The sequence below is a fragment of the Vipera ursinii genome (assembly GCF_947247035.1).
Source record: "Vipera ursinii genome assembly, chromosome: 2".
NCBI lineage: Eukaryota > Metazoa > Chordata > Lepidosauria > Squamata > Viperidae > Vipera > Vipera ursinii.
The window spans coordinates 17,293,469-17,413,196 of record NC_139513.1 but is presented as its reverse complement, the minus strand read 5'-3'; the positions used below and the strand labels follow the sequence as shown (position 1 = coordinate 17,413,196).

The 119,728-nt window shown below is 44.3% G+C and overlaps 5 protein-coding genes and 3 long non-coding RNA genes across 9 annotated transcripts in view; 1 reads left to right on the top strand and 7 right to left on the bottom strand.

Annotated features, from left to right (window-relative positions):
- The window catches only part of LOC310636125 (zinc finger protein with KRAB and SCAN domains 1-like), a 5,027-nt gene extending 3,925 nt beyond the window's left edge, over positions 1 to 1,102 (bottom strand). The window contains exon 1 of the mRNA XM_083355665.1: positions 481 to 1,102. Within this exon, the coding sequence (XP_083211791.1) occupies positions 481 to 795 (315 nt within the window). The 5' untranslated portion in view covers positions 796 to 1,102. The remainder of the gene's footprint in view (positions 1 to 480) is intronic.
- A 13,417-nt stretch (positions 1,103 to 14,519) lies between these two features.
- On the bottom strand, positions 14,520 to 17,854 carry LOC310636123 (uncharacterized protein; the record flags this gene model as incomplete). Its single annotated transcript, XM_083355663.1, has 3 exons — positions 17,737 to 17,854; positions 16,808 to 16,934; positions 14,520 to 16,111 (listed from the first exon to the last, which is right to left on the bottom strand). The coding sequence occupies exons 2-3, from the start codon at positions 16,917 to 16,919 to the stop codon at positions 14,520 to 14,522; spliced, it is 1,704 nt and encodes a 567-aa protein (XP_083211789.1). The 5' UTR covers positions 16,920 to 16,934; positions 17,737 to 17,854.
- Positions 17,855 to 22,866: 5,012 nt separating this feature from the next.
- Positions 22,867 to 32,979, bottom strand: LOC310634748 (uncharacterized protein; the record flags this gene model as incomplete). The annotated part of the gene is made up of 7 exons (XM_083353283.1): positions 22,867 to 24,961; positions 25,887 to 27,793; positions 28,108 to 28,234; positions 28,876 to 28,983; positions 29,572 to 29,894; positions 30,172 to 30,577; positions 32,899 to 32,979. The coding sequence occupies 6 exons, from the start codon at positions 32,977 to 32,979 to the stop codon at positions 26,553 to 26,555; spliced, it is 2,286 nt and encodes a 761-aa protein (XP_083209409.1). The 3' UTR covers positions 22,867 to 24,961; positions 25,887 to 26,552.
- A 1,246-nt stretch (positions 32,980 to 34,225) lies between these two features.
- On the bottom strand, positions 34,226 to 42,954 carry LOC310636147. The gene is made up of 2 exons (XR_014491620.1): positions 42,858 to 42,954; positions 34,226 to 35,797 (listed from the first exon to the last, which is right to left on the bottom strand). It is a non-coding gene; the product is annotated as an uncharacterized lncRNA (long non-coding RNA).
- A 1,774-nt stretch (positions 42,955 to 44,728) lies between these two features.
- Positions 44,729 to 46,790, bottom strand: LOC310636143. The gene is made up of 3 exons (XR_014491616.1): positions 46,590 to 46,790; positions 45,670 to 45,796; positions 44,729 to 45,361 (listed from the first exon to the last, which is right to left on the bottom strand). It is a non-coding gene; the product is annotated as an uncharacterized lncRNA (long non-coding RNA).
- Positions 46,791 to 66,816: 20,026 nt separating this feature from the next.
- Positions 66,817 to 89,701, top strand: LOC310636149. The gene is made up of 2 exons (XR_014491621.1): positions 66,817 to 71,998; positions 89,368 to 89,701. It is a non-coding gene; the product is annotated as an uncharacterized lncRNA (long non-coding RNA).
- LOC310636124 (uncharacterized protein) lies at positions 73,458 to 83,375 on the bottom strand. The gene is made up of 4 exons (XM_083355664.1): positions 82,902 to 83,375; positions 76,458 to 76,562; positions 75,455 to 75,581; positions 73,458 to 74,569 (listed from the first exon to the last, which is right to left on the bottom strand). Exons 1-4 carry the CDS (start codon positions 83,214 to 83,216, stop codon positions 73,473 to 73,475), a joined length of 1,644 nt encoding a protein of 547 aa, XP_083211790.1. The 5' UTR covers positions 83,217 to 83,375; the 3' UTR covers positions 73,458 to 73,472.
- Positions 89,702 to 97,879: 8,178 nt separating the features above from the next.
- LOC310636118 (uncharacterized protein) lies at positions 97,880 to 102,614 on the bottom strand. Of its 2 annotated transcripts, XM_083355653.1 has the most exons (4): positions 102,462 to 102,614; positions 101,576 to 101,683; positions 100,631 to 100,757; positions 97,880 to 99,960 (listed from the first exon to the last, which is right to left on the bottom strand). In XM_083355653.1, the coding sequence occupies exons 1-4, from the start codon at positions 102,570 to 102,572 to the stop codon at positions 98,327 to 98,329; spliced, it is 1,980 nt and encodes a 659-aa protein (XP_083211779.1). In that variant the 5' UTR covers positions 102,573 to 102,614; the 3' UTR covers positions 97,880 to 98,326. The 2 variants fall into 2 exon arrangements, with proteins under 2 accessions (XP_083211779.1, XP_083211780.1); XM_083355654.1 differs by lacking the exons at positions 101,576 to 101,683; positions 102,462 to 102,614 and adding an exon at positions 101,179 to 101,520.
- Positions 102,615 to 119,728: the final 17,114 nt, after the last annotated feature.

The following is a 119,728-nucleotide window of genomic DNA, read 5'->3' as shown; positions in this document are numbered from 1 at the left end:
GATGCCTGACAAGAAATTGTGGCCACTTCCTCAAATTCTGGACCCTCTTATATCTCTCAGGAGCATGAGCAATTGAAATGGGGTTGAACTTCTCTTTTCTTCAACAGAATTATCTCCAAAGGAAACAGAAGCATTTACCTCAAGAAGTTGCTCTCCAAATATTGCCAGTAAATAGGCTAATTCTGCTGACTGACTGCTGCCTACCATTTGGTAGCTTGATTCCCACCGGCTCAAGGTTGACTCAGCCTTCCATCCTCCCCAATCAGTAAAATGAAGAGCCAGACTCTTTGGGGGCATATGAGAGGGTTGTAAAGCGCTGTGAAGCTGTATATAAGTCTAAGTGTTATTGCTATTAGTAGTTCCAGAAATGGCTGCAGAGGCTTGTTCTGAATCTCTTTGATTTTGGCTAGACTGCTGATTCCCACCACCACCACCACCACCATGGAGCTCCCAGGATGAAGCCCCCCTCCTCCTCCTCACCTGCCCCTTTCCCGGCTCTTCCCGCTGGGCTTGGCTGAGGAGGAAGCCTTCGGCCAGGGCCACCGCCTGCGAACAGCTCTCGGCCCCGCACTCCCTCACCCAGCTCGCCATCTCCGCGGGCAGCAGGGCCAGCAGCTGCTCCAGCACCACCAGGTCCAGCATCTCCCCTTTGCTGCTCCTCTCCGGCCGCAGCCACTGCCGGCACAGGCGGTGAAGGCGGCTGCAAAGCTCCCGGGGCGTCTCGGCCTCCTGGCGGCAGCCGTCGAAACCGCGGAAACGCCGGCGCAGGATCTCTGGGCTGAGGGCGGCCTCCATCCTTGGGGATCCCTAGGCCTCCTTCGGGTCTCCTGCTCGAGGGTAATCAAAACAAGCCCAAGGCAGTCCGAGGTGGCCTAGCCAGGCACTCCGCTCCGACTGCCCGGCTTCCAGCAGGCGAGAAGAAAGGGAGGGGCTCGGCTCCTTTTTGCCCCTCCGAACAGCAGCCGCGACTCGCTCCGCCACAATTTCTCGCTAACCCCGAGAGTCTCGGTCAAAGAGCGCTCCTTCCTAGAGGGGCAAAACGCCACAGGCGTCCCCTCTTTCCTTACCGCTGGCTTGGAGAGCTTTCCTGGGAAGCCCTCCGCAACCTTCCTCTGCTCGGCAAAGGTATTCTGCGCATGCTCCTTTCCTGCCCGTTGACGTTAGAAAGCTGCTCGAACTCCAGGGCTGGTGGAGCGTTTGGTTGCGGGGGGGGGGGGGAAGGTGCGAGGGGTGGAGAAGACTGATGGTTGCTTCTGGGCACCTGGGATTTCTTTTTGCTCTGTGTCCGAATCTTTTGGAAATGCAGATATGTTCCTGGAACAGAGGGAAAAAGTTGTGTGTGTGTGTGTGTGTGTGTGTGTGTGTGTGTGTGTGTGTGCGTGTGCTGGGGGGAAGAGACTTGATGGAGGGAAATGAGAAAAATGTCAAGAAGGGTCCTAAGGCAGAGACGTCTTTGCATGTCAATGTATTCATTCATTACCTAAGTCAGGGGTAGGCAACCTCGGCTCTTTTATGACTCATGGACTTCAACTCCCAGAATTCCTGAGCCAGTCCATGAGTCATAAAAGAGCCGAGGTTGCCTACCCCTGACCTAAGTAAAGGGACGGAAAAAAAAGGCTCCGGGCTTCTTCTGGCCAGTTTGGTGGCCTCTTCCTTATGGAGGAACGTTCTTTATAGTGTTGAGTCTGCCCTATTCTTAATTCATCCTTAAAAGGCTCAGATCCCTAACATTGGCGGCTTGGCGGCCCGGCGGGCGAAGAGGGAAAAACCAGGCTGCCCGAGCAATGGCCCCTTCAGGCTTCTACGCGCCCCAGAGCGTTTGCAAAGGGGACGGAAAGCCTGAAGCGGCACGAAATCGCCCCCCCCCGGAAGCCTTTCGTCCGTTGGCCAAAGCTTTGGGCGCGGAGAGACCTTTGGGGCGCGGTCTCACGCTCCTTCGGACTCGCCAAAAGCGGATCGGGTGTCCTGCGCAGGCAGCCGAGGTGAGTCAGCGAAGGTGAGCAGGGCGTGCTCGTCCCACTCAGTCTCTGCTCTCACCGCTCCGCTTTTGGACCGGATTGGGGGGGGAGGAAAGTTGGCGGTCCGGCCTTGGAAGAAGCTCTCGGCTCCGCACTCCCTCACCCAGCTCGCCCTCTCCGCGGGCGGCAGGGCCACCATGTCCCCTTTGCTGCTCCTCTCCGGTCGCAGCCACTGGGGACACAGGCGGCTGCAAAGCTCCCGGGGTCTCTCGGCCTCCTGGCGGCAGCCGTCGAGACCGCGGAAATGCCAGCGCTGAGCCTCTGAGCTTGAGGGGGCGCCCTTCATCCCTGGAGGTTCCTGGGCCTCCCTCGGGTCTCCTGCTCGAGGGCAGCCAAAAGAAGCCCGAGGCAGTCCCAAATGTCCCCGAAGCCCCTTTTCCGGTTTGCAGGAGGGGAGAACTAGGTTTCGACTCAATCGGACCATCTGCGCCTGAGGAGAAAAGCGGCAAATCCTTCCCGCCAATTTCCTGCCCGCTCCTGGGCTTAAGTGCCTCAAGAAGGAGCCAGAACGATAGATATGTGCTTCCTAGAGGGGACCTGGTAGGAAGAGAATGAAAGGGGACTTTCCCTTTCAGGCCTCCCGGAATGGGTACGTCACTGCTTCCTCGGAGGAGAGGGGCGGGGCTCTCGATGCCTGCAAAGGGCAAGGAAGAACCGATGATCTCGGCGTCGCCTCTCTTCATCTCCTGCTTGCTCCTGCGCCCTGCATGGAAGTCGGGGAGCCTCGGATGAAAGGTGGGGCTCTGCTTGGCCTCTGGGTCCAGCGCAGGACGGACGGATCCGGGGTTGAACGTCGGAAGGCGCCTGGTAGCCCCTTTTCCCACTGACCCCTTTCCTTGCAAAACGAGAGCTTCGTGAGTGCAGCCGCCTCCGTCAGATGCAAAGACTGACGCGGGATGGAAATCGGGGAGGGCGACGGGAGAGGAAAGGCAGGTTGGATCCGGGGCTGCGAACGAGGGGAAGCTTCGCTCTCTGCCTCGCCCTGGAGGTTGTCAGGATGGCTGGAGCAGAGAGCTTCCTCTCCTCTATGCTCCCTTCCTGGAGACGAGACTTGCTCTCTGGGCGTAAAGCGTTTCTCCCGCTGGTTCGTTTGCCGCGTTGCTAGGGTAGAAGTGAGCCTAGAAGACCGAGGGTTTCGGTTTTACCGAGCTGGCACCGATCCCCTCTTTTTCCAGGTCTCTATTTAAATACTCATCCTCTGGAAATCGTGTAAGAGCAAATTATCTTGGAGAAAGTCTTACCCTATGTTAGTCAATACTGATTGCATGGCTTGCAATCAATTTACCAAGAATCTGTGTAACTAAGATCAGGAAGAAGCTAAAAAACAACCCTCCAATACCATATGATAACTAAGTAGACTTCTCAGAGTACCAATTAAAGTATATTTTCCACAGGAATTCTACTTTATCCATCATGTATTGAATTTACAGTATAAAAAACCTACCATTTATTACTAAACATCCAAAGCTGTTTGAAAATCAAATCATTGTATTCACTTTAAGCCATCTGCTAAATGACAAGAAGTGAATTCAGAATATAAGGTAGTAAAATAGGTTCTTAACACCCCCCTCCCCCAAATTTAAACATTTGTTGTAGGAGGCTTGTCTTTCTGGTTAAGCATTGCATGTAGTTTGTAAATAGAAAACAAGAGCCGCTTACTTCCAATCCCAATTCACCTCTGGTTGTTCTGATGGGCTTTGGGTGAAGAATTGCTGGGAAGAGGGAAGCCCCCCTGCTAAACTATGCATTTTTAATTTGATTATTCCTCTGCCATGAATTTTTATTTTTCTTATTTCAGAGGTATTGTAATTTTGTTGCTATATAGATTGGTATTTTTTATTGCTTTTAACTTTGTAAGTCGCCCAGAGTTCCTTTGGTGAGAGAGGTGTAAAATAATAATGAATAATTTAATCAGCTCATTGGAGAATGGCTTAGACGGAGTCTTTGTGCATAAATACCCTTGCCACCTAAATCTGTTCATGTGTTTCTGCTCCGGTGACTTCTTATGTGCTTAATTTCACCCAATCTTTCATCCAAACTAAACAAGCTACAAAATATAATATCAAATTCGGTTAACTTAAACTTCCTCTTTGGCATCTAGTGCCATGTTATATTTAACTCCAGGCTTTTTAACCTAAGTTATAAATTTTGATATGCTTTTCTGTCATTCTTTAAATGCAACATGAGTTTTAAGAACAGGTTTTATCTGCAACAAAAATAATATTCAAGATAAATCTCATCTTAATCATAGAAATAATAATAATAATAATAATAATAATAATAATAATAATAATAATAATAAATAATAAGAAGAAGAAGTTGGAAGGGACCTTGAAGGTCATCTAGTCCAACCCCCTGCTCAGGCAGGAAACCCTATACCATTTCAGACAAATGGCTGGCCAGTCTCTTCTTAAAAACCTCCAGTGTTGGAGCATTCACCACTTCTGGAGGCAGGTTGACTTACGACAATTTTCACACTTAACCACCATTCCAACATCCTGATAATGATGTGATCAACAATCAGGTGCTTGGCAACTGGTTTATATTCATGACTTTTGCTGTGTCCCTAGATCATGTGATCCCCTTTTGCGACGTTCTGACAGTCAATGGAGAAGCCAGATTCATTTAACAACCGGATTACTAACTGCAGTTACTGACTTAACAACTGAGTGAAGAAAGGTCGTAAAATGGGGCACAATTCACTTAACAAATGTCTTAATTAACAAGAGAAATTTTGGGCTCAATTGTGGTTATAAATCGAACACTACCTGTAGTCATTAAAGACGTTCCCCCCTCCAAATTCAATACATTTGTGGGCTGTTTCCCCTGTGGATACTTTGTTGGCCAGTATTGCCTCCCTCTTCCGAATGGCTCTTTCTACCCTCCATGGATTTATATGCTCTTTCTGAGAATTGTGTTTTCCAACTAAAACAATTTCCACACTCTGTGCATTAATGAACTCTAACCACTGTGTGGATCCTTTCATGACAATTACGATGAGCTTTCCAGTATAGCTTTTTTCAGTCTATCTATATGGTTGCTTCCCACTGTGAGTGCTTTAGTGGCAATTAAGATGACTGTTGCTAATGAAGCTCTTTCCACATTCCATGCATTTATACGGTCTGTCCCCAGTATGGATGGTTTCATGACGATTAAGATGTCCTTTCTGGGTAAAGCTCTTTCCACATTCCATGCAATTATAAGGCCTGTCCCCAGTGTGGATCCTTTTGTGATTATTAAGATTTCCTTTCCGAGTAAAGGTCTTTCCACATTCCATGCATTTGTACGCTCTGTCCCCAGTATGGATCCTTTTGTGACAATTAAGATGTTCTTTCCGGGTAAAGGTCATTCCACATTTCATGCATCTATGTGGTCTCTCCCTGGTGTGGATCTTTTGATGGAGATTAAGATTACTTTTCCTACTGAAACTCTTTCCACACTGCATGCAGACTTTCCTCTTTCTGCTCAGACTGGAATCCCCCCCGTTTTTACAGATGTATGTGGTTTGTATTTCCAATACAGTTTCTCTGGTGAAGTAGAAGTGAAGGAGTTATTCTCCATAGTTTTTAGAGGCATGTATGGTTTTTTTAGTCCGGTTTCTGCCATAGTTATGTAATTCAAATTCATGTTTTCTTTTTTTCTACATTTTCCTTTTGTCATTTCTTTCTGATCTTGCTAGGATAGGAAGCCACGAATACCAAGAGAAGTGGATGACTTGTCCCCTCCATTTTCTGGCTGTTTTCTCTTTAGCCTTTTGGTGTCCCTTTGATGGCCAAGGATTACTTTTACTTCATTCTTCTCTATTTTGAGTAGATTTAACCTTGCCTCCTTGTCGTTCTCATTCACAGACACATCATCTGCATGGGGGAAAAATTAACATTGATTACAATTTAGAAGCCCTCTTCCCCCCCAAAAAACATGTCAATCTGCGTTCCACTTTTAGTACAATCCATTTGTCTAGTCACGATGTGATATCTGCAAATTTTTATCTAGTAATCTGATTGTATAGAAAGAATGTTTTCAACCAAAGAACAGGTTAAAGCTTTAGTGCTGACCAGTCAATCTATTCAGTCACTCCATGAATTATCTAGGACATTTCTCAATTCTACGGGGAATATTTCTGCCATGGCCTTTTAGAGAGATGAACATCCTGGCCTTACTCAGAGCAGTCATATTCCTAGAAACCTCCTGCATCACTTCTCTGCGCAAGGTCTTTTGGCCAGAATCAAGCTGCCTCCACTCCTCATCTGTGAAGTCCACAGTTACCCCCTTAAAGGAATCAGAGCTCTAGAAAGAGAAAAAAGCATACAATCCCAGGAAACAATTGAAAGTGCTCTCTTACTGCACACAACAGAAAACACACAGTTGCAAGAGCCAAATGAACATTTTCTTTTAGGACTGATTACTGTCAACCTGTCCACATAGTCCGTGGTGCTGGGAAGCTCCAGATGAAGATATGATGGCTTAGCTGCTTCCGCATTGTAGAATGTAAAACACCCAACATTAGGGAGCTTCCCAATGGCCTGGAGTAACTCATCAAGGTGGTTTTCGGCAGAAAATCCCCTAAATCTACCTGCCTCGCTGACACTATGAACTTCTTTCAAAACCTATTTTAAATTTTTGGCAATGTCCTTGAAATCCCAAGTGACTTGAATAACAGTTGTATTGTTACAGCCACTTAGTGTTGACTTACTGGCTTATTCTTAATGTGCTGTATTTCTCAGGTATCTTTAATCCCACTGTTATTGTTTCAATTCATGGATTTCATTTCTAACTATTGTAGGCACTCTTCTTAATAGTCAGAAATATTAAACTCTTTCTACAATTAAATTACATTTCTAATAGAGTTCCTACCTGTGAATTGTCTCATTTGCATCTGCAAAACAATCTTGAAAGCCAAATATGGGTGGACACTTTGTTCAAGTACACATAGACTCAGCTTTCGGTATTAAACACAGCTCATGAATGGATGGAGCTGGAAGGCTACTGTTCTAAGAAGAAACCTGCACTTACCTGGCAAGGTGGCCATAGTTGGGTCTTCCTGAAAAACAGATCCTGAATAGATCTGAACTGTTTTCCTCTGCGCTGGAGCTCTGCTGAAATCTCCTGTGTGAATGGCTCCTGCATCAGAAGAATAATCATGATCAACTTTCAGAAGATCATATCCATGTTCGTTTGCATTCCTTACCTTTTTCTTCTCTACCTGTATTTCCCCAACTCAATTCAGACACACTTCAGGGACTCTGCATGTGATTATGTTTCTGAGTAAATGATGAACAAGGGGGAGGTAAAACAGCAGGCTGTGCTTTTATGTACATAAACTGCAACTGCAAGGGTGTGTTAATTAGCTTATTTCTTTTACTATTGTGGCATGATTGTTGTTAGTTGCGAAGTCGTGTCTGACCCATCGCAACCCCATGGACAATGTTGCTCCAGGCCTTCCTGTCCTCAATCATTTTCTGGAGTCCATTTAAGCTCACGCCTACTACTTCAGTGACTCCATCTAGCCACCTCATTCTCTGGCTCCAGAGCACATAGTCAATCTGATTTCTGTGTTGACTGTCTGGTGATGTCCATATGTAGAGCCGTGTCTTGGGTTGTTGGAAAAGAGTGTTTTCTATGACCATCGTATTCTCGACAAAATTCTGTGAGCCTGTGCTGTGCTTCATTTTGTACTCCAAGGCAAACTTGCCTGTTATTCTGATTATCTTTTGGCTTCCTACTTTAGCATTCCAATCCTCCATGTTGATAAGGACATCGTTTTTTGGTGTTAGTTCTGTAAGGTGCTGCAGGGTTTCAAAGAACCGGTCAATTTCATCCTCTTCAGCACTGGTGGTTGGGGCATACACTTGGACTACTGTGATATTGAATGTATTGCCTTGGATTCGAACCGAAATCATTCTTCCATTTTGGGGATTGTATCCCAGTGTTGCTTTTCCTACTCTTTTATTGACTATGAAGGCTATTCCATTTCCTCTGAGGGATTCTTGTCCACAGTAGTATACCTGATGGTCATCTGAATTAAATTCACCCATTCCTGTCCATTTTAGTTCAGTGATTCCTAAGATGTGGATGTTCAGTCTTGTCACCTCGTTTGACCATGTCCAGCTTTCCATGATTCATGGATCTTACGTTCCAGGTTTTTATGGAGAAAAAAATCTTTACAGCATCGGACTTTCCTTTCACCACCAGATACATCCGCAGCTGAGCGTCCTTTTGGCTTTGGCCCAGTCGCTTCATTCTTTTTGGCACTATTACTAGCCCACTGCTTTTCCCCAGTAGCATATTGGACGCTTTCCAACCGGAGGGGCTCATCTTCCACCGTCATACCTTTTTGGCTTTTGGTACTGTCCATGGGATTTTCATGGCAAAGATACTGGAGTGGGTTGCCATTTCCTTCTCCAGTGGATCACATTTTGTCAGAACTCTCTGTTATGACCTGTCCGTCTTTCGTGGCCCTGCATGGCATAGCTCATAGCTTCATTGAATGACGCAGGCCCCTTCGCCATGACAAGGCAGTAATCCATGAAGGGCTGTGGTATGATAGGGCTTATTAAATATGGCTCTCTTTCTGGGGCCATTCACATAATCCAGTTGTTTCCCCTTATCTAGATTCAGATAAGAGCAGATGACAAAGTAAACACATATTATCATTAAATATATGGATAACATCACAAAGGACACAAAGGTGTAAAGGAAGAGAAAGGTTAATTTAGGAAACTGAAGCATTTACCTCAAGAAGAAATCAATTCTTCAAAAGTGAGGAATTCCAGAAAAGGCTGCAGTTATGTTTTTAATCTGTCTTATTGCAGACATGGCTAAATCTCTGATCTTTTCCACCAGCCCCCCCGAAAGAAGTTCCCAGGATAACCCCGCCCCCTCACCTGCCCCTTTCCTGGCTCTTCCCGCTGGGTTTGGCTGAAGCCTTCGGCCAGGGCCACCGCCTGCGAACAGCTCTCGGCTCCGCACTCCCTCACCCAGCTCGCCATCTCCGCGGGCAGCAGGGCCAGCAGCTGCTCCAGCACCACCAGGTCCAGCATCTCCCCTTTGCTGCTCCTCTCCGGCCGCAGCCACTGGCGGCATAGGCGGTGCAGGCGGCTGCAAAGCTCCCGGGGCCCCTTGGCCTCCTGGCGGCAGCCGTCGATGCCGCGGAAGCACCGGCGGTGGATCTCTGGGCTGAGGGCGGCCTCCATGCCTGGAGTTCTCTGGTCCTCCCTTGGGTCTCCTGCTCGAGGGCAGCCAAAAGAGGTCCAGGGTAGTCCCATATGTCCCCCCAGCCCCTCCGCAACCCGTTTTAGGTTTCCATGAGGGGAGAAATTGGTCTCCGCTCACTCACTCTTTATCCGCGTGAGGAGACCAACGGCAAATCGTTCCCGCCAATTTCCTGAGCTCACGTGCCTCAAGGAGTCAGAACAATAGATATGTGCTTCCTAGAGGGGACCTGGTACGAAGAGAATGAAAGGGGAGCTTTGTTTTCCGGACTCTCGGAATATGTACTCCGCTGCTCTTCTTCAGAGGGAGGCGGGGTTCGCCAAAAGGAGGGCAGCGGAAGCGGACGGTGGGACGGCGATGCCTGCAAAGGGCAAGGAAGAACCGATGATGTCGGCGTCGCCTCTCTTCATCTCCTGCTTGCTCCTGCACCCTGCATGGAAGTCGGGGAGCCTCCGCTGAAAGGTGGGGCTCTGCTTGGCCTCTGGGTCCAGCGCAGGACAGACGGATCAGGGGTTGGACGTCGGAAGGTGCCTGGTAGCCCCTGAAGTGGCTTGCGATGGCAAGGATTACGCAGAGACAGCAGGCTCGGTTACAATTGTTTATTGAGGTACACCCGGTGAAAGTCAGCCGGTTTGACTTCTTTATATAGCCAGCTGGAAGTTGGTTCCTCCAATCAGCGACCCGGCTTCTCCCGCTGGGGTCGCTGGGCCAATCGGCTGAGTCGGCTTCTGATTGCTAGAGTCCTTGTGCTGAGCTGTCAGTCTTTGCGCTTGCGCGGTAGCCGGCGGCAATTTGACAGCTGTCAAATTGCCACGTGTTTTCCTGTCAGCCGTGTTTACCTCATGCAACCTTTTTAACTGTTAACCCATAACCGTTTTAACATAACTAATAATAACGTTATAGCATTAACATTTATACATATCACCCCTTACCCCTCCCCTGAACTGGTGTTGTCCTTCCCCCCTCGTTGCTGTCTGCTGCCCTGCCATTCGTAGTCCTGTAAGTACGTTGGGGGTTGTCTAGTCCGGCTGGAGCGACGTGGGGGTCTTTCGTTCTCTTGTACCCCTTCCCCCAGTCTTGGTTGGTTGATTGCAGGGAAGTGAAGGGGGTCGAGTTCTTGTTGTTGCCCTGCCAGATTGGCCTGTGATGGGTGTGGGATGTTTTGGGGCTGTCGGTTTCTTAATTGGTCTGTGTGTCTGCGAATGTGCCCGTTGTGCTCTGTGTTTATTAAGTATGAGAGTGGCCCCGTCTGGTCGATGACAATTCCTTGTAGCCACTTGGGTCCTTCTGCGTAATTACGGGCCCACACGTTTTGTCCAATTGTAAAGGATCTTGGGGGTAGGGGTTGCTCCGCCTCGGCGTTGGATCTATCCGGGTGCATCTTGTCTAGTCGAGTGATGAGCCGACGTCCCCATCGTAATTCTGCCGGAGATTTACCCGTGGTGGTGCATGGGGTGGTGTGCTGGGTGAGCAGGAATTGGGAAAGTCGCCGATGCCAGTTGCCTTTAACTATTTTTCTGAGGGCGTCTTTGGTGGATTGCACCATCACCTCTGCCAATCCGTTGGACGAGGGGTGGAACGGAGCCGATGTAATATGTTTAATAGAGTTGCCCCTCGTGAATATCTGAAAGTCACGAGAGGTAAATTCGGGACCATTATCGGTAACTAAGATGTCAGGGAGGCCGTGTGTGGCGAAAAACCCCCGCAGTACCTGTATTGTGGCAGCAGTAGTAATGCTGTGGACTGGGACTACTTCTAACCATCTTGAATTAGCCATCTAATGCGATCAGGAAGGTTTGTCCCTAGAATGGTCCGGCGAAATCTAAATGGACCCTGGACCAAGGATTTTTGGTAGGCTCCCATCTGTGTGTTGGGCTCTGAGGTGGAGCTGAGCGTGTTAATTGGCAGGGATAGCAGCCTGCAATGTAGTTTTCTATTTTCTTATCTATGTCTGCCTCGCCCTGGAGGTTGTCAGGATGGCTGGAGCAGAGAGCTTCCTCTCCTCTATGCTCCTCTCCTCTATGCTCCTTTCCTGGAGACTTGCTCTCTGGGAGTAAAGCGTTTCTCCCGCTGGTTCGTTTGCCGGGTTGCTAGAGCAGAAGTCAGCCTAGAAGACTGAGGGTTTCAGTTTTACCAAGCTGGCACCGATCCCCTCGTTTTTTATGTCTCTGGAAATCGTGAGAGAGCAGATTATGTTGGAAAAAATCTTACCTATGTTAATACTGATTTCATGGCTTGTAATCAATTTATCAAGAATCTGTGTAACTAAGATCAGGAAGAAGCTAAAAAAAACCTCCAATACCATATGATAACTAAGTAGACTTCTCAGAGTACCAATTAAAGTATATTTTCCACAGGAATTCTACTTTATCCATCATGTATTGAATTTACAGTATAAAAAACTACCATTTACTATTAAACATCCAAAGCTGTTTGAAAATGAAATCATTGTATTCACTTAAAGTCCTGTGGCTATTCCGATGGGCTTTGGGTGAAGAATTGCTGGGAAGAGGGAAACTAAATTGCTAAATTGAATTGCTAAATTATGTGTTTTTAATTTGATTATTCTCCTGTCCTGAATTTTTGCTTTTGTTATTTCAGAGGTATTGTAATGTTGTTGCTATATGTATTTGTATTCTTTTATTGCTTTTAACTTTGTAAGCCACCCAGTCTACTGGTAGTGAGACAGGTGGCAAATAAATTTAATTCATAATAATAGTATTGTTATTGAAGAGTGGCTTGTGAGAATTCCTTATATATTGTAAATCATACTTACAATATTCTAAAGATTCCTTTCTCTATTTGAAATCTTTCTAATCATTGTATATAAGAAAACCTTTGGGAAATGAAATTTTTTCTTCAAGCTTCATAACCTTCCTCAGAAAATCTGAACATGTCACCATAAATTAACTCTACTTACTTTTTTGTTCCATAACATGCTTCTTGTGTCAAAATCCACAAAGGTATTTTAGACACAGCCTTCATTTATATCTGTTCCATACCCTCAAAATGGAACATCTAGGATAATGATTTTTAAAGTCTGAATTAACTTTAACTTTCCCATACCATAAATAGCTTCCACACCGTTGCCGAGGACTTTTGCCGTGAAAGAGTTGGCTGAAAAAAGTCAGTTTGGAGTTTGGGATGCATGTTTTTCAGCCAGCCCCCAGGAACCAGCCAGCAGATGGTGGTCTGAGTCCTTCCTTGCAGGCTTCCTCACTGACTTTCAGGGAAGCCTGCAGAGAAATTGTAAATTATAAATATTGGAAAAATGGCTGTCCAGTCTCTTCTTAAAAACTTCCAGTGTTGGAACATTCACCACCTCTGGAGGCAGGTTGTTCCAATGATTAATTGTTCTGTCAGGAAGTTTCTCCTTAGTTCCAGGTTGCTTCTCTCCTTGATCAGTTTCCATCCATTGCTTCTTGTCCTGCCTTCAGGCACTTTGGAGAATAGCCTGACTCCCTATCTTCTTTGTGGCAGCCCCCTCATCCTTCTCTTCATTAAACTAGACATTCCCAATTCCAGCAATTGTTCCTTATGTTTTACCCTTAAGTCCCCTAATCATCTTTGTTGCTCTTCTCTGTACTATGTACTCTTTCTAGAGTCTCAACATCTTTTTTCATTGTGGCGACAAAAACTGGATGCAGTATTCCAAGTGTGGCCTTACCAAGGCATTGTAAAGTGGTATTCATACTTCACGCGATCTTGATTCTATCTGTTAATGCAGCCTAGGACTGTTGGCTTCTTTGGCAGCTGCAGCACACTGCTACCTCAGTTAAGTGATTGTCCACTAGGACTCCGAGATCCCTCTTATAGTTACTACTATTGAGCAAGGTACCCCCTTATAGTTACTACTATTGAGCAAGGTACCCCCTATACCAGGAGTAGGCAACCTTGGCTCTTTTATGACTCGTGAACTTGCAACTCCCAGAATTCCTGGGAGTTGGAGTCAACAAGTCATAAAGGAGCCAAGGTTGCCTACCCCTGCCCTATACTATAGCTGTAGATTTGGTTTTTGTTGCCTAAATGTAGAATCTTACTTTTTCACTATTGAATTTCATTTTGTTAAGATAGCACCCAGTGTTCAAGTCTGTCCAGATCCTCCTGTATTAATCAAAGCTATACCATATAAAGAAAACTTGTATAAAATGTTTTATAGATGGCACATGACACCACTGAGATTAGCGAAAAAGTTTAAAAATACTTCAAACGTGTTGGAAATGTAATAAAAAACCAGGTACTTATTATCATATCTGATGATCATGTCCTAAAGCTAAAAGGTTCTGGCTTAAGATACATTTATGGTTGGAGAAGATAATTAAAAAACAAATAGAATTTAAACCAGAATTGTTTGTTAAGAATGATAGGTCCCAACTATGACAAGGAGAGCGGATACCTAATGTTACATGTATTAACAGCAGTGAGAATTATGTATGCCCAATACTGGAAAAATGAAGTTACCGACTGAAGAAGTATTAAGAAAATATTGGATTGTGCAGAAATGAATAGATTAACTTTAGAGATTAAAGAAAAAGAGCACTCAGTTTACTATAGAACTTGGAATAAATTTTATCAATGGCTAGATAAGCGAGTTAGAGAAAGGAATGTGATATGTAATTCTGCATTTATTTGAGGAAGAAAAATACTATACATTGAAAACTTTATGATAATTTATTATACCTATTATTATTCTCAATTATTAGCTTTAACATTTTTATTTATATATATGTACACAGACAATATACTGTTTGGCAAATATTGAATGTTATTGGGGGAAAACCCAACCCTCACCCCCAATCTTCCCGGTAAAGGTAAAGGTTCCCCGCACATGCGTGCTAGTCGTTTCCAACTCTAGGGGCCGGTGCTGATCTCCGTTTCAAAGCCAAAGAGCCAGCGCTTGTCTGAGGACGTCTCCATGGTCATGTGGCCGGCATGACTAGACTCCAAAGACGCACAGAATGCTGTTACCTTCCCACCGTAGTGGTCCCTATTTTTCTACTTGCATTTTTACGTGCTTTCAAACTGCTAGGTTGGCAGAAGCTGGGACGAGTAACAGGCACTCACTCAGTTATGAGGCACTCGGGATTTGACCCGCCAAACTGCCGACCTTCTGATCGACAAGCACAGCGTCATAACCCACTGAACCACCACGTCCCTTTATCTTCCCTGTACCTTAACCCTAATTCCCACCCCTTACCCCCCCTCCTTAACCCTATAAAAACTAATAATTTTTTTAAAAAAAATATTGTTGCTAATGAAGTTCTTTGCACATTCCATGCATTTATGGAGTCACTCCCCAGTGTGGATCCTTTTGTGATTATTCAGGCTTCCTTTCTGGGTAAAGGTCTTTCCACATTCCATGCATTTATAGGGTCGCTCCCCAGTGTGGATCCTTTCGTGACGATTAAGTGTTTCTTTCTGGGTAAATGTCTTTCCACATTCCATGCATTTATATGGCCTCTCCCCAGTGTGGATCCTTTCGTGATCATTAAGTTTACCTTTCTGGATAAAAGTCTTTCCACATTCCATGCATTTATAGGGTCGCTCCCCTGTGTGGATCCTTTGGTGGCAAATAAGATTACTCTTCCTAATGAAACTCTTTGCACATTGGGTGCATTTATACGGCCTGTCCCCAGTGTGGACCCTTTCATGAACTTTAAGACTGTCTTTCCAGGCAAAAATCTTTCCACATTCCATGCATTTATATTGTCTCTTCCGGTTGTGCATCCTTTTATGAGCATTGAGATATTCTTTTTGGGTAAAGGTCTTTCCACATTCCAGGCATAAGTATGATTGCTCCCCAGTGTGAATCTTTTGGTGGAGATTAAGATTATTGTTGCGAATGAAGCTCTTTCCACATTCCATGCACTTATATGGTCTCTCCCCAGTGTGGATCGTCTGGTGATCATTAAGTTTTCCTTTCTGGGTAAAGGTCTTTCCACATTCCATGCATTTATAGGGTCGCTCCCCAGTATGGATCCTTGCGTGACGATTAAGAGTTTCTTTCTGGCTAAATGTCTTTCCACATTCCATGCATTTATATGGCCTCTCCCCAGTGTGGATCCTTTCGTGATCATTAAGTTTACCTTTCTGGAGAAAGGTCTTTCCACATTCCATGCATTTATAGGGTCGCTGCCCTGTGTGGATCCTTTGGTGGCAAATAAGATTACTCTTCCTAATGAAACTCTTTGCACATTGGCTGCATTTATATGGCCTCTCCCCAGTGTGGACCCTTTCATGAAGTTTAAGACTGTCTTTCCAGGCAAAGATCTTTCCACATTCCATGCATTTATAGGGTCGCTCCCCTGTGTGGATCCTTTGGTGGCAAATAAGATTACTCTTCCTAATGAAACTCTTTGCACATTGGGTGCATTTATATGGCCTGTCCCCAGTGTGGACCCTTTCATGAAGTTCAAGACTGTCTTTCCAGGCAAAGATCTTTCCACATTCCATGCATTTATATGGTCTGTCCCCGGTGTGGATCTTTTGGTGGACATTAAGATTTCTTTTCCTACTGAAACTCTTTCCACACTGCATGCAGAGGTTCCTCTTTCTGCTCAGACTGGAATCCACGAAAGATTTTACAGAGGTATGTGGTTTGCGTTTCCAATGCAGTTTCTTTGGTGAAGCAGGAGCGAAGGAGGTATTCTCCACAGTCTCTAGAGACATGCATGTGTTTTTTAGTCTGGTTCCTGCCATAGTTATGTAATTCAAATTCATGTTTTCTTTTTTCCTATATTTTCCTTTTCTCATTTCTTTCTGATCTTGGTGGGATAGGAAGTCACAAACAGTAAGAGAAGTGGATGACTTCTCCCCTCCATCTTCTGGGTGTTTTCTCTTTAACCTTTTCGTGTCTTTCTGATACCTAAGAGTTACATCATCTGGTTGAGAAAAAAAGAAAATTAATATTCTGATTACAATTTAAAAAGCTGAGAGGTTTCTTCACACACCCACAAAATATGCCAATCTGCGTTCCATGTTTGGTAGAGTCCACTTGTGCAGCCAGAATATCATAGCTGCAAATTGTTATATAGTCTATTGATTGTATAGAAAGAATGTTTTCAGCTAAGAAACAGGTTAAAGCTTTGGTGTTGATCACTCAATCTATTCAATCACTTCCATGGAGTATCTAGGACAGTGATGGCGACCCTTTTACAGACCAAGTGCCCAAACTGCAACACAAAAGCTAGTTATGTATCATTGGATGCTGGGTGGGCACAGCCCATTGAGTGGGTGTGGCCAATTGGGTCAGCGTGGCTGTGCTGGTAATGGCAGACTGGGAGGGACTAAAAAGTTCAGTCAATTCTAACTTTACAAGATCTTTTTTTTCCCGTGAGAAGTTGAAATTGATTGAAGTTTTTTTTTTCAAATGGTGGAGGCCTAAAGTGAAAAGTTTTTATAAAACTCAGCTAAAGGGCTAGGATTGGGGCGACGGCACATGTGCCTGCACAGAAGGCTCTACGTGCCACCTGTGGCATACATGCCATACGTTCGCCACCACAGATCTAGGACATTTCTCAATTCTATGGTGAATATTTCTGCCATGGCCTTTTAGAGAGATGAACATCCTGGCTTACCCAGAGCAGCCATATTCCTAGAAACCTCCTGCATCACTTCTCTGCACAAGGCCTTCTGGCCAGAATCTAGCAGCCTCCACTCCTCATCTGTGAAGTCCATAATCATTTCCATAAAGGAATTAGAGCTCTAAAAAGAGAAAAAAGCAGACAATCCCAGGAAACAGTTGAAAGTTCTCTCTTACTGCACACAACAGAAAACACACATGTGCAAGAGACCAAATGGACATTTTCTTTCAGGACAGATTCATGTCATACTGTCCATAGTCCGTGGGGCTAGCAAACTGCAGCCGCACAAACCACAGCTTCCAGATTGTAGGATGCAACACAGCCAACGCTGTGAAGCTTCTCATTGGCTTGGAGTAACTCAGTAAGTAGGTTTATGGCAGAAAATCCCCTAGACCTATCTGCCTCGCTGACCAAATTCCTGAGAAAACAGGACACAGCCACTAGGAACTTCTTTCCTAACCTATTTTAAATTTTGGGTAACGTCCCTGAAATCTCTTGAACAACAGTTTTATTGACACAGCCACTTAGTGTTGACTTACTGGCTCATCCTTAATTTGCTATACTTTTTTTTTGTATACTTACAGACACATGACAAGGAAGATGGGTGCGATAAATATTTAATAAAATAAACACTTCTCAGGTGTGTTTAATCTGTTGTTTCAATTCATAGATTTCATCTCTAACAATTTTAAGTACTCTTAATAGCATTAAGAAATACTAAACCGTTCTACAATTAAATTACATTTCTAACACAAAGTTCCCTGCCTGTGAATTGTCTGTTTGCATCTCCAGAACAATCTTGAAAGCAAAATGTGGGTGGACACCGTGTTCAAATGCACATGGACTCAGCTTTTGGTATTAAACGCAGCTCATGATTTGATCGAGATGGAATGCTACTGTTCTCAGAAGAAACCTGCGCTTACCGGGCAACATGGCCAGAGTTGGGTCTTCCTGAAAAACAGCTCCTGAATAGAGCTGAATTGATCTCCTCTGCCCTGGAGCTCTGCTGAAATCTCCTCTGTGAACGGCTCCTACATCAGAAGAACAAGCTACTTCATGATCCACTTTCAGAGGACCATATCCATGTTATTTGCATTCCTTACCTTTTCCTTTTCTACCTGTACTTCTCCAACCCAATTCAGAGACACTTCAGGGACTCTGCATCTGACTTATAAATCTGAGTAAATGATGAACAGGGACTGTGTTTTTATGTACATGAAATGTAAGGGTGTGTTTATTAGTTTGTTTCTCTTACTATTGTGGTATTATAAAGGTTAAGTTTCCCCCGCACATGCGTGCTAGTCATTTCCAACTCTAGGGGCCAGAGCTCATCTCCGTTTCAAAGCCAAAGAGCCAGTGCTTGTCCGAGGACGTCTCCGTGGTCATGTGGCGTGACTAGACGCCAAAGGCGCACAGAACGCTGTTCTCTTCCCACCGTAGTGGTCCCTATTTTTCTACTTCCATTTTTACGTGCTTTCGAACTGCTAGGTTGGCAGAAGCTGGGACGAGTAACAGGCGCTCACTCTGTTACGTGACACTCGGGATTCGACACACCAAACTGCCGACCTTCTGATCGAGAAGCTCAGTGTCCTAACCCACTGAGCCACCTTGTGGTATTATACAACATATTATGACATATTAAATGTGGGCTCTCTATCAGAGGCCATTCACATAATCCAGTTGCTTCCCCTTATCTAAATTCAGGTAAGAGCAGATCACAAAGTAAACACTGATTGTTATAAGATATGTGGATAATATCACAAAGGATACAGAGCTGTAATGAAAGAGAAAGGTTAAATTAGGAAACAGAAACATTTACCTCAAGAAATCAATTCTTCAAATATGAGGAATTCCAGAAAAGGCTGCAGTCACGTTTTTAATCTGTCTTATTGCAGTCATGGCTAAATTTCTGATACTTCCACCAGCCCCCCCCCCATGAAGTTCCCAGGATGAAAAAAAAAACTCACCTGCCCCTTTCCCGGCTCTTCCCGCTGGGCTTGGCTGAGGAGGAAGCCTTCGGCCAGGGCCACCGCCTGCGAACAGCTCTCGGCCCCGCACTCCCTCACCCAGCTCGCCATCTCCGCGGGCAGCAGGGCCAGCAGCTGCTCCAGCACCACCAGGTCCAGCATCTCCCCTTTGCTGCTCCTCTCCGGCCGCAGCCACTGGCGGCACAGGCGGTGCAGGCGGCTGCAAAGCTCCCGGGGCGTCTCGGCCTTCTGGCGGCAGCCGTCGAGACCGCGGAAGCGCCGGCGGTGGATCTCTGGGCTGAGGGCGGCCTCCATCGGGTCTCCTGCTCGAGGGCAGCCAAAAGAAGCCCGAGGCAGTCCCAATGTTCCCCAGCACCTCCGAAAACCCTTCCACGGTGTGCAGGAGGACAGAAATGGGTCTCCGCTCACTTGGGCTTTATTCGCCTGAGGACAGCAACTGCAAATTGTTCCCGCCAATTTCCTGCTCGATCCTGGACTCAAGAGCATCAAGTACGAAACAGAACGATAGATATTTTTCTAGAGGGGACCGGGTAGGAAGACAGTGAAAAGGGACCTTCCTTTGCCGGCCTCCCGTTATATCTACTCCCATGCTCTTCTTCTGAAGGGGGCGGGGCTCGCTGAAAAGAGGGCACCGGAAGCGGAGGCTGGGACGGCGATGCCTGCACAGGGTAGGGAAGAACCGATGATCTCGGCGTCGCCGTTCTTCATCTCCCGCTTTCTCCTGCCCGGATCCTGCGCCCTGCAGGGAAGTCGAGGAGCCTCCGCTGAAAGGTGGGGCTCTGCTTGGCTTCTGGGTCCAGCGCAGGACGGATGGATCCGGGGTTGAACGTCGGAAGGCGCCTGGTAGCCCCTTTTCCCACTGACCCCTTTCCTTGCAAAACGAGAGCTTCGTGAGTGCAGCCGCCTCCGTCAGATGCAGAGACTGAGGCGGGATGGAAATCGCGGAGGGCGACGGGAGGGGAAGGCAGGTTGGATCCGGGGCTGCGAAGGAGGGGAAGCCTCGCCCTCTGCCTCGCCCTGGAGGTTGTCAGGATGGCTGGAGAAGAGAGCTTCCTCTCCTCTATGCTCCCTTCCTGGGGACGAGACTTCTTCTGTAGGCGTAAAGCGTTTCTCCTGCTGGATCGTTTGTCGGGTTCCTAGAGCGCAGAGGACCAAGGGTTTCAGTTTAACGGAGCTGGCACCGATCCCGTCTTTTTCCATGTCTTTGTTTAAATACTCCTCCTCTGGAAATCGTGAGATTGATAAATATGTATCAGTATGATGAGTCTTCAGAGACAGTTAAACCTACAATAGAATGGAAACTAATTTTATAGAAAAACAAGTACAATTGCTGGAAATCAGGAAAAGATAACATAAAAGGGGAAAGTAAGATAAACACGTAGGCAAAAATTAGCTGGGTCTTAGAGTGGGAAAAGGAAGACGACAAACAAAAAAAATCCAGTTGTAAGAGGAAATGGCTAGCTGAATTGAAAAACAGAAAATATTCTGTTGTTCTAAAAGGGGGACATTAATATCCAGAGTTTAAAATAACCATTTCAATGTCTAATTTTTGTCATTATTATTGTATATGTGAATATGATTTAATATCTTAGCAAGAAATGTGTAAGCAGATGGAAAGAGTGCAACCTCGCAGTGCCTCAGCCAATGGGGAAAGAGGAGGGATGTGTTGGTATGAAGAAGGGAATATTTTGGGTTCGATCTTTGGAGAGAACCAAGCTTTGATAGCTTCTCTCCCCGATTATTGGAATAAACGAAAAGGTATTCACTGTGTCTTACCTGGTTATTGGTCAGACGAGCTTTCCTCTGGTCACGAAGGAAAGTAGCCAGGAATACATAAAAAGAACATCTTGGAGAAAATCTTACCTATGTTAGTCAATACTGATTTCATGGTTCGTAATCAATTTATCAAGAATATAACTAACATCAGGAACAAGCTAAAAAAAAACCCCTCCAATACCATATGATAACTAAGTAGACTTCTCAGAGTTAATGTATATATTAATGTATATTTTCCACAGGAATTCTACTTTATCCTTCTTGATTGAATTTACAGTATAAAATTATCTACCATTTATTATTAAACATCCAAAGCTCTTTGAAAATCAAATCATTATGTTCACTTTAAGTCCTCTGCTAAATGACAAGAAGTGAACTCAGAATAAAAGGTAGTAAAATAGGTTCTCAACACACAGACGCCCAAATTTAAACATTTATAGTAGGAGGCTTCTGTCTTTCTAGTGAAGCATTACATGTAGTTTGTAAATAGAAACCAAGAACTGCTTACTTCCAATCCCAACTCAGCTCTGGTTGTTCTGATGGGCTTTGAGTGAAGAATTGCTGGGAAGAGGGAAGCCCCCCTGCTAAATTATATATTTTTAATCTGATTATTCTCGTGAATTTTTGCTTTTGTTATTTCAGAGGTATTGTAATTTTGTTGCTATATGTATTTGTATTAATTGCTTTTAACTTTGTAAGCCACCCATCTACTGGTAGTGAGACAGGTGGCAAATTTAATTTATAATAATAGTAATAATAGTTTTCATCATCTTATTAGAGAGTGGCTTGTGAGGATTCTTTATGCATTGTAATTCATACTTATAATATTCCAAAGATTCCTTTCTGTATTTGAAATCTAATCATTGTATATAAGAAAAACTTTGGAAAAAGAAATATTTTCTTCAGGCTTCAAAATCTTCCTCAGAAAATCTGAATGTCACCATTAATTAACTTTATTTACTTACCATTTTCATTTCATAGCATGCTTCTTGGGTCAAAATCCACAAAGGTATTTTAGACACAGCCTTCATTTATATCTGTTCCATACTCTCAAAATGGAATATCCAAGACAGACATGTCAAACTCACGACGTCACGTGACGTATTGGAGCTTTTTCCCCATTGCCGACAATGGGGTGGGCGTGGTTTTGTTGCGACGCAGTTTGACACCCCTGATCTAAGATAATGATTTTTAAAGTCTGAATTAACTTTCACTTTCCCATACCATAAATAGCTTCCACACCATTGCAGAGGAGCACTTTTGCTAAGAGTTGGCTGAAAAAAGTCAGTTTGGAGTTTGGGGTGGCCGTTTTTCAGCCAGCCCCCAACTGTTTCCTTAAAAGCCAAGAGCTTTGTGAGTGTAGCTCCTTTCTGACTCTTTTTCTCCTCTTAAAATATCTTCCCAAGAGTTTACTAGCCAGATGGAAAGAGCAGAAGTGAGGCTAGATGACTGAAGATCTCAGCTTAAGGCAGCTAGCACCAATCCCTTTGTTTTTTCATGTCTCTAAATGTTCATCTTTAGACGCCATGAAAAACAAGGTGGACGACAGATTATATTGATTTGATAGCCCATAACACTGATTTGATAGCCCATAATCAATTTAAATACTGGTTTATCAAGACCGTGTGACTAAATTTCAGGAAGAACCTAAACAACAAAAAGACCCTCCAGTGCCATATGGTAACTAAGTAGACTTCTCAGAGTAGCAATTTGTATGTTTTGTGCAAGAATTATGCTTTTCTTCTTTGACTTTTGAATTTACAATTTAAAAAGATCTACCATTTAACATCCAAAGGACTTTGAAAATCATTGTTTTCAGTTTAGGTCCTCTGATAAAAGACTGCCAGGAGATTCCCAGTAAGGGGCCCCCAACGTACAGCTCCTAAGTTCCAACGTGCAGCTTTTCCACCCGCTCTTCCTTGTGCCAGCATGGACCTAACAGGGCCAGCAAGGGCAGGCTGATTTAAATACAGACGCTCACTGGCCATCGGTGCCAGGAGGAAGGCATGTAGCATCCAGGGCGAGGTGCAGCAGAAGAAGAGGATCCTCTGTCCAACTCATCTTGATAGGCCCAGAAGGACTTTGCAGGTATGAATCCTGGTGCCTGCAGCTATTTTGCAGTGAGGAGTTTCACCGTGTCCCCTTTGCTGCCTGAGCCATTCTGGCCAAGCATTCCCTGTTCTTTGTAGCTCTCCTAGGTCTCCTTTGCTCCCTTTCCAGACCCCACATTTTTCCTGTCCCCATCTGAAAAACGACAAATCAAAGATAGTTTTACTCAGATTACAACCCATGATAAAACACCATCAAATATCTATGGAGATTCTCAGTTACCCATTCATGGTTTTCTCAAAGGTGATTTTTCAAAAGGGCAACTGGACCATGTATTTTTCCTTAAGGGAGACATTTTGCTTCTCATCCAAGAAGCTTCCTCCATCAAATATCCACCACTTCTACCTATCCTGGGTCCTTCGGAAGGGCTTGATTGGCAGATAAAAATGCCTAATTAATCTCAATGAATGACTCTGAAGGGCTTACAATTTAAATAATGTACAATTAAAACAATAAGAGCATTTTGAAAATGATAAAAAAACCAATCCAAAATAAACATACAGCAGACACAATACTTAGTCCATTAACAATAAAGCCAGGAAAAAGAGGCATTGACTGCTCCTTGCAGGTTTTAAAACCCTCAGAAAAGCCAACAGTTTGGGGGCTGTTCTACTCTTCTAGAAGCTGACCAGATCTACAGCATGCCCAACTTGCTAGATCAAATTGGACAACTAGAGACTCCTGGAAAAGGCAGCCCAGCAGGTAACCTGGTCTCAGCCACGAAGGGCTTTAAAGATGACAACTAGCACCTTGAAATGTGTTTGGGAAATATTGATAACAAAGGCAGCTCATGGAGTAGCGGTGTCTTATATCCAGAACCAGTTGCTACCCATGCTACTGAATTCTGCACTAGTTTTCTCTCCTTCAGCAGAAAACTAAACTGCCAGTTGTGCATATATTGCAGGAAGAGCAATGGTGGATCCCATTTGTCTACTAACCTAATCACAAAATGGTGGCTAGCCTGACCAAAACAGAATTTGGAGAATTCAGATAATTTTTGCTCTGGGCTGTGGGACAGTTCACCTGCTGCAGTTTCGTGATTTTCACTTCTGCAGAAAAGAAGCCATGCAGTGCGATAAGCCCATAGGTTGGGATACGGGAGTTCCTGCACAGGAACCAAGCAGGCTGGAGGTGTCTGTGCTTGTGGACAAGTTTTATATCTCTGTAGATCATTCTGAGTGTATCTTTGGGAAGGGCTATTGTTGGGTACAGAAGTCACCTTGCATACAGGGCTGAGGTCAGCATTCCAGGTCTGGGAATAGATTGGAGGACACATTTGTCAGCACTTTAAGCTAGTCCAAACAAAATGCACACAAATGAATACTAGCTCTATCTCTACTGTGAGGCCATAATACAAAATCCAGCTGCTCTGAAAGCATTTGTCCCCTCCGATCCTTTTACTCTCAAGAAAACTAAGAATTTATTTATTTATTTATTTAGTTACATTTATATACCGCCCTTTCCCTGAGGACTCAGGGCGGTTTACAGGGAATTAAAAAATCCAACATACAAAAGTTAAAACCGAATTAAAAATATTAAATTGACCCTGTACACAATTAAAACCCCAATTAAAAATTTCTCCTCAGCCTGGGCCCGAGAGCTGAAAGGTTGACTCAGCCTTCCATCCTTCCAAGGTAGGTAAAATGAGGACCCAGATTGTTGGGGGCAATTAAGCTGACTTTGTAATAATGCCGCTTGGGGTGTGTGTGAAAGCCCTAATAAGCAGGCATATACATAGAATGAAGGCTACTGCTAAGTTTGTAAGCCGCCCTGAGTCTTCGGAGAAGGGCGGGATATAAATGGAATTAAAATAAAAATAAAATAAAAGAGCCAGGTCTTCAGGCCCCGGCGGAATGATCGGAGGTCGGGGGCAGTTCTCAGCTCCACCGGCAGCTGGTTCCAGAGGGCAGGCGCTACCACTGAGAAGGCCCTATCCCTAGGTGTCACCCGCCGGCAATCTCTCACCGGCGGAACCCTGAGCAGACCCTTCTTCTGTCATTCTTACAATGCACCCCACTCTCCCAGTCTTCTTCTGGGGACTAACATATATTTTACATGATGGTTGTTGAGTCTGCAAATCTTCCCCATCTCCCAAGTCATTTCCACATACCATTACTCCATCCCTATCTGTCAGAATCCATTTATATCACATTTCATAAATGTATGGTTAGAATATTGTGCTTATTCTCAAGATTCTGCCATCTCTCCGAGGGGGGGAGAGGATGGTTATTCAGATTGCAGTAGGCTGTTTTCAAAGACCAGGGAAGCTTTTGATCTGGGGGGAACAGGGGGAAAGAGAGAGATCTGGGTTGCATCTCCATTTGGAACTGAAAGGAAGAAGCAATAACAATAAACTCAAGATTTCCCTTTCCCACAAAAGGACCTGACACCTGAGTAAATGATGTGAGCCTGACCAAATGGATTGAGGGGAAGGGGCTGAAACAGGAATGCTTTATATAGTATTGAAATGTAACTCAATGTCAGATCCCGTCTTGTATTGCCACAACCGATTTCATCCTAGTAAAATTTTCCTTTTGAACAAACCTGGCTCCAAGAGTTCTTATTTCCTAAGATGTGGACTGGGGTGGGTCCTGACACTATCCATGTTCCATAGAAGTTGTTTCTCATTGATTCTTTGTAAAAATGAGAAACATAGCGTGATGATCCAGGGCACAGCAGAGAGACAACCCAGTCAGCTGGCAATTCAGCTGCAGGGTGCTGAAGGAGCTGGCATAGGCGCTAATAGTAGGACGCCTTCTCACTTCAGCACCTTCCCTTCCCGAGGTTCCAGAACTCCACTTGCTCGTTTGGCCCTGGGCTGCCGCCTCTGCGCTCACCTCTCAGACAGGCCCAGCTAGGCTAGGAAGGCAGCCTTCTTGGATCCCCAGGGCAAAGCCCCCCCACTCCAGCGGGAAGAGTGTTGGCTTGGCACCACCACCTCAGCGCCCCTCCTGTTGCCACCCAGCACAGCCGCCCAGGAGCTACAAAGGCTGGCCTACCACGGGAAAGGAACACGCCCCGCCCACCTGGATTCTTGTTCTGTCACCACGCTCTCACTGCCATCTTGCATTTCCACCCCATGCACAGACTCTGCTGCCCCACGCTCACAGCCTAATGGTATGGCAAAAGCTAAGCCCTATCCGAAATTAAGTCCTAGTGCTTATTTCAGAGCCCAAAAGAAAGTAAGACCGGGTTCTTACTTTCAGGGAACACAGTATTGGGCTCAAGAAGAAAGGCATCAGTAAGGTCACTGATCCAATAACAGCAATTTCTAAATTCCAGTGCTTGGTTTTTTTTTCTGTGTAGCTACATGGATGGTAAATAAGATTCCATACAAACGAGACTGTTGCACATTCCATGAATTAGTAAGCTCTCTGCCATGTCTGGATCCTAGGATGACAATTAAGTTGATTGCTGAGAATAAAGCTCAATCCATGGATTTCATTTATTTTTCCTCTGTGGATCATTTTATGAGAATTAAGCACACTCAGTGGTCGTTCCACTTCGTATTTCCAATTTTATCCTGTCTGGATGCCACCGTGATAACCAAAGGTGCTGCAATGATTAAAGCTATATTTGCACTTGGTGCTCAGCACTTTAGAAACAAAACGTTGCACTTGAGGGGAAAAAACATGACAGATTCCCATGGTTCATGATGATTAAGTTTTTCCTTTTCAATAAAGCACTTTCCACATTCCATGTATTTATATGTTCTCTCTCCAATTTGCATCCTTTTATGAAGCTATTCTTTTCGGGTAAAGGTCTTTCCACATTTCATGCATTCCTATGATTGCTCCCCAGTGTGAATCTTTTGGTGGCGATTAAGTATATTGTTGGTAATGAAGCTCTTTCCACATTCCATGCATTTATACAGTATGGATCCTTTGATGAAGAATAAGATTTCCTTTTCGGGTAAAGGTCTTTCCACATTCTGTGCATTTATATGGTCTCTCTCCAGTGTGCATCCCTTTATGAAGATTAAGATGTCCTTTTCGGGTAAAGGTCTTTCCACATTCCGTGCATTTATATGGTCTCTCCCCAGAGTGCATCCTTTCGTGACGACTAAGATTTCCGTTCTTGGTAAAGGTCATTCCACATTTCGTGCATTTATACGGTCTCTCCCCAGTATGGATCCTTTGATGAAGATTAAGATGTCCTTTCTGGATAAAGTTCTTTCCACATTCCATGCATTTATATGGTCTCTCCCCTGTGTGGTTTTTTTGGTGGAGATTAAGATGATCTTTCCATATAAAAGTAATTCCACATTCCATGCATTTATATGGTCTCTCCCCAGTGTGGATCCTTTCGTGACGATTGAGTGTTTTTTTACGGGTAAATGTTTTTGCACATTCCATGCATTTATATGGCCTCTCCCCAGTGTGGATCCTTTCGTGATCATTAAGTTTTTCTTTCTGGGTATAGGTCTTTCCACATTCCATGCATTTATAGGGTCGCTCCCCAGTGTGGATCCTTTGGTGGCAAATAAGATTACTGTTGTTAATGAAACTCTTTCTACACTGGGTGCATTTATATGGCCTGTCTCCAGTGTGGATCCTTCCATGAAGTTTAAGACTTTCTTTCCAGGTAAAGGTCTTTCCACATTCCATGCATTTATATGGTCTCTCCCCGGTGTGGATCTTTTCGTGGACATTAAGATTACTCTTTCTAGTGAAACTTTTTCCACAGTGCATACAGAGGTTCCTCTTTCTGCTCAGACTGGAATCCACGAAAGATTTTACAGAACTATGTGGTTTGCATTTCCAATACAGTTTCTCTGGTGAAACAGGAACAAAGGAGTTATTCTCCATAGTATCTACAGGCATACATTTTTTCTTTGGTCTGGTTTCTGCCATAGTTATGTAATTCAAATTCATGTTTTCTTTTTTCGAATATTTTCTTTTTCTCATTTCTTTCTGATCTTGCTGGGATAGAAAGCCACAAACACCAAGAGAAATGGATGACCTATCCCCCCCATCTTCTGACTGTTTTCTCTTTAGCCTTTTGGTGTCTCTCTGATGCCCAAATAATAATACTTTGAATTCATTCTTCTCTATTTGAAGTAGATTTAACCTCGCCTGCTTGGCATTCTCATTCACAGGAGCATCATCTGGATGGGGAGAAAAAAACAATATTCTGATTAGAATTTAGAAGACTGAGAGAGGTATCTCTCCCCCCCCACCCTCAAAACATGACAAACGGGTAGAATCTACTTTTCCAGCCAGGATGTGATATCTGTAAATTGTTATCTAGGAGTCTCTTGATTGTATAGAAACAATTTTTTCAGCTACGAAACAGGGTAAGGCTTTGGTGTTGATCAGTCAATCTATTCAGTCACTTCCTCGGAGTATATAGGAGATTTCTCAATTCTATGGTGAATATTTCTGCCATGGCATTTTACAGAGATGAACATCCTGGCCTTACCCAGAGCAGCCATATTCCTAGAAACCTCCTGCATCACTTCTCTGCACAAGGCCTTCTGGCCAGAATCTAGCAGCCTCCACTCCTCATCCGTGAAGTCCATAGTCACCTCCATAAAGGAATCAGAGCTCTAAAAAGAGAAAAAAGCAGACAATCCCAGGAAACAGTTGAAAGCTCTCTCTCTTACTGCACACAACAGAAAACACACATGTGCAAGAGACCAAATGGACATTTTCTTTCAGGACAGATTCATGTCATACTGTCCATAGTCCGTGGGGCTAGCAAACTGCAGCAGCACAAACCACAGCTTCCAGATTGTAGGATGCAACACAGCCAACACTGTGAAGCTTCTCATTGGCTTGGAGTAACTCAGTAAGTAGGTTTATGGCAGAAAATCCCTTAGACTTATCTGGCTCACTGACTAAATTTCTGAGAAAACAGGACAGAGCCACTAGGAACATCTTTCCTAACCTATTTTAAATTTTGAGTAATGTCCCTGAAATCTCTTGAACAACAGTTTTATTGACACAGCCACTTAGTGTTGACTTACTGGCTCCTCCTTAATGTGCTATACTTTTCTTGGTATACTTACAGACACATGACAAGGAAGACGGGTGGGATAAATATTTAATAAAATAAACACTTCTCAGGTGTGTTTAATCTGTTGTTTCAATTCATAGATTTCATCTCTGTTTTAAGTACTCTTAATACCATTAAGAAAGGACCCAGATTGTTGGGTCTGTTCTGTTCTGAGAAGAAACCTGCACTTACCTGGCAACGTGGCCAGTGTTGGGTCTTCCTGAAAAACAGCTCCTGAATAGAGCTGAATTGATCTCCTCTGCGCTGGAGCTCTGCTGAAATCTCCTCTGTGAACGGCTCCTACATCAGAAGAACAAGCTACTTCATGATCCACTTTCAGAGGACCATATCCATGTTATTTGCATTCCTTACCTTTTCCTTCCCTACCTGTTCTTCCCCAACCCAATTCAGAGACACTTCAGGGACTCTGCATGTGACTTATACATCTGAGTAAATGATGAACAGGGACTGTGTTTTTATGTACATGAAATGTAAGGGTGTGTTTATTAGTTTGTTTCTCTTACTATTGTGGTATTATACGACATATTAAATGTGGGTTTTCTATCAGAGGCCATTCACGTAATCCAGCTGCTTCCCCTTATCTAGATTCAGGTAATAGCAGATGATCACAAAGTAAATACTGGTTATTATGAAATATGTGGATAATATCACAAAGGACACAGAGCTGTATGAAAGAGAAATGTTAAATTAGGAAACAGAAACATTTACCTCAGGAATAAAAAAATATTCAAATGTGAGTAATTCCAGAAAAGGCTGCAGTCATATTTTAGTCCTATTGCTGATATAGTTAGATCGCTAATCTTTTCTCCCCCCCCCCTCCCCATGGAGCTCCCAGGATGAAGCCCCCCCCCCCGGGCTCCTCCTCACCTGCCCCTTTCCCGGCTCTTCCCGCTGGGCTTGGCTGAGGAGGAAGCCTTCGGCCAGGGCCACCGCCTGCGAACAGCTCTCGGCTCCGCACTCCCTCACCCAGCTCGCCATCTCCGCGGGCAGCAGGGCCAGCAGCTGCTCCAGCACCACCAGGTCCAGCATCTCCCCTTTGCTGCTCCTCTCCGGCCGCAGCCACTGGCGGCACAGGCGGTGAAGGCGGCTGCAAAGCTCCCGGGGCGTCTCGGCCTCTTGGCTGCAGCCGTCGAGACCGCGGAAGCGCCTGCGATGGATCTCTGGGCTGAGGGTGGCCTCCATCGGGTCTCCTGCTCGAGGGCAGCCAAAAGAAGCCCGAGGCAGTCCCAAATGTCCCCCAGCACCTCCGAAACCCCTTCTCCGGTGTGCAGGAGGGCAGAAACGGGTCTCGGCTCACTCGGATCTTCTTCGCCTGAGAACTGTAAATCCTTCCCGCCAATTTCCTGCGCGATTCTGGGCTCACGGGGGTCAAGGAGCCAGAACGATAGATTATGTGCTTCCTAGACAGGATCTGGTAGGAAGAGAATGAAAGGGGACCTTCCTTTTCCGCCCACCCGTAATATCTACTCCGCTGCTCTTTTTCGGAGGGAAGCGGGGTTCGCTGAAATGTGGGGCTCTCCTTGGCCTCTGGGTCCAGCGCAGGACGAACGGATCCGGGGTTGAACGTCGGAAGGTGCCTGGTAGCCCCTTTTCCCACTGACCCCTTTCCTTGCAAAACGAGAGCTTCGTGAGTGCAGCCGCCTCCGTCAGATGCAGAGACTGACGCGGGATGGAAATCGGGGAGTGCAACGGGAGGGGAAGGCAGGTTGAATCCGGGGCTGCGAACGAGGGGAAGCCTCGCCCTCTGCCTCGCCCTGGAGGTTGTCAGGATGGCTGGAGCAGAGAGCTTCCTCTCCTCTATGCTCCCTTCCTGGAGACGAGACTTGCTCTCTAGGCGTAAAGCATTTCTCCCGCTGGTTCGCTTGCCGCGTTGCTAGAGCAGAAGTGAGCCTAGAGGACCGAGGGTTTCAGTTTAACGGAGCTGGCACCGATCCCGTCTTTTTCCATGTCTTTGTTTAAATACTCCTCCTCTGGAAATCGTGAGATTGATAAATATATATCAGTATGATGAGTCTTCAGAGACAGTTAAACCTACAATAGAATGGAAACTAATTTTATAGAAAAACAAGTACAATTGCTGGGAATCAGGAAAAGATAACATAAAAGGAGAAAGTAAGATAAACACGTAGGCAAAAATTAGCTGGGTCTTAGTGGGAAAAGGAAGACGACAAACAAAAAAAATCCAGTTGTAAGAGGAAATGGCTAGCTGAATTGAAAAACAGAAAATATTCTGTTGTTCTAAAAGGGGGACAGAGTTTAAAATAACCATTTCAATATCTAATTTTTGTCATTATTATTGTATATGTGAATATGATTTAATATCTTAGCAAGAAATGTGTAAGCAGATGGAAAGAGTGCAACCTCGCAGTGCCTCAGCCAATGGGGAAAGAGGAGGGATGTGTTGGTATGAAGAAGGGAATATTTTGGGTTCGATCTTTGGAGAGAACCAAGCTTTGATAGCTTCTCTCCCCGATTATTGGAATAAACGAAAAGGTATTCACTGTGTCTTACCTGGTTATTGGTCAGACGAGCTTTCCTCTGGTCACGAAGGAAAGTAGCCAGGAATACATAAAAAGAACATCTTGGAGAAAATCTTACCTATGTTAGTCAATACTGATTTCATGGTTCGTAATCAATTTATCAAGAATATAACTAACATCAGGAACAAGCTAAAAAAAACTCCTCCAATACCATATGATAACTAAGTAGACTTCTCAGAGTTAATGTATATATTAATGTATATTTTCCACAGGAATTCTACTTTATCCTTCTTGATTGAATTTACAGTATAAAATTATCTACCATTTATTATTAAACATCCAAAGCTCTTTGAAAATCAAATCATTATGTTCACTTTAAGTCCTCTGCTAAATGACAAGAAGTGAACTCAGAATAAAAGGTAGTAAAATAGGTTCTCAACACACAGACGCCCAAATTTAAACATTTATAGTAGGAGGCTTCTGTCTTTCTAGTGAAGCATTACATGTAGTTTGTAAATAGAAATCAAGAACCGCTTACTTCCAATCCCAACTCAGCTCTGGTTGTTCTGATGGGCTTTGAGTGAAGAATTGCTGGGAAGAGGGAAGCCCCCCTGCTAAATTATATATTTTTAATCTGATTATTCTCGTGAATTTTTGCTTTTGTTATTTCAGAGGTATTGTAATTTTGTTGCTATATGTATTTGTATTAATTGCTTTTAACTTTGTAAGCCACCCATCTACTGGTAGTGAGACAGGTGGCAAATTTAATTTATAATAATAGTAATAATAGTTTTCATCATCTTATTAGAGAGTGGCTTGTGAGGATTCTTTATGCATTGTAATTCATACTTATAATATTCCAAAGATTCCTTTCTGTATTTGAAATCTAATCATTGTATATAAGAAAAACTTTGGAAAAAGAAATATTTTCTTCAGGCTTCAAAATCTTCCTCATAAAATTATTATTATTATTATTATTATTATTATTATTATTATTATTATTATTATTATTATTATTATTATTATTATTTAATTTTTATACCGCCCTTCTCCCGAAGGACTCAGGGCGGTGTACAGGGCAATACAATAAAATACAATATATAAAAATTAAAAGAAATATTAAATACAGTAGCCCAATTAAATAGATTAATACAAAATGTTAAAATACCCCTAAACCCATCAGACCAGGCCGGCTTGTTCAAATAAATATGTTTTTAGGTCACGTCAGAAGGAGCGAAGGTCAGGAGCCGTCCAGAACTCAACCGGTAAACGGTTCCATAGGTCTGGCGCGCCCACAGAGAACGCCCTTCCCCTGGGGGCCGCCTGTCGACACTCTTTGACCGACGGCACCCTGAGGAGGCCCTCTCTGTGGGAGCGCACTGGACGAAGGGAAGTTGATGCCGGCAGCAGGTGCTCCCGGAAGTAACCCGGACCCATGCCATTTAGGGCTTTATAGGTCGTAACCAGCACCTTGAATCTTACCCGGAGGACAACCGGAAGCCAATGCAGCTCACGGAGTAGAGGTGTTACATGGGAGTATCGGGAAGCCCCCACCACCACTCGCGCGGCTGCATTCTGCACCAGCTGGAGCCTCTGAGTAGTCCTCAAGGGCAGCCGCATGTAGAGACCATTGCAGTAGTCCAAACGGGAGGTCACGAGTGCATGAGTGACTGTGCGCAATGAATGTCACCATAAATTAACTTTATTTACTTACCGTTTTCATTTCATAGCATGCTTCTTGGGTCAAAATCCACAAAGGTATTTTAGACACAGCCTTCATTAATATCTGTTCCATACTCTCAAAATGGAATATCCAAGACAGACATGTCAAACTCGCGACGTCACGTGACATCACGCGACGTATCGGAGCTTGTTCCCCATTGCCGGCAATGGGGTGGGCGTGGTTTTGTTGCGACGCAGTTTGACACCCCTGATCTAAGATAATGATTTTTAAAGTCTGAATTAACTTTCACTTTCCCATACCATAAATAGCTTCCACACCATTGCAGAGGAGCAGTTTTGCTAAGAGTTGGCTGAAAAAAGTCAGTTTGGAGTGTTTGGGGTGGATGTTTTTTCAGCCAGCCCCCAACTGTTTCCTTAAAAGCCAAGAGCTTTGTGAGTGTAGCTCCTTTCTGACTCTTTTTCTCCTCTTAAAACATCTTCCCAAGAGTTTACTAGCCAGATGGAAAGAGCAGAAGTGAGGCTAGATGACTGAAGATCCCAGCTTAAGGCAGCTAGTACCAATCCCTTTGTTTTTTCATGTCTCTAAATGTTCATCTTTAGACGCCATGAAAAACAAGGTGGACGACAGATTATATTGGAGAAAATCTTGCTTACGTGGTCACTGTCAACACTGATTTGATAGCCCATAATCAATTTAAATACTGGTTTATCAAGACCGTGTGACTAAATTTCAGGAAGAACCTAAACAACAAAAAGACCCTCCAGTGCCATATGGTAACTAAGTAGGCTTCTCAGAGTAGCAATTTGTATATGTTTTGTGCAAGAATTATGCTTTTCTTCTTTAACTTTTGAATTTACAATTTAAAAAGATCTACCATTTAACATCCAAAGGACTTTGAAAATCATTGTTTTCAGTTTAGGTCCTCTGATAAAAGACTGCCAGGAGATTCCCAGTAAGGGGCCCCCGAGTCCCAACGTGCAGCTCCTAAGGTCCAACATGCAGCTTTTCCACCCGCTCTTCCTTGTGCCGGCATGGACCTAACAGGGCCAGCAAGGGCAGGCTGATTTAAATACAGACACCCACTGGCCATCGGTACCAGGAGGAAGGCATGTAGCATCCAGGGTGAGGTGCAGCAGAAGAAGAGGATCCTGTGCCCAACTCATCTTGATAGGCCCAGAAGGACTTTGTGGGTATGCAGCTATTTTGCAGTGAGGAGTTTCACCATGTCCCCTTTGCTGCCTGAGCCATTCTGGCCAAGCATTCCCTGTTCTTTGTAGCTCTCCTAGGTCTCCTTTGCTCCCCTTCCAGACCCCACATTTTTCCTGTCCCCATCTGAAAAACGACAAATCACCATTAGTCAATTGGAAAAGATAGTTTTACTCAGATTACAACCCATGATAAAACACCATCAAATATCTATGGAGATTCTCAGTTACCCATTCATGGTTTTCTCAAAGGTGATTTTTCAAAAGGGCAACTGGACCATGTATTTTTCCTTAAGGGAGACATTTTGCTTCTCATCCAAGAAGCTTCCTCCATCAAATATCCACCACTTCTACCTATCCTGGGTCCTTCGGAAGGGCTTGATTGGCAGATAAAAATGCCTAATTAATCTCAATGAATGACTCTGAAGGGCTTACAATTTAAATAATGTACAATTAAAACAATAAGAGCATTTTGAAAATAAAAAACCAATCCAAAATAAACATACAGCAGACACAATACTTAGTCCATTAGCAATAAAGCCAGGAAAAAGAGGCATTGACTGCTCCTTGCTCGAGGTTTTAAAACCCTCAGAAAAGTCAACAGTTTGGGGGCTGTTCTACTCTTCTAGAGGCTGACCAGATCTACAGCATGCCCAACTTGCTAGATCAAATTGGACAACTAGAGACTCCTGGAAAAGGCAGCCCAGCAGGTAACCTGGTCTCAGCCACGAAGGGCTTTAAAGATGACAACTAGCACCTTGAAATGTGTTTGGGAAATATTGATAACAAAGGCAGCTCATGGAGTAGCGGTGTCTTATATCCAGAACCAGTTGCTACCCATGCTACTGAATTCTGCACTAGTTTTCTCTCCTTCAGCACAAAAGCAGGGCAGTTCCTAACAGCAGAAAACTAAACTGCCAGTTGTGCATATATTGCAGGAAGAGCAATGGTGGATCCCATTTGTCTCCTAATCACAATATGGTGGCTAGCCTGACCAAAACAGAATTTGGAGAATTCAGATAATTTTTGCTCTGGGCTGTGGGACAGTTCACCTGCTGCAGTTTCGTGATTTTCACTTCTGCAGAAAAGAAGCCATGCAATGCGATAAGCCCATAGGTTGGGATACGGGAGTTCCTGCACAGGAACCAAGCAGGCTGGAGGTGTCTGTGCTTGTGGACAAGTTTTATATCTCTGTAGATCATTCTGAGTGTATCTTTGGGAAGGGCTATTGTTGGGTACAGAAGTCACCTTGCATACAGGGCTGAGGTCAGCATTCCAGGTCTGGGAATAGATTGGAGGACACATTTGTCAGCACTTTAAGCTAGTCCAAACAAAATGCACACAAATGAATACTAGCTCTATCTCTACTGTGAGGCCATAATAGAAAATCCAGCTGCTCTGAAAGCATTTGTCCCCTCCGATCCTTTTACTCTCTAGAAAACTTACATTCTTACAATGCACCCCACTCCCAGTCTTCTTCTGGGGACTAAGATATATTTTACATGATGGTTGTTGAGTCTGCAAATCTTCCCCATCTCCCAAGTCATTTCCACATACCATTACTCCATCCCTATCTGTCAGAATCCATTTATATCACATTTCATAAATGTATGGTTAGAATCTTGTGCTTATTCTCAGGATTCTGCCATCTCTCCGAGGGGGGGGGAGAGGATGGTTATTCAGATTGCAGTAGGCTGTTTTCAAAGACCAGGGAAGCTTTTGATCTGGGGGGAACAGGGGGAAAGAGAGAGATCTGGGTTGCATCTCCATTTGGAACTGAAAGGAAGAAGCAATAACAATAAACACAAGATTTCCCTTTCCCACCAAAGGGCCTGACACCTGAGTAAATGATGTGAGCCTGACCAAATGGATTAAGGGGAAGGGGCTGAAACAGGAATGCTTTATATAGTATTGAAATGTAACTCAATGTCAGATCCCGTCTTTTATTGCCACAACTGATTTCATCCTAGTAAACTTTTCCTTTTGAACAAACCTGGCTCCAAGAGTTCTTATTTCCTAAGATGTGGATTGGGGTGGGTCCTGACCCTATCCATGTTCCATAGAAGTTGTTTCTCATTGATTCTTTGTAAAAATGAGAAACATAGCGTGATGATCCAGGGCACAGCAGAGAGACAAATGTCACTGCACGTTTTTTTATGTTCGTCAGAAAAGTTCATTTCTAACTGTACATTTCCCCTGCTCTCTGCACCTGTTGTGATAACTTATCTGGTAACCATAGTGAATCCCATATGACTAGCTATGTTATGGTTTCAGTCTGTTTAGTGCGCATGTCTAGAGAAAGTTCTGAGTTATTGTTTATTGTTTTATTCACTTTGCTGTTACTGTCTGTTACGTTAGGATGTAGCTAGCCAGCTCTCTCTATAATATATATTTAGTTTTTATATTTTTGTAAGTAAAAGGTATTTAGTAAGATTATGCGTCGTGTTTTTCTTGCCTTCCTGCATTCACATCATGCATTCTCTGAAGCACGGTCCGTCGCCCTCTACAAAGGTGATTTTTACCTTGACATTTTGGTAGCAGAGGATGGTTTGATTTATGTTTTTGGAGATGCATGTTTCTGCGGCTGTTATCAGTTAGTTAGTGCTAGCGAGGCAGCGGTGATTAACTGCTGAAACATGTCAGGAAGGAGTCCACGGCTGAAAAGGAGTTTTTCTGTGGGGCAGCTCCCTTCAACTTTAAAAACTCCGATAGCTTCGGCCACACGCCTTGGAGAAGACGCACCTGCTCCTGTCGCCGATGCAAGGTCAATCACTCCTTTTTCTACTTTTCCAAGCTCCCTGGCAGCTGCTTTTGAAAATGTTCACACTCCAGGGGCTCAAGCTGAATTTCAAAGGCTTGGAGCGAAACCTAAAGTTCAGCCGAAGAAAATTCCTTCTGCTCCCTCAAGCCCCAAGCAAACTATGCGAGATAGGGCTATGCAAGGCTACTGTGAACAAATTGGGGTTTTTGAAAGGCATTTGCAGCAGGCAAAGGAATATGTGTCAATGGTTCAGCAATATGAGAGGAATTATGAGCATGAACCGGCCATATTGCCACACCCACAAGGAGAAACCATATTGCCTCCTTCTTTCCCAAAGCCAAAGTCATGCCCATCATTGAGTGTCATGCAAGACGAATGGGAACCGGAGGCTCCTATGTCACATGATCATGGGCTGTCCCAAAGGACATACAGAGCCACAGTGATGCCTGAAGCAAATGTTATAGCACCATCTACTGGTGAAGCTGCATTAAGACATGAATTGGAGCTCTCACTCTCGCAACTGTCCATGGAGGAGTCTTTGCTCAGAGATACAAGATTTCTGCCGTTATCTGAGGCTCCAGTCCCTGATGGTGCTAGGATTCCTGTTACTGTTGCTTCTTTTGTTAATATTGCTTCTATGCAAGCCCCTCTACCTGGCAGAACACAGCCATATTTAACCCACATGCAATTGCCACCGGGTTCTTATATGCGAAGGCCAGTGTCATCTGCAGGTTATGCTAATGCACCAGCCCCAGCACCAGCGCCTCCTGCTGGCCAGGGTAGAATAGCAGCTCAAAGACAGTCACAGCCAGCTCCAAGACTACCGGCAGCTTCAATGCAACTGCCGCATGTCCAGGCACAGGCACAGACGCCACTGGTGCCCCCTGCAGGTTATGGTCGGATTGCACAACCTGCACAGCCAGTACCTCAATTGTATATTCCTCATCAAACACCTTCCATTGTACCACTGGCTGGTGATTCAAAATTAAAGAAGTCAGGACAGAATTACAGGGCATGGGTCAGTGAGGTTGGACTTTTGTTACGCAGAGAAGGTACTCACATGATGGTGTTTAATCCTCCTGCCCGGCCATGGACTCCTGACATATGGGACTTGGATAATAGAGCATGCACAACATTATTGATGTCAATGGACACTGAATTGCAGCTCACGTTTTCACAAGATGCAACTGTCCAACAAATTTGGACTCAGTTAGAGACATGTTATCGGCCTACATCAATTGAGTCTACATGTTTGCTTTTGTCTGAGTTCCATGGTTCCAGATTAAAACCTGGTGAACATATTGGAGCACATTTGACTAAAATGAAAGGTATTAGAAAAGAACTGGGTGAAAAAGGCTATCCTATTGATGATTTTCAAATGATCAGCATTATCATCAATTCTTTGAATCATGAGTGGAAAGATGCTATTTCCAAGATCAATCAAGTGCCTATTGCTCAACGCACAGTGGATCATGTATGCAGAATTTTAGCCGAAGAAGAGGCACTTATGCAAGCTGCGCCACATTTAAGGGAACCACCTGCATCAAGAGCTTCAGCGAGGCGTGCCTTCCGTGGAAGGACCTACGTTCCAGGGATGCCAAGATGCTACATCTGTAATTGTGTGGGACATGGCACCCGGGATTGTCCCCAATGAGTTCCAGCGCCCATCACATACCAGCCCAGAGGAACAGATTCCAGAGGAGGCAGAGGTAGAGGCGGACGACAAGGTCGTGGTCGTGGTTCCAAGCGTGATCCACAAGCTCCACTTGCCACATTGGTTGTGACCAACGATCCACAGCCTCAACCAGAGTATGACAGACGACTTCTTTGGACTTTGGACAGTGGAGCAGCATTACATGTTACCTACAGAAAAGAGCTTTATACAGAGATGCACGAGCCTGAACCTGAACTTCGTGAACTTTACTCTTTTTCCAATCATCCTGCTCAGGTCATGGGAAAAGGAACTGTTTATATTGAAGAGCTCGGTGCTCTCATTCCAAATGTTTACTATGTTCCGTCTGCCAGTAGTAATTTGCTTAGTCAGAGTCATTTGTCTAGGTTTTCTCATTTTCAGGTCCACCATCTTGAAAAAGCAAGTTATATAGTCAAAGACGGAGATATTGTTGCTGAAACCATGTTGATTGGTGGTGTTTATTACTTAAAACCAAAGCCTAAGCAGCAAGAGCAGGCAAGTATACACGTTCTAAAAAGCACAGGCCCAGAGAGAGACGTCCCAGAGAGAGATCCTGTTGCTACTCCAAAGGTTCCTAATAATAATAAAAATACAAAAAAGACACAGGTTGCTCACAGCAAGCCTGGGGTTCCTAATAAAAATGCTAATGTTGAGAATTCACTAACAGGTAAACCTTTGCATTCCAGGTGTATCCATAAGTGGCACAGAAGATTGGGTCATGCCAGTTTCCGTGTTCTGAAGAAGATGCCAGAGTTCGCAAGAGGTTTGGATCTAAAGGGGTGTAAGGTGTTTTTGGACTGTGCTGTCTGCAAGAAAGCCAAATCCAAGGCAGCAGCAATTCCAAAACGCGCTACACGCCTGTCAACACGCATTTTTGATTTGGTACACACTGACATAGTTGGTCCTTTTGCACCCACACTTGGTGGTAAAAGATATTTCTTGACAATCGTTGATAATTATTCTAGATATGGATATGTATATCCTATGAAAGAAAAATCTGAGACCTTTCAGATCTTTAAAGACTTTGCTAGTCTTGTCTATACCCAATTCGAGGTCAACATTGCCAGAATCCAGAGTGATCGTGGTGCTGAATTCATGTCTCAGCGTTTCCAGGACTGGATGCGTGAGAATGGGATAGTACATCAGACATCCGCTCCTTATACTCCAGCTGAAAATGGAGTGGCAGAACGCAGAAATGGGGTTTTGCAAACCATGATGCGTTGCCTCCTTGAAGATGCTAACCTCAGTCTTCCATACTGGGGTGAAGCTATCAAATATGCTAACCATATCATCAACCGTACTTGGAGTAGTGTGATAAATCAGACCCCTTATTTCATGTTGTATGGACACAAGCCTGATCTCTCACATCTCCAGATTTTTGGTTCCTATGCTATGGTGAATATTCCTTTAGCCCAAAGAAAGAAAGGGGGTCCTGCAGCAAAAAGGATGAGATTTATGGGCATTGATGATAATTCAAAATGGAGCAAATACATTGACTCTCATCATGTTATTGTGGTTTCACAATCTGCTACTTTTGAGGAAGATGCTGACTGGTCCAGGATTCATTCTAACGATCCTGGAGTTTATTTTCCTAGAGATGATGTTGCTGATGCCACGCAACCTGATCAAGAATCACAGGAGAATGTTCCTTCCATGAGTTCTTCTCAACCTACTGTTCCGTCTTCGCAAGCCGCTGATGTTGCTGCTGGCGACGATGATGAAGACGAGGACGACACGGAAGAAGAATGGACGGTTGGCCCGAGACGTTCCAAGAGGTCCACAAAGGGAATCCCTCCAAAACGGTATTCGTGGCAAGTAACAAAAACACCTGTACCTTTGATTTGTAATGTTACACTTCCACCTGAGAAGTTCACACAGATCAAACATCTTCCTGAATCAGAACAAGATAAATGGTTTGAAGCAATGCAGGCTGAAATGGACAGTCTAAAGAAACTTCAAATGTTTACACCTGCAAGCCCTCCAGCAAACAAGAAAGTTATTGGCACTCGATGGGTCTACAGGATCAAAAAGAAGACGAATGGTGAGTCGTTGTACAAGGCCAGACTCGTAGCCCAGGGTTTCGCTCAACGTTATCCTGAGGACTATACGAATACATACTCACCCACAGTGCGGACTGAAAGTGTGAAAATTGCTTTAGCCACTGCAACTATCCTTGGCCTGGAAGTTTTCCAGTTCGATGTTGAAACGGCTTATCTACACGCTGATCTTGATGAAGAAATCTACGTCAAAGGTCCTCCAGGTTTCAGACAGCAAGAAGGGGATACCTGGTTTCTACACAAAAGTCTTTATGGTCTGAAACAGTCTGGTTTAATGTGGTACTTATGTCTTTCTGACAAACTAAATTCAATGGGCTTTATTAAGTCCGAAACAGATGAATGCGTGTTTACCAAAAGATCCGGTAATAGGTATGAGATAATTCTTGTTTATGTCGATGATATTGTTTATATTGGTCCAAATAAGCAGATGAGTGAGTTTTTTGCTAAAGCGTTACAAAAGTTTTTCACGTTGAAGTGTTTAGGGTGTATTAACACTTATTTAGGTGTTCAAATTGCCAAAACTCAGGGGTTTAGTCTCACACAAGAAGAGAAGATTGAACAACTGTTACATCACTGTAACATGGAGGACGCTAAACCTGTGAGTATACCCATGCAAACTGACTTTCACATTTTGGCACATGAACCAAGTCCTGAGTTCGAAGATCAAACACTCTATCGCTCAGTCATTGGGTCGCTGCTGTATATTAGTAGTTGGACTAGACCCGACATTGCACTTAGTGTTAATCTTTTATCACGACACGTAGGTAAAGCAAAACAGTTTCATTGGACATGTGTTAAAAAGTTATTGAGGTATCTAAAACACACTAAAGACATGAAGTTGTTGTTGGAACCAACACATACTGACTATGCAGTTATGTTGTTATGCAGATTCAGATTGGGCGAGTGATAAGAAGTCACGGAAAAGTACATCAGGTTACATGATGTTTTTAAATGGATGTCCTGTTTACTGGCATGTGCGTAAACAGAATTTTGTTTCTTGTTCCTCTACAGAAGCTGAGTATGCTTGTGTGTCTGATGCATGCAATTCTTTAACCTGGTTTGATGCTTTAGTCACAGATATCTGGACACATCCGATTTGACCGATCACAGTAATGGAAGATAATGAATCTGTGGTTTATATTTCTAAAAGACGTTTTACAGGTTCAAGGTCCAGACACATTGACATCCGATATCAAAACATAAGGCAACTGGTTAAACAAGGTTTTGTGACGTTACAGTATGTGCCTACACGTGATCAAATTGCTGACATGCTGAACAAACCACTTCCTACAGCCCAGCATGAGTATCTGCGTGAGAAGATGTGCCTTACTTGAGTCTTCACTTTGCTGACGAAAGAAGGGGAATGTCACTGCACGTTTTTTTATGTTCGTCAGAAAAGTTCATTTCTAACTGTACATTTCCCCTGCTCTCTGCACCTGTTGTGATAACTTATCTAGTAACCATAGTGAATCCCATATGACTAGCTATGTTATGGTTTCAGTCTGTTTAGTGTGCATGTCTACAGAAAGTTCTGAGTTATTGTTTATTGTTTTATTCACTTTGCTGTTACTGTCTGTTATCTTAGGATGTAGCTAGCCAGCTCTCTGTATAATATATATTTAGTTTTTATATTTTTGTAAGTAAAAGGTATTTAGTAAGATTATGCGTCGTGTTTTTCTTGCCTTCCTGCATGCACATCATGCATTCTCTGAAGCACGGTCCGTCACCCTCTACAAAGGTGATTTTTACCTTGAGAACAACCTAATCAGCTGGCAATTCAGCTGCAGGGTGCTGAAGGAGCTGGCATGGGCGCTAATAGCAGGACGCCTTCTCACTTCAGCACCTTCCCTTCCCGAGGTTCCAGAAATCCACTTGCTCGTTTGGCCCTGGGCTGCCGCCTCCGTGCTCACCTCTCAGACAGGCCCAGATAGGCTAGGAAGGCAGCCTTCTTGGATCCCCAGGGCAAAGCCCCCCCACTCCAGCGGGAAGAGTGTTGGCCTGGCACCACCACCTCAGCGCCCCTCCTGTTGCCACCCAGCACAGCCGCCCAGGAGCTACAAAGGCTGGCCTACCACGGGAAAGGAACACGCCCCGCCCACCTGGATTCTTGTTCTGTCACCACGCTCTTGCTGCCATCTTGCATTTCCACCCCATGCACAGACTCTGCTGCCCCACGCTCACAGCCTAATGGTATGGCAAAAGGTAAGCCCTATCCGAAATTAAGTCCTAGTGCTTATTTCAGAGCCCAAAAGAAAGTAAGACCGGGTTCTTACTTTCAGGGAACACGGTATTGGGCTCAAGAAGAAAAGCATCAGTAAGGTCACTGATCCAATAACAGCAATTTCTAAATTCCAGTGCTTGTTGTTTTTTTTCTGTGTAGCTACATGGAGGGTAAATAAGATTCCATACAAACGAGACTGTTGCACATTCCATGAATTAAGCTCTCTGCCATGTCTGGATCCTAGGATGACAATTAAGTTGATTGCTGAGAATAAAGCTCAATCCATGGATTTCATTTATTTTTCCTCTGTGGATCATTTTATGAGAATTAAGCACACTCAGTGGTCGTTCCACTTCGTATTTCCAATTTTATCCTGTCTGGATGCCACCGTGATAACCAAAGGTGCTGCAATGATTAAAGCTATATTTGCACTTTGTGCTCAGCACTTTAGAAACAAAACATTGCACTTGAGAAAAAAAAACATGACAGATTCCCATGGTTCATGATGATTAAGTTTTTCCTTTTCAATAAAGCACTTTCCACATTCCATGTATTTATATGTTCTCTCTCCAATGTGCATCCTTTTATGAAGATATTCTTTTCGGGTAAAGGTCTTTCCACATTCCATGCATTCCTATGATTGCTCCCCAGTGTGAATCTTTTGGTGGCAATTAAGTATATTGTTGGTAATGAAGCTCTTTCCACATTCCATGCATTTATACAGTATGGATCCTTTGATGAAGAATAAGATTTCCTTTTCGGGTAAAGGTCTTTCCACATTCTGTGCATTTATATGGTCTCTCTCCAGTGTGCATCCCTTTATGAAGATTAAGTTGTGCTTTTCGGGTAAAGGTCTTTCCACATTCCGTGCATTTATATGGTCTGTCCCCAGTGTGGATCCTTTCGTGACGATTAAGTGTTTCTTTCTGGGTAAATGTCTTTCCACATTCCATGCATTTATAGGGTCGCTCCCCTGTGTGGATCCTTGCGTGACGATTAAGTGTTTCTTTCTGGGTAAATGTCTTTCCACATTCCATGCATTTATATGGCCTCTCCCCAGTGTGGATCCTTTCGTGATCATTAAGTTTACCTTTCCTGAGAAAGGTCTTTCCACATTCCATGCATTTATAGGGTCGCTCCCCAGTGTGGATCCTTTCGTGACGATTAAGATCTTTTTTCTGGGTAAAGGTCTTTCCACATTCCATGCATTTATATGGCCTCTCCCCAGTGTGGATCCTTTCATGATCATTAAGTTTACCTTTCTGGAGAAAGGTCTTTCCACATTCCATGCATTTATAGGGTCGCTCCCCTGTGTGGATCCTTTGGTGGCAAATAAGATTACTCTTCCTAATGAAACTCTTTGCACATTGGGTGCATTTATATGGCCTGTCTCCAGTGTGGATCCTTCCATGAAATTTAAGACTTTCTTTCCAGGTAAAGGTCTTTCCACATTCCATGCATTTATATGGTCTCTCCCCGGTGTGGATCTTTTCATGGACATTAAGATTACTCTTTCTAGTGAAACTTTTTCCACACTGCATACAGAGGTTCCTCTTTCTGCTCAGACTGGAATCCACGAAAGATTTTACAGAGCTATGTGGTTTGCATTTCCAATATAGTTTCTCTGGTGAAACAGGAACAAAGGAGTTATTCTCCATAGTATCTACATAGTAGATACTATGGAGAATAGTATCTACAGGCATACATTTTTTCTTTGGTCTGGTTTCTGCCATAGTTATATAATTCAAATTCATGTTTTCTTTTTTCCACATTCCATGCATTTATATGGCCTCTCCCCAGTGTGGATCCTTTCATGATCATTAAGTTTACCTTTCTGGAGAAAGGTCTTTCCACATTCCATGCATTTATAGGGTCGCTCCCCTGTGTGGATCCTTTGGTGGCAAATAAGATTACTCTTCCTAATGAAACTCTTTGCACATTGGGTGCATTTATATGGCCTGTCTCCAGTGTGGATCCTTCCATGAAATTTAAGACTTTCTTTCCAGGTAAAGGTCTTTCCACATTCCATGCATTTATATGGTCTCTCCCCGGTGTGGATCTTTTCATGGACATTAAGATTACTCTTTCTAGTGAAACTTTTTCCACACTGCATACAGAGGTTCCTCTTTCTGCTCAGACTGGAATCCACGAAAGATTTTACAGAGCTATGTGGTTTGCATTTCCAATATAGTTTCTCTGGTGAAACAGGAACAAAGGAGTTATTCTCCATAGTATCTACATAGTAGATACTATGGAGAATAGTATCTACAGGCATACATTTTTTCTTTGGTCTGGTTTCTGCCATAGTTATATAATTCAAATTCATGTTTTCTTTTTTCGAATATTTTCTTTTTCTCATTTCTTTCTGATCTTGCTGGGATAGGAAGCCACAAACACCAAGAGAAATGCATGACCTATCCCCCCCATCTTCTGACTGTTTTCTCTTTAGCCTTTTGGTGTCTCTCTGATGCCCAAATAATAATTTGAATTCATTCTTCTCTATTTGAAGTAGATTTAACCTCGCCTGCTTGGCATTCTCATTCACAGGAGCATCATCTGGATGGGCGAAAAACAATATTCTGATTAGAATTTAGAAGACTGAGAGAGGTATCTCTCCCCCCCACCCTCAAAACATGACAAACGGGTAGAATCTACTTTTCCAGCCAGGATGTGATATTTGTAAATTGTTATCTAGGAGTCTCTTGATTGTATAAAAACAATTTTTTCAGCTACAAAACGGTAAGGCTTTGGTGTTGATCAGTCAATCTATTCAGTCACTTCCATGGAGTATATAGGAGATTTCTCAATTCTATGGTGAATATTTCTGCCATGGCATTTTACAGAGGTGAACATCCTGGCCTTACCCAGAGCAGCCATATTCCTAGAAACCTCCTGCATCACTTCTCTGCACAAGGCCTTCTGGCCAGAATCTAGCAGCCTCCACTCCTCATCCGTGAAGTCCATAGTCACCTCCATAAAGGAATCAGAGCTCTAAAAAGAGAAAAAAGCAGACAATCCCAGGAAACAGTTGAAAGCTCTCTCTCTTACTGCACACAACAGAAAACACACATGTGCAAGGGACCAAATGAACATTTTCTTTCAGGACAGATTCATGTCATCCTGTCCATAGTCCGTGGGGCTAGCAAACTGCAGCTGCACAAACCACAGCTTCCAGATTGTAGGATGCAACACAGCCAACACTGTGGAGCTTCTCACTGGCCTGGAGTAACTCAGTAAGTAGGTTTATGGCAGAAAATCCCTTAGACTTATCTGCCTCACTGACTAAATTTCTGAGAAAACAGGACAGAGCCACTAGGAACTTCTTTCCTAACCTATTTTAAATTTTGAGTAACGTCCCTGAAATCTCTTGAACAACAGTTTTATTGACACAGCCACTTAGTGTTGACTTACTGGCTCATCCTTAATGTGCTATACTTTTTTTGGTATACTTACAGACACATGACAAGGAAGCCAGGTGGGATAAATATTTAATAAAATAAACACTTCTCAGGTGTGTTTAATCTGTTGTTTCAATTCATATATTTCATCTCTGTTTTAAGTACTCTTAATACCATTTAGAAATATTAAACTCTTTCTACAATTAAATTACATTTCTAACACAAAGTTCCCTGCCTGTTAATTGTCTCCTGTTTGCATCTCCTGAAAGCCAAATGTAGGTGGACACCATGTTCAAATGCACATAGACTCAGCTTTTGGTATTAAACGCAGCTCATGATTTGATCAAGATGGAATGCTACTGTTCTGAGAAGAAACCTGCACTTACCTGGCAACGTGGCCAGAGTTGGGTCTTTCTGAAAAACAGCTCCTGAATAGAGCTGAATTGATCTCCTCTGCGCTGGAGCTCTGCTGAAATCTCCTCTGTGAACGGCTCCTACATCAGAAGAACAAGCTACTTCATGATCCACTTTCAGAGGACCATATCCATGTTATTTGCATTCCTTACCTTTTCCTTCCCTACCTGTTCTTCCCCAACCCAATTCAGAGACACTTCAGGGACTCTGCATGTGACTTATACATCTGAGTAAATGATGAACAGGGACTGTGTTTTTATGTACATGAAATGTAAGGGTGTGTTTATAAGTTTGTTTCTCTTACTATTGTGGTATTATACGACATATTAAATGTGGGTTTTCTATCAGAGGCCATTCACGTAATCCAGCTGCTTCCCCTTATCTAGATTCAGGTAATAGCAGATCCAGTGCTTTTTTGTAAAAGAAAAAGGTGCCGGAACTCACACATGTCATACAACCCGCCTTGCCTACCCTACAAGGTTCCATCCAAAAAAGGTGCCAGAACTCCGTTCTGAGTGTTCTATGAGAAAAAAAAGCCCTGAGCAGATCACAAAGTAAATACTGGTTATTATGAAATATGTGGATAATATCACAAAGGACACAGAGCTGTATGGAAGAGAAATGTTAAATTAGGAAACAGAAACATTTACCTCAGGAATAAAAAATTATTCAAATGTGAGTAATTCCAGAAAAGGCTGCAGTCATATTTTAGTCCTATTGCAGATATAGCTAGATCGCTAATCTTTTCTTTCTTCCCCCCCCTCCCCATGGAGCCCCCAGGATGAAGCCCCCCCCCCCCCGGCTCCTCCTCACCTGCCCCTTTCCCGGCTCTTCCCGCTGGGCTTGGCTGAGGAGGAAGCCTTCGGCCAGGGCCACCGCCTGCGAACAGCTTTCGGCTCCGCACTCCCTCACCCAGCTCGCCATCTCCGCGGGCAGCAGGGCCAGCAGCTGCTCCAGCACCACCAGGTCCAGCATCTCCCCTTTGCTGCTCCTCTCCGGCCGCAGCCACTGGCGGCACAGGCGGTGCAGGCGGCTGCAAAGCTCCCGGGGCGTCTCGGCCTCTTGGCTGCAGCCGTCGAGACCGCGGAAGCGCCGGCGGAGGATCTCTGTGCTGAGGGTGGCCTCCATCGGGTCTCCTGCTCGAGGGCAGCCAAAAGAAGCCCGAGGCAGTCCCAAATATCCCCCAGCACCTCCGAAACCCCTTCTCCGGTGTGCAGGAGGGCAGAAACGGGTCTCGGCTCACTCGGATCTTCTTCGCCTGAGAACTGTAAATCCTTCCCGCCAATTTCCTGCGCGATTCTGGGCTCACGGGGGTCAAGGAGCCAGAACGATAGATATGTGCTTCCTAGACAGGATCTGGTAGGAAGAGAATGAAAGGGGATCTTCCTTTTCCGCCCACCCGTAATATCTACTCCGCTGCTCTTTTTCGGAGGGAAGCGGGGTTCGCTGAAAGGTGGGGCTCTGCTTGGCCTCTGGGTCCAGCGCAGGACGAACGGATCCGGGGTTGAACGTCGGAAGGTGCCTGAAAGCTCCTTTTCCCACTGACCCCTTTCCTTGCAAAACGAGAGCTTCGTGAGTGAAGCCGCCTCCGTCAGATGCAGAGACTGACGCAGGATGGAAATCGGGGAGGGCGACGGGAGGAGAAGGCAGGTTGGATCCGGGGCTGCCAACGTGGGGAAGCCTCGCCCTCTGCCTCGCTCTGGAAGTTGTCAGGATGGCTGGAGAAGAGAGCTTCCTCTCCTCTGTGCTCCCTTCCTGGAGACGAGACTTGCTCTCTAGGCGTAAAGCGTTTCTCCCGGTGGTTCGTTTGCCGCGTTGCTAGGGCAGAAGTGAGCCTAGAAGACCGAGGGTTTCAGTTTAACCGAGCTGGCACCAATCCCCTCTTTTTCATGTCTCTGTAAATCGTGAGAGAGCAGATTATCTTGGAAAAAATCTTACCTATGTTAGTCAATACTGATTTCATGGCTTGTAATCAATTTATCAAGAATCTGTGTAACTAAGATCAGGAACAAAAAAAAACCTCCAATACCATATGATAATTAGACTTCTCACAGTACCAATTAAAGTATATTTTCTACAGGAATTCTACTTTATCCGTCATGTATTGAATTTATAGTATAAAAATATCTACCATTATTAAACATCCAAAGCTCTTTGAAAATCAAATCATTCTATTCACTTTAAGTCCTCTGCTAAATGAGAAGAAGTGAACTCAGAATAAAAGGTAGTAAAATAGGTTAATTACCACCACCACCACCCCGTCCCCCAAATTTAAATGTTTGTTGTAGGAGGCTTGTCTTTCTGGTCAAGCATTACATGTAGTTTGTAAATAGAAAACAAGAACTTCCAATCCCAACTCACTTCTGGCTGTTCCTATGGGCTTTGGGTGAAGAATTGCTGGGAAGAGGGAAGCCCCCCTGCTAAATTATATATTTTTAATCTGATTATCCTCCTGTCATGAATGTTTGCTTTTGTTATTTCAGAGGTATTGTAATTTTGTTGCTATATGTATTTGTATTTTTTTATTGCTTTCAACTGTAAGCTACCCAGAGTCTCTTGGTAGTCAGACAGGTGGCAAATAAATTTAATTCATAATAATAGTAATAATAGTTTCCATCAACTTATTGGAGAGTGGCTTGTGAGAATTCTTTATGTATTGTAATTGACTTCCTCATTGACTTTCAGGGAAGCCTGCAGAGAAATTGTAAATATTGATCACGTGATTGTAAGGCATTTGGCAACATGCGGAAAAATACTAGAGATACCTAAAAGATATCAAAACTGTGATTTGATATTCTATTGTAAAATATGGCTTTCTGGCGTGTTTGTACTCAGTACATCGAAAAATCTTGAGGGGAAAAAGGACTTTCCATCTGTTTAGTTTCTAACATTAAACACGTTTTCAAATATATAAGCTAAGCTCTCTTTGGTCCACCTAAACATATACATCTTTAGAATTTTTCTCTTGTAATCTTTTGTCTATTCTTTGCACTGATTTACAGTCTAAATATCCATGCTTTCTTCTTGCCAAAAATATTTGTCTAGGAAAATAAAAATAACTTCCTAATTCCCTGTTTGGTTAACAGGTTCTGTTCATGAAAAAGAGCATTTATTTCTGCTTATTAAGTACAAAGTTGATGCTACCAAATTTCCAGAATATCACAGAAATCAGATGCTCCATTTGAGATATGAATGCATGTTTGACTGTGTTTTTCTGCCTGTGCATCTTTGGGAAGATTGGGCGATTATTGGCTACTGAAATTGGCTTAGGTAAAGGATTGGAATTTGCATTCCTAGTCTGGGAATCCTGACTGGAGGAAGCATTTGACAGCCTTTTGAGCTAAATCCAGACAAGCACTAGAATGAATACTAGCGCCATCTCTACTGTGAGGCCACAATACAAAATCCTGAAACTGCAAGTATTCCTCCCCTCCTCTCCTTTTACTTTGAAAAATTAGGAAGTTTCTTCTACAATTCTTCCAATGGCCCATCACCCTCACAATCTCCTTGTGGGGACTAAGTTAACTTTTACATTATGGTTGTCCACCCCAAAGCTTATCCAACGTCTTCCAAAGTCATTCTCATTCTCCCATTATCCCATCCCTATCCATGTTCTCCAGAAGTCTTTTCTCGTTTGTTTGTAAAGAAAAACAAAGGCACATAAGAGTTTCTAATAAGGTTTGCTATTTTGTCAGTGAGAATGAATAGTTTGAATAATATCATCTGAGTCAATTAATTCCTGCATCAGAAGAAAGAAAGAGAAGAAAGAAAGAGAAGGAATTCTAGCCACTTCCTCAAAAGCTGGAGCTTCTTAATCCCTGAGGAGGCTGGGAGGTTGAAATAGTCTTGAGTTTCTTTTTTCCCAATGAATGATCTCTGAGTGGAAACAAACATTTGCCTAAAGAATAAATAAATCATCCTATAACTAAGGTCACTGATCTGCCCTCAGCAAATTTGATATTCAATTGCTTATAGCTTTTCGCCTGTGTGACCACTTGGATTGTAGATAATATTCCAGTTCAAACCAGATATTTTTTCCACTTTCTATGCATTAATAAACTTTCTGTCATGTCTAGATCCTTGGATAATGAATGACTTGTGAATAAAGGTCAATGCATTGATTCATTTTTCCCCTCTATCGTTTTATGAGAAGCCCATTATTCTCAGTGAAGCGTGTTCTTTATTTCATTCATTTATATTTTTCCGCTGTGTTGCTCCCTCTATGACAAGTAGAGGTGCTCTAATCAATAAAGGTTTTTTTTTCCACACTCAATACATTTCTGGGTTGGTTTCCCTGTGGATTCTTTGGTGGACACTAATGCCTCTCTTGTCAAAAGACTCTTTCTACCCTCTGTGAATTTATATGTTCTTTATGAGAACTGTGTTTTTTAAGTAAAGATCCTTCCATACTCTGCCCATTAATGTATCTCTCCCCAGTGTGGATTCTTTCATGACAATTAAGATGAGCTTTACGAGTAAAGCTCTTTCCACACACTGTGTGTTTGTATGTTTTCGTGTGGATACTGTGGTGATCAGTAATAGCGCTTTTTGAAAAAAAAGCTCTTTCCACACTTCAGGCTTTTGTACAGTTTCTCCTGTGTGGATACTTCAGTGGCTAATAAGATTACTTGTTACTGAACCTATTTCCACATTCCAGGCATATATACAGTTTATCCTCTGTGTAAATTCTTTCATGAGAATTTTTCTTCTTTACGAATAAAACTCTTTCCAGATTCTGCGCATTTATAATGTCCACAGAGCGGATCGCTTAGTGGAGTTTTAAGATTAGTCATCTTACTGAAACTCTTTCCATTCTGTATGCTTCACCAGCCGCAGGCCCAGGGTAGGGGCGGGGGCGTGGCGGTTATTATTAGGGAGAGTCTTTGTCCGTGAGTGGCCACTGTCCCTCAGATAGGCGGGTGTGAGTCTCTCCTTTTGAAGTGGGGTCCTGTTGATTACGTACCTGTCTCCCAGCTGCGTGTCATTGGTCCTGCCCAAGCTTCTCGACGTCTTGCCAGAGTTGGTGATTGAGTTCCCCAGGCTTATAGTTCTGGGGGATTTCAATCTGCCATCCGTGAGGCATCTGAGTTGGCCCGGGAGTTCATGGCTTCCATGACGGCCATGGACCTGACTTAAATAATTCAGGACCCGACCCATAATGGAGGGCACACACTCGACCTGGTTTTTATCTCTGGGCAGTGGATTAATGATCTGGGTAGGGGGGATTTAATCATCCAACCCGTCATGGTCCGATCATTTTCTTCTCTGGCTAGACTTTCAGTACGCTACCCCCCGCCGCTGGGAGGCGGAACCGACCAGGTGGTTCCGCCCCAGGCGCCTGATGGACCCTGAAAGGTTCCAGATGGAGCTTGGGACATTTCCTGCTTCCCTTGCCCATGACTCTGCCGAGGCCCTAGTAGAAAACTGGGAGAAGGTGGCTGCTGGGGCCTTGGATCGAGTTGTGCCTTTGCAGCCTCTGACCGGCGCAGACCCTGGGTGGCCCCCTGGTTTACTGAGGAGCTCCGGGAGATGAAGCGCCAGAAAAGACGCCTAGAGAGCTGTTGGAGGTCCAGCGGATCCGAATCTGATTGAACACAGCTAAGAACTTATCTTGTCTTACCTAGTGGTGATAGAAGCAGCAAAGTGTGTTTACTTTTCCACTGTCATTGCGTCTGCAGATAACCGCCCAGCCGCCCTGTTTAGAGTGACCTGCTCCCTGTTTAATCAGGGACCGAGGGATGACCCCTTGCAGGGTAGGGCTGAGGAATTTGTACAGTATCTGCAGGATAAAATCGCTCAGATCCGGACTAGCTTGGACTTCGACTGCGTGGAATCCGGTGGAGTGGAGAGGGCAGGTCTTGATCATACCATTTGACCCTGTGACTCTGGATGATGTGGACAGGATCATGCGTAGACTGAGCACTACAACTTGTTTACTGGACCCATGTCCCTCCTGGCTGGTTTTGGCCACCTGGGAGGTGACAGGGTGCTGGCTCCAGGAAGTTGTTAATGCTTCTTTGATGGTGTCTTCCCCTCCGCCTTAAAAGAGGCAGTGGTGAGGCACCTCCTCAAGAAGCCTGCTCTGGACCCGGCCTCGTTGAATAACTACCGTCCTGTCTCCAACCTTGGCTTTGTAGCAAAGGTTGTTGATAGTGTTATGGTGAGTCAGCTCCCGCAATTCCTGGATGAAGCGGACTATCTGGACCCGTACCAGTCTGGTTTCAGACCCAGCTCCAGCACGGAAACGGCATTGGTCGCACTGGTGGATGATCTCTGGCGGACCCAGGACAGGGGCTGTTCCTCTGTCCTGGTCCTACTTGACCTCTCTAGCTTTTGATACCATCGACCATGGTATCCTGTGACGGCTCGAGGGGTTGGGAGTGGGAGGCACTGTTTTACAGTGGTTCTCCTCTTACCTTTCGGGCCGCTCGCAGTTTGTATTGGCAGAGGGACACAGATCTACCCCGAGGCCCCTCACTTGTGGGGTGCCTCAGGGGTCGGTTCTCTCCCCCCTCCTGTTTAACATCTATATGAAGCCGCTGGGTGAGATCATCCGTGGCTTTGGGGTGAGGTATCACCAATATGCGGATGATACCCAGTTGTTCATCTCCACCCCAAACCAACCCAGTGATGCCCTTGATGTGATGTCCCGGTGCCTGGAGGCGGTACGGGTCTGGATGGGAAGGAACAGGCTCAGGCTCAACCCCTCCAAGACTGAGTGGCTGTGGATATCGGCATCTCGTATTGTCCAACAAGTTCCATCTCTTTTGATGGGGGGCAGGTATTGCCCCCCTCAGAAAGGGCTTACAACTTGGGTGTCCTCCTGGATTCACGGTTTAATTTGGAAGATCATGTAATGGCCATGACCAGGGGGGCCTTCGTGCACCAGGTTTGCCTGGTGCACCAGTTGCACCCCTTTTTGGACCAAGATGCCCTATGCACGGTTACCCATGCCCTCGTCACACACCTGGATTACTGCAATGCTCTTTACCTGGGGCTGCCCTTGAAGAGCACCCGGAGGCTTCAACTGGTGCAAAATGTGGCTGCACGGGTGCTTATGGGAGTATCTCAGTACTCCCATGTTATACCACTCCTGCGCGAGCTGCATTGGCTTCCGGTTACCCTCTGAGTGCGATTCAAGGTGCTGGTAATAACATTTAAAGCCCTGCATGGCTTAGGCCCGGGGTACTTGCGAGACCACCTGCTGCCATTGTCAACCTCCCATTGCCCGGTTCGCTCCCACAGTTGGCCTCCTCAGGGTTCCGTCGGCCAGGCAATACCGGCTGGCGACCCCCAGGGAGAGAGCCTTCTCTGTGGGCGTGCTGACCCTCTGGAATGAGTTGCCTCCGGAGCTGCGGACAGCCCCTGACCTTCGGTCCTTCCGCCGTGACCTGAAGACCTGGTTGTTCCAACAATCGGGCCTGGACTGACTACGATTTTTAATTAGGCTTTTACTGGGTTAAATTGTTTTGTAATTTTGTATTTATTGTTTAATTCTCTTTTTAAATTTTTTACTGTTTTTTAATTTTTATTGTTGTGAGCCGCCCTGAGTCCTCAGAGAGAAGGGCGGCATATACATTTAATAAAATGATAAATGATGCAGTTTCCTCTTTATGCTCAAACTGGAATCCCCCACCAGATTTTACAGAGATATGTAGTGTGATAAGCCTATTGGCTGGGAGACTGGAGCTCCCTGCACATGGTCTTGCATGGGATGGAAGGCCCTCCTCTCCTGTAACTGTCACGTTAAAGAGGAGGGCAGTGTAAAACCTAAGAGTGCCAAAGACACATGGGGATGGTTCCGCTACTTCTGCAGGTGGGGATGTACATGCGTACACGAGCACTAGCCTGCCACTTCTGCACCAAGTTCCAAAAGGTTCATGAACTAGTAGAGGGCAGTCCGTGGATTGGGGACCCATGATTTAGAGTATTTATCAGATTCTCTGGTCTGCCCTTGGGAAAGCACAGACAGCAAGATCCACTCCGTCAAGTGAGTTGTGGAATCAGCCATTTTCCGCAGTGCTGAAAAATGCCACCTGATTCTTATTCCACCTGGCTCTTGCCACTGAAGTTGAAGAGAAATGAGAGTGACATGCAGGAACTGCTGACTGAAAATGACAACTATGCTGGCAAAGAACCAATGCATGGGCAGGTCTGAGAAGTCAAAACCCTAGCTCTCATGCCTCACCAAGGAGTCCAAACAATGGACACGTGCTTCCTAGAGGGGCCTGATGAGAAGAGACCTTCCGTTTCTGCAAAAGTAGAGCTGCTGCTGAAAGACGCCTGGCTGGAGCGGTGATACATTTAAAACATGGGGAAGGAGCAATATTCTTGGTGCTGCCCTTCTTAATCGGGTCCCTGACTCTCCTCTGCCTTGCAGGAAATTCAGGAAGGCTGAGGTCAAAGCTAGGGATTTTTCTTTGTCTCCAAGTACAGCTTTGGATGGGTCCTAAATATCAGAAAACATCTGGTAGTGTGCCTTTTCCAACTGTTTCCTTAAAAGCCAAGAGCCTTGTGAGTGTAGCTCCCTTCCAACTCTTTTTCTCCTCTTAAAATGTTTTCCCAAGAGATTACTGGCCAGATGGAAACAGCAGAAGTGAGGCTGACTGAGGATCTCGGCTTGGCAGCTAGCACCAATCCCTTTTTTCCCATGACTCTATTTAAATGTACATCTTTGGAAAAACAAGGTGGACGACAGATTATCTTGGAGAAAATCTTTCTTATGTGGTCGCTAAGAGTCAACACTAACTCTCATTTGCTTCTCATTCAAGAAGGTTCCTCAGTCAAACATCCACCACATCTATCTATCCCAGGTCCATGGGAAGGGCTTGATTGGCGGATAAATATGCCAAATTAATTAATCTCAATGAATGACTCTGAGTGGCTTACAATTAAAATAACGTACAATTAAAACAATAAAATATTTTGAAAATAATAAAAAACCAATCCAAAATAAACATACAGCAGTCATGATACTTAGTCCGGTAACAATAAAGCCAGGAAAAAGAGGCATTGACTTCCCCTTGCTCGGGAAGGTTTTTAAAGCCCTCAGAAAAGCCAATAGTTTGAGGGCAGTTCTACTCTCCTAGAGGGAAGGATATTCCATAAGGCAGGGGCTACAGCAAAAAAAAGGCCATTCCTACTCCCCACCAAGCTGACATTCTTTGGCTGAGCAGATCTACAGCATGCCCAACTTGCTAGATCAAATTGACAACTAGAGACTCCTAGAAAAGGCAGCCCAACAGGTAACCCGGTCTCAGCCAGGAAGGGCTTTAAAGATGACAACTAGCACCTTGAAATGTGTTTGGGAAATACTGATAACAAGGGCAGCTCACGTTGTAGTAGTGTCTTATGTGCCTTATATCCAGAACCAGTTGCCACCCATGCTGCTGAATTCTGCTCTACCTTTCTTTCCCTCAACACAAGAGCAAGGCAGTTCCTAACAGCAGAAAACTGAGCTGCCACTAGTGCATCTATTCCAGGAAGAACAATGGTGGAGCCGATTTGTTCCCTACTCTAATCACAACAGGGTGGCCAGCCTAAGCAAAGAAGAATTTGGAGAATTCAGATAATTCCTGCTCTGGGCTTTGGGACAGGTCACCTGCTGTAGTTTGGTGATTTTCGCTTCTGTAGAAAAGAAGCCATGCAATGCAATAAGCCCATAGGTTGGGATACGGGAGTTCCCTGCACAGGCTGGAAAACCCTCCTCTCCTGCCACTGTCACCTTGGGGAGGAGGCCACCAGTTTCTGATAGTGTTAGCTGTCTCGGGACGGAGGCCCTTCAACATGCCATGAGACAGTCATGAGAGATGGGTACCTTCATGGTCAAAGTGGCCCCTTAGTGGAACCATTGCCTGAATTCTCCTCTCAATCCACCTGCTGTTACTTAGAAAGTTAGATGTGGGATATTGATGTTGTTTGCTTCACTTCAGCTGGGAGCCTGTCAGATCTCACAAGTGATTTGGAGTATTTATAAGAGTTTCTGGGCTACCCTTGGGGACGCTCAGGCAGCGAGATCCATTCCGTCAAAAGTCACCTGTGGAATGAGCCATTGTCCACAGTGCTGAAATCTTTAGTTATTGGCTGTTTCCTCTCTTCCATTCTTGTATTTGCTGCCCTGCTGTTTCTGTCCGGCTTCATTTCTGAAATTCCTACTGGCCCCCCCCTGCAACCTTCCATCCCATGCAAGACCGTATGCAAGGAACTCCAGTCTCCCAGCCAATAGGTTTATCGCACTACATATCTCTGTAAAATCTGGTGGGGGATTCTAGTTTGAGCAGAAAGAGGAAACTGCATACAGAACGGAAAGTTTCAGTAAGAATGGTATATTTGCCTACAAAATACCTGAGTCCTTCGGGAGAAGGGCGGTATAGATTAAATTAATAAAATAAATAAATAAATAAATAAATAAATAAATAAATAAATAAAAATAAAATCCCTACAGCCCCCTCTGCTTCCTCTATCCACTACAATGTAACAATTTGCTTCCTACGTTATCTCTCTCTCTCCCTAAACCACAGGTCGGCAACCTGCGGCTCCGGAGCCGCATGCGGCTCTTTGAGCCGTCTCTTGCGGCTCCCAGCCGCCCGGTGCGCGCGCACCTCTTCCAACGGGCAGTGGTGCGCGCTCACCTCTCCAAATGGAGAGTGGCACTGCCCGTTTGGAGAGGTGCACGCGCACCTCCCCGAATGGGCGGAGGTGCGCGCGCACCTCCCCAAACCTTTGGAGAGGTGCGCGCGTACCTCCGCGCGAATGGGCAGCGGTGCCGCTCTTTCAGGAAGCCCGCCGCGGCCCGTCTGTGAAGCTGCCGAAAGCGGCAGCTTAGCAGACGGGCCACGGCAGCTTCCGCAAAGAGCGGCGCCGCTGCCCATTCGCGCGGAGGTACGCGCGCACCTCCGGTCGTTCGGAGAGGTGCGCGCGCACCTCTCGGAATGGGCAGGGGCGCCGCTCTTTGCGGAAGCTGCCGCGGCCCATCTGCTAAGCTGCCGCTTTTGGCAGCTTCACAGACGGGCCGCGGCGGGCTTCCTGAAAGAGCGGCACCGCTGCCCATTCGCGCGGAGGTACGCGCGCACCTCCGGTCGTTCGGAGAGGTGCGCGCGCACCTCTTGGAATGGGCAGGGGCGCCGCTCTTTGAGGAAGCTGCCGCGGCCCGTCTGCTAAGCTGCCGAAAGCGGCAGCTTTGCAGACGGGCCGTCGCCATCGGGCAACCGGGAACCGGTTCCATCTCATTTTTAAAAAAATGGCAGCCGCGTGTGTCCACGCATGCGCAAAAAAACTTTTTGCGCATGCGCGTGCATGGACACACGCACGCGGCTCCCTCTTTTTTTAATTTGTGATGGAACCGGTTCCCAGTGGCTCTTTTTCTTTTTTAGGTTGCCGACCCCTGCCCTAAACTGTCAGCTAGAACAAGGGAGAGAATAAGGAATGTAACCTCAGTGCTTGGTTTATTTCTACGCTCTCAGAGAAAGGTGTGAAGAGCCACCGACCATAGCTGCACGAACTGGAGACGGGCCAATGTTATCTCCCATTTTCTCACGATGGACCTAACACCTGGGGATTGAACATCCCACACCGACCGGGGGGACTATGGGGTAGGGTCTTGCTTGGGGATACCTTAACCTATCGTTCTGCACGGGAAATCTCAGATCCTGTCTATTATGCCTGCTATCAACTACTTTTAATAAAAGTTCCTGTTGGAAGAAACCATTCCAAGAGTTCAGCTTTCTTAAAATGTGGGATTGAAGTGGGTCCTGACAAGGGTAGAGAATGAATTGTGGCCACTTCCCCAATCTCTGGTTTTTACACCCCTCAGGGAGGTTGGAGATTTCATGAATTATCTCACAGCGGGAACAGAAGTACCGTGTTTCCCCAAAAGTAAGCCTTCTCTCCAAAGTAAGCCCCAGCTAATTTTCAGGGGTAGGCCTAATATAAGCCCTCACTCCAAAAGTAAGCCCTACTTAGGAGCCTGCACACACTGCCCGATTCCGTCTGGTTTCACCAGACACAAGGTAAGGGGGGGGGAGCTGCCAGTACCTCTGCGATGAGGCAAAGCTGATGGGGGATTGGGGATCTGACCAATGTGCCCTGATAGCCAATGGTATTTATTTTATTTTTATTTTATTTTAATTCCATTTATATCCCGCCCTTCTCCGAAGACTCAGGGCAGCTTACAAGCTTAGCAGTAGCCTTCATTCTATGTATATGCCTGCTTATTAGGGCTTTCACACACCGCCCCCCAAGCGGCATTATTACAAAGTCAGCTTAATCGCCCCCAACAATCTGGGTCCTCATTTTACCTACCTCGGAAGGATGGAAAGCTGAGTCAACCTTGAGCCTGGTGGGATGCGAACCTGAACTAATTGCAGGTATACCAGTACCTTACCACTGCCCAGCTTGTTTCACGGAACACGTACCTCTGTGAGCGGGCGGGGTATGTGCTTGTCATGCTTCTGTCAGAGCCTGAATCTGCTAAGGAAAATGAGCTGGAACAGGAGCCTATGGAGCTCGAGGGAGAGGTGTCTGTGGCTTCAGAGGGACGTGGGGAAGAACAGGCCAAGACAGGCCAGAGCCTTTCAGGATTGGGACAGGATGAACATGACAGAGCTCCCACCTCCTTCTGATCCTAGAGCATGAAGTGGAGAGAAGGAGGAAACAACGCAGGCAGGCTCACCTACTAAGGAGGAGAGCATCCCACCCCTCTCCACAAGGCACACCTGGAGACTGAGACTTGAGGAGATGCTGTGGGGAGGGGCATTTGTCAGGAACAAACGCTGATTTCTTGGAGTTTTGTGTGCTGTTGCTGATCTTGGAAAGAACTCTCTGATCTCTTGCTCTGTGTTGTGATTTCTGCTTGGAAACCCTGAAACTCGGACCATTGGGCTGGCTGACAAATTAGATTTGGTGTTCAAAGACCTCGGATTGAATTTTGGCTTCTCTTCTGAAACTGCTCACAGAAGCTTGTATTTCCACAGACTCATTAGATTTTGGATGTATGTATCTTTCCTTGTTATCTATGTGGCCTTGAGTAAATTACTCTTCTAATCTGTGTGTTCATTGAAACCTGAAGGAGTTAACAACTTGTGAAACTACTTGCAGCCAGAGGCTGCTGAAGGTATGTGTGATGACCCAGGGCACAGCACAGAGGCAATACAGTCAGCTGGCAATTCAAACAGCCCTTTAATTGCTCCTAATTTTCCCCAAATGCTCCCACATTTCTGGCCATCCTCCAACAGAAGACACACAACACTTCAGCCGACTCTGGCTGCAAGTACTTGCACATACAGTCTGATTAGAAGAGGAATGTACTCAAGGCCACAGAGATAACAAGGAATGACACATACATCATAAACCTAAGGAGTCTGTGTGAATACAAGCTTGCCTGAGCACTTTCAAAAGAGAAGCCAAAATACAGCCCGAGGACTTTAAACATTCAAGCAACATTGTCAGTCAGTCCAATAGTCAGTTTCCAGGTTTCCAAACAGAAATCACAGAACAAGAGATCAGCAACAACACACAAAACTCCAAGGAATCAGTATTTGTTCCTGACAAATGCCCTTCTCCACAGCATTTCCTTTTATCTCAGTCTCCAGGTGTGCCTTGTGGAGAGGGGCCGGACAGTCTCCTCCAGAGTAGTTGAGCCTCAAGAAGAAAGGCATCAGTAAGGTCACTGATCCAACATCAGCAATTTCCAAATTCTAGTGCTTGTCCTGTTTCTTTTGTGCAGCTACATGGATGGTAAACAAGATTCCATACAAACCAGGTTGTTGCACATTCCATGAATTAGTTAGCTCTCTGCCATGTCTGGATTGTAGGATGAAAATTAAGTTGATTGCTGAGAATAAAGCTCATTCCATGGATTTCATTTATTTTTCCTGTGTGGATCATTTTAGGAGAATTAAGCACACTCAGTGATGGTGGTTCCACTTCTCAGATACTTCCAATTTTATCCTGTGTGGATGCCACTGTGACAACCAAAGGTGCTGCAATGATTAAAAATATATTTGCACTTGGTGCTCAGCACTTTAGGACAAAAACCTTGCAGAAGTCGGGCACTTTAGACAAAAGACCTGATAGACTCCTGTGGTTCATGACAATTTTTTATTTTTGAGTAAAGTTCTTTCCACAATCCATGAAATTGTATGCTCTCTCTCCAGTGTGCATCCTTTTATGAAGTTTAAGATATCCTTTTCGGGCAAAGATATTTCCACATTCCATGCATTTATATGATTGCTCCCCAATGTGAACCTTCTGGTGGTGATTAAGTGTATTCTTGCTAATGAAGCTCTTTCCACATTCTGTGCATTTATATGGTCTCTCCCCAGAGTGCATATTTTCGTGACGATTAAGATTTCCACTCCTGGTAAAGGTCATTCCACATTTCATGCATTTATATGGTCTCTCCCCAGTATGGATCCTTTCATGAAGATTAAGATGTCCTTTCTGGATAAAGGTCTTTCCACATTCCATGCATTTATATGAACTCTCTCCAGTGTGCATCCTTTTATGAAGATTAAGATATCCTTTTCGGGTAAAGGTCTTTCCACACTCCATGCATTTATATGATTGCTCCCTAGTGTGAATTTTCTGGTGCTGATTAAGTCTATTCTTGCTAATGAAGCTTATTCCACATTCTATGCATTTATATGGTCTCTCCCCAGAGTGCATCCTTTCATGACGATTAAGATTTCCATTCCTGGTAAAGGTCATTCCACATTTCATGCATTTATATGGTCTTTCCCCAGTATGGATCCTTTCATGAAGATTAAGTTTTCCTTTCTGTATAAAGGTCATTCCACATTTCATGCATTTATGTGGTCTCTCCATGGTGTGAATTTTTTGGTGGCGATTAAGTTTATTGTTGCAAATGAAACGTTTTCCACATTCTGTGCATTTATATGGTCTCTCCCCAGTATGGATCTTTTGATGAAGACTAAAATGTCCTTTCTGGATAAAGGTCTTTCCACATTTCATGCATTTATATGAACTATCTCCAGTGTGCATCTTTTTATGAAGATTAAGACATCCTTTTCGGGTAAAGGTCTTTCCACATTCCATGCATTTATATGGTCTCTTCCCGGAGTGCACCATTTCGTGACGTTTAAGATTTCCATTCCTAGTAAAGGTCTTTCCACATTCCATGCATTTATATGGTCTCTCCCCAGTGTGGATTTTTTGGTGGCGATTAAAATTACCTTTGCTATAGAAAGACTTTCCACACTGCATGCACAATTTCCTCTTTTTGCTCAGACTGGAATCCCCCCCGAATTTACAGAGGTATGTGATCTGTCTTTCTTATACAGGTTCTTTGGTGAAGTTGGAGTGAAGGAGTTATTCTCCATAGTGTCTAGAGGCTTGTAGTTTTTCTCTAGTCTGGTTTCTGCCATATTTATGTTATTCAAATTCATCTTTTCGCTTTTTCTATATTTTCCTTTTCTCATTTCCCTCTGAACTTGCTGAGATAGGAAGCCACAAATACCAACAGGAAGAGAAGTGGATGACTTCTCCACTCCATTTTCTGGCTCATTTCTCATTAGCCTTTTGGTGTCACTTTGATGGCCTAGGGTTAGTACTTCTAATTCATTCTTCTCTATATGGAGTAGATTTAATCTTCCTGGCTTGTCGTTCTCATTCACAAATACTTCATCTGTTTCGGGAAAAAGAAAATATTTTGATTAGAATTTAGAAGCTTAAAGAGGCATGTCCTCCCCCACTCTCTTTGTTCCAGGTTTGGTACAATCCAGTTGTCTAGCCAGGATGTGATATCTGCAAATTGTTATCTAAGAGTCTCTGATTGTACAGAAAGATTTTTTTCAGCCAAATTTATGATGAGTATTTTTGCCACAGCCTTATAGAGAGATGAACATCCTGGCCTTACCCAGAGCAGCCATATTCCCCGCAACCTCCTGCATGACTTTTCTGCAGAAGGCCTTCTGGGTAGAATCTAGCAGCCTCCACTCCTCATCCGTGAAGTTCACAGTCACCTCCTTAAAGGCATCAGAGCTCTAGAAAGAGAAAAAAGCAGACAATCCCAGGAAACAGTTGAAAGTTTTCTCTCTTACAGAAAACGCACATTCGCAAGAGAGCAAATGGACATTTTCTTTCATGACAGATTCATGTTTTCATTTCCACACAGGCCTTGGGGCTGGGAAGCTGCAGCTGCACAAATCATGGCTTAGTTGCTTCCAGGTTGTAGACTGCCACATTAGCACCCTTGGGGAGCTTCCCAGTGGCCTGGAATAACTGAACAAATAGGTTTTCGGCAGAAAATCCCCTAGACTTACTCACTGACCAAATTCCTGAGAAAACAGGACATAGTCACTAGGAACTTCTTTCCTAATCTATTTCAAAATATTGGTAACATCATTAAAATCCGAAGTCACTTGACCACAGTATTATTGTTGCATTCACTTAATGTTAACTTATTGGCTTGTCCTTCATGTGGTCTACTTTTGCTAGTATACTTACAGTCACTTTACAAGGGAGATGGGTAGCAAAAATATTTAACAAAATAAAGAAACACCAGTTCTGAAGTATGTTTGATCCCATTGTTATTGTTTCAATTCATGGGTTTCATTTCTAACTCGTTTAAGCATAATTTTGAATAGTATTATGGAGGGCTAAACTCTTTGTACAAATAAATTACATTGCTCATACAAAGTTCCTCCCTGTTGTCTCGTTTACATCTCCAGAACAATTTTGAAAGCCAAATGTGGGTGGACATTTTATTCAAATACACACACTCAGCATCTGGTATTAAACACAGCTCATGAATGGATGGAGCTGGAACGCTACTGTTTGCAGAAGAAACCTACACTTACCTGGCAAGGTGGCCAGAGGTGGGGCCTCCAGAAAAAAAACTCCTGAATAGAGCTGGATCTATCTCCTCCACCCCAAAACTCTGCTGAAATCTCCTCTGTGAGCAGCTCCTGCATGTGAAGAACAGCTTGATTCATAATCCATTTCCAGAGGACTATATCCAAGTTAGTTCACATTCCTTACACTTCCCTACTTGTACTTCTCAAACACAATTCAGACAGAATTCAGGGACTTCACATGTGACTTATATTTCTGAGTAAATTATGAATGAAGGGGAGTTATTTTTTATTTTAATTCCATTTATATCCCGCCCTTCTCCGAAGACTCAGGGCGGCTTACAAGCTTAGCGGTAGCCTTCATTCTATGTATATGCCTGCTTATTAGGGCTTTCACACACACACCCCAAGCGGCATTATTACAAAGTCAGCTTAATTGCCCCCAACAATCTGGGTCCTCATTTTACCTACCTCGGAAGGATAGAACAGTTAGAATAGCAGGGTGTGTTTTCATGTACATAAACTATAAGGGTGTGTTAATTAGCTTAATTCTGTTACTATTGTGGTATTATAGGGCTTATTAAATGTGGCTCTGTCAGAGGCCATTCACATAATCCAGTTGTATCCCCTTATCTAGATTCAGATAACAGATCACAACATTATTATGACATATGTGGATAACATCCCAAAGGATGTTAAGGAAGGTTAATTAAGGAAACAAGAAGAAATTAGTTCTCCAAATAGGGAGAATTTCAGAAAAGGCTACAGAGTCATATTTTTAATCCCTTTGTCGTCTTGCAGAAGTGATTAGATTCCTGATCTTCCCCCTCCCCACCTCCTATGGAGCTCCCAGGATGAAGCCTCCCCCCCCCCCGTCCTCCTCACCTGCCCCTTTCCCGGCTCTTCCCGCTGGGCTTGGCTGAGGAGGAAGCCTTCGGCCAGGGCCACCGCCTGCGAACAGCTCTCGGCTCCGCACTCCCTCACCCAGCTCGCCATCTCCGCGGGCAGCAGGGCCAACAGCTGCTCCAGCACCACCAGGTCCAGCATCTCCCCTTTGCTGCTCCTCTCCGGCCGCAGCCACTGGCGGCACAGGCGGTGAAGGCGGCTGCAAAGCTCCCGGGGCGTCTCGGCCTCCTGGCGGCAGCCGTCGAGACCGCGGAAGCGCCGGCGGTGGATCTCTCGGCTGAGGGTCGCCTCCATCCCTGGAGATCCTTTCAGGTCTCCTGCTCGAGGGCAGCCAAAAGAAGCCCGAGGCAATCCAAAATGTCCCCTAGCCCCTCCGCAGCCCCTTCTCCGATTTGCAGGAGGGAAGAAATGGCTCTCCGCTCACTCACTCTTTACCCGCCTGAGGAGAGCAACGGCAAATCTTTCCCGCCAATTTCCTGGGGCTCCTGACCTCAAATGACAGAACAAGGAGCCAAAACGATAGATTTGTGCTTCCTAGAGTGGACCTGGTATGAAGAGAATGAAAGGGGATCTTCCTTTTCCGGCCTCCCACAATATCTACTCCGGTGCTCTTTTTCGGAGGGGGGCGGGGTTCGCTGAAAGGAGTCGCTCTCCTTGGCCTCTGGGTCCAGCGCAGGACGGACGGATCGGGGCTGAACGTCGGAAGGTGCCTGGTAGCCCCTTTTCCCACTGACCCCTTTCCTTGCAAAACGAGAGCTTCGTGAGTGCAGCCGCCTCCGTCAGATGCAGAGAGTGACGCAGGATGGAAATCGGGGAGGGCGACGGGAGGGGAAGGCAAGTTAAATCCGCGGCTGCCAACGTGGGGAAGCCTCGCCCTCTGCCTCGCCCTGGAGGTTGTCAGGATGGCTGGAGCAGAGAGCTTCCTCTCCTCTGTGCTCCCTTCCTGGAGACGAGACTTGCTCTCTAGGCGTAAAGCGTTTCTCTCGCTGGTTCGTTTGCCGCGTTGCTAGGGCAGAAGTGAGCCTAGAGGACCGAGGGTTTCGGTTTAATGGACCTGGCACCGATCCCCTCTTTTCATGTCTCTGTTTAAATACTCCTCCTTTGGAAATCGTGACAGAAGAGATTATATTGGAGAAAATCTTACCTATGTGATTAAATCAATACTCATTTGATGGCCCGTAGTCAATTTATCAATAATTTGTATAACTAAAGATCAGGAAGAAGCTAAAAAAAATCTTAATTCCGTATAACAACTAAATAGACTTCTCAATAGCAATTTGCATGTTTTACCCAGGAATTATACTTTTCGCCTTTAGGTGTTGAATTTACAATATATAAATATCTACCATTTATTATTTAACATCGAAAGCTGTTTGAAAATCGGCTCATTGTTTTCACTTTAGGACCTCTGTTAAAAGACAAGAAGTAGATTCAGAATAAAAAGCAAAGTTGGTTCTTAACCCACCCCCAAATGTAAACATTTGTTGTAGGAGGCTTTTGTCTTTCTGGTCAAGTATTACATGTAGTTGGTAAATAGGAAACAAGAGCCACTTACTTCCAATCCCATCTCAACTCTGGCTGTTCCAATGGGCTTTGGGTGAAGAATTGCTGGGAAGAGGGAAGCCACCTGCTAAATTATGCATTTGTAGTTTGATTATGCTTCTATCATGAATTTATGTTTTTGTTATTTCAGAGGTATTGTAATTTTGTTGCTATATATATCAGTATTGTTATTTCTTTTAATTTTTAAGCCACCCAGAATCCCCTGGTGGTAAGACAGGTGGAATATAAATTTAATTCATAATAAAGGAGTAATAAGTTATAATCATCTTATTGGAGAGTGACTTGTGAGCATTCTTTATGCACTGTAAATCATACTTTATTTGAAATGTTTCTAATCATTGTGTATAAGAAAACCTTTGGGAAATGAATTTTTTTTTCAAGCTTCAAAATCTTCCTCAGAATATGTCACCATAAATTAACTCTACTTAGTTACCTTTTTCGTTCCATAACATGCTTCTTGTGTCAAAATCCACAAAGTATTTTTAGACACAGCCTTGATTTATATCTGTTCCACACTCTCAAAATGGAACATCTAAGATAATGATTTTTAAAATGTAAATTAACTGTCACTTTCCCATACCATAGATAGCCTCCACACCCATTGCCAAGCAGCACTTTTGCTGTCTAGGAGTTGACTGAAAAAAGTCAGGTTGGATTTTGGGGTGGACCTTTTTCAGCCCATCCCAAGGAAACAGCCAGCACACTGTGGCCTGAGTCTTTCCTTACAGGCTTCCTCATTCCCTTCCAGGGAAGCCTGCAGAGAAATTGTAAATATTGATCACGTGATTGCAAGGCATTTGGCAACACGTGGAAAAGTTAACTAGAGATACCTAAAGTATATTCAAACTATAATTTGATAATGTATTTTACTGTAAAATTTGGCTTTCTGGTGTACTGCTACTCAGTACATACAAAAATCTTGGGGGGGAAGGACTTTTCATCTGCTCAGTTCCTAATATTAAACACATTTTCAAATATACCTCATGGTTCCGATAGATGAGACCAAACTAATCAGAACTCCGAGGCTAGAAGTTTCCTCAAAGAACATGTTTATTGGCTACATAACATCGGCAGGGTCAAAAGTGAAACCAAATCTGAGGTTCCTTCCCAAGAGACACACTATTGCAAAGTTAAGCTTCCCACCTGAGTGCTGTGTAACCAGCTACGTTCCCCAATATAATACTTTGGTGGTTTTTCTAACCAAATGATCGCACCCACCTGAAAGAAATGAACTTGGTTCCCATGGGACAGTGAAATGGTTAGACTGGTAGAAATCCTAACCCTAACCCTCCCGTTCTTGTGCCAACCTAGAACGAGCAAAATGGCTGCAGCCAGGTTTGTTATACAGTTGACAACATAAGCTAAGCTCTCACCAGTCCACCAAAACATATATGTGTTTTATTTAATAATTTCTTTTGTAATCCTTTGTCCATTCTTTGCACTGATTTGCAGTCTAAATATCATTGCTTCCTTCTTGCCAAAAATAGTTGTCTAGGAGAAAAATAACTTCCTAATACCCTGTTTGGTTAACAGGTTCTGTTCATGAAAAAGAGCATTCATTTCTGGTTATTAAGTACACATTATAAATATCTACTAAACTGTGACTCCAAAGCTATTTGCAGAGAAAAGAAAACCTCGATTCTTGACCACTGTGGAAAATCAGACTTGCAGAAAGAACTTATCAAGAAAAAAAGTAAATACCTTTCAAGAGGAGACATACGAGATGCTGCAACTAATTCAAACAACCATGACTTCAAACCACAAAGAAATCCAAAATAACTTTGAAAACATAAACCAATTCATCTCCAATTTAACTTTACAACAACAACAAAAATCCCAGGAAATAACAGAAAGAGCAGATAAAAACGATAATACAAATTCGACAATAGAGACTCAAAGATGGAACTTAACACAAGAGGTATGATTTAACCCAAGTGGGGAAAAATTTACAAGAAATATTGGTTTTGGAAAAGACAACTAAGACAAATTTGAGGATAAGAAAAAAGACTGGTCAAACTGGATTGCAGGTATGTCAGGAACACAACTAGAACTAGAAAGACAAAAAATGATAGATACAGAGAAAAAGATTTTCAACAAACATGAAAGAGCAAATGCCTCTTACAAAAATATTGTACTTATTTTTTATATCTACAGTGACACGCAGAAAAATATGGAAAGACTCCAATTCAGCAGAATATATTGATTAAAGATATTGGGCAAAAGGCCAAAGTGAAAATTAAGAAAATAGGTGGGACTTATCAGAGGGAATATTTAAAAAAGAAACCTGTTTGAATATGGTTAAAGTAATAGATTTTGGATATGAATTTTACATTAAGAGGGAGGAGTCCCTCAAATAATATAGTACTCTCTCTTCTTTTTTCTTATCTCATTTCTTGATGTGAGTAATATGAGTTAGAATGGCTTATATATAAGGACATATTTTAGATATTTAAATGTTGATTGATTTTAAGAAAATTGCAATGGATGGGAAAAAATGTTTTCAATAAGTTAAAAGACCAGGTGACTAGATTTATTAAATTGAGTATTTAAAGATTAAATATATTCTTAATTATGGTACAAAAGAATGGAAAATTTTTGGAAATATGTATTAGCTTAGGGGAAACATGGACTTTCAGTAGTATACTATCTTTTTATCCCTCTTTACTTTTCTTTTTTTTTAGTCTTATTTATTCCTTAAGGTAAAAATTATGGGATGGTTTACATGAGAAAAAATGGAATCAAATATTTAAACGTAATTAACTTTGAGAAAATCATAACCAGTAAGAATGTCTTGAATATTGTGGGAAAAACAAACGTAAACAAGAACTGTAAATGGGATATATGATGAGGCAACCAGAATGACTAGATAGAAAAATTATATTGAGGTGATTATTATTTGCGGAAATATTAGAAAAAAATTATACTCAATTGTTATCTAACAAAACAATAAGAATTGTATTAAGATTGGTAAAAGAACATTATGGGAAGAAGAGGACATCACGTGAAGCTGTTATGTGGATTATAGATCATAGAAACCAATTGTTAGCAAATGTTTTTTTAAATATAAACCCAGACAACAGTTTACCGAATATTAAGGTGACCATGTTAAAAAATTAATCATATATTATATGGGAAGGGCGATTGTTGGGTGCTGACGTTATTCTGAATCCAAGCCATTGTACATTAATTAATCTCTTGATAAGACCTCTATGGTCGAGATAAGCAGATTTCGTTAACATTAACAGCTCTCTTCAGATAGTTTGAACTCGTGGAAACACCCTTTATCATATAGAAATACCTTTATTGCATGTAGATTAAGATGACGTTTGTACAGCATTTCCAAGGTATCTCCAAGGTCAGAAAATGGTAATATTCCGAGCGTCTGTATGAGTCTGCTATTGTCACATGTTAGCTGGATAATGGAGGATGGGATTCTCTCCAGAGACAAAGGAGGAGGAAGTCCATCCCAGAAAGGGGAGGGAAGAGGAAATACATCATAGGGTAGGAGGGTCTGACTGCCCACATTGTAATTTCTCCAAAACAGCCACGTGGTAGCAGCACACTCCCCATCTGGTATTACATAATACCACCATATAAACCATATAACGGTAATTATACAAATGCAAATACACGTTTGTGGTTTGCTTGTTGTTATAAAACACCTGAGATATAAGTAATAAACCTAAGATAGACATAAAAACCTGGGAAATATAAAATAAACATTCATACATATGAGGCATAAAACCTGAAAGATATAAAAATCAACATGATATATATAACACATGAACCCTGAGAGTTATAAGAAATAACATGCATACATATAGGACATAAAACTTGAGATATTAAAATAAACATGCATACATATTGCAATAATAAAAACTGCCATTTCAGGCTGAGGTTTTGCTTGTTGTGTTCAAGACCTGAAAGATATATATATAAAAAAACCATGCATATATATTGCAATAATAACAATTGCCTTTTCAGGCCTCAATTGTCTGGATCAAGTTGAAGGCACTTTTCTTCTTGAAGTCAGGATTCAACAAGGAAAGCAACGAGTTCAGTCTTCAAGGGCAAAAGCAGGACAAGTTCTGCGATGGTCTGATGAAAGATTTTGGTGCCCTTCGATTCTTGAGGTCGTTGGTCCTTAAACAGAACAAGGTCTCTAACTTGAGGATAGGGTAAAGGTGAAACTGGAGCGTGACTTTGTTGCTCCCTGCCATGCTGCTCCCCGCCATAATTTGAAGCAGGGTTGGATACAGGTGGTTGCTGTGGATTGCCTGGAAGTGGATCAGGATGCGTAGCTGTATTGTGTTTGTCGCTATCACATTCTGTGCACTTGACAAAGGCTTTACAATTTTTAGCAAAATGACCATATGAAGCACAGCACCTGTAGCATATTCCAAGTTTTGAGGAACCTCTTTCTGCTCTTGTATAGTCATTGCTCTAAGCTGATGACATTTTCTAAGAGGGTGAGGCAGTTTGTGAATAGGACACTGATGGTTGGGATCTTCCATCCCCACCACCTGAATCGCTCCATTTAGGAGGAGATGGTACAGTATGTGAGTTGCCACCACCTGAATCACTCCATTGAGATGATACAGGAGGTGAGATGTCTGTCTTTCTTGTAGACACAGCTCCACGTGAGTCTTTGTGTTGAGCTGCTGTGTTAACGTACCTTGGTGATGGTGATGGAGCAGGAACACTGGATTCAGGGTAGTTGAAGCTGGGGTCATTGTTCGTCTAGGCATGGTGGCTTATGAACCTGCAAAAATATGAGAATGGGGGAAAGGAAAAGAGTAGATCGAGTTCCTCTCTGATGTTGAAGTTGAGATCAGCAATAGCAGCTTTGAAGGTTGCTTTCCAGGATCTGTAGGTCTCTGGACAGTCATTAAACTTTGAGAGGCTAGAGTTGAGAAGCTCTTGTTGAATCATGTACCTGGCATGGTCAGAACGGTCTAACTACTCACTCCTTGATGCCAAAGAAACTTGTTGGGCCCCTTGGGTGTGGAGGTTCTCTGGTGAATAAGGATGAGGTGCACCAGGATAGTGATGTTGCACGAGCGTTCAGCTGTGGTGTAGTCTCTAAAATTTGTGCTGGTTGTCGATTCAATCGTTGATCATTACTGGAAGTTATGTCGTCGTTGGCAAGAGGTAGTGCAGTTTGAAGTGTTGACGCACCTGCTTCTGGGTGTTGAAGAGGTGCTGGCCTTGGTAGGCTTGGGGCTTCTGTGCTGTCTGTAGGAAGCACAGCTGACGCACCTGTGCTATGTTGTTGAAGAGGTGTAGGCCCTTGCAGTTCTGTGGTCTCTGAGTGGTGAGTGGAAAGTGCAGAGGATGCACTTGTGTTGTGGTGCTGAAGGAGTACAGGCCTTTGCAGTTCTGGGGTCTCTGTGGTGTTTGTAGGCAGTGTGGAAGATGGCTCTGCATCATTGCAAATATTATGCTTTAACACGTGTTGACTGGTGCGTTCCATCAGATCTTCCACTGCTATTGGAATGGAACACTCCACATCGGTGTTTTCCTTCGCTGCCTGTTCATGGACCTTCAGCTTTGCCAGGGCAGCTGCTCGTTCCTTTTCTATTTGCAGAATTTTCATTTGGGCTTCCTCCTTTGCTTGACGGGCTTCCTCCTTTGCTTGACGGACTTTTCTCTGGGCTTCTATTTCAGCTTTCTTCCTGACAAAGGAGTGCATACCGGCATCTCGGGTGAACCATTTTTGTCCATCATAGTCTCTTCCATTGTTTGTTTGTAAAAAGAAAGGCATATAAGAGTTTCTAATAAGGTTTATTGTATTTTCAATGAGAATGAATAGTTTGAATAATATCTGAAAGGAGTCAATTAATTACTGCATTAGAAGAAAGAGAGGGAGAGAGAGAGAGAGAGAGAGAGAGGGAGAGAGGGAGAGAGAGAGAGAGAGAGAGAGAGAGAGAGAGAGAGAGAGAGAGAGAAGGAATTCTGGCCACTCCCTGAAACACTGCAGCTTCTTACACCCCTGAGGAGGCTGGGAGGTTGAAGTAGGCCTGAATTTCTTTCTCTATGAATTATTTCAGAGTGGAAAGAAACATTTGCCTAAAGAAGAAATAAATCATCCCATAACTAAAGTCACTGATCTGCCCTCAGCAACTTTGATGTTCGATTGCTTATAGCTTTTCTCCTCGGTAACCACTTGGATGGTAGATAATATTCAGTTCAAACCAGATGTTTTTTTCACTTTCCATGCTTTAATAAACTTTTTGCAATGTCTAGATGGTTGGATGAATAAGTTGACTGTTGCAAATAAAGCTCAATGTGTGGATTCATCTGCTGTACAGGAAGTTCTCAACTTAGAACAGTTTGTTTAGTGACCTTTCAAAGTTACAACAGCACTGAAAAAAGTTACTTATGACAATTTCCACGCTTAAACAACCATTGCAACTTTCTGATCATCGTGTGATCAACATTCAGATGCTTGGCAACTGGTTTATATCCATGACTGTTGCTGTGTCCCAAGATAATGTGATCCCTTTTGTGATGTTGTGACAAGCAAAGACAATGATTAATCCAGATTAACTTAACAACCGGATTACTAACTTATCAACTGCAGTTATTCACAAATGAGGGAAGAAGGGTCATAAAATGGGGCAAAATTCACTTAACAAGAAATTTTTGGCTCAATTGTGGTTGTAAATTGAGGACTACCTATAGTCATTAAAGGCTTTTCCCCTCCATACTCAATATATTTGTGGACCAGTTCCCCTGTGGATGCTTTGGTGGCCAGTATCGCCTCCTCAGAATGGCTCTTTCTACCCTCCATGAATTTATATGCTCTTTCTGAGAATTAAGTTGTGTTTTCCAAGTAAAGCTATTTCCACACTGTGCATCAATGTGGTCTATTCCCAGTGTGGATCCTTTCATGACAGTTAAGATGAGCTTTCCCAGTATAGCTTTTTCCAGTCTATGCACTTATATGGTCGCTTCCCATTGTGAGTCCTTAGGTGCCAATTAAGATGACTGTTGCTAATGAAACTCTTGCACATTCCATGCATTTGTGTGGTCTCCCCCTGGTGTGAATCTTTTGGTGGCGATTAAGTTTATTGTTGCTAGTGAACCTCTTTCCACATTACATGCACTTATAAGGTCTCCCCCATGTGGATTCTTTTGTGATGATTAAGTTTTTCTTTCTGAATAAAGCTGTTTTCACATTCCATACATTTGTATGGTCGCTCCCCGGTTGTTGTGATTCAGGGTCAGCCTGTGGGTTCGGCATTTGGGTCGGACGATTCAGAGGAGGAGGAGGGGGGTGTTGGAGAGGTTGCTCAGGGTGTTGGAGACCTTGCTGATGAGAGCCCTCATCCAGGCCCCTCCCACCTGGTTACGACGCAGACCCAGCTCTGTGAGCCTGACCGTGGATGAAGATGACCCACAGCTGGCCCTGTTCAAGGACGCCCGACGCAGGAGGCAGTCAATCAGGAGTAAACAGAGGAAGGCAATGGGGCACCTCGGAAGGAGGCAGAGAAGCCACGCCCTGAACTGTTTAAAAGGGGAATGCGTGGAAGGGCTGGTTTGCTGAAGGTAACCGTTTGAATAGCTCCCGTTTCATGGTTCGTGTCTTGTTCTGTTTGCTTTTGTATCCATAGATTTGGCAGGCTTAGTTCCAGCCTCTTGCCTTCTTGTAAAAGGGGTTGTCCCTGCCTTTTCTGCAGGGCCGGTAGTAGGCTGGTACAGAACACCGGTGTGGTTCCTTTGGTGGCAAATATGATTACTGTTGCTAATGAAACTCTTTCCACATTTTGTGCATTTATACGGTCTGTCTATAGTGTGGATCCATTGGTGACGATTAAGATCTCCTTTCTGGGTAAAGGTCTTTCCACATTCTATGCATTTATACGGTCTCTCCTGAGTATGAATTCTTTGATGAAGATTAAGATGTCCTTCCTGGATAAAGGTCATTCCACATTTCATGCATTTATACGATCTCTCCCCTGTGTGGATCTTTTGGTGGAGATTAAGATGTCCTTTCCTGGTAAAGGTCTTTCCACATTCCATACATGTATAAGGTTGCGCCCCGGTGTGATTCCTTTGGTGACAAATACGATTACTGTTGCTAATGAAATCCTTGCCATATTCCGTGCATTTATAAGGTCTGTCCCCAGTGTGGATCCTTTTGTGACGATTAAGAGCTCCTTTCTGGTTAAAGGTTTTTCCACATTCCATGCATTTATATGGTCTCTCCCCTGTGTGGATCCTTTGGTGGCAAATAAGATGACTGTTATTATTGAAACTCTTTCCACACTGCATGCAGACTTTCCTCTTTCTGCTCAGATTGGAATCCCCCCCAGTTTTTACAGATGCATTTGGTTTCTTTGGTGAAGTAGAAGTGAAGGAGTTATTCTCCATATTGTCTAGAGACATACAGTGGTTTTTTAGTGTGGTTTCTGCCATAGTTACGTAATTCAAATTCATGTTTTCTTTCTTTCTATATTTTCCTTTTCTCATTTCTTTCTGATCCTCCTGGGATAGGAAGCCACGAATACCAAGAGCAGTAGATGACTTTTCTCCTCCATCTTCTGGCTGTTTTCTCTTTAGTCTTTTGGTGTCCCTCTGATGGCCAAGGCTTACTTTTACTTCATTCTTCTCTATTTCAAGTAGATTTAACCTTGCCTCCTTGTCATTCTCATTCATAGACACATCATCTGCATGTTAGAAAATAAAATCTTATGAGTTCAACAACAGGAAATAAGGACCAGGTATGATAAAAGGATACAGCTGCAACACTGACTTATTCCTGGGAAGCTTAATCTTCTTCGTGAGAAGATTAGTATCCATATTTAGCAGTACGATATGACTCAAAGAAAACATGATCAATGAAAACCTGGCATTACATCCATAGCAAAGCAGAATGTTGAACTTAGTCTTCCAGCATCTACAACAGGGGTGTCAAACTGGCGGCCCACGTGCCGGATGCGTCATGCTGAAACCGTGCCCACCCCATTGCTAGCATTGGAAAAAAGTTGCCATACGTCGCGACATCATGTGCCATTGCAAGTTTGACACCCCTGATCTACAACTTGCATAAAGGTTTCATTTTGCCACTTTGCCCAGGGCCATTAACTTTGCTTGCAAAAAGTTGCAAAAGGTTATTACATAACCCTGAGACACTGTGACCGTCGTAAGTATGAATCAGTTGCCAAGCATCCGAATGTAAATCACATGAACCTGGGGATGCTGCAACAGTCATAGATGTGAAAATTGATCATAAATCACTTTTTCAGTGCTGTTGTAACTTCAAACAGTTACTAAGCGAATAGTTGTAAGTAGAGGACTACCTGTATTTTATCACTTTTTTCCCTTTTTGGGGGGGTCATCAGGTTTTTGACACCTTCCTAGGTGACTGGTGGATATTACATTATCCTAAAACTAGTACAATGGGTGAAAAGATTGAAAAGCCCTGATCTAGGAGTCGTTGGTGTCGATCAGTCAATCTATTCAGTCACTTTCACGCAATATCTAGGTCTAGGACATTTCTCAATTCTATGGTGAATATTTCTGCCATAGCCTCATAGAGAATTGAACCTTACCCAGAGCATCCTTATTCCTAGAAAACTCCTGCATCACTTCTCTGCACAAGGCCTTCTGGCCAGAATCTAGCAGCCTCCACTCCTCATCCGTGAAGTCCACAGTCACCTCCGTAAAGGAATCAGAGCTCTAGAAAGAAAAAAAAGCAGACGATCCCAGGAAACGTCGGAAATTTTCTCTTACTGCACACAACAGAAAGCACACATTTGCAAGAGCCAAATAGATTTTTTTCTTTCAGGACACATAGTCCGAGGTGCTGGAAAGCTGCAGCTGAACAAATCACAGCTTAGCTTCTTCCAGGTTGTAGAAGATAAAACAGCCACCGTTGGGGAGCTTCCCAGTGGCCTAGAGTAATTCAGCAAGTAGTTTTTGGCAGAAAATCCCCTAAATCTACCTGCCTCGCTGACAAAATTCCTGAGTAAACAGGACATAGCCACTAGGAACTTCTTTCCTAACCTATTTTAAATTTTTGGTAATATCCTTGAAATCTCAAGTCACTTGAACAAGAGTTTTATTCTTACAGCCACTTAGTGTTAACTTACTTGTTTATCCTTCATGTGCTATATTTTTCTTGGTATACTTAACACATTACAAGACGGATGGCATAAATATTTAATAAAATAAAAAAACACTTCTCAGGTATGTTTAATCCCACTGTTATTGTATCAATTCATGGGTTTCTTATCTCACTATTGTAGGCACTCTTCTTAATATTCAGAAATATTAAACTCTTTCTACAATTAAATTACATTTCTAATAGAAAGTTCTTTGCCTGTGAATTGTCTCGTTTGCATCTCCAAAACAATCCTGAAAGCCAAATGTGGGTGGATGCTGTGTTGAAGTGCACATAGACTCAGCTTTTGGTATTAAATCAGGGGTAGGCAACCTTGGCTCTTTTATGACTCATGGACTTCAACTCCCAGAATTACCTACCCCTGGTTTAAACACAGCTCCTGAATGGATGAAGCTGGAACGCTACTGTTCTGAGAAGAAACCTGCACTTACCTGACAAGGTGGACAGAGTTGGATCCTCCAGAAAAACAGCTCCTGAATAGAGCAGAATCGATCTCTGCCCTGGAGCTCTGCTGAAATCTCCTCTGTGAACGGCTCCTGCATCACAAGAAAAGCCTGATTCATGATCCACTTTCAGAAGACCATATCCATGTTAGTTTGCATTCCTTACCTTTTCCTTCCCTATCTGTTCTTCCCCAACCCAATTCAGAGACACTTCAGGGACTCTGCATGTGACTTATATTTCTGAATAAATGATGAACATGGGGCAGTTAAAACAGCAGGCTGTATTTTCATGTACATAAACTGTAAGGGTGTGTTAATTGGTTCATTTCTCTAACTATTGTGGTATTATAGGGCTTATTAAATGTGGCTGTATATCAGAGGCCATTCACATAATCCAGTTGCTTCCCCTTATCTAGATTCAGCAGATCATACCAATTATTATTTTTTTAGAAAATTTTATTAAATATACATTTAAAAACAAAAGTGGACATGATTCAACTTCCCTGGCTACAACACTACTATTAGTATTACCTTATGTTACAAAAACAAAAAACAAAAACTTAAAATACATTCTATGACAGGACAGAGTATAACAAACTGTACATATAACATCTGTAATTTTTTTGGTAAACTTTCAGTCGTCAGCGTTATATTTACATCTTTCAGTTGTGTCCTGATATAGGTACTAATAAGAAGTCCTTACGTTATCACTTATGTTATCAACTAATCAAACAATAGTCATCTCAGCGATCCTCCTTATCTCTAACCAATCATACAAATTTTGCCAAATTTCATAATACTCTGTTTCAGTCTTATTTTTAATCTCTAGGGTTAACCTGTCCATTTCGGCGCAGGATAAAATTTTATCTATTATTTCTTCTTCAGTGGGTGTTTCCTTTCTTTTCCATTTTTGGGCATATGCCAATCTTGCTGTGGTTAAAATATGCAATAATAAATAGAAAGATGCTTTGCTGAGTTTATCATTAATAATCTCTAATAAGGAGGTTTCTGGTTTTAAATCAATTTTTGTAGTAATATTTCTTCCAACCAATTTTTTATCCGCTACCAAAAAATTTCCGCTTTTGAACATTCCCACCACATATGATAGTCCCTGGAAGCCTTCTGCATTTCCAGCACGTTGTTGAGATTTTTTTATCTATTTTTGCTAACCTTGTAGGGGGAAGGTGCCATCTATAAAACATCTTGTACAGATTCTCTTTATAGGTGGCGGCTAGCGTTAACCTCCTATTTCTATCCCATAGTGATTGCCAATTATCTAGGTCAATACTTTAACCAAAATTTTTACTCCAGGTTAACATTGTTTCTTTTACCTGTTCTTCTAACAAATCCTGTTCTAATAGATATTGACATATCTTTTTTATCATTTGGTCTTCTGTTCCTAGAAGGATTTTATCTAATTGTGTATGCTCTAATTTTATCCCTGGTTCTTTTTTGTCTTTTCTGTATCATGACTATATTTGTAAGTATGCCCACCATTCCAACTTTATACCATCTTCTAATACCGTATTTTCCGGCGTATAAGACAACTTTTTAACCCATGAAAATCACCTCAAAAGTTGGGGGGTCGTCTTATACACCCAGTCGTCTTATACGCCGGAAAATCAGTGGGTGGCGTCTGGCGGGAGCCGGCAGGGCAGTCCTGCGCACGTGCGCACTCCCCGGCTGCTCCTTAGCAGCCAGGGAGTGTGCGCGTGTGCAGGACTGCCCTGCCGGCTCCCGCCCGACGCTCTTCCCTCTTGAGGCAGCATCGCTCCCCGGCTCCTAAGGAGTCCTCGGGGATGCTGCCTCAAGAGGGAAGAGCGTCGGACGGGAGCCGGCAGGGAAGTCCTGCACGCTTTCATAAGGCGCGTTCCTTTCCAGCGGGCCCGTCGGACGGAGGTGGGATGCAGCTGCTTGGAGGAGGGTAATCTGTTCGCTGCTTTCTCAGGCTTCCCTTCGGGGGACGCGTTGGAAGTCCCTGGCCTTGCCACCTGTGGGACCGCTCTGGAGGAGTGAAGGTGCAGGAAGCAGGGGGGAGGGGGGAGGGGGGGCGGTTTCTTGCAGCTCCTGGCGAAATAGCCCCCTCTGATCTGGAGTGCGTTTGTTTGCTTTCTTTAAGGACAGAGCCAATACCGAGGTTTTCTAAAAAAAAATTTGCAGGGAGCGTCACCTGGCTCTCGAGTTAGTGCTTTCCCTGCTGGCGAAATACCGCAGGCGCCGCGCTGGCCAATCCTTACCACTCCCCCGTCGGTGAGGAATGAGTTGTGCCTGGAGTTTGCAGTTTCATCGTGCGCTGGCAAAAGGGCGGGATCTAAGTTTGGTTTGACCAGGGCTTCGCCGCTGTTTCGCTTTTTTCTAGCACGGACGGACCGGCCGCTTCTACTTTTTCCCCTCTCTCATCCTCCCCCTGCTGCCTCAAGAGGGAAGAGCCAGCTCCCGTCCGACGCTCTTCCCTCTTGAGGCAGCATCGCTGCCCGGCTCCTAAGGCGTCCTCGGGGATGCTGCCTCAAGAGGGAAGAGCGTCGGACGGGAGCCGGCAGGGAAGTCCTGCTCTCGTCCGACGCTGTGCTTCTGCCGGGCGGTGCTGGCCGAGACGAGCCAGCAGGCAGCCGCCGTGAGCGCAGCGCTGAGGGGCAGCGGCAGGACAGCCAGCAGCCCCACGCGCAGCAGCAGCCGCCGGCTCAGCAACAGGTCCAAGCGCAGGAGCCGCACCGCCAGGCTGCCCAGGAAAAGCAGCCACACCGAGAGGCTGCACGCCCAGTCCAGCTCCATGAGGGGCAGGGCGGGAAGCCGGCCGGGAAGAGGGACCGGGAGCTCGGGCTGAGCGCGCCTTGGCCGACGGTGACAGGGAAGCGGCACATGAAAAAGAGGCTGCAGGCGGAGCTGCCCCGCCCTGCGCCGAATGGGAGAAGTTCAAGGCCTGGGGGGGAAGCAGGAGGGGCGCCGGCCGTGGCGGGGTGGCGGCTGCCCTCCGGCGCTGCCTGCCGCCCGGGAAACGCTGCACCTCGGGGGCCGGCAGAAGCGCGGGAGAAGCAGGAGGGCCGGCGGGGCCAGTCAGGCCTTCACCTCCTCTGCGACGGACAGGGAGGGCAGGGCATGTAAGTATTTTCCGGCGTATAAGAAAAAAAACCTTGAAAAACTTCTTAAAAGTAGGGGGTCGTCTTATACGCCGGAAAATACGGTAGTCTTTTTCTTGTTTTCAGGTCTCCATTTTCATCTAAGAGATCTTTATATGTAAGTACACTTCCTAAATTTATGAATTTGGGGTGCATGAAAATCTCTAATATGGATAGCCAATTGGGGATTTCTATATAATTTTTTTAATTTTTATCCACACGTCTAATAGTGCCTGTCTAATGATTCTGAAAGTACTGATGAGCCTTATATTTTCCGTTCCACATTATAGCGTGCCACCCAATTTGCATGTCATGGCCTTCTAATGCTAGTAGTCTTCTGTTCCTTAAGTGTATCCAATCCTTTATCCATATCGCTATTGCTTCTTGATAATATTTTTCCCAACTTGGGAGGCCGAGCCCTCCTCTTTCCTTTGCATCCTGTAATAATTTTAATTCTCAGTTTTCTACCTTGCCAGATACATTTGGATATAATTTTAAATTTTCAAAAAAAATCCTTACCTAATTTAATTGGTACACATTGGAATAAAAAGAGTAATTTGGGAAGTACTGTATATTCATCTTGATTGTTGCTATTCTCCCCATAAAGGAGAGCTGCAAGTTTTTCCATCTGTCTAGGTCTGCTCTAATTTGGTCTATTAATTTGTCATAATTTTCTCTTTTGAGTGTAATACATCTTGCCGACAGTTGGATCCCTGAGTACCTTACTCTTTTGGATGTCTGGATATTAATTTTTTCTACTAGCTCAGTTTCTTGTAAATTGGACATATTTTTAACTAACATTTTAGTGTTTTCTTTATTGATCTTCAATCCCGCAACATCTCCATAATTTTCCACCACCTGTAATAATCTTGTTCCAGATTCTAAGGGGTCTTCGTCTGCATAAGCCTGTAATTTAAATATCTCTTTTCTAATTTCTAATCCTTTAATTTTTTTTATTTATTTAAATCCCATTTATATCCCGCCCTTCTCCGAAGACTCAGGGCAGCTTACAATCTAAAGCACAACTCAATGTGCTTAGCAATAGCCTTTATCCTATGTATATGCCTGCTTATTAGGGCTTTCCCCCCCCCAGCGGCATTATTACAAAGTCAGCTTATTGCCCCCAACAATCTGGGTCCTCAGCTTATCTTAATCAGCTTATCTTTTCAGATTATTCTTGTGAGTGCATCTAAAGAAAGAATGAATAATAGAGGAGATAATGGACAGCCTTGTCTCATACCTTTTTGTATTTGAATGCTATTTGTTCTCCGTTTATGATTACTTTTGCCTCTTGTTTGGAATAGATTGCTTTAAACATATTTATAAATTCCCCCCCCCCCCGAATTCCATGTTTAGTTGAGTCAACATAAAATTCCATTTGATGTTATCAAACTCTTTCTGAGCATCAACAAAAATCAATGCCGCTTGTTTTTTGCTGTATAATTCATAATATTCTGTCTAGTATGATCCTGATATTATGTCTAATTTGTCTTTTAGGCAAGAAGCTGTTTTGGTCAGCATGGATAAATTCAGCTATTTTTTTAATCTTTCTGCCATTACAGTCGTGAAAATCTTGTAATCTGTGTTCAGTAAAGAAATGGGCCTATAGTTTTTAATGCAGGTCAAATCAGAGTTTTCTTTAGGAATTAGTGAGATGATTGCTTCTTTCCAGGAGTTTGGGATTTTTACTGTGTTTAGTACCTCATTAAATAAATCCAATAGTGTCGGGACCAAAAGTTCTTGGAGGTTTTTATATACATCGGACAGTAATCTATCAGGGCCAGGTGTTTTATTACTTTTTTGTTTTTTAATGGCTTCTATAATTTCCTGGACTGTTATATCTTTATTTAATATATTTGCCCTGTAAACCGCCCTGAGTCCTTCAGGAATAGGGCGGTATAGAAAACTAATTAAATAAATAAATAATAAATATTTTGAAATTCTTCCGTAACCTTCGGTAAGTCTGCTTTCATAAGATATTGTGATATTCTTTCCTCAGTGATCATTTCATCTTCTTTATAAAGATTTTTATAGAATTCATACGTCACCCATTTTTCCCTTCATTTTGATGTACTATCTGCCCTGCTTGATTACATAATTTACTAATCCATCTATTATCTTTTTGTTTTTTCAATCTATAGGCCAACCATCTCCCAGGTTTATTTGCCTGTTCAAAAAAATTTTGTCTAATGCTTTTTATTTTTTGTGCCATTTCTCCCTTTTCTATAATAATTTACAATTTATGATTATTTAAATCTAGCTGTTGTTTTAGGTCTCTATATTGTGGGTTTTTTGTAGTTCTAATTCTAATTTTTCGTGTTCTTCGTCTAAACTTTTTCGATATTGCCTTTTCTTTTTATATTCACTGGCCATGTACACAATTGCAGTTCCTCTCATAACTGCCTTGGCCGTATCCCATAAATTTTGAGTGCTAGTCTCCTCTTTATTTGTCTGTAAGAATGTCCGCATTTGTTCCTCCATCTTGCTTAAATTCTGTTTGGTTTAGGATTGCTTTTTTTAGAGTCCACCTCCTTGTTGTTGTCTTCTGTTCTTTTCCATTTAATTATAATGGGATTATGGTCTGCCCGAGTATTAATGTCTATTACTATGTCATCTATATCTGAACTGAAGTCTTTCATTGTCCAGACCATATCAATTCTGGACCATGATCGATGCCGCCCTGAACAGTATGTAAATTGCTTTTCATTCAAATTTCTCTCCCTCCAACTATCTTGAATATTTAATTCTTCCACCATTTTAAAAAAAGTACCTGGTAATATTCTTCTGGTTTGTTTCCTTATTTCCTCACTCTTATAATCTAATTCTCTGTCTATAATTGCATTAAAATTGCCAATTATACAAATGTTCTCATATTCCATATCAGCAATAACCTTATGCAGTTTCTTATAAAATTGTCTTTGTTTTTCATTGGGGGCGTAAATTCCTACCAGGGCGACCTTTTTTTATTCAGGGAAATTTCAATAATCAGTATTCTACCTTCCTGATCTCGATAGATTTGTCTTGCTGAGATTCTTTCTTTAACATATATCACAGTTCCTCTTTTCTTCTGCTGTGAAAGCGATACAAATTTGATTCCAAACTTAGGGTAGTTTAATAGATCCTGATCTTGAGTCTTTATGTGTTTCTTGTAGAATTGTTATATCTATGTTTTTCTTACTGAGCTTATTCAAAATTATATTTCTCTTAGCCGGGGAGTTTAGTCCATTTACATTTAATGATAATACTGTTAATATTTCTAAACCTAAACCCACCCCCAATGGAGCTCCCAGGATGAAGCCCCCCCCCTCATCCTCACCTGCCCCTTTCCCGGCTCTTCCCGCTGGGCTTGGCTGAGGAGGAAGCCTTCGGCCAGGGCCACCGCCTGCGAACAGCTCTCGGCTCCGCACTCCCTCACCCAGCTCGCCATCTCCGCGGGCAGCAGGGCCAGCAGCTGCTCCAGCACCACCAGGTCCAGCATCTCCCCTTTGCTGCTCCTCTCCGGCCGCAGCCACTGCCGGCACAGGCGGTGCAGGCGGCTGCAAAGCTCCCGGGGCTCCTCGGCCTCCTGGCGGCAGCCGTCGAGACCGCGGAAGCGCCGGCGGTGGATCTCTGGGCTGAGGGCGGCCTCCATCCCTGGGGATCCCTTCGGGTCTCCTGCTCGAGGGCAGCCAAAAGAAGCCCGAGGCAGTCCGAAATGCCAACCGGCCCCTCCAAAACCTCTTCTCCGGTTTGCAGGAGGGAAGAAATGGCTCTCCGCTCACTCGGACCTTCCGCGCCTGAGGAGAGAAACAGCAAATCCTTTCCGCCACTTTCCTGCTCGATCCTGGGCTCACGTGCCTCAAGGAGGAGCCAGAACGATAGATATGTGCTTCCTAGAGGGGACCTGATAGGAAGAAGAATGAAAGGAGACCTTCCTTTTCCGACCTCCCGTAATATCTATTCCGCTGCTCTTCTTCCGAGGGGGCGGGGCTAGCTGAAAGGCGGGCAGCGGAAGCGGAGGCTGGGGCGGCGGTGATTGCAAAGGGCAGGGAAGAACCGATGATCTCGGCGTCGCCCCTCTTCATCGGTCCCTTTCACCCTGCCCGGGTCCTGCGCCCTGCATGGAAGTCGGGGAGCCTCCGCTGAAAGTTGGGGCTCTGCTTGGCCTCTGGGTCCAGCGCAGGACGGACGGATCGGGGGCTGAACGTCGGAAGGCGCCTGGTAGCCCCTTTTCCAACTGACCCCTTTCCTTGCAAAACGAGAGCTTCGTGAGTGCAGCCGCCTCCGTCAGATGCAGAGACTGACGCGGGATGGAAATCGGGGAGGGCGACGGGAGGGGAAGGCAGGTTGGATCCCTGGCTGCCAACGAAGGGAAGCCTCGCCCTCTGCCTCGCCCTGGAGGTTGTCAGGATGCCTGGAGCAGAGAGCTTCCTCTCCTCTGTGCTCCCTTCCTGGAGACGAGACTTGCTCTCTAGGCGTAAAGCGTTTCTCCCGGTGGTTCGTTTGCCGGGTTGCTAGAGCAGAAGTGAGCCTAGAAGACCGAGGGTTTCGGTTTAACGGAGCTGGCACCGATTCCCTCGTTTTTTATGTCTCTGTTTAAATACACATCCTCTGGAAATCGTGAAAGAACAGATTTTCTTGGACAAAATCTTACCTATGTTAATGAATGATTATTTCCTCACCCGTAATCAATTTATAAAAAATCTGTGTAACTAAGATGAGTAACCAGGAACCAGCCAGGGGACAGTGGCCTGAATCCTTCCTTGCAGGCTTCCTCATTGAATTTCAAGGAAGCCTGCATAGAAATTGTAAATATTGATCACGATTGTAAGGCGTTTGGCAAAAAGCGGAAAAGTATGGATACCTAAGGTATATTCAAACTCTGTGTCATAGTGTTTGATAATGTATTTTACTGTAAAATGTGCCTTTCTGTTTTGTTTGTATTCAGTTCACACAAAAACCTTGAGGAGGGAAAAAAGGACATTCCATTTGTTCAGTTTCTAGCATTAAACACATTTTCAAATGTGTGTTTAATAATTTCTTGTGTAAGCCTTTGTACATTCTTTGCATCCTAAATAATCTTGCTTCCTTCCTGCCAAAAATATTTTTCCAGAAGAAAAATAACTTTCTAACACCCTGTTTAGTTAACATGTTCTGCTCATGAAAAAGAGTATTTCTGGTTATTAAGTAGAAAGTTGATCCCACTAAATTTCTAGAATGATCACAGAAATCAGATGCTCCGTTTGAGATATGAATGCATGTGTTTGTGTTTTTATACCTGTGCATCTTTGGGAAGGGAAATTGTTGGGTACCGAAATGGTCTTGGATAAAGGTTTGGGATCTGCATTCCTGTGTCAGCCTTTTGAGCTAAATACAGACAAGAAGCACTAGAATGAATACTAGTGCTATTTCTACTGTGAGGCCACAATACAAAATCCTGAAACTCTGCAAATATTTATTCCCTCCTCTCCCTTTACTCTGAAAAAAATTAGGGAGTTTCTTCTACAGTTCTTCCATTGCCCCATGACCCTCACAATCTCCTTGTGGGGACTAGTTATCTTTTAGATAATGATTGTCCAGCCTAAAGCTCTTCCCATGTCTTCCAAAGTCATTCTCATTCTCCCATTACCCCATCCCTATCCATGTTCTCCAGAAGTCTTTTCTCGTTTGTTTGTAAAGAAGAAAAACAAAGGCACATAAGAGTTTCTAATAAGGTTAACTGTATTTTCAATGAGAATGAATAGTTTGAACAATATCAGCTGAAAGGAGTCCATTAATTCCTGCATTAGAGGAAAGAAAGGGAGACAAGAAAGAAGGAATTCTGGCCATTTCCTCAAAAGCTGGAGCTTCTTACATCCCTGTGGAGGCTGGGAGGTTGAAATAGGCTTGAATTTCTTTCCCCCCCCCCCCCCATGAATTATCTCTTGAGTGGAAACAAACATTTGCCTAAAGTTCGGGCAGCGGATTACCAACTTACCAACTTTCTATCTGCCTCCTTTCTCCCCTTTGGACTGGGATGGACCTGGGTACAAGCCACAGTGGGAGAGTGGCTTGGCTCTACATCGGCAGCCCCATAGAGGTGGGAGCTCTATGGCACATGCCCCACCCAGGGTGTATATTTTGGCCCACCCTCGGGAGCAGATTCGCGACCCGTCGTGAGAGGACGGGTTGTGGTCTGCTCCTGGGAGCACCCAACCGAGTGGCAGTAAGTTGGTTGATGGTCCAAATGTTCACTCCCTACCCTTCGATCCTCCTATTGGACTTTTCAATTACGGGACTGCCTTCCCTGGACTTTTTCGGACTTCATGTATCGATATACCAGCAGGGACTTGTTCGCCCTCAGGGGTGCCCCCTCTCCTGGGTGCGTCCCGCCTTCTTTGCCACCCCCAGTCTCGATGAAGGGCCCAATTATTGGGACCCTGAGAGATGGCCGGGCAGGGGCAGGGGCCTTCAATATAAATTTAATAGGAGGCCCCTGGTTAACTTTTTAGTGAAATTTTTTATGGGGTTAGGGAGAGGGGTGGGAGTGGGTGGTGGTTGTTTGACTACGGGGGGGGGCATTCAACTGTGGTTCAGGCCAGGCCGGGGTCTGATCGCGTAGGGGGAGAGCAGGGTGTGGTTACATCCGGGGCTCGGGAGCGGGTCGTGGGACTACACATTGGGGAATGGCAGCAAGCGCATGTACAGAGGGCCGTATCGTCATCGGGAGGGCCGTCTCCGCTATTTACAAGCGGTGAGGCGCTCCGACCCTCTGTTTCTTCCCCGAGGTTCCAGGAGCGAGGATGCGCAGCCTCCTGAGCTCCGGCTGGTGTACCTGAATGCCAGGTCCGTGATTAATAAAGCTCCCCTTGTGCGGGATTTGGTTGAGGGTGAGCATGCGGACCTGGCTTGCATCACGGAGACCTGGTTGGGTCCAGAGGGTGGGGTCCCTTTGGTTGATCTCTGCCCACCAGGTTTCCGGGTGCTACACCGGCCTCGGGCTCAAGGTAGGGGCGGGGGAGTGGCGGTAGCTATTAGGGAGACCTTATGTCCGCGGGAGACCACCGTTCCTCAGATAGTCGGGTGTGAGTCTCTCTTCTTGAGGTTTGGTCCGGGGGCGCAGTTGGGCTTGCTGCTGGTGTACTTTTCACCTAGTCGCACAGCAGCAGCCCTGCCTGAGCTACTCAATGTCCTCTCTGGGTTGGTGATTGAGTTCCCCAAACTTATAGTTTTGGGTGACTTCAATCTACCATCCCTGGGAGGGTCATCTGAGTTAGCTCGGGAGTTCATGGCTTCCATGACGGCCATGGACCTGACGCAGGTAATTTCTGAACCAACTCATGAGGGAGGCCACACCCTTGACCTGGTTTTCTTATCTGGATGATGGTTTGATGATCTTGGTGGGGGCTCTCCATTTATTATGCCCCTGTCATGGACCGATCATTACCTCCTGCGGCTGGTCTTCCGTCTTGCCACCCCCCACTGTGGGGATGTGGAACCAACTAGATGGTAGGGCCCCAGGCGCTTAATGGACCCTGATGGGTTCCAGGCAGCGCTGGGGTCCCCACCTGCCTCCATTGCTCACAACTCGGCGGATGCCTTAGTGGAAGCCTGGGAAAGGGCAGCCACTGAGGCACTTGACCGAGTTGTACCCTTGCGGCCCCTGACCCGGTGCAGATCCCAACGAGCTCCATGGTTCTCCACGGAGCTCCGGGAGATGAAGCATCGGAAACGGGGCCTAGAGAGCTGTTGGAGGTCCAGCCGATCCGAATCCGACCGGTTGCGACTAAGAACCTATATTAGGTCTTATCTCGCAGCGATGAGGGCGGCGAGGTGTAATTACTTCTCTGCCCTCATCGCGTCCGCAGATAATCGCCCGGCCGCCCTGTTTAGGGTGACTCGCTCCCTCCTTAATCAGGAGGTGAGGGATGATCCCTTGCAGGGTCGTGCCGAGGAGTTTGGTCAACATCTGTCGGATAAAATCGCTCGGATTCGGACCGGTTTGGACTCCAGCTGGGCAGAGTCCGACGATCAGGACACGGGCGGTCTTGTCAATGTTATCTGGGAGGAGTTTGACTCTGTGACCCCTGAGGAAGTGGACAGGATTATGGGGAGGTTGAGCTCCACCACGTTTATTGGACCTGTGCCCTTCTTGGCTGGTTTATGCAGCTAGGGAGAGGACATGAGGCTGGTTCCAGGCAGTTATATCTGCTTCTTTGAGTGAGGGTAATTTCCCCACCGTCTTGAAGGAGGCGGTGGTGAGACCTCTCCTCAAGAAGCCTGCCTTGGACCCAGCTGTGTTAAACAACTTTCGTCCGGTCTCCAACCTTCGCTTCCTTGCGAAAGTTGTTGAGAGTGTGGTGGCGCATCAGCTCCCTCTGGTTCTGGATGAAGCGGATTATCTAGACCCGTCCCAATCGGGCTTTTGGCCCGGGTACAGCACGGAGACGGCATTGGTCGCTCTGGTGAATGATCTCTGGAGGGCTCGGGACAGAGGACATTCCTCTGTCCTAGTCCTATTAGACCTCTCGGCGGCTTTCGATACCATTGACCATGGTATCCTGCTGCGGCGTCTCAGGGGACTGGGAGTGGGAGGCACAGTTCTTCAGTGGTTCTCCTCCTATCTCCTGGGATGCTCGCAGTCGGTGTTGGCAGGGGGGCAGAGGTCGACCCCAAGGGCTCTTGCTTGTGGAGTTCCTCAGGGATCGGTCCTCTCGCCTCTCCTGTTCAACATCTACATGAAACCGCTGGGTGAGATCATTCGTGGTTTTGGAGTTGGGTATCATCAATACGCTGATGATACCCAACTTTTCATTTTGACCCCAAACCACCCCAGTGATGCCCTCGATGTGATGTCCCGTTGCCTGGAGGCGGTTCGGGTCTGGATGGGGAGGAACAGACTTCAGCTCAACCCTGACAAGACCGAGTGGCTGTACATTTCGGCATTCAAAATGTTCCATCTCTTTCTATGGGGGGTGAGTTTTTACCCCCCGTGGATAGGGCTCGCAACTTGGGAGTCCTCCTAGATTCACGGCTTACTCTGGAAGATCACATAGTGGCCGTGACTAGGGGGGCTTTCGCTCAGGTTCGCCTGGTGCGCCAGTTGCGGCCCTATCTGGACCGGGATGCCCTGTGTACGGTCACTCATGCGCTCGTGACCTCTCATCTGGACTACTGCAATGCTCTTTACATGGGGCTTCCCTTGAAGACTACTCGGAGGCTCCAACTGGTACAGAATGCGGCTGCGAGAGTTGTCTTGGGAGTTTCCCGGTACTCCCATGTTACACCTTTGCTCCGCGAGCTGCATTGGTTACCAGTTGTCTTCCGGGTGAGGTTCAAGGTCTTGGTGATGGTTTTTAAGTCCTTACATGGCATGGGTCCGGAATAGCTCGGGGGCCACCTGCTGCCGGCGTCGACTCCCCTCCGCCCTGTGCGTTCCCACAGAGAGGGCCTCCTCAGGGTGCCTCCGGTCAGAGAATGCCGGCTGGTGGCCCCCAGGAGGAGGGCCTTCTCTGTGGGCGCCGCGGCTGTATGGAACCAACTGCCGGTTGAGCTCCGGATGGCACCGGATCTTCGCTCCTTCCGGCGCAGGTTAAAGACCCATTTATTCGAACAAGCTGGCCTGGCCTGATGGGGGAACGTGAGGGTTTTAATAGGTTTTATATTCTGATTGTTTTAATTGGGCAATTATTTAATCCTTCTTTTAACTTTTGTATTTCTATTTATATGCCCTGTTTACCGCCCTGAGTACTTCGGGAGAAGGGCGGTATAAAAATTTAAATAAATAAATAAATAAAGAAGAAATAAATCATCCTATAACTAAGGTCACTGATCTGCCCTCAGCAACTTTGATGTTCGATTGCTTATAGCTTTTCTCCTGTGTGACCAGTTCAGAGATTTTTTTCACTTTCCATGCATTAATAAACGTTCCTCCATGCATTAATAAACTTTCCACCATGTCTAGATCCTTGGATGTTGAATGACTGTTGTGAATAAAGCTCAATACATTGATTCGTTTTTCCCTGTATCGTTTTAAGAGAAGCCCATTATTCTCAGTGAAGCCTGTTCTTTATTCCATTCATTTCTATTTTTCCGTTGTGTTGTTCCCTCTATGTCAACTAAAGGTGCTGTAATCAATAAAGGTTTTTTTTCACACTCTTCTGGGTTGGTTTCCCTGTGGACTCTTTTGGTGGACAGTAATGCCTCTCTCCTCAGAAAAGCTCTTTCTACCCTCCGTGAACTTACATGTCCTTTATGAGAATTGTGTTTTGTAAGTAAAGCTCTTTCCACACATTAATGTCTCTACCCAGTGTGGATTCTTTCATGAGTTAAGATGAGCTTTAGGAGTAAAGCTTTTTCCACACTGTGTGTATTTATATGGTTTCTTTTGTGTGGATACTGTGGTGATCAGTAAGGGCACTTTTAGCAAAAAAAAAAAGCTCTTTCCACACTCCAGGTTTTTGTATGGTTTCTCCCATGCGGATACCTCAGTGGTGAATAAGACTACTTGTTCTTGAAGCTATTTCCACATTCCAGGCATGCATACAGCTTGTCCTTTGTGTGGATCTTTTCATGAGAATTTTTCTTCTTTTTGAATAAAACTCTTTCCAGATTCTGTGCATTTATAACATCTCTCCACAGAGTGGATCTTTTGGTGGAGTTTTAAGATTAGTCTTCTTACGAAACTCTTTCCATTCTGTATGCAGTTTCTTCTTTCTGCTCAGACTGGAATCCCGCCCCACTGCCAGATTTTACAGATATGTACTTTGTGTTTCCCCTTCATGGATTACTGCCTTGTCGTGGCAAAGGGGCTTGCGTAATTCAATGAAGCTATGAGCTATGCCGTGCAGGGCCACCCAAGACGGACAGGTCATAGCAGAGAGTTCTGACAAAACGTGATCCACTGGAGAAGGAAATGGCAACCCACTCCAGTATCTTTGCCATGAAAACCCTATGGACAGTACCAAAAGGCAAAACGATATGACGCTGGAAGATGAGCCCTTCAGGTCGGAAGGCGTCCAATATGCTACTGGGGAAGAGCAGAGGGCTAGTACTAGTAGCGCCAGAAAGAATGAAGCGACTGGGCCAAAGCCGAAAGGACGCTCAGCTGTGGATATGTCTGGTGGTGAAAGGAAAGTCCGATGCTGTAAAGATTTTTTCTCCATAGGAACCTGGAATGTAAGATCCATGAATCAAGGAAAGCTGGACGTGGTCAAACAAGAGATGACAAGACTAAACATTGACATCTTAGGTATCAGCGAACTAAAATGGACAGGAATGGGTGAATTTAATTCAGATGACCATCAGGTATACTACTGTGGGCAAGAATCCCTCAGAAGAAATGGAGTAGCCTTCATAGTTAATAAAAGAGTAGGAAAATCAATACTGGGATACAATCCTCAAAATGACAGAATGATCTCAGTTCGAATCCAAGGGAAACCATTCAATATCACAGTAGTCCAAGTCTATGCCCCAACCACCAGTGCTGAAGAGGATGAAATTGACCGGTTCTATGAAGCCCTACAGCACCTTATAGAAGTAACACCAAAAAATGATGTCCTTATCATCATGGGGGATTGGAATGCTAAAGTAGGAAGCCAAAAGATAACTGGAATAACAGGCAAGTTTGGCCTTGGAGTACAAAATGAAGCAGGGCACAGGCTGATAGAATTTTGTCAAGAGAATACGATGGTCATAGCAAACACTCTTTTCCAACAACCCAAGAGAAGGCTCTACACATGGACATCACCAGATGGTCAACACAGAAATCAGATTGACTATATGCTCTGCAGCCAAAGATGGAGAAGCTCTATACAGTCGGTAAAAACAAGACCAGGAGCTGACTGTGGCTCAGACCATGAGCTTCTTGTTGCAAAGTTTAGGCTTAAACTGAAGAAAGTAGGGAAAAGCACTAGGCCACTCAGGTATGAATTAAATCATATCCCTGTTGAATATACAGTAGAAGTGACAAATAGATTTAAGGAATTAGATCTGATAGACAGAGTGCCTGAAGAACTATGGACAGAGGTTCGCGACATTGTACAACAGGTAGCAACCAAAACCATCCCAAAGAAAAAGAAATGCAAGAAAGCAAAATGGCTGTCTGAGGAAGCTTTGCAAATAGCTGAGGAAAGGAGGAAAGCGAAAGGCAAGGGAGAAAAACATAGATATGCCCAATTGAATGCAGAATTCCAGAGAATAGCTAGAAGAGATAAGAATGCCTTCTTAAATGAACAGTGCAAAGAAATAGAAGAAAACAATAGAATAGGGAGGACCAGAGATCTTTTCAAGAAAATTGGAGAGATGAAGGGAACATTCCATGCAAAAATGGGCATGATAAAGGACCAAAATGGCAGGGACCTAACAGAGGCAGAAGAGATTAAGAAGAGGTGGCAAAATTACACAGAAGAACTATACAAGAATGAGCTTAACGTCCCAGATAATCACAATGAGGTGGTCACTGACCTCGAGCCAGACATCCTAGAATGTGAAGTGAAGTGGGCCTTAGAAAAGCTGAGCAACAACAAAGCTAGTGGAGGTGACAGTATTCCAGCTGAGCTATTCAAAATCTTAAAAGACAGTGCAGTAAAAGTGCTACACTCAATTTGCCAGCAAATTTGGAAAACTCAACAGTGGCCACAGGATTGGAAAAGATCAGTTTACATTCCAATTCCAAAGAAAGGCAGTGCCAAAGAATGTTCAAACTATCGCACCATTGCACTCATTTCTCATGCTAGTAAAGTCATGCTTAAAATCCTACAAGCTAGACTTCAGCAGTATGTGGATCGAGAACTACCAGAAGTACAGGCAGGATTTCGAAGAGGCAGAGGAACTAGAGATCAAATTGCTAACATACGCTGGATCATGAAGAAAGCTAGGGAGTTCCAGAAAAACATCTACTTCTGCTTCATTGACTATGCTAAAGCCTTTGATTGTGTGGATCATAACAAACTGTGGCAAGTTCTTAAAGAGATGGGAGTACCAGACCATCTTATTTGTCTCTTGAGAAACCTATATGCGGGTCAAGAAGCAACAGTGAGAACTGGACACGGAACCACTGATTGGTTCAAAATTGGGAAAGGAGTCCGGCAAGGCTGTATACTGTCGCCCTGCCTATTTAACTTATATGCAGAGCACATCATGAGAAAGGCAGGGCTAGATGAATCAAAAGTTGGAATTAAGATTGCTGGAAGAAATATCAACAACCTAAGATACGCAGATGATACCACTCTAATGGCAGAAAGTGAAGAAGAACTAAAGAGCCTCTTGTTGCGGGTGAAGAAGGAGAGTGCAAAACTTGGGTTGAAACTTAACATTAAGAAAACCAAGATCATGGCATCTGGCCCTCTCAATTCCTGGCAAATAGATGGGGAAGAAATGGAGGTAGTGACTACATTTCTTGGCTACAGTCCCCATCACTGCAGATGGGGACTGTAGCCAAGAAATTAAAAGACGCTTGCTCCTGGGAAGGAAAGCCATGGCAAATCTAGACAGCACACTAAAAAGCAGAGACCTCACCCTGTCAACAAAAGTGCGTATAGTCAAGGCTATGGTCTTCCCAGTTGCAATGTATGGCAGTGAAAGTTGGACCATAAGAAAGGCTGAGCGCCAAAGAATTGAGGCCTTTGAACTATGGTGCTGGAGAAGACTCCTGCGAGTCCCTTGGACTGCAAGGCGATCAAACCGATCAGTCCTAGAGGAGGTCAACCCTGACTGCTCTTTAGAAGGCCAGATCCTGAAGCTAAAACTCAAATACTTTGGCCACCTAATGAGAAGGAAGGACTCACTGGAGAAGAGCCTAATGCTGGGAAAGATCGAGGGCAATAGAAGAAGGGGACGACAGAGAATGAGGTGGCTGGATGGAGTCACAGAAGCAGTAGGCGTGAGCTTAAATGGACTCCAGAAGATGGTAGAAGACAGGAAGGCCTGGAGGAATGTTGTCCATAGGGTCGCGATGAGTCGGACACGACTTCGCAGCTAACAACAACAACTTTGTGTTTCCTATACTTACCATGTTTTCCCAAAAGTAAGCCCCACCTCCCCCAAAAAGACCTACCCTAATTTTGGGGGGTAGGTCTAATATAAGCCCTACTCCAAAATTAAGCTCTGATTAGGACCCTGCCCCCTCCATCCCACCTGGCTGCCGCAATGGGCAGGAGGCCGTGTGGCAATCATGCCACTGTTGCCCCAAGGCGAGGCAAGTGGGCAAGGGAGTGGAACTGCCCCATGTGCCCCACACCTGCTTCCTTCAGGCTTCCCTCAGCCAGGGCATTCCTTGTTCCCTTTCACTCCCCTCCCGAGCCGGACTCCCATGCTACCATACAAAGGATGTGCAGAGTAGGCCTGGGCTCCACTGCTGCTGTGCACCACAGCAGCAGCTTTCTCCATGCTTCACCCCACCAATCACCTGCCCGGCAGCAGGGCCCTGCCCTATGTCCAGATACTTTTTTCTTTTGGGGGACTGCTTTCCCCGTCTGTGGACAGGACCGGTCTCAAGGGTCACTCCTCAGCTTTCTCCAAAAATGAAAAAGGCTACATTCAAAGGCCACCACATTTTCCTTCCTACAATTCCTCTTGGGTGGGGGTGGGGGGCATCCAAGACAACCAGCCAGGCAATGTGTGATCCTGGACTGAGGAAAAAATGCCCCTCCTGCTATTGATGGCTTCCCCTGGAAAGAAGCCAGCTACTGGGCACCAGTTAGATATCTCCTTTACACTTTCCTTCCTGAAGCTCTTCCCTCAGAATCCAAGATCTAAACTCCTTCAAAGGCAGAGGAGGAACAGCCCTGCAGGTAAACTAGTCCAGAGGGACCTCTGGGAACCACTAAATAGCACTGTGGATTTTGGATCACTCTTCCTCTGGAATCACCTGGCCAATTCTTACTCTGCTCCTTGTTGCAGGACCAAGCCCATAGGTTGGGATACGGGAGTTCCTGCACAGGAACCAAGCAGGCTGGAGGTGTCTGTGCTTGTGGACAAGTTTTATATCTCTGTAGATCATTCTGAGTGTATCTTTGGGAAGGGCTATTGTTGGGTACAGAAGTCACCTTGCATACAGGGCTGAGGTCAGCATTCCAGGTCTGGGAATAGATTGGAGGACACATTTGTCAGCACTTTAAGCTAGTCCAAACAAAATGCACACAAATGAATACTAGCTCTATCTCTAATGTGAGGCCATAATACAAAATCCAGCAGCTCTGAATGGATTTGTCCCTTCCCCTCCTTTTACTCTCTAGAAAACTAGGGAGAGTTTCTTCTGTCATTCTTACAATGTGCCCCACTCACCCAGTCGTCTTCTGGGGTATTTCCATATACCAGTGCCTCTGCAACGAGGCAAAGCTGATGGGAGAGATCTATCCCACATGCCCTATTAGCTAATGGCATACCGGTTTCTTATCACCACCTGGCTTGTTTCACAGACCAATTACCTGTGTGCGTGGGCGGGACACGTTCCTTTCCCGTCCCAGGCCAGCCCCTGCAGCTCCGGGATGCCCATGATGGGCGGCGACAGGAAGGACGCTGAGGTAGGAGCAGCCAGGCCGATGCTTCTCCACCTGAAGGTGGGGCTTTACCCTGGGAATCTGGGGGCCCACCTTCCTAATGAGGGTGCTCAACTGAGCAGGCATCCTGCCTTCAGCGCCCATGCCAACTGCTCCTTCCGCATGGAGCAGGAGAGCTTGCCACACCACCACCCAGATGCCCTCACCTCCCTTAGGAACTGCATGTCTTTGGTTACCTGACTTATGGCTCTGTCCCATTTCTCCTTCACCCTTCTCTGCTGCCGCATGCAGGCAGTCAAAAGACATTTGGGGGAGGGGCGGGAAGGTCAATCAATCCCAACTTCCTGAGAATTTTTTGTGAGAATAATAAGAATTAGAAGAAGAAGAAGTTGGAAGGGACATTGGAGGTCATCTAGTCCAACCCCCTGCTCAGGCAGGAAACCTTATACCATTTCAGGCAAATGGCTGTCCAGTCTCTTCTTAAAAACCTCCAGTGTTGGAGCATTCACCACCTCTGGAGGCAGGTTGTTCCACTGGTTAATTGTTCTAACTGTCAGGAAGTTTCTCCTTAGTTCTAGGTTGCTTCTCTCCTTGACTAGTTTCCATCCTTGCTTCTTGTCCTTTCAGGTGCTTTGAAGAATAGCTTGACTCCCTCTTCTTTGTGGCAGCCCCTTAGATATTGGAACACTGCTATCATGTCACCCCTCACTCTTCTCTTCGTTAAACTACACATACCCAATTCCAGCAACCGTTCCCTATATGTTTTAGCCTCCAGCCCCCTAATCATCTTTGTTGCTCTTCTCTGTACCCTTTCTAGTCTCAACATCTTTTTTACATCGTGGTGACCAAAACTGGATGCAGTATTCCAGGTGTGGCCTCACCAAAGCATTGTAAAGTGGTATTAGTACTTCACTTGATCTTGATTCTATCCCTCTGTTAATGCAGCCTAGCACTGTGTTGACTTTTTTGGCAGCTGCAGCACACTGCTGGCTCATATTGAAGTGATTGTCTACTAGAACTCCGAGATCCCTCTCACAGTTACTACTATTGAGTAAGGTACCACCTATACTATATACCTGTGCGTTTGATTTTTCCTGCCTAAATGTAGAACCTTACTTTTTCACAATTGTATTTCATTTTGTTAAGATAGCGCCCAGTGTTCGAGTCTGTCCAGATCCTTTTGTATCTTAAGCCTATCTTCTGGAGTATTGGCTATTCCTGCCAGCTTGGTGTCGTCTGCAAATTTGATGAGTTCCCCATCTATCCCCTCATCCAAATTGTTAATGAAGATACTGAAGAGCACTGGGCCCAGAACAGAGCCCTGGGGCACCCCACTACACACTTCCTTCCATGTAGATGCGGTTCCATTGAGGACCACACGCTGAGTACGGCCTGTCAGCCAGCTACGAATCCATCTGGTGGTAATGCTATCTAACCCACATTTTTCTATCTTATCAAGTAGTAGGTTGTGATCTACTTTATCAAATGCCTTACTGAAGTCCAAGTAAATTATATCTACAGCATTCCTCTGGTCCACTAGTTTTGTCACTTGGTCAAAGAATGTAATAAGATTTGTCTGGCATGATCTGTTTTTGACAAACGCATGTTGACTTTTAGTGATGACTTTGTTTGCATCAAGGTGTTCGCTGATTTGTTGTTTGATTATCTTTTCCAGAATCTTCCCAGGTATTGAGGTCAGGCTGATAGGTCTGTAGTTTCCTGGATCTATTTTTTTTCCCTTTTTTGAAGATGGGAACTACATCAGCTCTCTTCCAGTCCTCTGGTAGTTCCCCAGTGCTCCAGGATCTATGAAAAATATAGTTCAGTGGTTCTGAGATCTGCCAGTTCCTTGAGAACCTTGGGGTGTAATCCATCTGGTCCTGGTGATTTGAACTCGTCTAGGCTGGACAGGTGTTCACTTACCATTTTTTTGCCTATCTTAACTTGCATTTCTATTCTGTTTTTTATGGCACTGGTTTGGGTAGGTTGGACTGTTTTTTCCCTTTGTGTAGACAGATGCAAAAAACGAGTTAAATAGTTCTGCTTTCTCCCTATTGCTTGTCACCTTCTTGCCACTTTCCCCCACAAATGGACCAATCATTTCCTTATTTTTTTTCTTGTTTTTTATATGTTGAAAGAAGCATTTTTTGTTATTTTTGACTTTGGTCGCAAGCCTTAGTTCATTTTGAGCCTTAGCTTTCCTCACTTCATCTTTGTAGGCACGGGCTATTTGCTGATATTCTGACTTAGTTATGTGCCCCTCTTTCCAATTCTTATACTTGTCCTTTTTATCTTTCAATTTATCAGAGAGTTCTTTATGCAGCCATGCTGGTTTCTTTTGAGAGCTGTTATTTTTCTTCTTTGTTGGTATTGTAATTGAGCTTCCCCCTACCCTCCAACTTCTGTTTCCCTGCACAGAGAAGGGGTAGCCAGCATGGGCACTGATAGCAGGATGCCCACTCACATCAGAACCCTCCCTCCCCGAGGATCTGGCACTGCTGCTTTGGTCCTGGGCTGCCACCTCCCGGCTCACCTCTCAGGCGGGCCCGGCCAGGCAAGGAAGGAGGCCTCTCCAGATCCCTGGGGCAAAGGCCACTCAAACTGGAGGAGTGTCGGCCTGGCCGCCACAACCTCGGTGTCCTTCCCGCCACCGCCCCACATGGCCACCTCTGGGTTGCAGGGGCTGGTTTAGCACACAAAGGGAACATACCCCGTCTGCCCGGGTATTTGGTCCATCACCATGATCTCACTGCATTTCTTCTGCACCCCATGCACAGGCCCTGCCCTGCCCCTGCGCGCTTGCTAGTACCGGCAAAAAGTAAGCCCTACTCAAAAGTAAGTCCGTGTGTTTATTTTAGAGCCCAAAAGAAAGCAAGACCGGGTCTTACGTTGAGGGAAACACGGTACTGGCTTCAAGAGGAAAGGCATCAGTAAGGTCAGTACAAACCAGCTTGTTGTACATTGCATGAATTAGTAAGGTCTCTGCCATGTCTGCATCTTGGGATGACAATTAAGTTGATTGCTGAGAATAAAGCTCAATCCATGGATTTATTTTTTTTTGTGTGGATCATTTTATCACAATTAAGCACATTCAGTTATGGTGGTTCCGCTTCTCAGGTACTTCCAATTGTATCCTGTGTGGATGCCAATGTAACAACCAAAGGTGCTACAATGTTAAAGTTATATTTGGCTTGGTCTCAGCACTTTAAAAAAACAACCTTGCAGAGGCTGGGCACTTTAGGAAAAAAACCTGACAGAATCTTGTGGCTCATGATGACTAAGTTTATCTTTTTTGAGTAAAGCTCTTTCCACATTCCATGAATTTATATGTTCTCTCTCCAGTGTGCATCCTTTCATGAAGATTAAGATATCCTTTTCGAGTAAAGATCTTTCCACATTTCATGCATTTATATGCTTGCTCCCCAGTGTGGATCTTTTGGTGGCGATTAAGTTTATTGTTGCTAATGAAGCTCTTTCCACATTCTGTGCATATATACGGTCTCTCTCCTGTGTGGATCCTTTCATGACAATTAAGTTTTTCTTTCTGAGTAAAGCTCTTTCCACATTCCATGCATTTATACGGTCTTTCCCCAGTGTGCATCTTTTCATGAAGATTAAGATACCCTTTCCGGGTAAAGGTCTTTCCACATTCCATACATTTATATGGTCGCTCCCCGGTGTGGTTCCTTTGGTGGCAAATAAGATTACTGTTGCTAATGAAACTCTTTCCACATTCCATGCATTTATACGGTTTGTCCACAGTGTGGATCCATTTGTGACGATTAAGATCTCCTTTCTGGGTAAAGGTCTTTCCACATTCCATGCATTTATATGGTCTCTCTTGAGTATGGATTCTTTGATGAAGATTAAGATGTCCTTCCTGGATAAAGGTCATTCCACATTTCGTGCATTTATATGGTCTCTCCCCAGTATGGATCCTTTCATGAAGATTAAGATGTCCTTTCTGGATAAAGGTCTTTCCACATTCTGTGCATTTATATGGTCTCTCCCCTGTGTGGATCTTTTGGTGGAGATTAAGATGTTCTTTCCATGTAAAGGTCATTCCACATTTCATGCATTTATGTGGTCTCTCTGTGGTATGAGTCTTTTGGTGGCTACTAAGTTTATTGTTGCTAATGAAACTCTTTCCACATTCTGTGCATTTATACGGTCTCTCCCCAGTATGGATCCTTTTATGAAGATTAAGATGTCCTTTCTGGATAAAGGTCTTTCCACATTCCATACATTTATATGATCGCTCCCCAATATGAATCTTTTGGTGGCGATTAAGATTATTGTTGCTAATGAAGCTCTTTCCACATTCCTTGCACTTATATGGTCTCTCCCCAGTATGGATCCTTTGATGAAGATTAACATGTCCTTTCTGGATAAAGGTCTTTCCACATTCCATGCATTTATATGGTCTCTCCCCAGTGTGGATTTTTTGGTGGCGATTAAAATTACTTTTGCTACAAAAACACTTTCCACACTGCATGCACAATTTCCTCTTTTTGCTCAGACTGGAATCCCCCCCCGAATTTACAGAAGTATGTGATCTGTCTTTCTTATACAGGTTCTTTGGTGAAGTTGGAGTGAAGGAGTTATTCTCCATAGCGTCTAGAGGCTTGTAGTTTTTCTCTAGTCTGGTTTCTGCCATATTTATGTTATTCAAATTCATCTTTTCTCTTTTTCTATATTTTCCTTTTCTCATTTCCCTCTGAACTTGCTGGGATAGGAAGCCACAAATACCAACAGGAAGAGAAGTGGATGACTTCTCCACTCCATCTTCTGGCTCATTTCTCATTAGCCTTTTGGTGTCACTTTGATGGCCTAGGGTTAGTACTTCTAATTCATTCTTCTCTATATGGAGTAGATTTAACCTTCCCAGCTTGTCGTTCTCATTCACAAATACTTCATCTGTTTCAAAAAAAAAAACAGAAAACATTCTGATTAGAATTTAGAAGATTAAAGAGGCATGTCTTCCCCACTGCTCAAAAAACATGAGAAACTTTGTTCCAGGTTTGGTACAATCCACTTGTGTAGGCAGAATGTGGTATCTGCAAATTGGTATCTAACAGTCTCTGATTGTACAGAAAGAATTTTTTCAGCCAAAAAACCAGATTAAAGCTTTGGTGCAGATAAGTCAATCTACTCAGTCCCTTCCACGGACCATCTAGGACAGGGGTATCAAACTCAATTTCATTGAGGGCCGCATCAGCATTGCGGTTGCCCTCAGGGGGCCTGGTGGGTATGGCCTGGGTGGGCGTGGCCTACTGGGTGGGCGTGGCTAGAGTGCATATGGCCTACTGGGTGGGCGTGGCCAGCTCTACATCATTGGCATCAAGGGTGCCTATGGGGTCCTGGGCAGGAGTGGGACAGATCTGAGGGTCTCTGGGCCAGGGCCAAGGCAGTGGGGGCCGTTCCCTCACTGTTTCCAGGATGGCTTCAGGGGCCACATGAAACCACTTCGCGGGCCGGATCCGGCCCCCGGGCCTTGTGTTTGACATGTCTGATCTAGGATATTTCCCAAATTTATGATGAGTATTTTTGCCACAGCATTATAGAGAGATGAACATCCTGGCCTTACCCAGAGCAGCCATATTCCCAGCAACCTCCTGCATGACTTTTCTGCAGAAGGCCTTCTGGCCAAAATCCAGCATCCTCCACTCGTCATCTGTGAAGTTCACAGTCACCTCCTTAAAGGCATCAGAGATCTAGAAAGAGAAAAAAGCAGACAATCCCAGGAAACAGTTGACAGTTTTCTCTCTTACAGAAAACACACATTTGCAAGAGACCAAATGGACATTTTCTTTCAGGATAGATTCACGTCTTCATGTCCACATAGACCTTGAGGCAGTGAAGCTGCAGCTGCACAAATCATGGCTTAGCTTCTTCCAGGTTGTAGAATGCAGCAAAGCCACCTTTGGGGAGCTTCCCAGTGGCCTGGAATAACTGAACAAATAGGTTTTCGGCAGAAAATCCCCTAGACTTACTCGCTGACCAAATTCCTGAGAAAACAGGACATAGACACTAGGAAGCTCTTTCCTAACCTATTTCAAAATATTGGTAACGTCCTTAAAATCTGAAGTCACTTGACCACAGTCTTATTGTTGCAGCCACTTAATGTTAACTTACTGGCTTGTCCTTCATGTGGTCCATTTTTGCTGGTATACTTAACAGTCACCTTAAAAGGGAGATAGGTGGTAAAAATATTTAAGAAATTAAAGAAACAACACTTCTCAAGTATGTTTAATCCCATTGTTATTGTTTCAATTCATAGGTTTCATTTCTAACTTGTTCTAAGAACACTTTTGAACAGTTTTATGGAGTCCTAAACTCTTTGTACAAATAAATTACATTGCTCATACAAAGTTCCTCCCTGTTGTCTCGTTTACATCTCCAGAACAATTTTGAAAGCCAAATGTGGGTGGACATTTTATTCAAATACACACACTCAGCATCTGGTATTAAACACAGCTCATGAATGGATGGAGCTGGAACGCTACTGTTTGCAGAAGAAACCTACACTTACCTGGCAACGTGGCCAGAGGTGGGGCCTCCAGAAAAAAAACTCCTGAATAGAGCTGGATCTATCTCCTCCACCCCAAAACTCTGCTGAAATCTCCTCTGTGAGCAGCTCCTGCATGTGAAGAACAGCTTGATTCATAATCCATTTCCAGAGGACTATATCCAAGTTAGTTCGCATTCCTTACACTTTCCTTCCCTACTTGTAGTTCCCAAACCCAATTCAGACAGAATTCAGGGACTTCACATGTGACTTATATTTCTGAGTAAATTATGAACAGAGGGGAGATTTTTTATTTTTTATTTTAATTCCATTTATATCCCACCCTTCTCCAAAGATTCAGGGCGGCTTACAAGCTTAGCAATAGCCTTCATTCTATGTATATGCCTGCTTATTAGGGCTTTCACACACACCCCAAGCGGCATTATTACAAAGTCAGCTTAATTGCCCCCAACAATCTGGGTCCTCATTTTACCTACCTCAGAAGGATAGAACAGCTAGAACAGTTAGAACAGCAGGGTGTGTTTTCATGTACATAAACTATAAGGGTGTGTTAATTAGCTTAATTCTGTTACTATTGTGGTATTATAGGGCTTATTAAATGTGGCTCTGTCAGAGGCCATTCACAAAATCCAGTTGAATCCCCTTATCTAGATTCAGATAACAGATCACAACATAAACATTATTATGACATATGTGGATAACATCCCAAAGGATGTTAACGAAGGTTAATTAAGGAAACAAGAAGAAATTAGTTCTCCAAATAGGGAGAATTTCAGAAAAGGCTGCAGAGTCATATTTTTAATCCCTTTGCCGTCTTGCAGAAGTGATTAGATTCCTGATCTTCCCCCTCCCCACCTCCTATGGAGCTCCCAGGATGAAACCCCCTCACCTGCCCCTTTCCCGGCTCTTCCCGCTGAGCTTGGCTGAGGAGGAAGCCTTCGGCCAGGGCCACCGCCTGCGAACAGCTCTCGGCTCCGCACTCCCTCACCCAGCTCGCCATCTCCGCGGGCAGCAGGGCCAGCAGCTGCTCCAGCACCACCAGGTCCAGCATCTCCCCTTTGCTGCTCCTCTCCGGCCGCAGCCACTGGCGGCACAGGCGGTGAAGGCGGCTGCAAATCTCCCGGGGCGTCTCGGCCTCCTGGCGGCATTCGTCGAGACCGCGGAAGCGCCGGCGGTGGATCTCTGGGCTGAGGGCGGCCTCCATCCCTGGGGATCCCTTCGGGTCTCCTGCTCGAGGGCTGCCAAAAAAAAGCCCGAGGCAATCCAAAATGTCCCCTCAGCCCCTCCGCAGCCCCTTCTCCGGTGTGCAAGGGGGAGGAAATGGCTCTCCGCTCACTCGAATCTTCTGCGCCCGAGAGCAACTGCAAATCGTTCTAGCCAATTTCCAGAGCGCTCCTGGGCTCCCGTGTCTCGAGAAGGAGCCAGGACGATAGATATGTGCTTCCTAGAGGGGACCTGTAAGGAAGCGAAGCAAAGGGGAACTTCTTTTTTCCGGCCTCCCGGAATGTCTACTCCGCTGCTCTTCTTCCGAAGGTGGCAATACCTGCAAAGGGCAGGGAAGAACCGATGATCTCGGCGTCGCCCCTCTTCATCGGCCCCTTTCACCCTGCCCGGGTTCTGCGCCCTGCATGGAAGTCGGGGAGCCTCCGCTGAAAGTTGGGGCTCTGCTTGGCCTCTGGGTCCAGCGCAGGACGGACGGATCGGGGGCTGAACGTCGGAAGGCGCCTGGTAGCCCCTTTTCCAACTGACCCCTTTCCTTGCAAAACGAGAACAGCAGCCGCCTCCGTCAGATGCAGAGACTGACGCGGGATGGAAATCGGGGAGGGCGACGGGAGGGGAAGGCAGGTTGGATCCCTGGCTGCCAATGAGGGGAAGCCTCGCCCTCTGCCTCGCCCTGGAGGTTGTCAGGATGGCTGGAGCAGAGAGCTTCCTCTCCTCTGTGCTCCCTTCCTGGAGACGAGACTTGCTCTCTGGGCGTAAAGCATTTCTCCCGCTGGTTCGTTTGCCGGGTTGCTAGATTAGAAGTGAGCCTAGAGGACCGAGGGTTTCGGTTTAACCGAGCTGGCACCGATTCCCTCGTTTTTTATGTCTCTGTTTAAATACTCCTGCTCTGGAAACCGTGAAAGAAGATATCATCTTGGAGAAAATCGTATCTTTCTGCTTAATTCTCATTTGATGGCCCATAATCAATTTATCAAGTATTTGTGTGACTAAAGACCAAGAATAAGCTAAAGAAATTCTTAATTTCATGATAACAAAATGCACTCCTCAGAGTAGCAATTTGGGTATGTTTTACCCAGGAATTATACTTTTCTCCTTTACCTATTGAATTTATATTACAAAAGTATTTATTATTTACCATCCAAAGCTTTTTGAAAATCAGACCGTTTTTTTCAATTTAGGTCTTTTTCAAAAAGACAAGGAGTGAACTCAGAATCAAGAGTAGCACAGTTGGTTCTTAAACATCCCCACTGCCAAATTTAAGCATTTGTTATAGGAGGCTTTTCCCTTTATTACTGGGAGTTTGTAAATGGGTAACAAGAACCTCTTACTTCCAATGCTTAAGTCAGCTCTGTGTGGTTCCAGTGGGCTTTGGCTAAGAAGTGGCTGGGAAGAGGGAAGTCCCCTGCTAAATCATGCATTTGTACTTTGATGATTCCTCTGCCGTGAATTTTTATTTTTCTTATTTCAGAGGTGTTGTGTTGTAGTTTTTCTCTCTTAAACATATCTTTGTCAACTTCAACCCATAGCTTAACATAATTATTTTGAAACAATATACAGTTCATATTTGTCAGTTTAACACCCAAGTATTTTTCTTTTTATTGAATCTCAAAACCTGATTTTTTCATCGTTTGACCCTCTACATTTTTGTTAACATGTTTTCATTAGTGTTTTCATTGCCCATTAATACAACTCTTTTTTAACATTTTTGAAATTATTTTCATTCTCTCTTATTTTGTTGAGTACAATGATTATCCTGCTGATCAATTAATTGTCCCTGTCCTTTGGCAGAATATGGTAATTTTTTTCGGTTCTTGCCATTTGACAAACACTTTGACAAACATTTTGTCAGCTTGTGGGTATTAGCCAATTTAGTGGTGCATCCACTTTAATATGGATGCTGTCATTTTATTTTACATAAATATCCAGATTGCAGTTGTGATTTTTCTCTTAAAAGATACGTAAGCCCTGCTCAACCAGTATCTTGCTCTCAATCCCATTCTTGAATTTCTCTACATATTTGCAATATTAACTAAAAATAATCAATTCTATTCAAAATGTACCGTGCTCTGCATTCTGTGATGGAATTAATGATAGAGAAAACATTCCTACAAATTTTTAGTTTTTCTTATTGCTGATATCTGTTAGGAAAAGGGGGCTGCATGAAATTGCTCCAATTAAATTGCCACTGACAGACAACATTATTGTAGAGTCCTACGATCCCTGATTTAATTTCTCCTGGGGGGGGCTCGAAGGGAGGCTCAAGCCAATCTCACTGTATACATGTTGTACATTGACAATAAAGGTTCATTCATTTAATTCTTCTGGAAGTTTCCGTAATTTGGAGAGAAAACACATCCATTCAGTCAATCAATCAATCAGAATAGAGCGGGAAGGGACCTTGGAGGTCTTCTAGTCCATGGCTTTTCAACCTTTTCATCCATTGTACCACTTTTAGGATATGGCAACATCCGAGTACCACTAGTCGCCTAGCAAGGTGTCAAAACCCTGATGACAAAAAAAAGGAAAAAAGTGATGAAGTATAGGTAGTCCTCGACTTACAACAGTTTGCTTAGTGACTGTTTGAAGTTACAATGGCACTGAAAAAAGTGCCCCCGCAAGCCACAGCTGAGCAAGACACCTCCCTGCCCACCCGGTGGCGCTCTTCCTCCTGTCCGAGGTTTTCATTGTTGTGAGGATTTCTGTTGAGGATTGGCAGCAGGGGTGGGGTGGGTAGATGTTTGGTTTTTATTTCCCCCCCCCCCACATCTGCTGGGTGGTTGCAGCAAGTTTTTGTCACTTCACATGGCCCAAGGACATTGTGACTGTCATAAATTAGTTGCCAAGCATCTGAATGCAAATCGTAAGACCCTAGAGATGCTGCAACATTCTAGCTGATTGGTGCTTCTGGGCTCAGAAACGCCAGGATCAGTGCTGAGCTCCAGCTGGAGCCTGGTGCTGATCCTGGCACTTCTGCTGAGCCCTGACAGCCCTGCAGCTCCAGCCGTCTCTCGCTCAGGCTTGTGCAGTGCTGCCACCTGTTCAGCTCATTCCCCTCCCCCGCTACCACTTTTCTAGAATGGTCACGTACCACCTGCCAGGTGCCAGTGTACCACAGGTAGTACCCGTACCACTGGTTGAAAAGCCCTGCACTAGTCCAGCCTCCTGCTCAAGCAGGAGACTCTTTACTATTTCGTACAAATCATTGTCTAGTCTCTTCTTAAAAACCTCCGGTGAGGAAGCACCCACAACTTCTGGAGGTAAGCTGTTCCACTGTTTAAATGTCCTCACGATTAGGACTCAGTTCACTCAATTCTGCTTCCCTTGGAGGCAACAGTGAACAAATCATTGTTCACACAAATCTTTGGAGCCTATTAGCTCTCAACATAAGGGATTCGTTTAGCTGTCCCTTAGGGGGGAACTCCGCCAAATACCAGCTGAGGAAGGGGTTGCTGGTAATAGTAGTGTTGGGGGCACTTTAACAGGACTGCAGAAGAACGCAGTGAAAGTTCTGGATCAATGGGAGGACTGGGACTGCACTATAAATGGGGAGGGGCTGAAGAGAGAAAACTGTCTGGGAGATATGTCTGCTGCAGTGGGAATTGGGGAAGGGGCAATTTGGTTGCTAGTGTGTGCGGGGACTCCCTGCTCAAGCCAAAGGCAGAAATACCAGCCTTTCTTCAACAGCATTCCCCTAGTATCCATTTCTACTCCTTTCTTTGTATCTTTCTGTCTGTGAGTGAGTGTGTGTGTGTATACACATTATCCTCTTCCAGAGGGGACTATATTTAAAGATACAAAGGGGCCTTCCTCAAGGTGGCATCTTGGATTTGCCTATGGAGACATCAAGAACGTGCAGATCTCTTACGTAGGAAAAGAGAAGGTAAGTTTCCTGTGGATGTCCTTTCCCCACTGGCTGTTCAGTGATCATTTCTATATCCAGATTATTCCAGCTGAAAAAGGACAGCAAGCATTGTACACTCTGGAAAGTTCTTGAGCTTTGCAGCTGGAGGTGGTTGCAGCTTATGGTCCTTTGCAGCATGACAAATTCTGTTTCCTCTTCTGAGGATAAAATGCAGGCTAAAGAAGGCTCAGATCCTTGGAATCCAAAGTTCATATAGCCAGCCTAGTCCAGGAGTTGCCCATAGAAACACCTTTTGATGGGGGACATTTTCAGCCAGTCTCTTTGAGAGGAAAAGAGAAGCATGCTGAGTAGCCCAGTGTTCAATAGGCCGGCTGAAAAAGGTTAATTTGGATTTTGGAGTGGACCTTTTTCAGTCAGGCCCCAGAAACCAGTCCTTCCTTGCAGGCTTCTTCATTGACTTTCGGTAAAGTTTGGATTGAAGTTGCAAATATTAATCACATGATTATAGGCAGGGCTTTTTTTTCCTCATAGAACGCTCAGAACGGTGTTCCGGCACCTTTTTTTGCAAAAAAAAAAAAAGCTGGCAAATGTTGCAGTGAAGCCAGGAACTTTGCACTCCTCCCTGCTCCCCAACTACACCATCTCAACTAGGTAAGATATTATTTACAAATAGGATATCCAAGTATGACTCAAGGAAATTTTCCCTGCATGGAGGGAGTAGTGGTTTGTTTCACTTTACTTTTCAAATTGCTGTAGGGAAGAAATGATGATTAGAAAAAGGCAGGAAGTTATTTTTATAAGGAAGAATTCATTTATCCCATGCTAGATCTTTGCTTTTCTGAAACTTCATTCAAATTCAATTCCTGATAGGGGCATTTGAAAAAAAAATATTTATTAAATTTATATGCTGATTATCTCACCAGGATGACCCTGAAGTCAACTGTGAATCCATGCACAGTGGGGCCATTAAGCCCATTTTTTCCACTTTACCAAAAAGGAGAATATGATTTATCAAATCCCTTTAAATTAACTTCAGCCCCTTAACAATTGCTAGCAACCCTGGCTCTCAATTATTATAATGAGAGGCTATTGTATTGTGAAAAAAAGGAAAACTGCCAGAGACTGCTGGCTGACTTTTCACCAATCACTAAGAGAGTGTGAGTTTTAGCCCTGCCTATGGCATAAAAACTGGCTGGCTGATTTTCAGCCAGTCACCAGGAGGTTGTGAGTTCTAGTCCTTCCGTAGACACAAAAGTCAGCTGGGTGACTTTGGGCCAGTCCCTCCCTTTCAGTCCAACCCACCTCACAAGGTTGTTGTTGTGGGAAAAATAGAAGGAGGAAGAGTATTAGATATGTTGGCCACCTTGAGTTATTAATAAAACAGTAATAAAGGTGGGATAAAAAATCTAAAGTAAAAACAGAAATTTTTAAAAATATGAGAAGTTTAGCAGAAGTTTCCTCAGATGCTACCAAATTTTCTGCACATCCCAACTTATTCTTTAATAAGTGTGTGAGCACTTATTATTCTTTAATATGTGTGTGTAACCCATATCCCTTGCCCAATTTTATTTTTACCTTACGCATTAGATTTTCCACCTTGAAATTTTTTAGTGATTCTCCATTCCTCCAAACAAAAGGGTGCTCCAGAGTTTGGATATAAACTCTGAAAAAACAGTGCCCTTGATGATACAGGTAGTCCTCGACTTACAACAGTTCATTTAGTGACCATTCGAAGTTATAATAGCACTGAAAAAGTAACTTATGACCGTTTTTCACACTTATGACCATTGCAATAGCCCTATGGTTACTTGATCAAAATTCAGATGCTTGGCAACCGACTCATATTTATGATGTTGCAGTGTCCTGGGTCATGTGATCAGCTTTTGCGACCTTCTGACAAGCACAGTCAATGGGGAAGCCAGATTGATTTAACAACCGTGTTACTAACTTAACACCTGCAGTGATTCACTTAATAAATGTGGCAAGAAAGGTCGTAAAATGGGGCAAAACTCACTTAACAAATGTTTCACTTAGCAACAGAAATTTTGGGTTCAATTGTGGTCATAATTGAAGGACTACTTGTAAATGAGTCCAAACAGCTGTATCTTTAGCTCTTCTTTTGTTAATGACAGTTCTCTGTAAGCAGGATGTCTTAATTTTCCTAGAATCACTGTGCTGGAAAGCCTTCTCTGCAGCTATGGACTATATAAAAATACCTTAACGTGTTTTTTTAAACTTCCTATAGGCTCCGATAAAAACTTTTTTATATATAAGTCTCTTAGCGACACATAGGATTTTTTTTAGTCTGCATCACAACTGGGGAGAAAAGGGATAAATCTTCTGTGTACTTCCTGATGTTAACTGTACATTTCAGTTAAGAATCTCATCTCTCTCACTCACTCAATCACTCACTCACCCATAATGTCTTTTATTTTGAAAATGCTATCATAGAATTGGCTAGTTTATAATGTTATAGAAAAGTAAAAAGTTGAGGTTCAATGTTAATGCTTCCTTCTACTCCTGCAACAGAGGAAGTCAGAAGTCAGTGCCTTTTCTTTTTCACTTCTCCCCCTCACTTTTCCCTTTTTCTCTCACCCTTTGCTCACAAAAGTCCCCCCCACTCACACTTTGCTCACAAAAGTCTCGTCGCTCGCCCCCACTCACTCCTCCGTCTCTTTCAAAGGCCTCTTGCTCGCTCGCTCACTTACTGCCCCATCGCTTCCAAACGCAATTTGCTCATTCGCACACTCACTTACTGCCCCGTTGCTTCTAAATGCTTCCAAATGCCATTTGCTTATTCACTCACTTACTGCCCTGTCGCTTTTAAATGCCTCCAAACACCACTTGCTCGCTCACTTACTGTGTTTGGAAGCGACAGGGCAGTAAGTGAATGAGTGCCAGGGCAAGAGGCCATCAGCTGTTTGGCATTGGAGACGCCGGGTGGCCCGATGCAGCGCTCCGTGGCTGGGGCATCTTCAGCTGGTGTCAGGGACGGTGCCAGAGGCTGTCAGCTGTTCAGCGCCGGAGACCGCTGCCACGAGCTCTGGGTCGGGGTTTGGAGCAACTCTGGGTGGGGGCTCAGCATGGGCTGCGGCGTGGCAACTGCAGGGATGGGAATCCCCACGGCCTGTGGCTCCAAGCCACAGGGGCGGGGGTGCAACAAGAGTGGGTTCTTACAGACACCGGCATCGCTCCCAGTGACAGCACCTCTGAGTTCCAGCACCTTCTTTTTAGAAAAAAAGCCCTGATTATAGGGCACTCGGCAACAGGCGGGAAAGCACTAGAGAACTGTAAGCATATTCAGACTGTGATATGATAATGCACTCTGCTGTAAAATGTGGCTTTCTGATGTTTCTACATGGTGTAACCAAAAGTTTGGAGGGGTCTTGTTCAGTTTCTAACATTAAACTGGTTTTCAATTATACAAACTGTTTGGACCACCTAAACACATTCATATTTTATTTAATAACTTTTATTTATTTATTTATTTGTTTGTTTGTTTGTTTGTTTGTTTGTTTTTATAAACTGCCCTTCTCCCGAGGGACTCGGGGCGGTGTACAGAGTAAGGTAGGTAAACATAAAGAAACAATACTGAAAAAACAATAATCAAAACAAACTGGGACCCCAATTAAAGCTATCAGGCCAGGCCGGACTGCTGGAACAAGTAAGTCTTTAAGTCGCGCCGGAAGGTGCGGAGGTCGGGGGCCATCCGGATTTCAGTTGGTAAGCAGTTCCAGAGGGCTGGCGCACCCACTGAGAATGCCCTCCCCCTGGGGGCCACCAGCCGACATTCCTTGAGCGGTGGCACCCTGAGGAGGCCCTCTCTGTGGGAGCGCACAGGGCGGTGGGGTGTTGACATTGGCAGAAGGTGCTCCCGTAGGTAGTCCAGACCCATGCCATGTAGGGCTTTGTATGTCATTGTTAGCACCTTGAACTTCACTCAGAAGGCAACCGGAAGCCAGTGCAGTGCACGGAGGAGAGGTGTGATATGGGAGTATCGGGAGGCTCCCAAAAGTGTCCGTGCCGCTGCACTTTGCACCAGTTGAAGCTTCCGAGTGGATCTCAAGGGCAGCCCCATGTAGAGAGCGTTACAGTAGTCTAGGCGAGAGGTCACAAGGGCATGGGTGACTGTACGTAAGGCATCCAGGTCCAGATAAGGCCGTAGTTGGCGCACCAGTCGAACCCGGGAGAAGGCCCCCTTGGTCACAGCTCCTATGTGATCTTCCAGGGATAGCTGTGAGTCTAGGAGGACACCCAGGTTGCGGGCCCTATCAACAGGGGGTAGTAACTCATCCCCGATGTTAAGGGGTGGGATGCTCTGAGTATCCTGGCTTGCCGGTACGTACAGCCATTAAGTCTTGTCCGGGTTCAATTGAAGCCTGTTCTTCCCCATCCATTCCCGGACGGCTTTCAGGCAGCGGGACATCACGTCGAGGGCATCACTGATGCTGTTTGGAGTTGAGATGAAAAGCTGGGTGTCATCAGCATACTGATGGTACCCTACTCCAAAGCTACGAATGATCTCGCCCAGCGGCTTCATGTAGATGTTGAACAGGAGAGGCGAGAGGACCGACCCCTGAGGGACTCCGCAAACGAGAGGCCTCGGGGTCGACCTCTGTCCCCCTGCCAGCACCGACTGCGAGCGACCCTGGAGAAAGGAGGAGAACCAACGCAGAACCGTGCCTCCCACTCCCAGTCCCCTGAGGCGCTGCAGCAAGATACCATGGTCGATGGTATCGAAAGCCGCCGAAAGGTCTAATAAGACTAGGACAGAGGAATGGCCCCTGTCCCGGGCTCTCCAGAGATCATTCATCAGAGCGACCAATGCCGTCTCCGTGCTGTAGCCCGGCCTGAAGCCCGATTGGCACGGGTCTAGATAAACCGCTTCATCCAGGATCTGAGGAAGTTGGTGCGCCACCACGCTCTCAACAACCTTCGCAAGGAAGCGAAGATTGGAGACTGGACGAAAGTTATTCAATGATGGGTCCAAGGTGGGCTTCTTGAGGAGAGGTCTCACCACCACCTCCTTCAAGGCGGTGGGGAAGTGACACTCACTCAGAGAAGCAGAGATGACCGCCAGGAACCAGCCTCGTGTCCCCTCTCGAGCCGCATAAGCCAGCCAGGAAGGGCACGGGTCCAGTAAGCATGTGGAGGAGCTCAACCTCCTCATTATCCTGTCCACTTCCTTAGGAGTCACAGGATCAAATTCCTCCCAGATGACGTCGACAAGACTGTCCATGTCTTGTTCTTCCAACTCTGCCCAGTTGGAGTCCAGGCCGGTTCGAATCCGAGCAATTTTATCCAACAGATATTGACCGAATTCCTCGGCTCGACCCTGCAAGGGTTCCTCCCTCACCTCTTGGTTCAGTAGGGAGCGAGTCACCCTGAACAAGGCAGCCAGGCGATTATCTGCGGACGCGATGAGGGTGGAAAAGTAGTTGGATTTTGCCACCCTTATCGCAGCGAGATAAGACCTGGTGAGGATTTTTAATCGCAATCGGTCGGATTCGGATTGAATGGATCTCCAACGGCTCTCTAGGCCCCGTCTCCGACGCTTCATCTCCCGGAGCTCCGCAGTGAACCATGGGGCTCGCTGGGATCTGCGCCGGGTCAGAGGCCGCAGGGGTACAACTCGTAATCGTTTTTCTAGTCTTTCCACTAATTTGCAGCCTTGTAATATAAATACGGTTGCTTCCTTCTTTTTTCATAAAATATTTGCCTCCCTAGAAAAAAAAATCTAATAGCTGGTTTGGTTTACATGTTTTCTCCGTGAAAAAGAGCATTCATTTGTGTACTTAGGTTATAATGCAAGATTTCTAAAATGATCACAGAAATGGGATGCTCGAATTAAGATATGGGCAGGTTTGTGACTGTGTTTTACTTTGTGTGCTTCTTTGAGAAGCTATATTTGTAACTCTGTCTCTCTCTTCCTATCTTTAGGAAGGCCTATTGTTGGGTACATAAGATGTCTTGGATACAGGGCTGGGGTCTGCATTCCTGCTATGAGAATCTTGTAGCCTAGACAAGAGGCACGAGAATAGCACTATCTCTACTGCGAGGCTACAATACTAAATCCTGAATCTCTGCAAATATTTCTTCCCTCCTCTCCCTTTACTCTGAAAAAAATTAGGGAGTTTCTTCTACAATTCTTTCATTGCCCCATCATCTTCACAATCTTCTTGTGGAGACTAAGTTATATTTTAGATAATAGTTGTTCAGCCTAAGGCTTTCCCCACGTCTCCCAAAGTCTTTCTCATTTTCCCATTACCCCATCCCTATCCATGTTCTCCAGAAGTCTTTTCCATTGTTTGTTTGTAAAGAAGAGAAACAAAGGCATTGTCATGGTTCCAACAGATGCAATTCTTCAAAGAACCAAAAAGGCATTGTTTACCTTAAGAGGTCTTTAATCAAAACATCATAGCTTTGGCACGTACATGGTCAAGCTGAAATCTGGATTCCCCTCCCCAAAGCACACAGTATCAAAGCACAGTTCCTCCCTCTAATTAACCGTGATAAATCACGTTCTCCAATTAGTTTGAATTGTAAGCTTTCCCTCTTAAACAACCCGCCAAATTCTTATTTCAAAACAGCCTTGAGACATTCTTCCTACTCCCCCGAACATTAACTAATTCTAACTGTAAAAGTAACACACGTTTTAAAGAAGCAAAGCTGCCTCTCCACGTTGTCAAAGCAAGAACATCTGATGTTAGCAGCGTTGATATCCGGCCCCCCTTACCAAAAGGACAGACCCTGTAGCGTAAACAAAAACATATGTTAGGGACTGTCTCTTGGTTTATTGAGGTGTTTCTCATAAAACCTTTTGATGAGTCGGTCAGCTTTCACATCACTAGATTTCACTCAAGTGGCTTCAGACAACGAGTATCCCTTCCATTATATACTAGGTACTGCAATTTCCCTTTAAAAATTGGAGAATCAAGAATACGCTTTACTTCATAGTGAGTTTGACCCGCCACTACGAGGGGCCCGGGTGCCTTCTTAGGGGGAGGTCTTAAAGTGGATTCTCAAAAAGGTTTCAACAAGCTGCAATGAAAGACAGGGTGAATTCTCCCTAAAAGCCTAAGGCGTTTCAATCCTACTGTGACTAGGTTGATGATCCTTACAATGGGGAAAGGCCCCAAGAATTTCGGTCCTAATTTCTTGCTGGGTAATTTGAGCTGTAAATATTTAGTCGACAGATAAACTTTTCCTCAAGTTGGAATGTTCTTTGGGGAGCCCTCTTTTTATCAGCCTATTTTTTATAAGTTTTGAAAGTCTTTTTTAACACCGTTTTCGTGTTTCTCCAAACTTCTTCCCAGTCCCTCACCCAATGATCAAGTATCTGGGAAGCGGAGAGCAGTTGAGGGTATTCAGGTATTGGGCTGAATTCTTTTCCTGTGGCTACCCTAAAAGATGTGTAGCCGGTGCTGCTGTGAACAGAATTACTGTAAGCCACCTCTGCGAAAGGGAGGAGGTCTGTTCAGTTTATTTGTTGGTATGAAACATAACTTCTGAGATATTGCTCCACCATCTTGTTAGCGGATTCCACAGCCACATTGGTAGCTGGATGGAAAGCAGATGATAGGACTTGAGATGATCCAATTAAAGAAAACTCCTCCAAAACTTTGCTGTGAACTGCACCCCGTCTGAAATTATTCGCTTAGGGGTGCAATGCAGCGTGTAGATATGTTTCAGGAACAATTTAGTGAGTCTTTGGGCCAATGGGAGTCCTTTGCAAGTGATGAAATGAACCTGCTTAGAGAACAGGTCTATCACAGTCCAGATGACAGTATTTCCTTTCAGGTAGGTCTACTATAAAGTACATAGCTATTTCTTCCCGTGTTTGAGAAGGGTCTGCCACCAGCTGCAATAACCCAGGGGTTTTCCCTGGAATTCGTTCCATGGTGGCACATACAGTACAACTCCTGACATAGTTTTCCACATCCCATTTTAGTCCCGGCCACCAAAATTGCCGGTGGATGAGATGTAGTTTTTTTAAGCATCCAAAGTGTCCAGCCTGTTTTACGTCATGGCTGTGTTTGAGAGCATTAAGACGGAAGGCTTAAGGCAAATACAGGCCCCCCCCTTGCAAGGCAAACCATCCCTGCATGTTAGGGAGGATTGATTGTCTTTGAACCATTGATCGGTGAGGAGCTAGTTTTATTTTCTTTACCCCAGGGTCATCAGGGTTAGGGGCCCTGTAAGGTGTGAGTTCACTGGGGATGATTGCCTCGTTAACCTCTTCACATTCTCTTTTGTACTGGGGTAATCTTGATAATGCATCCCGCTGCCTCGTTAACCTCTTCACATTCTCTTTTGTACTGGGGTAATCTTGATAATGCATCCCGCTAGGAAGTTTTTTCCTCCCAGCATGTACTTTAGAGTGAAGTTGAAATGATTGGGGGACAATTGGCAGAGAGTTCTCTAGTGCCTCCAGATTTTTATGATCTGTCCATACTTCAAGTTACCTTGCTCCCTTCTAGATAATGTTACCAATATTGGAATTCAACATTCTGGAGACACAAGCAATAGAACACAGCCAAACTAGAGTCTTGGACTTTAAAAGAGCTAATTTCAATAAACTTAGAGAGACCATGGGAAGAATTCCATGAATGAGAATCCTAAAGGGGAAAACAACTCAAGAAGCTTGGGAAATTTTGAAAAGTGAGATAATAAAGGCCCAGTCTAGTACAATACCAACAAAGAAGAAAAATAACAGCTCTCAAAAGAAACCAGCATGGCTGCATAAAGAACTCTCTGATAAATTGAAAGATAAAAAGGACAAGTATAAGAATTGGCAAGAGGGGCACATAACTAAGTCAGAATATCAGCAAATAGCCTGTGCCTGCAAAGATGAAGTTAAGAAAGCTAAGGCTCAAAATGAACTAAGGCTTGCGACCAAAGTCAAAAATAACAAAAAATGCTTCTTTCAACATATAAAAAACAAGAAAAAAGTTAAGGAAATGATTGGTCCATTAGTGGGTGAAAGTGGCAAGAAGGTGACAAGCAATAGGGAGAAAGCAGAACTATTTAATTCGTTTTTTGCATCTGTCTTTACACAAAGGGAAAAAAACAGTCCAACCTACCCAAACCAGTGACATAAAAAACAGAATAGAAACGCAAGTTAAGATAGGCAAGAAAATGGTAAGTGAGCACCTGTCCAGCCTAGACGAGTTCAAATCACCAGGACCAGATGGATTACACCCCAAGGTTCTCAAGGAACTGGCAGACGTGATCTCAGAACCACTGAACTATATTTTTCAAAGATCCTGGAGCACTGGGGAACTACCAGAGGACTGGAAGAGAGCTGATGTAGTTCCCATCTTCAAAAAAGGGAAAAAAATAGATCCAGGAAACTACAGACCTATCAGCCTGACCTCAATACCTGGGAACATTCTGGAAAAGATAATCAAACAACAAATCAGCGAACACCTTGATGCAAACAAAGTCATCACTAAAAGTCAACATGCGTTTGTCAAAAACAGATCATGCCAGACAAATCTATTACATTCTTTGACCAAGTGACAAAACTAGTGGACCAGAGGAATGCTGTAGATATAATTTACTTGGACTTCAGTAAGGCATTTGATAAAGTAGATCACAACCTACTACTTGATAAGATAGAAAAATGTGGGTTAGATAGCATTACCACCAGATGGATTCGTAGCTGGCTGACAGGCCGTACTCAGCGTGTGGTCCTCAATGGAACCCCATCTACATGGAAGGAAGTGTGTAGTGGGGTGCCCCAGGGCTCTGTTCTAGACCCAGTGCTCTTCAATATCTTCATTAATGATTTGGATGAGGGGATAGATGGGGAACTCATCAAATTTGTAGACGACACCAAGCTGGCAGGAATAGCCAATACTCCAGAAGATAGGCTTAAGATACAGAAGGATCTGGACAGACTCGAACACTGGGCACTATCTAACAAAATGAAATTCAATGGTGAAAAAAGTAAGGTTCTACATTTAGGCAGGAAAAATCAAATGCATAGGTATAGTATAGGTGGTACCTTGCTCAATAGTAGTAACTGTGAGAGGGATCTCGGAGTCTTAGTAGACAATCACTTCAATATGAGCCAGCAGTGTGCTGCAGCTGCCAAAAAAGCCAACACAGTGCTAGGCTGCATTAACAGAGGGATAGAATCAAGATCAAGTGAAGTACTAATACCACTTTACAATGCTTTGGTGAGGCCACACCTGGAATACTGCATCCAGTTTTGGTCACCACGATGTAAAAAAGATGTCAAGACTCTAGAAAGGGTACAGAGAAGAGCAACAAAGATGATTAGGGGGCTGGAGGCTAAAACATATAGGGAACGGTTGCTGGAATTGGGTATGTGTAGTTTAACGAAGAGAAGAGTGAGGGGTGACATGATAGCAGTGTTCCAATATCTCAGGGGCTACCACAAAGAAGAGGGAGTCAAGCTATTCTCCAAAGCACCTGAAGGCAGGAGAAGAAGCAATGGATGGAAACTAGTCAAGGAGAAAAGCAACCTAGAACTAAGGAGAAACTTCCTGACAGTTAGAACAATTAACCAGTGGAACAACCTGCCTCCAGAGGTGGTGAATGCTCCAACACTGGAGGTTTTTAAGAAGAGAATGGACAGCCATTTGCCTGAAATGGTATAAGGTTTCCTGCCTGAGCAGGGGCTTGGACTAGATGACCTCCAAGGCCCCTTCCAACTTTTATTATTATTATTATTATTATTATTATTATTATTATTATTATTATTATTATTATTATTATTTTATTATTATTATTATACTGCTAAGCTTGTAAGCCGCCCTGAGTCTTCGGAGAAGGGCGGGATATAAATGGAATTAAAATAAAATAAATAAATAAATTATTATTATCTAATGGCGAAGGCCACCTTCTCCCAGACTGCCCATCTCCTCTCACTTTCAGTAAATTTTTTAGAGGTAATTTTTTTTATTCTTTTGCAGTAATACAGCTCCGACTGCCACGTCACTGGCGTCAGCTTGAAGTATGAAAGGCTCCTCTGGGCAAGAGTGCTTTAAGACCGAACAACCAGATCCCTGCGGCGCTAATTTTTCTAGATGCTGAAAAAGCTTTTGATCAATTGAATTGGAAATTTTTGTTGAAAGTTTTAGACAAAATGGATTTTGGGGACAATTTTTTACAACCGATTAGGGCATTATATCAAAAACAAACTGCCCGAATTATAGTTAATAATAGTCTGACAGAAGCATGTAATATTGAGAAGGGCACAAGGCAAGGGTGTCCGTTATCGCCCTTGTTATTTGTGTTAACATTAGAGATATTATTGGTTAAAATACGGAATTCGGAAAAATTAAGGGGATACAAATTAGAGATCAGGATTATAGATTGAGAGCATTCGCAGATGATCTGGTTGTTACAGTGACCCAGCCAGAGAACTCTGTTGTGGACCTGATGGAGATAATAACACAATATGGGAAGGTTTCTGGATTTAAAGTTAATATACAGAAAACCAAAATTCTGGCCAAAAATATGACAGTTTCGCAAAAGGCTCTCTTAAAAGGATTAACTGGATTTGAGATTGTTAAAAGGGTTAAATATTTGGGGGTGCTTTTGTCGCCCTCTAATACAAAGTTATATAAAAATAATTATGAAAAACTATGGGGGGAAATTCAAAAAGAATTGGAGAGTTGGGAAAAATTGCAATTGTCTTTGTTGGGACGGATTGCAGCAGTGAAAATGAATGTCCTGCCTAAATTTTTATTTTTATTTCAAATAATACCGATTCTTAAGAAAGATTCTAATTTGGAGGAATGGCAGCGAGGTATCAATAAATTTGTTTGGGCAGGGAAAAAGCCACGAGTTAAACTTAAGATTATGCAGGATACTCGTGAGAGAGGTGGCCTTAAAATGCCCAATTTTAAACTATATTATGAAGCTGCTGCATTAGTAGGAATAAGTGATTGGATTAATTTGACACAAGAGAGATTATTAAATCTTGAGGGCCACGATTTGTTGTTTGGCTGGCATGCATATTTGTTGTATGACAAGAAGGTAGACAATGTGTTTAGAGTGCATATTTTAAGACAGGCATTGTTGAGAGTTTGGAAGAAGTATAGACATAAGCTAGATTGCAAGATACCACTGTGGGCAATTCCAAAACACGCAATAGAAAATATACATGCTGGTTTCAAACATGATGTGACTACATACAAGGAGATCCTAAGCTTGGAAAGAAATGTCTGGTCTTTGAAATCATATAGCCTCTTGCGAGAAGAGAAGGTTGTTCAAAATTGGTTTCAATATACTCAGTTACGGGCCAGGTGGAAAGAAGATCAGAAAAATGGTTTTACAATGACTGATGAAAATTTGATAAAGCAAATTAGAAATCAGGGACCAGCACATATTAAACGGATATATCTTGCGTTGATAGAGATTGATTCAGAAACAGAACTTGTTAAGGATTGTATGATAAAATGGGCCCAAAACATCCAGGAAGTCATCACAATGGACACGTGGGAAAAGATTTGGGTGAGGAACGTAAAATTTACACAAGCTCAAAATCTAAGAGAGAATTTTTACAAAATGTTTTATATATGGCATTTAGATCCTAAAAAGCTTGCAAGTATGTATCCGAATTATCAGCCTAAATGTTGGAGGTGCGGTGATGAAGACGCAACATATTTTCACATATGGTGGACTTGTAAAAAGGTTAAGGCTTTTTGGATAAAAGTCTGGTGGAACATGCAGAAGATTTTTAAACAGAGGATAAAGTTTTGTCCGCAATTTTTTTTTGTTGGGAATAATTACAGATGCCACAGTTGTGGACACCAAGTTGATGTTGAATTTAATTACGGCAGCAAGACTTTTGATAGGTCAGTATTGGAAGAAAGAGGAACTGCCGACCATAGAAGAGTGGACTTTAAAGGTTTCCGACCTGGCAGAGATGGCGAAGATTTCGGCCTATTTGAAAGATCACTCGCAAGAACGTTATATTATGGAATGGAGAAAATGGATTGAGTTTATCCAGAACAAGTATAGGGTTAAGAAGTTTCATGTAGCATTTGAATAAGTCTTCTTTCTTTTTTTCTTTTTTTCTTTTAGTTTCTTTA

Excerpts from the sequence above, each read along its gene's own strand:
- LOC310636124 (XM_083355664.1), bottom strand. The coding sequence starts at position 83,216 with ATGGAGGCCGCCCTCAGCCCAGAGATCCACCGCCGGCGCTTCCGCGGT. Across the intron at positions 76,563-82,901 it reads AAGAGCCGGGAAAGGGGCAG|GAGCCGTTCACAGAGGAGAT; the intron begins GTGAGGATGAGG and ends CTTGTGATGCAG. Across the intron at positions 74,570-75,454 it reads TAGGAATAAGGATGCTCTGG|ATGATGTGTCTATGAATGAG; the intron begins GTAAGGTTCAAT and ends TCTAACATGCAG.
- LOC310636118 (XM_083355653.1), bottom strand. The coding sequence starts at position 102,572 with ATGGCGAGCTGGGTGAGGGAGTGCGGAGCCGAGAGCTGTTCGCAGGCG. Across the intron at positions 101,684-102,461 it reads AAGAGCCGGGAAAGGGGCAG|GAGCTGCTCACAGAGGAGAT; the intron begins GTGAGGGGGTTT and ends CTTCACATGCAG. Across the intron at positions 99,961-100,630 it reads TGGGAATATGGCTGCTCTGG|ATGAAGTATTTGTGAATGAG; the intron begins GTAAGGCCAGGA and ends TTTTTGAAACAG.